Here is a 144,179-nt window from a genome sequence, read left to right as displayed (position 1 = left end):
ACGCGCCTCTCTTCTTTGGATCTTCTCTACCTCCTCCGTCAACCCGACCTGGTACGGATCCCACACTGATGAGCAATACTCAAGTATAGGTAGAACGAGTGTTTTGTAAGCCACCTCCTTTGTTGATGGACTACATTTTCTAAGGACTCTCCCAATGAATCTCATCCTGGTACCCGCCTTACCAACAATTAATTTCATATGATCATTCCACTTCAAATAGTTCCGTACGCATACTCCCAGATATTTTACAGAAGTAACTGCTACCAGTGTTTGTTCCGCTATCATATAATCATACAATAAAGGATCCTTCTTTCTATGTATTCGCAATACATTACATTTGTCTACGTTAAGGGTCAGTTGCCACTCCCTGCACCAAGTGTCTATCCGCTGCAGATCTTCCTGCATTTCGCTGCAATTTTCTAATGCTGCAACTTCTCTGTATACTACAGCATCATCCGCGAAAAGCCGCATGGAACTTCCGACACTAACTACTAGGTCATTTATATATATTGTGAAAAGCAATGGTCCCATAACACTCCCCTTTGGCACGCCAGAGGTCATTTTAACGTCTGTAGACGTCTCTCCATTGAGAACAACATACTTTGTTCTGTTTGCTAAAAACTCTTCAATCCAGCCACACAGCTGGTCTGATATTCCGTAGGCTCTTTGTTTCTCAGGCGACAGTGCGGAACTGTATCGAACGCCTTTCGGAAGTCAAGGAAAATGGCATCTGCCTAAGAGCCTGTATCTAATATTTTCTGGGTCTCGTGAACAAATAAAGCGAGTTGGGTCTCACACGATCGCTGTTTCCGGAATCCATGTTGATTCCTACAGAGTAGATTCTGGGTTTCCAGAAATGACATGATACACGAGCAAAAAACATGTTCTAAAATTCTACAACAGATCGACGTCAGAGATATAGGTCTATAGTTTTGCGCATCTGCTCGACGACCCTTTTTGAAGACTGGGACTACCTGTGCTCTTTTCCAATCATTTGGAACCTTCCGTTCCTCTAGAGACTTGCGGTACACGGCTGTTAGAAGGGGGGCAAGTTCTTTCGCGTACTCTGTGTAGAATCGAATTGGTATCCCGTCAGGTCCTCTGTTGAGTGATTTCAGTTGCTTTTCTATTCCTTGGACAGTTATGTCTTCAGCTCAGCAATGGTTTTGAAGTTATTGCTGTACACCTTGTCTTAAATGTAACTGCAAAAGTCGCATATGGTCAGCTCCGGAGAATATGGCGGCCAATGGAGGCCCATGCCAGTGGCCTCTGGGTACCGCAGAGCCCGACGGCACGCCAGTCAATGTGGGGATGCTTCCCCTCAACCTATACTGCTCAAGGAAACCATAGATCACCTTCGTGGATCTCAAGTGCGCTGGCAGTATCGCAGTACGTACGCAGCTCAGTTCGAGGAAAAAGTGGCGGAAGTAAAAGAAGGGCGAAAGCTGGATAGGTGTCGAGAGAGTGTGGTGCAAGGGCCTCCAGCAATAGGTTGGTAAGGCGCGTAGCACTACCGTGCCACAACGTCATGTGAGAGCCAAAGAAAAGGGCTACCGCTCTGTCAGCCACATATGTACTTCTCCAGCGGACAAAACGGCCAACGCCTCGCACTCGCAGACGGAATACTTAAGTTCGGCACTGGTGAACCGACCTTCGAACTCCTGGAGGAGGACAACCGAAATACCCGCGTTAGATGCGTCAGTTTGGACAATAAACCTTTTATTTAAGTCCGGTTAACCGAGAACTGGAGGGTTGGCTATAGCTGCCTTAATGTGCTCAAACGACGTCTCTTGGACAGGTCCCCATTCAAAACGCACTCCTTTCCGGCGCAGTTCTTGTAAGGGAGCAGCCAACTGAGCAAAATTACGTACAAGACGCCTAAAATAATTCGCCATGCCTATGAACTTAGCAATTCCACGTTTATCAGTGGGCGGAGGCAGAGCTCTTTAATGCCTTAGTTCGTTCCTGGTCGATGCGAATACACTGACCTGATAGTAGGTGCCCTAAGAACACCTGCTGCCTGGCTAACGTCATCTTACTGGGTTTGACAGTTAACCGAGCTCTCTGCAACCTCAAAAAGAACTTGCTAGATATGATCCAAATGGTCCTGAAATGAACGGCTATAAATGACTAAGTCGTCCAGATAATTATACACAGAGACTAATTTCAAGTCCCCAAGGATATTATCCAGAAAATGAGTAAGAACGGCTGCGCCAGTAGCCAAACCAAAGGAAACCCTGTTAAACAGATTCCAGTCAGTACAAAATGCAGTAACATGTTTACATTCTTCAGCTAAGGGAATCTGATAATAGGCTTGGTTCAAATCAAGAACAGTAAACCAATTAGCACCAGCAAACTAAGTAAAGGAGTTATGAACATCAGGTAGAGGAACACACTCGAGGACAGCCTTAGTGATCAGGCGCCAGTAGTCAACAACTGACCTAAAATCCCGCCCTGATCATTGGGGACAAGGAATACGGGGGAAGCATAGGCAGATGTCGAAGGCCTAATAACCCGTTCAAGCATTTTGGATATTTTAGCTCTCAGTGTCTTCCCCTTAGGGAGTTAGAGGCGATATGGGGACTGCCTAGCAGTAATATCGTTAGATAGACGGATATGGTAATTAAGAACATTAGTAACGCCCAACGTATCACTGACAAGCTCAGGGAACCTCTGTAGCAAATCCTGTAGCTGAGAGGCCTGATGTGGGGCGAGATCGAACTCATTAGGCACAGCTTCAACAGCCAGGATGCCAGCATTTCGATGCACAGTACGTTTAACACACTTAAGAGACCAAACTTCTCCGCAGGTGGGAACATAAACGTGTGCCCGAAATAATCCAAGACTAACCCAGTTTTATTGATGAACTCACACCCCAAAACTAAATCGACCGGCAGCTCCTTGACCGAGGCAAATGACAATGTCCAGGAGAAATCCCCAACCGATATACTCCCTCGGATGCAACCATCCAGAGGCAACACCTGGCCATTGGCCACCCGACATCGCTGCACCGGAGAAGATACCTACTGAAGTTTTGTAAGATGACCAAATTCAAGAAACCATTCTAAGCTCAATAGTGACAGGGAGCTACCAGAATCCAAAAGAGCACAAATTGGTTCCCCACCTACTCGAGAACAAATATAAGGCAAGGGCGATGATGAGGGAGCGACAAAACGGATACACCAAGGTTTAAAGGCTCGATCCCAAGGTCGCTGCCCTGCCCTGGCGTCATTTATTGGCTCTGGGTGCATGCGCACCAAATGAGCCGTGCTACCACACACGAAGCAACGCCAGGGATCCCTTTTAACAGCCTCAGCCGATGTAGGCAATTCGGAATTTCCCTTGATAACACCCGTGGCCTGATCCTTCACAAGCGGAAACGCAGATATCGCTACAACAGTGGAATGGAGCTCTTCCCGGGTTGAAGGACGAACACTAAAAAAGTGCGACTTATCTGCCACTTGCATTCCCTTAATAATAGACACCAACTCCCGTTCTGGCAAATCTATCAACAAGGCCAAGCAGGCTGTCTGAACTCTGACATACTGATGTAACTCCTGTTTATCCTGCTGCATCTCCCAAATGTGACGACACTAAAGCTCTTTCCGAACTCCGGTGGTCAGTCTCTGGTTAATGACAAGCTCCCTTTATTGCTGTAAGGAAAACCCTTCTGCCATGGTTCGGGATAGGAGGTTCCGCAACTCACCTCTAGCTAATGGATACAACAGTGACAAAACTACTTGGTACAGAACGCGAAAGGCAGCAGCATGTTGTTCAAGATGAACCAACAACCATAATAAGTTTTCGACCTGCTCAAGTTCATCTACAACTAATTCAGTAATATCTCGAAAGAAATACGCCAGAGGATTAGGCAATTTGGCAAATACTGTGTCTAACTTAAGAGGATATAACAACAACAACACCCCCCAGGCTGGCTCACAGTTCCCCCTTGATATAGCAAGTCCCACTCTTCAGTCCTCTTCTAAACATGTAAGCATAAACTGCAATGCATTAACCAAAGACCCCAATTCGACGGTTAATTTTTTATGATGATCCTCCAAACCTAACATGTCTAAATCCGCTATCCGATTGGTTAAATGCACTAAATGTGCCCACATCCTGTCCAAATGACTGTCACCAGGTTGAGTGGCTTCCAAAACACAAATGGTGCCCTCAAGGCCCCTAACAGCCTTAAGCAAGAATTCAAAGGCTGCCTCCAGTGTGACGTCAACCAGGGGAAGAACGGTAGCACGCAAGGGGGCCATTAAGTCCGGAACACTGCCCTCAATAGGCTGGCGCCTTATCGCCAACTCATAAACAAGGTGGTCCTTCCTCAAGAGGTCAATCCCCAGGCACAGCCTGACCGTCATTAAAATAAGTCACCTGAAACAATCAACAAGCAAAACAATATGGTGCAACACTAACAGAAATAAAATTCAAACTAACAGTAACTGGAATGGCAATATCACAATCATATCCACGCTCTGCTACCAGTTGAAATCTGGTTTCGCAAGATAGAGTGGATCAGCTTATGGTTGTGGAGGGGGGTCCGTAATCAGTTCCTGTTGGTTGCACAAAACACACAAACTTTTATTTTCCTAAGAACCACTTAATTACAAATTGCCTTGTTGTTGTTGTGGTCTTCAGTCCTGAGACTGGTTTGATGCAGCTCTCCATGCTACTCTATCCTGTGCAAATTGCCTTAAAAGGATCAAAATGAAACAATATGGCTGAAGGCCTAGTTAAGAAAACTTGAGATACCTCCTGGGCTGAAGGCCCAAAACCACACCAAAAACAAGAATGGCTGAAGGCCTGAAGCTATAAAAAATCGCTTTAAAGAATACACGCAGCTGAAGGCCTTACTTAAAAAAAAAATTTCACGTATGTACTAGGCTGAAGGCCACACGCAAGACATTGAACAACTCAGGGCTTAGGGCCTGGATAACAAGAATTTCAGAGAGAGCAAATTAAAAAAGTTTTAAAGAAATGAATCTTCAAATTTTAATTTAAGATGGCTGAAGGCCTTATCTTAAAAATATTTAACGTAAAAGCTCGGCTGAAGGCCACACACTGGACATTGAACAACTCAGGGCTTAAGGCCTGAATAACAAGAATTTCGGATAGAACAAACTTTCATAATTTAGTTTTTAAACAAATCAATCTTCAAATTTTAATTTAAGTCGGCTGAAGGCCTTATTTTAAAATTAAAACAAACTAAATTAATAGACGGCTGAAGGCCTCGCTCAGTACTTCAGACTATAATGAAAATCACAATCTGAAACCAACAGAACAGTGGTACTCAGAAGTGGTCAGCCTGAGGAGGTGGCTCTAATGTAAAGTGAGGTGAGACAGGCAGCCAAGAGTAAGATTAAATAATCGGATGGCAACCCAACTCAGGGACGGCTGAAAGACTGACCAACAACCTAATCAATTCCCTTCCACCCGACCAATGGCATGACAATGGAAAGTATGAGCTGAGCACAAAGATACCAGCAGCACTACATCTTCAAAATTGGCGTCTAAAAACAGCCAAGGCACAATAATCACTCTTAAGAAAAAAATATGAACAAACAACTAAAAGGTTGTCGAACTACACGCCATGCCGGACATCATCAACACGGCAAGAAAAAAACACACTGCCGATAAGCTACACTAACGACCAAGGCAGGTAACTGTGGCATTAACGGCCACAGCCACAAGGCAGAAAATACCACTCGTGCACTTCACCGATAAGTAACAACCAATTTAATACAGGGTGTTTCAAAAATGACCGGTATATTTGAAACGGCAATAAAAACTAAACGAGCAGCGATAGAAATACACCGTTTGTTGCAATATGCTTGGGACAACAGTACATTTTCAGGCGGACAAACTTTCGAAATTACAGTAGTTACAATTTTCAACAACAGATGGCGCTGCAAGTGATGTGAAAGATACAGAAGACAACGCAGTCTGTGGGTGCGCCATTCTGTACGTCATCTTTCTGCTGTAAGCGTGTGCTATTCACAACGTGCAAGTGTGCTGTAGACAACATGGTTTATTCCTTAGAACAGAGGATTTTTCTGGTGTTGGAATTCCACCGCCTAGAACACAGTGTTGTTGCAACAAGACGAAGTTTTCAACGGAGGTTTAATGTAACCAAAGGACCGAAAAGCGATACAATAAAGGATCTGTTTGAAAAATTTCAACGGACTGGGAATGTGACGGATGAACGTGCTGGAAAGGTAGGGCGACCGCGTACAGCAACCACAGAGGGCAACGCGCAGCTAGTGCAGCAGGTGATCCGACAGCGGCCTCGGGTTTCCGTTCGCCGTGTTGCAGCTGCGGTCCAAATGACGCCAACGTCCACGTATCGTCTCATGCGCCAGAGTTTACACCTCTATCCATACAAAATTCAAACGCAGCAACCCCTCAGCGCCGCTACCATTGCTGCACGAGAGACATTCGCTAACGATATAGTGCACAGGATTGAAGACGGCGATATGCATGTGGGCAGCATTTGGTTTACTGACGAAGCTTATTTTTACCTGGACGGCTTCGTCAATAAACAGAACTGGCGCATACAGGGAACCGAAAAGCCCCATGTTGCAGTCCCATCGTCCCTGCATCCTCAAAAAGTACTGGTCTGGGCCGCCATTTCTTCCAAAGGAATCATTGGCCCATTTTTCAGATACGAAACGATTACTGCATCACGGTATCTGGACATTCTTCGTGAATTTGTGGCGGTACAAACTGCCTTAGACGACACTGCGAACACCTCGTGGTTTATGCAAGATGGTGCCCGGCCACATCGCATGGCCGACGTCTTTAAGCAGTACATCTCATCTGCATGTGAAGCCATTCCGCCAGACACGTTGTCAAAGGTTTCGGGTAATTTCATTCAGAGACTACGCCATATTATTGCTACGCATGGTGGATATGTGGAAAATAACGTACTATAGAGTTTCCCAGACCGCAGCGCCATCTGTTGTTGAAAATTGTAACTACTGTAATTTCTAAAGTTTGTCTGCCTGAAAATGTACTGTTGTACCAAGCATATTGCAACAAATGGTGTATTTCTATCGCTGCTCGTTTAGTTTTTATTGCCGTTTCAAATATACCGGTCATTTTTGAAACACCCTGTAGTTAAAGACCATGCTGGAAGACGGCTGCAAAATTTCGCCAACTGCAACACACCATACGTTGCTGCTAGCTGAAACGGGCCAGGAAGCAACAACCGGCAATGAAGGAAAAGACGTCACAGCAATTGATGTTTCATAACAGGTTAATTGATCACTCAACTTCAGTGTCCAGGTTCGGTGGGCAACGAACTTAGTAGCTCTCGCAGCTAGCGCCTCACAATCCGACCACGCGTCCACGCCGCCAGCGCTCCCGTCCGGATCTTTATGCTGCAGAGACTTCCTCGCTGCTCCGTCCCAACATATCGACTGCCACACACACCACCACACGGAAATGTAGCGGTCACACCAAAGATAGTACAGCACTACTAGTATCGATATACGCTGTTGCTGCCACTGACAGAGGCAAGTCAACAACTCGTTATGGTAGTAACTCAGGGAGAAATAAGACGCCACTCGATTGTGAGAAAATGCCAAAGAACAAACGGCATCAACGCGAGCCGGCCACAGCTCACTATCAGCAGTCACAAATCTATTATCAGCAAAGAGAAATGACATAGAATACACCCTTTCGTTGAAATCGTTCGTAGAAAAACTTAATTTACTTCTCCACTGCCTCTTCATGTCGTCAATATAGATTTTAAAAAGAATCGGAGACTAAGTACATCCTTGTCTTAATCCCAAATTTGCACTAGTCTTATATTTGTCATTTCCAATGATGGTATGAGTATGACTATATCTTCATTTTCCATTTTTTGTTTATAAGAATTCCTACTTCTGCCGATGCTCTTGATTCCTATGGTACACGACTATAAACCATTGAGTATTTTCCTAAATCTTTTGAGCTTTTGTCAGTAGAGGTTCAGTCTTGTTGATCACAGTTTTATATGATATGTCACCATTCTCAGACGACCTTTGGTTCCCAATCTCGTGAACAGTTTACGTTTCCAGTCGTCATACTTGTTGACAGTCCTTTTATCCCATGCTTTTCTCCAAGGGTTCACAGTAATAACAGTCCCCCAGTTGCATTATGAGCGCTTGCCCTGCACCATCTCTGAGTTTGCTGCTCTCTGATAGAGCCATGAGGCTTTCACCTTTGTGGGCATGGGAGTACGACTTGCTGGAAGAGCTGCTGAGAGAAAGCAGAGGCATTTCGGAAGGATTTATTGTCCTGACGCATCCAGCTTGACTCATTCCAGCCTTTCATCCATAAATATAAAACCCTCGTCACCTCTGTCCTTACCTTGGCTTCTCCCAAGTTCCATAGCTGCCTCAAAATCTCGGAATTACTTTCTCTGCACCTCACTTTCCATGTCCAACTACCTCTTCCTAGTCATATTTAGTACCAGCTCATGTACTTCCCACACCATCTTATACACTAGAACACTTGCACTTGTTCTACGTTTGCCATAAACTTGAGCCCTAATACGTTATTGTGTGATCCATTCTTGAGAAACTTGCCTCCATCTATACATCCCACCTTCCCTTCATTTACAAGCTCTCCACATCATTTCCCAGTGTAATTTCAATCACTTTTCATTCCCAGATCATGCATCCCTGTTAAATTACTATTCCTTTCAACCATATCCTACCCTGTCTATACCAACTGAAGACACCAATCCACTTTTTGGTTGCCCAACTGGCAGCCCACTCATCTCCTAATATCTAAATGTTAGTTATACGAGGGTAATCCTAAAAGTAAGGTCTCCTATTTTTTTATAAGTACATAGACCTGTTTATTTCTAGAATGGTTTACATCAGTTAGCTATTTTTCGACATAATCACCATCAGTTTAGCTATTTTTCGACATAATCTCCATTTCTGTCGATGCATTTTTGTAGACACTGCGGCACTTTTTGTATGTCCATGTTATACCAGCTCGCCGCCATGTTGTTCAGAAGGTTATGAACCTCTTCTTTCACCTCGTCGTCGGAGCTGAATCGCTGGGTCCACAACTAACGCTGACAGGTACTGTGAGACTCTGAAAAACTCAAATGGGCAATTCAGAATCGGAGAAGAGGTACTCAAGGTACCCTCCGCCACATACCGTGAGGTGGCTTGCGGAGTATGGATGTAGATGTAGATGAATGTGGAGCAAGGGCGTACACATTCTCCGTGACAACGCTCGCCCACACATTGCTCAGCAAACCGTTGCTCTCCTGCAACAGTTTGAGTGGAACGTAATCATCCACCCACCCTATAGGCCTGACTTGGCGCCCAGTGACTATCACCTGTTCCCTAGGTTAAAAGAACATTTGGCCGGAAAGCGGTTCAGCTCCGACGACGAGGTGAAAGAAGAGGCTCATAATTTTCTGAAGAGCATGGCGGCGAGCTGGTATGACATGGGCATACAAAAACTGCCACAGCGTCTACAAAAATGCATCGACAGAAATGGTGATTGTGTCGAAAAACAGCTAAATGTTCAAGCTGTAAATTGATGTAAACCATTGTAGAAATAAACAGGTCTATGTACTTATAAAAAATAGGAGAGCTTATTTTTGGGATTACCCTCGTAAGTTCCTTCCCATATAGATATCCTGAATCCTTTTCAATATAACATTCCCTTCAATATTTACTACTTCCCAGCCACCATCCACAGCTAGCAGGATATCGTGCCATATTATCCTTATTATAAAATAATTTTAGATCGTATCATCATCATTATATCATTAATATCACTCATTTTACCTTTTCAAGTGCATGGTTAAAGAGCAACAATTTGGTAATTGCCAACCAGTCTGCAGCAGGGTGAAAGTAAAATAGAGCTGGCTGTAATCTACCCAATCCCTACCAATCCTGGGTTACTGCCACACCTATCCAAACACACCTCACCATCCCTCCACCTCCACACTGTCCATGTCTTACAAGAAGAAAACTTCAACAGATTCCCTGTCTCCAGTTCAGAAATCCATCCTGATATCTACCTGTCCTATCAGCTACAGTCCAAGTCCATATGTGCTCCCAGGCTCTTGACCCATCTTCACTCCTTGGTGCTCCAACTTCCATTTACACACCCTTCTCTGAGTCCTACAAATCCCCACACATCAAGACATAATGACCCATTTGTCTCCATTGTCTTATTGTCACTCATCCATTCATTATTCCTTCTTCCTACTCATATATCATTTACTGTGATGTCACCTCAAGGACTTGCTGGATGCATCAACATCATTGTAATCTTGTAAGTAGGCTGTTTAGGTTCTTATATTGGTAAAGCCGCCGCCACGTAGCGCTCTGTATGAAAATCACTGGCTGTGCTGTGTGCAGTCTGTGGCTAGTTTGCATTGTTGTCTGCCATTGTAGTGTTGGGCAGCGGCAGCTGGATGTGAACAGCGAGTAGCGTTGCACAGTTGGAGGTGAGCCGCCAGCAGTGGTGGATGTGGGGAAGTGAGATGGCGGATTTTTGAGAATGGATAATCTGGACGTGTGTCCATCAGAAACAGCACATTTGTTAGACTGGATGTCATGAACTGCTACATATATTATGACTTTTGATGATATTAAGGTAAATACATTGTTTGTTCTCTATGAAAATCTTTCATTTGCTAACTATCCCTATCAGTAGTTAGTGCCTTCCGTAGTTTGAATCGTTTATTTAGCTGGCAGTAGTGGCGCTCGCTGTATTGCAGTGGTTCGAGTAAGGAAGATTTTTGGTGAGGTAAGTGATTTGTGAAACGTATAGGTTAATGTTAGTCAGGGCCATTGACTCAGTTGCATCTACCGATTCTGTTACGCAACTTGCAAAAACTCAAGAAAACTTAAAGGACACAGTAGATACGATTTCAACACAAATGGACACTCTGAAACTTGGTTCAGAAAAACACACTGAGGAAATAAGTACACTATCGGAGAAAGTAGCCGAACTTTCGGATCAGTTCACTAACTTATCTGCAAAGGTACATGATGATTTGAATGACACAAGAACTGTAGCCATCACTGACACAGAAGAGTGCGAACAAATTAGGAAATTCAAACAAAATCAGATTCAAATTAATACGCAACACCAAAGAGAAATCCGGGAAGTACAAGATCAGCTGACACAGGTAATACAAGAATTAGGTATTTCAGAGGACACTCGCGCCCCAATACGGGAAGAGGGACATAGAAATACGGAACAGCCACAAAATAATAACACAGCGCATTTCGGAAATTATGAAAGAAATTGGCAAGGTGCACCGAATTTTGAAATGAAACCGCCGACACGACGTAACAATGACCGATATGCGACTCGCCGACATGATGATTTTGACTATAAGCTGTTCATTACTACACGTAAATTCAAAACGTTTAAGAATTCTGCCAACGACATTCATCCACAAGCGTGGCTCCATCAATTCTCTCATTGTTTTCCTCCCAACTGGTCATTGGAACACAGGTTAGAATTTATGTGTGGCTACCTGGAGAATGAACCAGCTGTAAGAATGCGATCGGTCATTCACGATTGTCACAGTGAAGGAGATTTTTATCATGCCTTCCTCTCAGCATAGTGGTCTCAAGCTACACAAGACCGAGTAAAACATAGCATCATAATGATGAAACGTTTCCAACAATCTGAATTTTCCAGTCTTGTGAAATATTTTGAAGACATGTTGCACAAGAGTCAGTACCTATCAAACCCATACAGCCCCTCAGAACTCATCTGCATTTGCTTAATCAAATTACCTAAACATTTACGGCATATTATTTTAGCAGGACGTTGCAAAGACGACATTGAAGCTTTTCAGGGACTGTTACAAGAACTGGAAATTGACACTGACAATCGCGGAACGCGAAAGCAGGAGAACAATCACTACAGGTCACATCCGTCACAATTCCGTGACGACAGAAACAATAACTGGACGCGACAAGCCTATTCTTACAACGCAAATCGTGACCAAAACAGACACCACCCATATGACAATCACTGGCAGAGTAATAAAAGTTACAGAGAAAGATCGCATTTCCGTAGTAATGAATATGACAGGGATTACCAGAGAAACAGACAATATGGGAACCAAAATAATTATTATCAAGGGAGACAGAATAACTTCAGATGCAACGGTCCACCGCGCAGTTACGATTCCGGGAGAAATTCTCCACCACATGACCGACAAAAAAGAAACTATGTAAACTACCGACAAAACGACAGACCTGAATTTCATCAGAACTGTCGGGACTCAAACAGAGCAGGGCCCTCTCGGCAAGGCGAATTTGTAGAAGTTAGGTCTCCTAGTCCCAGCAACGACGCGTGCCAACAAAGAAACAGACAATGACCTGCACAGCAGGCAGCCACTTGCGCCCGCTGGCTCAGAGAAAAATAACATTGACGCTAATCTTGAGCAAAATTCCAGTATTCTTTACGGACGAATACTGCATGATAATTGCATTCAAGCTGAAACTCTGCGTACTGAGAAGAGCAAAGGGTTACACCACATCTCACATGTAAAACCGTTTACTGAAAGATAATCTGCTTTTTAACTTAGTCTTTGCCATAAAACTTTTCACTTCAAGCTACTAGTACAATTTGTCACACTGAGAAACTGTTAACATGCAACAATGTTTTAAAGTTAACTATCCAGTCAAGAACCTAGGGAACTTAGACAGTAATTACCACTGCATTGTTATAGTGAACAGACGACATAGTGTTGTTATTTGTACATTCTTCCTTGTTAGTTGCACGATTACGTAACGACTATAAGGCTCACATACTTAGAACATTTACCAGTACTGCTAATGAGATTTTAATGCAACATTTTGGTTTACTTGAAAATACATTCTGAATTAAAGTACTTTCTGAGAGATACCAGATGACACAGTGGTTAGTTTATGTGACAGCTACACGATTATATCACGACGTTACTAATGAGTGACAATTTACAATGTTGCTTTTGCGGTGTATCTGTTTTATATCTGCACAGTTTTTCTGAATTATTCTGGAAAGTAAAACATGTTTTAGTAGTAACTTTTGTGGTATAGCTACAAGGAGACAGCCTTTTCCGCAGCACAACAATACGTTACAGCACAGTACTTTCATCATCACAACAATAAGGGTAATAACTAAGATATCTCTACGCAAAGCATTTCACTTTTGTTTATCATGAGGTAAGTACATTGGCTTCTGCAGAACTTAGCTTTCGGAGGAAAATAACTACGACACTTCCACAGAGATTATCTTACAACAAGATGCACATTTAGCGCTACAGGACACGCATTTCAGTGATTAATTTTGTACTTAAAACATTTATTTTTAAAGATTTTGGAATTACAAAGAAAGTTTTCCCTGATACATTTCATTCCATTGCTGTAATCTGTAACACCTGAGGGTATAATTACATTAATCCTCAGGGGGGTACACACTTACTTTGTGTACTATGTGTTTGGCAAGCACAAATAGCCCTAGCTAATATGGTATTTGCTTATACAATTTTACACATCGGTACCATATTCCTCTAACACATATATTACACAGCTATCTGATCATTTAACTGAGAGATAAACTTTTTTTTTACATCAGTGACACATGTTTACACAATTACACAGTTGGATAACTTCACACTTATGAAACTGTATTTTGTCTGTACTGTGTGAATTGTTCATATTTTTTTGGAACCATTGTGATACTATGAGAGCTCTGAATGATATATTTGGTATGGGATCACAATTTTTAAAGTACGTTTGAGGCAGACGACACTTTTGACATGAGCAGAGAATTTTTTTAGGTTTTGAAATTATTGGAGGAAGCTACAACGATTTTGAGATTTGGCTGAGGTTTTATGATGATATGATGACGATGTGTATTACGCTGTTGCGGTATGTTTATGATCAATAAGCTGATGCTATATGAGGAATTTGATTATGCTATGTATTTATTATGATGAAATATTGAAGTGTCGTCGCAAGATTGACGTGTGTAATAAGGTAAGGAGTAATGAATAGTGGTTAGGGACTCTGACTTGTGAAAAAGGATGTTGGAAACCAAGAATCGTACTTTAAGAGTTATGAAATGTATGTAAATGCGTGAATGTATTACAATGCCGACGAAAATTTTTTGGACACTGTTATATTTATAGAATTTTGTTTCTACACATTTGCAACGTAAATTCTTGACCTGTGAAATATTTTTATATGAGACTGTCACTGTAGCAGAAACTGCTGTCGTAAATATTCCCATAAGAAAGTTAAGAGACCACCTGCACGTAATGCGTCGTGGGCACCCAGCTGCGTCAGACGCCTGGAGAAAAAGCCATTAGTGTGTGCGTTTTCAGAGGCACAGGTAGAAAAAAAAAGGGAGGCCATTATCCTTGCTATTGACATTCCTTTGTAGAAAGCATCGCAAATACGACACGCTCAAACTTGAAAACATATGATAACACTGTGGAGCTCTTAATTTGTGATACTTACTGAAATGCTTATGAACTGATGGGAAATATTCTTACATCTGCATACCTGATTATGACAAGTGTCTTTCTACGAGAGTTGAGAGAATTTCTATTAACTTATGAAATGTCACGTGACTATTGAATGATATTTTTATGCTTTGCTTTAGATAGTTGCTTATTTCATTTGGTATCTGTTTTCCAGCTGTGTTGCAGCATTCGTTTTATAAAATAAACTTAAATGCATCTGCTAATGTGAACACTTTCTGTCAACAGATCTATTAAATAATTATTTTATGATCCACATTATTCGAAAAAGGAGCTCTTGGAATGGAAAGAACAATAAGAAGGGACTGATAACAATAACTGCATATATAATTTTCTTTTCAAGTACTTGGTAATTTTTTGTAGAATTAGTTTTTGTGGTGCACCACTTTAATTACATAGACACTAAGATGTGACATAGGTATTAGACATGGCCATCTTTAGTGTAATATTTTTTCTGCATGGGGGTTTGACATGTTTAGATATAAGTTAATGAATTTGCTGTTTCCGTTTGCCAGGCATAGTGTTACTGAATTTGACTTTGTGTTACTCTGCTAAGCCAGTTTACTACTGATTTATTTTTCTTGTTTGCTGCTCATTGCCTTATATTAGTTGTAATATTGTTGCTTAATTTGCCAATTTGAATTTTTTTGTCATTGCTGTTCATGTTAATTGTTTTGTGCTGCTGCATTGCCTCGTCCCTTAGTTTAGCATCTGAGCTCAGTAGATTTAAGTTAGCTTAAGAGGGGGTAGCCTATAAGAGAATGAGTTGCGATGAATTTGAAGAAATGCACTGAGAGGTTATACGAGAAGAATACAGAAAGCATGCTTGGATAGGATTTTTTTGGCTGGAGCAAACATGGAAATAAGACGAAAGATCTATGGAATGAAGTTTTGGGTTGGACTGCAGTACCAATGTTACACTGAAAACGAACCCTGTCCTTTCCCTTTGTGTTATTCCACTATGTGTTTGTGTACCCTTGTGTATTTGTTTTCTTCCTGTCTCTGTGTAGTTTCATAGAATTTTTTCTTCTTCTAATACTAAGCTACATTCACTATGATGAGGAATACTGTTATCCTCGAATATAACTGACATTAATAATATGTTATTTACTTTGTAAAGATGTTTAGACGTTATTTATTCTGTTTTATTTTAATGCTCATGTGTAAAGTTGATGTTTCAAAAGTTATTCTAATCTTCTATGTATTTACTTATGTCATAATTCCTGTAACACTAATGTATATGTTATTTCGATTCTTCTGTAAAGCCTGCATTACCACAAATGTTATCTGTATTGTTATGTTCTTTAATGATGTATTTTGTACCTTTGATATTGTATTCTTATGTTATAAAATTGTAATTGACACCAGTTCATCACATTAAGTAACTTGTAAGTTACATTTCACTGCATACGTTTCTGTTGGTCATGGTATATGCACAATATGTGAGAAGTAGGGACTGATAGTGTTTGCACGTGTGTTAATAATTCAGCAAGGGACTGGTTAACAGCATTGCTGGTTCTAAGGACAATTCCAAAAACTTCGTGAGTGTACAACTGGTGGTTTATGGACTTGCTGTATTGTCTGGAAGACTTCTAAGGACAATTCCAAAAACTTTGTGCATGCACACGTGGTGGTTTATGGACTTGCTATCATCTCTGCAAGACTCTTCGATGGTGATTGTGCACCTGCACAGTCGCAGCAGATGGCTGCTGGTCATCTCTACAAGGACTACAGTGGGTCGGCACCTTTGCTGACTCACCAGTACCATTATTTCTAGAAGGACTGCAGTGGGTCTACACCACTGGTGGCCCACCAATACCACAATCTCTACCAGGACTGCAGTGGGTCTGCACCTCTGGTAGCCCACCAATACCGTAATCTCTACCAGGACTACAGTGGGTCTGCTCTGTGATGACCTACCTACCAATATTCTTCAAAACTTCGAATGACTCTGCTGTGGGTTTACTCTGTTGTGGCCCATTACCTGTCTGCATGTCAAGAGTCAGCACTGTCTTTCCGTTGGAAGGACAACACTACTTCTTCAAGACTGCATGGAAAAACTGTAATTACTATTATGATGAATGATCAGGACTATCTTTATGGACTGTGAGAAAATTTTAGCTTTTGACCAACATTGTATTAATAAGTGTGTGCATTTGATTTCTTTGTTATTGCAATTATGAAAAATTTTATCAAATCATTATTGGCCACTGCCCAAAACAATTTGTAAAATTTTTTGTGGGGAGCATGGGGGCTATGTAAGTAGGCTGTTTAGGTTCTTATATTGGTAAAGCCGCCGCCACGTAGCGCTCTGTATGAAAATCACTGGCTGTGCTGTGTGCAGTCTGTGGCTAGTTTGGATTGTTGTCTGCCATTGTAGTGTTGGGCAGCGGCAGCTGGATGTGAACAGCGCGTAGCGTTGCGCAGTTGGAGGTGAGCCGCCAGCAGTGGTGGATGTGGGGAAGTGAGATGGCGGATTTTTGAGAATGGATAATCTGGACGTGTGTCCATCAGAAACAGCACATTTGTTAGACTGGATGTCATGAACTGCTACATATATTATGAATTTTGATGATATTAAGGTAAATACATTGTTTGTTCTCTATGAAAATCTAACTATCCCTATCAGTAGTTAGTGCCTTCCGTAGTTTGAATCTTTTATTTAGCTGGCAGTAGTGGCGCTCGCTGTATTGCAGTAGTTCGAGTAAGGAAGATTTTTGGTGAGGTAAGTGATTTGTGAAACGTGTAGGTTAATGTTAGTCAGGGCCATTCTTTTGTAGGGATTTTTGAAAGTCAGATTGCGTTGCGCTAAAAATATTGTGTGTCAGCTTAAGCACAGTCGTGTATAAATTGTTCTAAGAGGACGTTTCAATCTTTGTCATCACTTTCTTCATGTTAGCAAAAGCCTGACCATCGCCATCTGGGCTTTCAGCAAGTCATCATATGCGATATTTTCAATTTAATTTCACTTTCCTACTGCTAAATAACAAGATGTATACCTAAAGCGATGACACAAAACATTATGAACATAGTCCAGTGCGAGACTCGGTGCTGACTGGTGATGAAGTGGGCACGTGATGGGGTGAGGAACATATATAAGAAGATAAGAGTCAAATTCATAACGATTCTAGTGACAACAGGGGAGGCTGATTATTATGGACTGGGGATCTGCAACAGGAATCTCGGAAATGGCGAAGCTGGTCTGTTCTTTGTGTGCTGCTGTAATGAAAGATAGTTGATATAGTTGAAGGATGGTGGACCCAGTAACAGGCGACCCACACCTCAACTCAGAATGTGGACATCAGAAAGTTGCCCACTCAGTAAAGTAGGGTAAGTGACGACCTGCTAGCTGATCTCACGACAGAATGCATTTGTGGCGGTTTTTGTGTATCATCAACATGGACAAGTGCAATGAATATGGATGATACGATACTCTATGGTATTCTGCGGTTTGAATTCACTCTGTTTTTTTTTTTTTTTTTTTTGCATTTGCATTGATTTGATTTTGTAAATGATACTGACAATATTATACAGATGTATAATGCATTATTCAAACTACAACTTCTCCTGATAATTATTTTGTTCAAATTGCATAAGAATTCCACCTGACGTAGTGTAATAATGTTGATGTAAGCTGTGTTCATATCACTAAAATTACAGATCGTACATCAGAGCTTTTATAATTTTTTTTTGTCTTCGATGCATTTAATTATTCTTAGCAAATTGATCATGAAAAGGAACCACAGAATACCACCCACACACAACACTGACGTATCTACCAAAAAATAAACTACGGACGAATCACGGAGAAAAATAATTTTGGCCTCATACATCAGCAATGAAATCTTGTTCAACAATAAATACCATCAGCACTATTCTTAGAAAATGCAGTCTGATTCGATTAATTTTTTTTTCTTTTATAAATAGAGTTCAGCACCACCAGTGCACATTTATTTCTTACATATCGGAATATTGTTTGCAGTTTCAAGTAATTTAAATTTAATAAAAGTTAAGATGGCGGCCAATAAAAGATAGAGGATTTCTTTTTTAACTAAGATTTTCCTTTTCCCAATAAATAGTTAATCATTTAAATTGATGCCACCAATAAAAAAATATTAAATTTTTTTGCAAATTAGTTTAAGACAAACCCATGCTATTTTCAACTAGAAGTATAGACGAAGTTGCTATATAATCGCAACTAACAATGGCTGCTCTTCTTGCAGCTATGATAAAACAATTAATACAAAATTATAATTAAAAGAGGAAGTGAATCTTCAATAATTAATCATAAATAGTTTTAACGCATTTGGCTCTGTTTGTTTTTACCAGCAAATGAGCATAAAAGTACAATAATTTTACTTTAAATGTTTTTCATTCAACAGACCTCAAATCGATTCGCGTCTTGCGTCGGCGATGTACATCAGAAGAAGACGACAAAAGGGTACAAAACCAAAGAAAAGAATGACATAGATTAACAAAGAATGTGAGAATGTGAGACAAATATTTTCTCTGTTTTACATAATTATCATCTTTTTAAGAAATAATTACATAATTGAATGAATATTATCCACACGTTCATATTCCACTCGTAATAAAAAAAATATACATATATCGTGGATGTTATACAATGTCGGTGCAAGTGCAAAGTATTTCAGACCATACCACTCAGCGTAAATTGGCAATTGACCGACAGACGCTGTAGATTTATAATTGCAATGCGCAAGGAACCATCGTGACTGGAACGTGGATCAATGGAAAGTTGTTGCACGCTCAGATGAATCATGTTTCTTGATACATCAGTTCCAGTGGTCGTGTCGGGACACGCCAGTATTCAGGCGAATGGAAGCATTCTATTGGGGGCAGACATCCACCTCAGCTACCATGGGATCTGCGGTAATAATCAAAGGCACTGTGACAGTTATGGACTATGTGACATTATTGTGGACCATCTTTATCCCTTCATGCCTTGTTACAAGGAAGAAATGTGATACAGCGGTTTGAGGATATATGATAATGAACTGGCGTTTCTGCTGTGGTAAACAATTTCGCCTGATCTGATCAGTGGAAACATCTGGTATGCTATGAGGCGCCACCTCTGCCACCACTAACGACCGACCTTTATAGACAGGAAATTCATGACCTTTACATAAACCTGACGCCAGATTCCAAGGACGTAGCCAGGATTATATATATACACTCCTGGAAATGGAAAAAAGAACACATTGACACCGGTGTGTCAGACCCACCATACTTGCTCCTGACACTGCAAGAGGGCTGTACAAGCAATGATCACACGCACGGCACAGCGGACACACCAGGAACCGCGGAGTTGGCCGTCGAATGGCGCTAGCTGCGCAGCATTTGTGCACCGCCGCCGTCAGTGTCAGCCAGTTTGCCGTGGCATACGGAGCTCCATCGCAGTCTTTAACACTGGTAGCATGCCGCGACAGCGTGGACGTGAACCGTATGCGCAGTTGACGGACTTTGAGCGAGGGCGTATAGTGGGCATGCGGAAGGCCGGGTGGACGTACCGCCGAATTGCTCAACACGTGGGGCGTGAGGTCTCCACAGTACATCGATGTTGTCGCCAGTGGTCGGCGGAAGGTGCACGTGCCCGTCGACCTGGGACCGGACCGCAGCGACGCACGGATGCACGCCAAGACCGTAGGATCCTACGCAGTGCCATAGGGGACCGCACCGCCACTTCCCAGCAAATTAGGGACACTGTTGCTCCTGGGGTATCGGCGAGGACCATTCGCAACCGTCTCCATGAAGCTGGGCTACGGTCCCGCACACCGTTAGGCCGTCTTCCGCTCACGCCCCAACATCGTGCAGCCCGCCTCCAGTGGTGTCGCGACAGGCGTGAATGGAGGGACGAATGGAGACGTGTCGTCTTCAGCGATGAGAGTCGCTTCTGCCTTGGTGCCAATGATGGTCGTATGCGTGTTTGGCGCCGTGCAGGTGAGCGCCACAATCAGGACTGCATACGACCGAGGCACACAGGGCCAACACCCGGCATCATGGTGTGGGGAGCGATCTCCTACACTGGCCGTACACCACTGGTGATAGTCGAGGGGACACTGAATAGTGCACGGTACATCCAAACCGTCATCGAACCCATCGTTCTACCATTCCTAGACCGGCAAGGGAACTTGCTGTTCCAACAGGACAATGCACGTCCGCATGTATCCCGTGCCACCCAACGTGCTCTAGAAGGTGTAAGTCAACTACCCTGGCCAGCAAGATCTCCGGATCTGTCCCCCATTGAGCATGTTTGGGACTGGATGAAGCGTCGTCTCACGCGGTCTGCACGTCCAGCACGAACGCTGGTCCATCTGAGGCGCCAGGTGGAAATGGCATGGCAAGCCGTTCCACAGGACTACATCCAGCATCTCTACGATCGTCTCCATGGGAGAATAGCAGCCTGCATTGCTGCGAAAGGTGGATATACACTGTACTAGTGCCGACATTGTGCATGCTCTGTTGCCTGTGTCTATGTGCCTGTGGTTCTGTCAGTGTGATCATGTGATGTATCTGACCCCAGGAATGTGTCAATAAAGTTTCCCCTTCCTGGGTCAATGAATTCACGGTGTTCTTATTTCAATTTCCAGGAGTATATATATATATATATATATATATATATATATATATATATATATATATATATATAGAGAGAGAGAGAGAGAGAGAGAGAGAGAGAGAGAGAGAGAGAGAGAAAGAGAGAGAGAGGGGGGGAGAGAAGGAGAGAGTACTGATCATTTTATTTCTAAGGCATTTTCAGTATTCCTTTTAGATCTCTTGTATGCACTCCAGGTGTTTGGAAACAGTGTAAATGATGTAATTATAAGCCACAATTAAGAATAAAACTTCTTCAGATGAGTTAGTATTGAGATACGATCTCCTTAAGAAATTGTACATCGGCTGAAGCGGAAACAGCAGCGAAGTTAACTCCTGGTTGCATTGAGAAGCTTGAGAAACTGTGTTTTGTAGAAATTTTCATGTGCGCACTTCGTGGTCTGTTGTTAGAGAAAGTCTTAATGCCCTATCAGGACGTGTTCAATAAATAAATGATACACTCCAGTATTGCAACGGGACACCATAATCAATTGCAGCCATGGCTGATCAAACGTCTACAGGTCTGAACTTTTCAAATGATTGGTAGCTTTCTAATAGACTTATTGAAACAAGACTTTTCTTTGTGTTTTACAGGGATCCAGACAAAGGATTACAAAGGAAACGAAGGAAAGGCCACGGGTTCCGCTACGAAGAGCGAGTCATCGCACTGGTCTTCCTCCGCTGCCTCACAAATCAGCTCCCTAACTTCGAGCTGACGTCCGATAACCGCAGTGTTTGGCACATATTTGACGACATCGTTGTTACGTGGAACAGTGTGGACAATCTGGGTGAAAAGTACATCTTGCTGGTGCAGTTGAAACATAAGGTGTCTACGAAATATAAAATACTTACGGAAGCTGACCTGTTTCCGAAGAAGAAAAACAAATCCAATGATAATTTACTTTGGACCAACGCGTTCGCCAATGGCTGGGCCGATGACTGTGCTGATGACTGGCTTAATGATTGTGCCAATGACTGTGCTGATGATAGTGGCAATAACTGTGCAAATGACTGTGCTGATGACTGCACTGATGACTTTGCTGATTGGGCTGAGGAGTGGCCTAATGACCACGCTAGTGACAGTGGCAATAAATGCTCTGATGACTGTGCTGATTGTGCTGATGACTGGCTTAATGATTCTGCCAATGACTGTGCTGATGACAGTGGCAATGACTGTGCAAATGACTTTCCTGTTGACTGCACTGATGACTTTGCTGATTGGGCTGAGGAGTGGCCTAATGACCAGGCTAGTGACAGTGGCAATAAATGCTCTGATGACTCTGTTGACGATTGTTCTGACAGCTGGGCTTATGGCTGGGCCAATAACTCTGCTGATGACAGTGCTAATGATTGTTCTGATGACTCTGCTGATGACTGTGGTGATGACCGTGATGATGACAGTTCCAATGACTGTGACAAAGGTTTGGCCATTGACTGGGCTGACGAATGGACCGATGTCTGTGCGAATGACTATGCCAATGACTGTGTTGTTGATTGCGCCAGTTATTGTGCTAGTGACAGTGAGTATGACTGTTCCAGTGACTCTGCTGAGGATGGTAATTATGACTGTTCCAGTGACTCTGCTAATGATTGTGCTGATGGCTGGGCTGAGGTCTGGCTCAGTGACTGGGCCAGTGGATGTGCTGGTGACAGTGGGAATGACTCTCACAATGAATATGACAATGAGTGTGCTGATGGCTCTCCTGGTGATTGGACTCATAACTGTTGCAATGACAGTGATGATGGCTGTGCCAATGACAGTGATGATGACAGTGCCAATGACAGTGATGATGACAGTTCCAGTGACTGTGACAAAGGCTCGGCCATTGACTGGGCTGATGAATGCTCCAATGACTCTGCCAATTGTGGCGATGAATGTGCCATTGAATGGGCTGACAACTGGGCCAATGACCATGTCATTGACAGTACCAATGACTGTGCCAATGATTGTGCTGATGACTGTGACAGTTACTCTGTCAATGACTGTGCTGATTATTGGACTGATGACTGTGCCTGTTACTGTGCTGATGACAGCGCCAATGACACTGCCAGTGACAGTTCTGATGACTGGGCTGATGACTGTGTCAATGAGAAAGCCAGTGAGAATGCCGATGTCTATGCCAATGTCTATGCCAATGACTATAGTGATGACAATGCCAATTACTGTTCCAGTGTCAATGATGATGACTGTGACAATGACTATATCTATGAGCATAGCAATGACTATGCCAATAACAGTGCTAATGACTGCTCTGATGACTGGAATAATGAATGGATTGATTGCCGGATCAGTGAGAGTGCCGAAGACAGTGCCAATCTTTGTAATGATGACAGCACTGATGACTGTGCCGACGACACTACCAATAACACTGCAAAAGACGATGTTGATGACTATGCCAATGACTATGCCCATGAAAGTGTCGATGATGAAAATGACTATGCTGAAGAAAGTGATGACAACTATGCTGATGACTACGCTGAAGAATATGACGGTGACTATGCTGAAGACTATGCCGACGAAAATGTCGACAATTATGCTGACAACAGCGGCAACAAAGACACTGGAGAAAATGCCGACTACTATCTCGATTACTATGCTGACAGCTATTCCAATGACTATTCTGACAACTCTACCGACATTTATGCCGACGGCTATACTGCTGAGTACGCAAATAACTGTGGCTTCGACTATGCCGACGACTATGTCAGCGACAATGTCGACGAAGATGACGATTGTGCTGACGACTGTGACGACAACAATGTCGACTACTACGCCGACTACGATGGTGATGACTATGACAACAGCTGTGACACAGACCATACTGACAACTACGCCAACTGCTATGCTAATGACTATTTCTCCGACAATGAGAACGGTAATGTCGATGACAATTCCAATGACTATTACAATGACAACTCCAATGATATGTCCTATAAGAAATACCCCTTCGCCATTATCAATTATTGGAAATCTTTCAATATATTTAAAAATAAACTACAGGATTACAGCTGCTATGCACTGGTGTTATTAACTAACGCCCCCCTGAAGCGAAATGCAGGTCCTTTTTCAAGGATGATAGTAGCAAACACGGTTGCTGCGCCATGTTCAAACATTGTTGAGAGAAACAAGCTGCTAGACTTGGGCGGCGACATGTACAAACTCAAAGTGGGTGCGATGGTTCCGAAGGCAATTAAAGATGACCGCGACTTTGTGGGGCATTTCTTCTTTCATTGTGGCCAAAAGCACGTCGAGCAAATAAAGGAAGACATCTGCAAGGAGCTCCAGCACCTATTGGGCTGTCCTGGAGTTGAAGAAACGAACAGGGCATGCGAAGAACTGTGCCAGTGTGTGGAGAAATGGAAAGATGGGCAATGTAAAAACCCGGAAAAGCTATCCAGTAGCTGGTCTGAGTGGAAAGACATTGAAAGCAGGTACAGTGTGCTGCGGGCCACGGGGAAGCGCAGTGTAATCAATGACACCGCGAAAACCTGAGAGATCGCAAATGTGTTTCTTTGGGTCTTCTGGTCATTTTGAGCACTAACTTTGCTTTTAAAGCCTTGCTACTGTATATACGTTGCGTTAGTCATTGCTACCTATAACCTTTCCAACAAAAAATTCAATTTAATAACTTCGTATTTTGAGTTTTATTATGCCTGTAGATACAGATAAGAACCGTATTAAGGTACCATATTTAATGCTGCTGTATGGACGATGTAACCTAGAACCAATAAATGCTATATAAAGAGGGCTCGTTTTGTTTCTTTTCTCTGGTCTACCGTTGACACGTACCTGGAAGTAGGAAACTGTAGTGCCTGTGTTATTCCGAAGTATGATGCAAAGTGCCTTTCGGACTTACATGCATGTTTGGGTCTTAATCAGAATAACATAGGCACTGCAACATCGTATTTATCCGTCGATGTCAGGCTAGCGACTTTCTACATCTACATCTACATCCATACTCTGCAAGCCACCTGACGGTGTGTGGCGGAGGGTACTTTGAGTACCTCTATCGGTTCTCCCTTCTATTCCAGTCTCGTATTGTTCGTGGAAAGAAGGATTGTCGATATGCCTCTGTGTGGGCTCTAATCTCTCTGATTTTATCCTTATGGTCTCTTCGCGAGATATACTTAGTAGGGAGCAATATACTGCTTGACTCCTCGGTGAAAGTATGTTCTCGAAACTTCAACAAAAGCCCGTACCGAGCTACTGAGCGTCTCTCCTGCAGAGTCTTCCACTGGAGTTTATCTATCATCTCCGTAACGCTTTCGCGATTACTAAATGATCCTGTAACGAAGCGCGCTGCTCTCCGTTGGATCTTCTCTATGTCTTGTATCAACCCTATCTGGTACGGATCCCACACTGCTGAGCAGTATTCAAGCAGTGACCGAACAAGCGTACTGTACCCTACTTCCTTTGTTTTCGGATTGCATTTCCTTAGGATTCTTTCAATGAATCTCAGTCTGGCATCTGCTTTACCGACGATCAACTTTATGTGATCATTCCGTTTTAAATCACTCCTAATGCGTACTCCCAGATAATTTATGGAATTAACTGCTTCCAGTTGCTGACCTGCTATATTGTAGCTAAATGATAAGGGATCTTTGTTTCTATGTATTCGCAGCACATTACACTTGTCTACATTGAGATTCAATAGCCATTCCCTGCACCATGCGTCAATTCGCTGCAGATCCTCCTGCATTTCAGTACAATTTTCCATTGTTACAACCTCTCGATATACCACAGCATCATCCGCCAAAAGCCTCAGTGAACTTCCGGTGTGATGCACAAGGTCATTTATGTATAATGTGAATAGCAACGGTCCTACGACACTCCCCTGCGGCACACCTGAAATCACTCTTACTTCGGAAGACTTCTCTCCATTGAGAATGACATGCTGCGTTCTGTTATCTTCAATCCAATCACACAATTGGTCTGATAGTCCATATGCTCTTACTTTGTTCATTAAACGACTGTGGGGAACTCTATCGAACGCCTTGCGGAAGTCAAGAAACACGGCATCTACCTGGGAACCCATGTCTATGGCCCTCTGAGTCTCGTGGACAAGTAAAATGTCTCCTCTGTACTGGAATATACGTAATGGGCGTACGAGTACGGGTTGTGGAAGCATGGTTGAGACATGTGGAAGTTGGGCCTGGCCGTGAGTCGTCCTCGGGCAACGTAGTCTGCTTCCTACATGAAGATTCATGTAGATGAGGCTTACCGGCCAACGGTCGTCTTCAGTGCGGATGCACTCACACTGCTCAAACTCTTATGGGATTTGGCACATTGACTGCCCCGAGTAATGAGTATAGTGGGCAGGGGCACTACAAACGTAGTATGTGGACAATAAGTTGGATATGTGGGTCTCACAAGGAGTGTGCCAGAGATAAGTCCCTGCAGTCGCACTATCCTCTGTGTGGGGGTCCTCCTACCTGCTTCCACTTCACCACCGGTGTCTGTCGGCCATATCGTGCATTTGTCCCATATTTCGAGCTTTTTCGTCGACTACAGTTACATACATACCAGTCTCCAAGATACACGCCCACCCAGGACTACGGATTTCTACAGCCTGCTGCTGCGCTGTGTTCCCCGGAATGTGATGGTGACCAAACACCCCTCCATCCAGTGGTCCATAGTGTGGACTACCGTCCACCAGCGCTTCCTCCCTACGAACGTCCGGGCACTGTGGTATCACATAGTCAACAGGAAATATGCCACGAAGCAGCGATTGCACAACCTTGGCTTGTCAGAATCCCCTCTTTGTCTCCTTAGCCAGCAACTGGACACTGATGAACACCGTCTGACATTGCGCCTCTTCATATGATGTATGGCGCTTCGTGCAGCAAATCATTGCCTGCTATCTCCGGGTGCCACCAGACACAATCGAACCTCGAACGTTTCTATACCCGGAGGACAGACATTTTCCCGCCGCCAAATGTCACGCTATTACGTAGGTCAAAGGGTGGGCGGTCGCTTATCTCTTTCATGAGGGACCTAAATCCCGCCTCGACTTCTGGACCTATTTACGAACAGCCCATGCAGCTCTCGAAAACTCGCCACGTTACCGAACATTATTTGCTAACTATCTTCGAGCGGTCTTTGTTCGACCTCCACTGAGTTGGTGGGTGCCTGGCTCAGAGGGTACCTACCCCTCCTCCCCCGGCGGTGTCTGAGTTTCAACCGCCTACGATCGATTCTACTTCTGACCGCCGCGGATGGGAGAGCGCGTCGCAGATTGCGCTGATTTTATTTCTTTTTGCTTTTCCTTTTTCTTTTCTTTTTCTTTATCCAGAATTTATATTTCTTTTTCTCTTTCGCCGATGTATTCACATAATTTCATGGTAATAGTGAATATTACAAAAACACATGCAAATAAATAAATAACAACAACGCCTTCCACTACTGTTGATTCCAGTGTCTCCCACTTCCCTAAGCACCACAGGTTCGGTGGTGCTGAGGGGGACACTGTGGCCAGGCCTCGGGTTTCGACCCCTGCCCACTTTGCCCCCCGAGCCCCCACCGGTCCACTACCACCCTTTAAAATTAAAAAAAAATAATAAAAATAAAAAAGAAAAAAATAAATAAAAAAGAGAAAAGAAAAAAGAAAAACAAAAAAACAAAACAAAAAAACAAGTCGGCTAGAGCGTCTGCCATGTAAGCAGAAGATCCCGGTTTCGAATCCTGGTCGGGGTACAAATTCTTTTTCTTTTGGATTTCATTATAATTTCATAGTCTGCTTTCACCGGCTACCTCTGCTGCCAGCTGCAGCCGTCTCGCTAGCCTGCGGTAAGTCTGACCGCTTATTTCGGCTTTCCGCAATAGCGCTCGTGTTTTCGAGAATACAGGAAGATGCAAGTATGAGTGAAATTAATAGAGCAGACAGCTTGAAGCTCACCTTCGATCGGAACTATGTTAAAACGAACTCTTATGAATTTGAATCTCTTTTTCGAGAATCTGCGGTTATACGAGGGTCACTCCAAAAGAAAGGCACACTATTTTTGCAAAAATACAGTTTTCATTCTGCATGTATGAAAGTCTTACAGTGTGTAGATACATCCTTCCCGCTTGTTTTCAAACTTAGTTCAACTTGTTCCCGTGTGTGGCGCCGTGACAGCATGTCTTCAAGATGGCTGCTATACATAAGGTTCGTCAGAAGCAACGTGCTGTCATAGAATTCCTTGCTGTCAAAACGAGACAGTGGGAAACATCCACAAGAGGTTGAAAAAGGTGTACGGAGATGCCGCTGTCGATCGCAGTACAGTTAGTCGGTGGGCGAGCAGGTTACGTGATGAAAGCGGGCACGGCAATATTGAGGATTGCCCTCGCAGCGGCAGGCCTCGTACTGCATACACTCCAGACAAGAACGCGTTGTTACACTACGTTGGGATAGGGTAAGGGAGTGTTTGCAGAATACTGAAAGTGTTAGCGTTAAAAAAGGTTTGTGCCAGGTGGGTTCCCAGGATGTTGACAGTGGCTCACAAAGAAACAAGAAAAACGGTATGCAGCGAACTTTTGGAACAGTACGAGAATGGTGGAGACGAATTTCTTGGAAGAATTGTGACAGGTGATGAAACATGGCTCCATCATTTTCCACCAGAGACGAAGAGGCAATCAATGGAGTGGCATCATGCAAATTCACCCAAGAAAAAAAAAAATTCAAAACCACACCTTCTGCTGGAAAAGTTATGGCTACGGTGTCTTTCGTTTCCGAAGGACTCTTGCTTGTGGACATCACGACAAGATGAGCCACCATAAATTCTGATGCATATGTGACGACACTGAAGAAACTTCAAGATGGACTGAGTCGAGTTCGACCACACCGGCAAAAGCAGGATGTTTTGCTGTTGCACGACAATGCACGACCACATGTCAGTCAAAAAACCGTGGAAGCGATCACAAAACTCGGATGGACAACACTGAAACACCCGCCTTACAATCCTGACCTGGCTGCATGTGACTATCATCTCTTTGGGAAACTGAAGGACTCCCTTCGTGGAACAAGGTTTGAAGATGGTGACTCCCTTGTGCACGCTGCCAAACAGTGGCTCCAACAGGTTGGTCCAGAATTTTGCTGTGCGGCTATACAGGCGCTGGTTCCAAGATGGCGTAAGGCCGTTGAGAGGGATGGAAATTATGTGGAGAAATGAAAATACTGTTCCTAAAGGATGTATATACACACGATAAAACTTTCAAACATGTAGAATAAAAGATGGATTTTTTTTAAAAAAAGTGTGCATTTCTTTTGGAGTGACCATCGTAGGTTGTGATGATTTCGTTGGTTTCTGCAGGAGATAGCCAAAATAATCTGAACAGTGCTAGCAATGGGATGCTTCTGTTCGACGGTCAACACCGCAACACTTCCGCATATTTCTGCACATTGCAGTGCTGGCCCATCAACAAGTGTCAGCGTGCTATCCATTCAACGAAATATCATCAACATGGGCTTTTGAAGCCGAAGGCTCACTCGTGTATCCTTCATGAATGTACGACGAAAAGCTTTACGCCTCGCCTGGGCGCGTCAACACCAACGTTGGACTGTTGACGACTGGAAACATGTTGCCTGGTCGGACGAGTCTCCTCTCAAATTGTGTCGAACCGACTGAGGTATACTGGTATGGACTGACACTCATGAATCCATGGACCCTGCATGTCAACAATGGACTGTTCAAGCTGGTGGAGGTTCAGTAATGGTGCCGGGAGTGTGCAGTTGGAGTGATGTGGGACTCCTGATGCGTCTAGATACGACTCTGACAGCTGACACGTATCCTGCCTGATCACCTGCAGCCATTCATGTTCATTGTGCATTCTGACGGACTTGGACAATTTCAGCAGGGGAATGCGACACTCCATATGTCCATAATTGTTACAGAATGGCTCCAGGAACACACTTATGAGTTAAAACATTTCCGATGGCCAGCAAACTCACCAGACATGAACATTATTGAGCATATCTGGGATACCTTGCAATGTGCTATTCAGAAGAGATCTCGCCCCCTCGTACTCTTATGGATTTATGGGCAGCCCTGCAGGATTAGTCGAGTGCATGCTACGTGGTGTTGCGAAACTTCTGCGTGCTCGCGGGCGCCCTATATGATATTAGGCAGGTGTATCAGTTTCTTTGGCTCTCCAGTGTATACAAGCTCCATGTGGTAGCAGCTAACGACGCAACCAAGCATAGTTTTTTATATATAAAATTTTCCCTCTCTTTGGAGTTCATTATCATAATATCATTTCAGCGGTAGATTTTTAACTGTGTCCTGTGTCCCAAAGATCAAGTCCCTAATTTTAACTCGTTTGCTGAATTAAAATGCATAATTAAAGAGTTCCATTTAACTGACACGTGGGAACACAAAGACGGTGACACGCCTGCTTTTACATTCATTACTGATTGCTCGGCAAGTCGCTTTGGTAGGGTATACGTATCTGTCAATTAAAGACTAATATCCTGCACGCAAAAGTAAGTCCCACCAACTTGTCTGACGACACTGCATTTATATGCAGAATTAATATGGAGAAAAAGGTCACCTACTGCGCTAGAAGTTTTGGAAGCTAACGGTGCACACTTGCAAGATGCCGAATGCCACGAGCGTTTCCACAAAACTTGGCAGGAATGCGAAAGGAAGTTCACATCCTACAATGCTTCCGTGACCTGGTGGCTAGAATGAGCGAAACGGCGGCTGAGGAAAATGTTGACTGATGTTCGCGGGAGAAAAGTTTCTGGTACAGAAAAACAGCTGAGTTTTATTTCCAATGCCTGCGTGACCTATACAAACTGTACGCCTCTGTCGTTGGAAATTACAGTCCTGGAAATTGAAATAAGAACACCGTGAATTGATTGTCCCAGGAAGGGCAAACTTTATTGACACATTCCTGGGGTCAGATACATCACATGATCACACTGACAGAACCACAGGCACATAGACACAGGCAACAGAGCAATGTCGGCACTAGTACAGTGTATATCCACCTTTCGCAGCAATGCAGGCTGCTATTCTCCCATGGAGACGATTGTAGAGATGCTGGATGTAGTCCTGTGGAACGGCTTGCCATGCCATTTCCACCTGGCGCCTCAGTTGGACCAGCGTTCGTGCTGGACGTGCAGACCGCGTGAGACGACGCTTCATCCAGTCCCAAACATGCTCAATGGGGGACAGATCCGGAGATCTTGCTGGCCAGGGTAGTTGACTTACACCTTCTAGAGCACGTTGGGTGGCACGGGATACATGCGGACGTGCATTGTCCTGTTGGAACAGCAAGTTCCCTTGCCGGTCTACGAATGGTAGAACGATGGGTTCGATGACGGTTTGGATGTACCGTGCACTATTCAGTGTCCCCTCGACGATCACCAGTGGTGTACGGCCAGTGTAGGAGATCGCTCCCCACACCATGATGCCGGGTGTTGGCCCTGTGTGCCTCGGTCGTATGCAGTCCTGATTGTGGCGTTCACCTGCACGGCGCCAAACACGCATACGACCATCATTGGCACCAAGGCAGAAGCGACTCTCATCGCTGAAGACGACACGTCTCCATTCGTCCCTCCATTCACGCCTGTCGCGACACCACTGGAGGCGGGCTGCACGATGTTGGGGCGTGAGCGGAAGACGGCCTAACGGTGTGCGGGACCGTAGCCCAGCTTCATGGAGACGGTTGCGAATGGTCCTCGCCGATACCCCAGGAGCAACAGTGTCCCTAATTTGCTGGGAAGTGGCGGTGCGGTCCCCTACGGCACTGCGTAGGATCCTACGGTCTTGGCGTGCATCCGTACGTCGCTGCGGTCCGGTCCCAGGTCGACGGGCACGTGCACCTTCCGCCGACCACTGGCGACAACATCGATGTACTGTGGAGACCTCACGCCCCACGTGTTGAGCAATTCGGCGGTACGTCCACCCGGCCTCCCGCATGCCCACTATACGCCCTCGCTCAAAGTCCGTCAACTGCACATACGGTTCACGTCCACGCTGTCGCGGCATGCTACCAGTGTTAAAGACTGCGATGGAGCTCCGTATGCCACGGCAAACTGGCTGACACTGACGGCGGCGGTGCACAAATGCTGCGCAGCTAGCGCCATTCGACGGCCAACACCGCGGTTCCTGGTGTGCCCGCTGTGCCGTGCGTGTGATCATTGCTTGTACAGCCCTCTCGCACTGTCCGGAGCAAGTATGGTGGGTCTGACACACCGGTGTCAATGCGTTCTTTTTTCCATTTTCAGGAGTGTATGTTGCGACCACAGGAATCAAATCCAAAATTTTGGCTCAGAGAAGAAAACCGATACAAGGATTCCAAATACATACGAGAACGCAGGGTGCTGGTTGTGGTGAAGAAGCATCCATAATCATACCATACGCGAACAGTATCGAAGACGTGGAAGAATTATCACAGAACTTAAAAGGACTGACGGGACAGATCTGACAACACAGAACGCCATTTAAAAGCAAATCTATGGCCATTTTGCCGGCCTAGATGTCGGGCAGTGCTGTTAATTGCAAAGCACAAGAAGACCTGTTACAAAATCTTCATGTCAGACTTAGCCCTGCAGCATCTCGGAGGGAGTCTTCTAGATGAGATTGACGATATTGATCTGGTAATTGCAATTACACAAAGTCCCAAACACAAAGCCCCGGGGCATGACGGCCTTCCAGCAGAATTATATCAGGTTTTCCAGTAGCAAACGAAATCTGAGTATCTTAGTTGTAATGAATTAATGAATTCTGATCTCAAAGGAATGTTTGGAAGGAATTGTGGCGCTACTTCCGAAACACCCACACAGCGTGTGAATAAAAAACGTGAGACCGATTATTCTTCCGAATAGTGATTACAAAATTATGGGAGGGGGGGGGGGGGAGGTACTCTTTCCCACAGACTAAAGATGATAATGCATGAGGTAAGCGGCCCATTGATCACCGGTGAAAGTGGCTTGGAGAAGGCATTGCAAGTCATCAGCAAATACGACCATCCATCAAGTAGGAAGCTAAGCAAAACTAAATCCCGCATCATGAATGTGGGACATGGAATATCTTTGCAAAACACGGGAAACCTCAACGTGGGTCACCCATATGCAAATCCTGGGTATCGACTACAGGTCTAATACACTGAAGACCCATAGAAACTGGTATAGCTGTCTGATACCGTGTAGGGCCCCCGCGAGCACGCAGAAGTGCCGCAACACCACGTAGCATGCACTCGACTAATGTCTGAAGTACTGCTGGAGCGAACTGACTCCATGAATCCTGCTGGGCTGTCCATAAATCCGTAAGAGTACGACGGGTGGATATCTCTTCTGAAGAGCACCTCGCAACTCATCCCAGATATGCTCAATAATGTCTGGGGAGTTTGGTGGCCAGCGGAAGTGTTTAAACTCAGAAGAGTGTTCCTGGAGCCACTCTGTAACAATTCTGGACGTGTGCGGTGTCGCATTGTCCTGCTGGAGTTGCCCAAGTCCGTCGGAAAGCTCAGTGAATATAAATGGATGCAGTTGATTACACAAGATGCTTACACACGTGTCACCTGTCCGAGACGCATCCAGACGTATCAGGGATCCCACATCACTGCAGCTGCACACGCCCCACCCACACCTTTACAGAGCCTCCATCAGCTTGGAAAATCCGCTGCTAACATGCTGGGTCGATGGATTCATGAGGTTGTTTCCGTACCCGTACACGTCCATCCGCTCGATACAATTTGAAACGAGACTCGTCCGACCAGGTAACATGTTTCCAGTCGTCAACAGTCCAATGTCGGTGCATACGGGCCCAGGCGAGGAGTAAAGCTATGTGTCGTGCGGTATTCAAGGGCACACGAGTGGCCCCTCGGCTCCGAAAGTCCATATCGATGATGTTTCGTTCGATGGTTCGCACGCTGACACTTGTTAGGTCCAGCATTGAAATCTGCAGAAATTTGCGGAAGTATTGCACTTCTGTCACGTTGAACGATTCTCTTCAGTCGTCGTCGTTCCTGTTCTTGCAGGATCTTTCTCCGGCCGTAGCGACGTCGGAGATTTGATGTTTTACCGTATTACTGACATTCACGGTGCACTCGTAAAGTGGTCGTACGGGAAAATCCCCACTTCGTTGCTGGCTCGGAGATGCTGTGTCCCATCGCTCGTGTGCCGACTATAACACCATGTTGAAACTCACTCAAATCTTGATAACCTGCCACTGTAGCAGCAGTAACCGATCAAACAACTGCGCCAGACACTTGTTGCCTTATATAGGCGTTGCCAACCGCAGCGCCGTATTGTATCTGTTTACATACGAGGTGCATTCAAGTTCTAAGGCCTCCGATTTTTTTCTAATTAACTACTCACCCGAAATCGATGAAACTGGCTTTACTTCTCGACGTAATCGCCCTGCAGACGTATACATTTTTTGACGCTATGATTCCATGGCAGCGGCGAAGGCTTCTTTAGGAGTCTGTTTTGACCACTGGAAAATCGCTGAGGCAATAGCAGGACGGTTGGTGAATGTGCGGACACGGAGAGTGTCTTTCATCGTTGGAAAAAGCCAAAAGTCACTAGGAGCCAGGTCAGGTGAGTAGGGAGCATGAGGAATCACTTCAAAGTTGTTATCACGAAGAAACTGTTGCGTAACGTTAGCTCGATGTGCGGGTGCGTTGTCTTGGTGAAACAGCACACGCGCAGCCCTTCCCAGACGTTTTTGTTGCAGTGCAGGAAGGAATTTGTTCTTAAAAACATTTTCGTAGGATGCACCTGTTACCGTAGTGCCCTTTGGAACGCAGTGGGTAAGGATTACGCCCCCGCTGTCTCAGAACATGGACACCATCATTTTTTCAGCACTGGCGGTTACCCTAAATTTTTTTGGTGGCGGTGAATCTCTGTGCTTCCATTGAGCTGACTGGCGCTTTGTTTCTGGATTGAAAAATGGCATCCACGTCTCATCCATTGTCAGAACCGACGAAAAGAAAGTCGCATTCATGCTGTCGTTGCGCGTCAACATGCTTGGCAACATGCACACGGGCAACCATGTGGTCGTCTGTCAGCATTCATGGCACCCACCTGGATGACACTTTTCGCATTTTCAGGTCGTCATGCAGGATTGTGTGCACAGAACACACATAAATGCCAACTCTGGAGGCGATCTGTTCAACAGTCATTCGGCGATCCCCCAAAACAATTCTCTCCACTTTCTCGATCATGTCGTCAGACCGGCTTGTGCGAGCCTGAGGTTGTTTCGGTTTGTTGTCAGACGATGTTCTGCCTTCATTAAACTGTCGCACTCACGAACGCACTTTCGACACATCCATAACTCCATCACCACATGTCTCCTTCAACTGTCGATGAATTTCAATTGGTTTCACACCACGCAAATTCAGAAAACGAATTATTGCACGCTGTTCAAGTAAGGAAAACGTCGCCATTTTAAGCATTTAAAACAGCTCTTATTCTCGCCGCTGGGGGTAAAATTCCATCTGCCATACGGTGCTGCCATCTCTGGGACGTATTGACAATGAACGCGGCCTCATTTTAAAACAATGCGCATGTTTCTATCTCTTTCCAGTCCGGAGAAAAAAAATCGGAGGCCTTAGAACTTGAATGCACCTCGTATATCTGTGTTGAATACCGGATGCCTACACCAATTTGTTTGGCTCTTCAGTGTATAAGGCAAAATGCTTGCCAGCGTGCGAGTCAGCGTTAAAGAACATAGCGTGAGAAGACTCGACGACATCCAAATGGCAGCCTTTGCAAGTACGTACATGATCTCTAACATCAACTATATGGCACACGTTTTACCCATACCACGTAGAACAACAGCAAGAATTATCTCAGCTTTGGGTCATTTTCTAATTCGTGGTAACATTTTCATATTAAGGTTTGACACGTTGACCCTCTCAGCCGAAAACGGGGGGATATATCTGACCGACGTTGGGAGAAAATCACAAGCTTTATTTGTGTGTTCCACACACAGACCGTGGAAGAAGACACTCACCAGTCTCACATCGCACGTACTTGACGAAATTACTCGCATTGCCTTCAATGCTCCCGTAGATATACGGCACGCTGCCCCCCCCCCCCTCTCCCCCAATGACTTCTATCATTTCCAACAAATTTTAATCGCACTTAGTTGTATTATCAACAGTTTTTAATCGAACTCAGTTGTATTCAGAGTCCGCCTGTCGGATATGGGAAAAGTTAAGAAAATATAAGTGAAATTAGTGGGAAGCAAAAGCAGAAATACGACTGAAGAAAAATACCCGCACTGTAAATGGAAGGTCATTTGGGAAAATATCTCCACCCCTCACCTACCAACCAATATGAATACTACCTAAACAACAAAGCAGCAACCAAAGCAATTCTTCATGCAATTCATCTGCATGATGCACCAACATGTGAAACTTACGATGTAAGAGACAGCGAAGAACATAGGTTTGTGAGCATTCAAGTGAAGGACATTTGGCGAGTTATCAGAGGAATGTTAGCCACGATAACGCGAACAGTACCCCCATTATCAAAAATGGCTCTGAGCACTATGCGACTGAACTTCTGAGGTCATCAGTCGCCTAGACCTTAGAACTAATTAAACCTAACTAACCTAAGGACATCACACATATCCATGTCCGAGGTAGTATTCGAAGCTGCGACCGTAGCAGTCGCTCGGTTCCAGACTGTAGCGCCTAGAATCGCACGGCCACTCCGGCCGGCGCCCACTATCTTGCCTGCCGATTTTTTTAATCCTAGTGATGTGCCATATCCAATTACAAGAAGAATTGCTGTAAACTGGATAAAAAGTAAAAAAATACATTACCTCCTGGCTGAAGAAAGTAAAAAGAAAGATTATTTCTGCATGCCTCTTTTCCTTCATCATCTAATGAGGACGAAAAACTACAAGAAAAACTTCGCAATTCTTTTAGTAAATATAATTATGTGAAAAATAGTATGCAAAGTGAATAGAACAAGACTTAAACTCGAGAACAAAATAACGAATTCTCGTTAAGTCTTTTTTCTCTCTTACGATATTCTTTATACTTATTTATTTACATATTTTTTTAAAAGAAGGACACAGTAATCTACTCTGGAATATGTAGGTCAGAAGCATCTTATTTCGTGTTGAAGCAATGCCGGAGAGAAACTGAAAGGTGGCTACACTGAGCCTCAGCGCCAGAGATCGCGCCAGAGAGTTTTGTTCCGCCGCCTCCACTGGCAGTGCTTATTGAGAGGTAGCGGCAGGCAGTTCTTGCCGAGAAGTTGTGGTGGACACTGCTTGTCATGAAGTCGGAGTGAGATGTGGTAGTGGAGAGTGTTGTTGCATGTTTTATGCAGTGGTTTGATGGGAGAGATAGCAGATGTTGTTCTAATGGAGATATTGTAATGGTCAGAGTGCATTTCGTCAATATTTATGGAGGTAATAAACACTATTTTCTTTTATTCTTTCAGCGTCCTGAATAATGTGTCATTACAGGTTCAGTCAACAAAGCATCTGGCGTGTGTTCTTGTATTAGAGTGTAATTCTGGTTTTCTTGCGCAATTATAGTATTTCTAATTTTCTTTTATCACGTCAGTATAATTGGTATTTAAAAATTCTTGTCTTGTTGAAGAAGAACCGTGCCAGATGTGCGTTGAGTCATACTACCACATACAGAACAGCTACACTTGTGCTATGTTGGCTTCGTAGGTTTTATAGTTGCTGGGGACTTAATTAATTAATTGTGCTAAGAGAAATTTTCTTACATTCTTTGTTGTCATTCTAAGCAGTCAGATTGCGTACTAAAACTAGTCAGGGCCAGCCGTTTACGAGACTTGCGTAATCGGACTTACAGCTACTAAAAATATTTGCATTTTATATTTAAAATAAGCCCCCATGCACGTGGCGACCGCTGCCTCGGATCGTCCCTTGGAATCTTCTAATTGCAAAAATAGTAGACAGTAGTATTGATGTAGTAATTTGTAGTTTAGTAATTGTAGTCTATATTGCATGTGTAGATTCGGTAATTGGCATTCTTCTAATGATATTTTTCAAATTTTTTTTTGTGTGTTGTCTTGTCTACGGGTTTGACAATTTAGTGCAATTATTTCAATTGTTCGATTAATCGTGTTTGAGGGAAACTTTTCATGTAAATGGTATTGTTGGAGATAAAGAGTCATTGTGTGTAATTTTCGTACAGTGACGAGTTTTGTGTTTTGTAAATAATTACGCGATCGATGAAGAGGGCAAAAATGATGGATAGTGAGAATGACGAAATTGTTAACATGGCGAACTCGCCAACAGAGGAAAACAGTATCATGAATAATGAAGTGGAAAACAATTTAATAAGTCGGGAAAATAGTCCGGAACCATTTCAAAATTTTTCTCAATCAGAAAAGTCACAGAATCCGAGATTAACGACAGAAGATTCTGGAATAGTATCGAACACAGATAGCTTTACAGCTACGACGAAAGATGCTGGTTTTGTGGGAAATGTTAGTGGCGAAAAGAATTCTGAACCATTTAATATGGAGCAGTTGATGGGTGCAATATTAAATTTGGGGTCTCGGTTAGACTCACAAATGGTAACAATGGAAACACGGTTAGACTCACTGGGATCACAGTTGGGATCTGAATTAAAAACAGTGGCAACACGGTTAGATTCACAAATAGGAACAATTAAAACAGAGATGGAAACAATGGAAACAAGGTTAGACTCACGAATAGGGACATGTTTCAAAAATATGAAAGATGAATTAAAGAAAGAAATCAGAGAAGAAGTACAACCGATTTTGAATTCTCACAATAATAGATTAATTGCAGTAGAGATTAGACAAAGGGAACAGGACAGAGAACAGGAAGAAAGAGATCGCGTGATACTACAGAAATTTTCAGAGTTAAATTTACAACGTGCAAAGGATAAGGAAGAAATATTTGAGAGAATCGAGGAATCTGTACCAAATGACAGAATAAATAACCTAACACAACAGTATGAACAATTAACTACTAAATGTGTTAATACTGAAACCCGAGTCGCGACACTTACGGACGTAAATAAACAAAAAGAACAAATAGGTGATTTATCGGAAAGAGTTGAGGAGATTTCAGACAAATTGTCAAATCTTAGTTTAAATGGGGACAGAGATTCAGATGATACAGCACCATTACCATTTGCAGAAACCGAAGAGTACCAGAATATAAATAAGCATGTTGAAAATCAGGGAAAATTTAATGAACGCGTGAAAAGGGAATTTGAGGCATTAAAAAAGCAAGTCAAACAAATTGAAGACGAAATCGTAGGAAAAGACAGCAGAAGAAATCTAGAATCACAGATAGCAGAAGGCTTTGAAGAAAATAATTTGTTTCATTTACGGGATGCAACAAGAGAGCGCCAGGCGCGCGAACTTTACAATAATCGACATTCGGACTGGGACAGACGCGGTAGGTCTTTGTCGCCACGAGGCGAAAACATTGACTATAAACACTTTTTGACTGTTCGGAAATTTAAGATCTTCCGCAATTCTAAGAATGACATACATCCATGTTCTTGGTTAGATCAATTTATGTACGCACTTCCACCAAATTGGCCACTAAGTCACAAACTGGAATTTATGTGTGGGTATTTAGAAAACGAACCGGCGACGCGGATGCGCGCACTCATTAGAGATTGTAATAATCTGAATGATTTTTATCATGCATTTCTATCGGCATATTGGTCCGAAAACACGCAAGACAGAGTCAAACACAGTCTTATCATGCAGCGTAATTTCAAACAGTCTGAGTTCTGCACGCCAGCGGAATATTTTGAAGACATGATTCGAAAGAATCAGTTCCTTTCCAACCCTTATAGCCCGACTGAATTAATTCGCATTTGTTTAACTAAGCTGCCACAATCCATAAGACAAATTGCTTTAGCTGGAAGATGTAAAGACGAAATCGACACTTTTAAGACTTTGTTGCAAGAACTTGAGTATGACAACGACGACGGGACTTCTTGTAACTTTTTCAGTAACAGTAATTACAATAGACTTTCAGAGAAAAGGGATAGTGATTGGAACGGGCGTTATATGGGTAACTTTGAGAATGACAGACGTAACAGACAGGACAATAGATACCAGCCTTATGACAATAACAGACGTTCTAACAGAAATTACACAGACTATTATAATAACGGTAATTCCTACCGGAATGATCAATCATACGGAAACAGTAATCGGTATCATCAAGACAGAAATTATTCATACAGTAATAGAAATTCTTACTACAGAAATAACCAGGGTAGTAGATACAACAATAATTTCAGAAGTGACAGTCGAAATTACACAAGAAGTAGTTATGCAGACAGACAGGAAAACAGAAATTTTAATAACAGACACAACCAAGAATTTGTATCTAACAGACAGGAGGGACCTAATTGGCATCCTCCACGTGACAGAACTTCAGAGAGACAAGTGCAAATCGTAGAAATGGATCCGCGAAATGACGCGAATACTCAAAGACGTGACGCAAACAATCGACAATGACTTGCAGCTTCGGCTTCTGGCAGCAATATAGACGGTTCAGAAAGTAATGACACTACCGACTTTACACTACGTACGCCTGGAAGACATGAGAGACATTTTGTTAGACGAAAAGGAAAATAATGTAGACGCATTTTTACATCCTGTTATTGAAGTATGTGTGGATAAGAATAAGTTCACTGCAGTTTTAGATTCTGGGAGCCCATTGAATGTCATTAGTGAATCAGTTTTTCGTATATGTGAAAGAACTATTGCCTGTCCTGTGTTACCTATTTCTAAAACTACAATTCGAGGAGCGATTTCTGGAAAAAGTGTAGAAGTTAAAACAACAGACCAACCTAAATTTCAATTGTCAAGGATACGAATTTTCTGCTAATTTTATTATTGTTCCATTGCTCAGTACACAAATTATATTAGGTATGGAGTTTCTTAACGCACATAAGGCAATTTTGAACTTTAAAGAAGGGAGTGTGAATTTGACTGTTGCCGGAATGCCGATATGTTTGAAATTTTTCGAGTGTTTAACAAGATCTGAACCAGATACAAAATGTTTAAGGTTTCTTACTTCTGATGTTTTCGTTGAGCATTATGACGACAATGTGTTTATTCATGACAATGACAATAGATACAGAGACGCGATGGATGATATAATTAATAGCGAAGAACTAATTAATGAAAAGGTTAAGAAAGCTGAAGTGCCAGATGACGTTGCAAGAGAAGAGTTGCACCAAATTTTGACTTCACATGCTACAGTATTTAGTCATCACACAGGAACTATACAAGGCTTAGAATATTTATTTAAAGTAAAAGAACACACACCATTTCGGGGGAAAACGTACGCTATTCCTTTGGCTTACAGAGACAAGGTTAAGAATGAACTTCAGTACATGTTAGATCAGGGCATTATTGAGCCTGCAGTCAGTCCTTATACTAGCCCATTACACGTTGTTCTTAAAAAGGATGGGTCAATTCGTTTGGTTCTGGATTCCAGACAGATAAATAACATCATCATTCCTGAAACTGACCGTCCACAAAATTTAGATGAACTTCTTCAACATTTCCATGGAATTAAAGTTTTATCCACGATTGATATGCGCGCGAGTTTTTGGCAAATAGAACTCCACCCTGATTGTAGAAAATATACTGCCTTTTTAGCCTTTGGTAACTGTTACCAGTTTCGGAAATTACCGTTTGGACTTACTGTATCTTCAGCAGCATTCATTCGTAGCTTAAATGAAATTTTACCTGTTTATCTTCGTGACAATATTACTTCATATGTTGACGATATTCTTATTGCTAAAAATTCTTGGAGTGAGCACAACAAAATTTTGGATTCATTATTACGTATTTTTGCAAGAGTTGGCATTACGGTGAACTTAGAAAAATCTGAATTTGGTCGTCCTCAGGTGAAATTTCTCGGTCACGTTATTTCTACAGAAGGTATTCTTCCTGATCCAGAAAAATTAGACGCTATTCGTAATTATGCTGTTCCTACTACAAAACGTGATGTTCGTAGTTTTCTTGGTGTCTGTAATTTTCTTAGACGCTTTGTTAAATTGGACGATTTGGCCACACCTCGTTTATGTGAACTATCTGGAAAGAAATCTAATTGGTGTTGGGATGAGGAAGCTCAATCAGAATTTGAACAACTTCGTGATGCTTTAGTTGCTGCTCCACTTCTTTCACATCCGGATTTATCTAAAGATTTTTGTTTGGCAACGGACTCATCATACAAAGGGCTAGGTGCACATTTATTTCAAGAGATAGAAGAAAACGGCGTTGTAGTACAAAAGACTATTGCATTTGGAAGTCGTGTTCTCTCTAAATCAGAAAAGAATTATTCGATTACGGAACTTGAAGCTTTGGCTGTTGTTTGGGCTTTTACAAAATTTCGGATATTCTTGTTTGGCAGACATACTAAGGTTTACATCGGTCATCGAGCTCTGGAATTTCTTATGTCGACAAAATTAACTCATGGCAGATTGTCACGATGGGCGTTGTACCTACAGGAGTTTGATTTTAGTATTGTTTACATACAGGGTTCTTCAAATATTGTTGCTGATGCTTTATCACGTGCACCTATGGGTTTGAAACAAAGTTCTGAAGAGGACTGCAAGGAAAACAATTATTGTTTGATGTATATTCAAGGTGTTGCGTTTGAGAACTTTATTTCGTCTTCGCTCCAGGACATCGCTAAGGAGCAAAATAAGGATCCAATCTGGAAGGACATTAAGGAGAAGTGGAGGAGAAAGGAAAGCGTAGCGATTAGACAGCATTATTTAGTTCGCAACGACATTCTTTTTAAACGAAAATCGGTCGACAACTCTGTTTGGTTAGTTTGTATTCCTGATGAGTGGGTCAATAAACTGATTTGGTACACACATTTCAGTTATGCACACTTTGGTCCCAGAAAATGCTTTCATAAATTAAGAGAAAATTGCTACTTCAGTAATATGGAAAAACGTATTCGATCTGTTCTTGCCAAATGCAAATTATGTCAAAAGGCTAAGCCGCCGACTATTTCTCACAGAGCACCGTTGTTTCCTATCATTCCAGCGAAATTAAAGGACATGGCTGCAGTTGATTTGTTCGGTCCAGTGGTTCGATCTACTAATGGTTTTGCGTACATTTTCGTAGCAGTGGAACTGACATCAAAATATGTGTGTTTTACATCTATACGCAAAGCAACAGCTCGTTCAGTATCTAACGCTTTCATCAAACATTTTCTAAAGAAGTGGGTCATGTTGATAAGGTTATATCAGATAATGGATCACAGTTTCGTTCTAAAATTTGGCTTCGTACTCTACGGCGTCGTAAGATTAAACCAATTTTCATTTCACTTTTTCACCCTCAATCTAACGCTTCAGAGAGATGGGTGAAGAAAATCAATAAATTGTGTCGTCTTTATTGTCATCAGAATCACAGAACTTGGGATCAGTATCTTCATATTTTTCAAAACATTCTCAATGAACTTCCTAATGACTCAACTTCTTTACCACCTATACTGATATTAAAAAATAAAGCACCGACAAATCGCATTTCTGAAATCGTTCCTTTTCCGCCTTCACGGAAACTGCGGCATTCTGAAGTTGTGAATCTGGCTCTACAAAATATTGCATCTGCGGCTGCTAGAAGAGAGAAATCAGCTAAGCGTCCTGGTCGTTTAAAAATCTTGTCAGTTGGTCAGAAGGTGTTAATTAAGTCCCATCGTTTGTCTCACAAAGGAAAAGGCTTGTGTCGCAAATTTTTTCTGCTTTATAACGGTCCATATAGAATTCGCAAAATTATTCATGATAACACTGTTGAAGTAGAAACTCTTAAATCACGACGCTCTAAGGGAATACATCATATATCAAACGTTAAAATTTTTGTGGAATGACATACTTTCGAGAAACCAACAGTTTACGTAAACATGTAGAGAGTACAAGGATACCGCGCTGTGTTTTGGCGGCGGCACATACTCAAAGCAACAGTCAAGTCTGCGCGCCTCACAAGGCAGTCGTTGACCGCAAACAATCACTTCCTACGTCATGCTTACCTACAGCTGATCGAGCGCTCAGTGCGAATGCACTGACAGCCGTAAACAAATACACAGTCTTTCTCCGAATAAAATCAGTATAAAGCTATAATGACTTGATGAATTATGTTATTAACATTCAGTATTTTTCAGGATACGGTTCTATAAGATATTTAACAACTTCAGGTAAATTCTGTGCGTGTCCGACGTTAAGACGACTTGCTATCGAGAAATTTTCAGGAAGAATGTAATTTCCAAGAAGAAACTAATAAACTAAAAAAGGTAACTATTAATTGAGTTTATTTTTCAGGTAACATATTTCCACTTAGGTACGTACTTTAGACGTAATTTGCTGCTCGCGATTACGTGATTCATACTTTGTACTAATTTCATGTTCTATGAATTTACTTGTGAAGCGACGTGCTTGCGTACGTTAACTGATTTTGACAATGATTATTAATGAACTGGGTTGTAACTTGTGTATATTATGCATCGCTTGACTGCACTGCTTTTTCACTGATGTCATATTTTTTAATTATGTGCCTGCTGTGCTTATTTATTTAAATTATAATTGTCACCTGATTAATTGTGCTGATGTGGTTAGGTATGTAAGTTATACTTTGTGATTTATCTGCTTGCGCCTTCATGTTTATTTATTAAGATTACATATGAACATTTATTTGCTTACGCTGATACGATGCTAATTAGCCGGCCGGTGTGGCCGTGCGGTTCTAGGCGCGTCAGTTTGGAACCGCGTGACCGCTACGGTCGCAGGTTCGAATCCTGCCTCGGGCATGGATGTGTGTGATGTCCTTAGGTTAGTTAGGTTTAAGTAGTTCTAAGTTCTAGGGGACTGATGACCTCAGTAGTTAAGTCCCATAGTGCTCAGAGCCATTTTTTTGATGCTAATTACCTGTTTGCTGCTATGCGTATGGATTGTATACTTATACATCTCTGTTTGTTGTCTTAACTACTGTTTAATTTGGTATATAGAAATGCTGATATACTGTGTACAAACATAGAGTTTAGGTCACACTATTGTATTAATTATAGATTGTTTGCTTGGCAGAGTCTCGTTGTAAGAATTGTGCTGCATCCACTTGTTGACATTCTGTTCACTACTGGTTTATTTACTCGCTATTGCTTGCTTTGCGTACACTCAGTGCCTTATATTTTTAAGATAAGAAAATGAACTGCTATAATTCGACGAACGACATTAGTACAAGAAACTTCATAGAAGTCACATGAGCTGGAGGTTTTATGAAAGCTGTATAAATGTATGCCAATAGGAAGGAAGCTAACGACATGACATACCAACACAGTTATTACACTGCATTTTTCGTGAGCAATTGAAATAGGAAGTGACACTTGACACAAGAAATACTCCACATGTTTGCTTCTGTTTGCCATAATTCTTGAAGTGGTGTACACACTGTGAAATATTAGGATCATTCACACTCCGTAATCGTACTTAATTACTGAGAGTTATTCGAAGTAAGTCTGTTAGAGGTCATGTATGCATTCTTTGTTTATAATTCATAATGAGTAGAAGATTTTGGTCAGATGGATTACACAGAGGTTGTGTGTTAACAGTGTGTCTTCGGATTGTATGGGATGAGGAGGTTTGCATTAGGATTTTATCTGTACTTGTTCGAGGAGACTGACTAGATGAAAGAGTTGTTATGGAAGTGAAATGATACTGGCAATAAGGTTTATATGTATCGACGTATTGAAGAGGTATTATTGAGGTATTGAGATTATATGAAGTTGATTGGAGTTTGGTGTATAAGAGGTAAAATAAGTGAGGTGCATATTTTTTTTTTTTTTTTTTTTGTTGGTCTATATGGAACAAGGAGGATGAAGATAGACTAGAACACTAAAATGGAAGGAAGATTGTCTACACACACTTTGTTAAATCAGTAAGCAGTATGTACTTTTTTTTGGAGAGAGGAAGTTGCATATCTTGGCACACTGACAGTTGTTCAGCAACCGTACATTTTGATCTGGCTTGGCAAACATTGGTCTTGACATGATGACTATGACGTTGACTTAACTATTATTGACTGTTATACATTGCTGTCACTACTACTTGATACACATGATGAACATGAAATTTTGACAGAAGTGCATTTACACAGTTAACACTATTCAATTACACAGTAGTACTTAATGTGGATGAAAGATGGGTGAGTGTGTTTTGTGTGTTTTCCTTTCCTAATCCTACCCACCTATCTCCTAAATATTATTTTATTTGTTTGTAGTGGCTTGCACTGACACCCATAAATATTATAGGTTTACTGATGTTTGTGTGTTTGTAATAGTAATATGACAATTATCTGATATCATTTGTGTGTTTGTTATGATTTGTATGTTTAGTGTAAGAGCATTGTAAAAGCATTTGTATGTGCATTCAAACTATTGTTCATGCTTGAACTGTCTGATTAGTGATGGTGAATATTATGAACTGTTATCTGCACTTTTCAACATGATGTGTGACACTTAGAAATGTTTAATTTCTGCTGATGAACAGTGTGATCAGTGATAGTAAATATTATGGACTGTTACTTGTACCTTTTCTACATGATTGGTGCCACTAGGACATGTTTAATTTCTGCTGATGAACAGTGTGATCAGTGATAGTGAATATTATGGACTGCCTTCTGCACCTACTCGACAATGCTGGGTGCCACTGATGGACTGCTTCTACTGAAATGATGTCACCTGTTGGAGTCTGCACCTACTCCACAATGCTGGGTGCCACTGATGGACTGCTTCTACTGAAATGATGTCACCTGATGGTGTCTGCACCTACTCGACATTGCTGGGTGCCACTGACGGACTGCTTCTACTGAAATGATGTCACCTGTTGGAGTCTGCACCTACTCCACAATGCTGGGTGCCACTGATGGACTGCTTCTACTGAAATGATGTCACCTGATGGTGTCTGCACCTACTCAACAATGCTGGGTGCCACTGATGGACTGCTTCTACTGAAATGATGTCACCTGTTGGAGTCTGCACCTACTCCACAATGCTGGGTGCCACTGATGGACTGCATCTACTGAAATGATGTCACCTGATGGTGTCTGCACCTACTCAACATTGCTGGGTGCCACTGATGGACTGCTTCTACTGAAATGATGTCACCTGATGGTGTCTGCACCTACTCGACATTGCTGGGTGCCACTGATGGACTGCTTCTACTGAAATGATGTCACCTGATGGTGTCTGCACCTACTCGACATTGCTGGGTGCCACTGATGGACTGCTTCTACTGAAATGATGTCACCTGTTGGAGTCTGCACCTACTTGACATTGCTGGGTGCCACTGATGAACTGCTTCTACTGAAATGATGTCACCTGTTGGAGTCTGCACCTGTTCCACAATGCTGGGTGCTACTACTGGAACTGTCAACTACTTGTTATGAAAGCATTTTATGTGAATATTTGTATAAACTGATTTTTTGTGTATTACTGTTTGTGAAAAGTTATAAGACTCTTACCTGCTCATATTCGTCATTGCTGACGCTATCGATTGAATTGTTTAACCACATGATATTTGTGTAAACTATTATGTAAAGTCATATGTATGAAAGAATTTGTATTCCTTACTGTATTTTATATATTAGGCTATTGTAAGGTCAGTGCAAAGCCAAAATTTTATCTAGTTATATGATATTTACGTATTAATATTATCTTTTATTTTTGTCTGTATTTTTTTTGACGAATTTGGTGGTATTTTCACCACCAATGCTGGCAAAAATACCATCAAATTCTAGCCCGTGGAGGAAGGGCATATGAAAGGTGGCTACACTGAGCCACAGCGCCAGAGATCGCGCCAGAGAGTTTTGTTCCGCCGCCTCCACTGGCAGTGCTTATTGAGAGGTAGCGGCAGGAAGTTCTTGCCGAGAAGTTGTGGTGGACACTGCTTGTCGTGAAGTCGGAGTGAGATGTGGTAGTGGAGAGTGTTGTTCCATGTTTTATGCAGTGGTTTGATGGGAGAGATAGCAGATGTTGTTCTAATGGAGATATTGTAATGGTCAGAGTGCATTTCGTCAATATATATGGAGGTAATAAACACTATTTTCTTTTATTCTTTCAGCGTCCTGAATAATGTGTCATTACAGGTTCAGTCAACAAAGCATCTGGCGTGTGTTCTTGTATTAGAGTGCAATTCTGGTTTTCTTGCGCAATTATAGTATTTCTAATTTTCTTTTATCACGTCAGTATAATTGGTATTTAAAAATTCTTGTCTTGTTGAAGAAGAACCATGCCAGATGTGCGTTGAGTCATACTACCACATACAGAACAGCTACACTTGTGTTTGTTGTTTCGTAGGTTTTATAGTTGCTGGGGACTTAATTAATTAATTGTGGTAACAGAAATTTTCTTACATTCTTTGTTGTCATTCTAAGCAGTCAGATTGCGTACTAAAACTAGTCAGGGCCAGCCGTTTACGAGACTTGCGTAATCGGACTTACAGCTACTAAAAATATTTGCATTTTATATTTAAAATAAGCCCCCATGCAAAACTTCATTCTCACGACATGAGAAATGGGAAGTGTTGTTGATGTATGGTTTCCACAGAATGGTCTGATAGTCAGGGGCTCGTGTTGTTACCCAATTAACATATTCTAACAATATTTAAAATTGTATTTTTGTGCAAACAAACGCTTTTTAAATGAAACAATACCTATTGATCCTGACGAACTAAAAGTAGGGTGAATTAGAATGTCAGCGGTGTTTGTTATAGGAATCTAGTGCGAGTCGTTCACGAGGTATCGTGTTTTGAAAAGTTCGCATACTGACACTTGTATAACATCTGTAGCAGCACACACTAAAGACCAGCACAAGTGCATACACTAGTTGTGTGGATTCTGATCAGTAACGAGACAACTGACCGTCACAGGCTGTGTTTAAAACGACCACCGGCAGCGAAAAAACACACGCCTCGTCTGTTGTGGAGCGACTGTTGCACGTGTACCAGCATTTCAGCAGAGATGTGCGAGCAGGCTGCAGTAATATGTTGTTGCGTATCATCGAGTGTAGTTGGCATGTCCTTGTAGACTCCTGCAGTCTTTTAGTGTGAGAAAAGCTGAAAGATGATGTCTACAAGGACATACCAACTACACTCGACGATACGCTGGTACATGTGCTCCACACCAGACTGGAGCCGTGTGTTTTTTCGCTGCCGGTGGTCATTTTAAACACAACCTGTGACGGTCAATTGTCTCGTTACTGATCAAAATCCACACAACTATTGTATGCATTTGTGCTGTTCTTTCGTGTGTGCTGCTACAAATGTTATACAAGTGTCAGTGTGCGAACTTTTCATAACACGATACCTCGTAAACGACTCGCACTAGATTCCTACAACAAACACCACTGACATTCTAATTCACCCTACTTTAGTTCGACAGGATCAGTAGGTATTGTTTCATTTAAAAAGCGTTTGTTTGCACAAAAAAATACAATTTTAAATATTGTTTAGATATGTTTAGTGGGTAACAACACGAGCCCCTGCCTATCAAGCCATTCTGTGGAAACAGTACATCAACAACACTTTCCATTTCCTCAAGCACAATGCACCTGATTTGTCGATTAGCCTGTGATGTCACTGGCGTAGTATGATGGGTCGCCAGAATTTTTTTACTAGGAAAGGTGTCAAGTATTCAATAGGGTTGAAAATCATTGGTTTATGGGATGGTGGTACTAAGTACTTACACCAACAGCGACTGCCAAATAAGTTGAAGAGTCCGGAGAGAACAATTGAACAGGAATATGAGCATAGGAAGAGGGCCAGACAAGCATCGATAAAGCAGCGAAAAGAGCCCTTGGAGACTATGAAAAGAAAATGGGACCAGTTTGGTGGGATGTAGAAATAGCAGAGATGATTGAAATGAAAACAGAAAATTATTTCTCTTTCCTGAATGTAAATGGCGGTCAAAGTAGAGATAGATTAAGAACACTAAATAGAGAGATAAAAAGAGATGTGTTGAAGAGATGAAACAAGCTGTGGGAAGAAAGATGTGAATACGTAGAGAGGATAATTGATGGGGCTCGTAGTGGTGAGGCATGGAGAACGATCAAGTCAATGCGAGTGTCTGCTAGTGATAATTTCCATCATAGTACTATCCGTCATTGTTAGTGGACAAAGTACACTACTGGCCATGAAAATCATTACATAAGAAGAAATGCAGGTGATAAACGGGTATTCATTGGACAAGTACATTATACTAGAACTGACATGTGATTACATTTTCAAGCAATTTGTGTGCATAGATCCTGAGAAATCAGTACCCAGAACAACCACCTCTGGCCGTAATAACGGCCTTGACTCGCCTGGTCATTGAGTCAGAGCTTGGATGGCGTGTACAGGTACAGCTGCCCATGCAGCTTCAACACGATACCACAGTTCATCAAGAGTAGTGACTGGCGTATTGTGACGAGCCAGTTGCACGGCCACCATTGACCAGACGTTTTCAATTGGTGAGAGATCTGGAATATGTGCTGGCCATGGCAGCAATCTAACATTTTCTGTATCCACAAAGGCCTTTACATGACCTGCAACATGCGGTCGTGCATTATCCTGCTGAAATGTAGGGTTTTGCAGGGATCGAATGAAGGGTAGAGCCACGGGTCTTAACACATCTGAAATGTAATGTCCACTGCTCGAAGTGTCGTCAATGCAAACAAGAGGTGACCCAGACATGTAACCATTGGCACCCAATACCATCATCCTGGGTGATACACCAGTATGGCCATGATGAATACTCGCTTCCAATGTGCGTTCACCGCGACGTCGCCAAACCCAGATGAGACCATCATGATGCTGTAAACAGAACTTGGATTCATCCAAAAAAAATGACGTTTTTCCATTCGTGCACCCAGGTTCGTCGTTGAGTACACTTTCGCAGGTGCTCCTGTCTGTGATGCAGCGTCAAGGGTAACTGCAGCCATGGTCTCCGAGCTGATAGTCCATGTGCTGCAAACGTCGTCGAACTGTTCGAGCAGATGGTTGTTGTCTTGCAAACGTCCCATCTGTTGACTCAGGGATGGAGACGTGGCTGCACGATGCGTTACAGCCATGCAGATAAGATGCCTGTCATCTCGACTGCTAGTGATACGAGGCCATTGGGATCCAGCACGGCGTTCCGTATTACCCTCCTGAACCCACTGATTCCATATGTGGCTAACAGTCATTGTATCTCGACCAACGCGAGCAGCAATGTCGCGATACGGTAAACTGCAATCGCGATAGGCTACAATCAGACCTTTACCAATGTCGGAAACATGATGGTACGTATTTCTCCTCCTTACACGAGGCATCACAACAACGTTTCACCAGGCAACGCCGGTCAACAGCTGTTTGTGTATGAGAAATCGGTTGGAAACTTTCCTCATGTCAGCACGTTGTAGGTGGCGCCACTGGCGCCAACCTTGTGTGAATGCTCTGAAAAGATAATCATTTGCATATCACAGCATCTTCTTCCTGTCGGTTAACTTTAGCGTCTGTAGCACTTCATCTTCGTTGTGTAGCAATTTTAATGACCAGTAGTGTATTTTAAGGATTTGTTCTAGGAAAATCGGTGTGAAGTTTCACATAGATGTGATGTGAGGATGCAGGAGGTGGAGTCATGACGTTTAGATATAAAAGTTCTTCAACAGGCTGTGAGGAGCTGTAAGATGAAGAAGGCATCAGGCTGTGGATCAATACATACACAGCTGATGAAGTTTGGTCCACCAAAATTGTTGGAGATGCTAAAGAGGCTGTTTGAAAAAGTGTTAAATCGAGAAGATGTTCCGCCATAATTGAAAACATGTTACTTAACATCAATGCATAGGGAAGTGTCACGTAGTACACAAGTAATTATATAAGACTGGCAGCGGCGCCATTCATTGGAAGACCGTACACGAAAATACTTCAAGATCTATAGTTCAATTCTTTTATCTTGGCGGCTCGCGCATGCCCACCCAGATGCGGGAGATTGCTGCGTTGCCAGTTGTACGCGCCAGGAGAAGCAGCGCCATAGTATAGTTCGCAAACTTAACGTTTAGGGGGGAGGGTGCAGTTTATGAAGTAAAGCCACCACGGCCACATTAACCCTTTCGCTGCTACAGTGACGTGCTCCCTGGATTCCGCGCTGTGAGCGATTTTGTCATCACTGCACTGCTCGCCTGTGCAGACACATGGTGTTTCGACTGCTTTGACACACATTATCATTCGATTTAACAAAAACTACTTGGCCCAAAAATTTGATTTTTACACATCTTCTTGACTGATACCTTCCCCCTATAAATGACTTAATTTTGTTTCGATGTTCCACGCAGTTATTGTGCAGCATTAGATGTAGTAAACCATTGCACGAAATTTTGAAGAGCTTGCAGAGGTAAAAGTCAATAGCGTACACTTTCTGTATGGTCGATTTTAGTTGCCTCTAGAAATTTCCAAAAATTACATTCAAACGAATAAAATTCATGAAATAAGACACTTCAGTATTGTTTCTAAATAAAGAAAATATTAAACATCGAACAAGGTTTGGACTCAGAACCTTTCGCTCATCAGCCATACATTTTAAACATTACGCTAACGCAGCTCTCATTCAATAGTACTCCCGGAAGGCTTTAAAATATCATCCAAAATACCGACAAACACTGCTGGAATGACTATGAATTACTCATGTTTCGTCTAAGTACAATAGGAAATAAACAATTACCACTGTTCTTTATTTCGAAAAAGCGGTTAGTGAGAATGATACAAACACCTTCCCTTGCTATCGCCTGAATTAGGAGGCTTATTGCTTGTTTGGTTTAATTAATAGAATATGAAGCAATTGGTATAAAGAATGCTTTTTCCAAACTTTCTATAAAAGAAAGTCTGCTATCAAGACATTGCTTTTGTTCAGTTACTTTATTTATGACTGAACGTTTCTAAAACTGAAGACACTCGTCTGTGCTCTGCACTGCAGTCGAGCTCTGGCAACGTCGTTCTCTATTCATTGGCTGACTGTGTTTTGTGACGTCAGATGCGCAGAACGAACCTAAACTCGGCCGCCGACGTAAATGACGCGCACTTTAGTAGAGAAAGGGACAAGTCACATGCAGTAAGAAGAGCAAGCATGATTGCGAGCATGAAGGTCTGTAACGGACAACGTCTTCACAATGGAAGTAATACACTGACGGAAGAAGGTCGCAACACCATGAGGGAGTTGTGTGACAAAAGTTGGTAGGCGTCTTTCTACATCTGAAAATGATGTCTGTTCAAAAATTTCGCACTAGTCGTATAAGAGTGGCTCCAGTAGCCTAACGATGAGGATCCAAATAAGGTTTTCTTTAAATACACTCTTCCCCGATCTCGGGGAAGGTCAGTTTGGACCCCGTAGAAATGTAGGAACACGTGAGGCAATACTGACCCTACGACATATCTTAGAAAATAGATTAAGGAGAAGCAAACCTACGTTTCTAGCATTTGTAGACTCAGAGAAAGCTTTTGACAATGTTGACTGGAATACCCTCTTTCAAATTCTGAAGGTGGCAGGGGTATAATACAGGGAGCGAAAGGCTATTTACAATTTGTACGGAAACCAGATGGCAGTTATAAGAGTCGAGGGGCATGAAAGGGAAGCAGTGGTTGGGAAGGAAGTGAGACAGGGTTGTAGCCTCTCCCCAATGCTATTCAATCTGTATATTGAGCAAGCAGTAAAGGAAACAAAAGAAAAATTCGGAGTAGGAATTAAAATCCATAGAGAAAAATAAAAACTTTGAGATTCGCCGATGGCACAGCAAAGGACATGGAAGAGCAGTTGAATGGAATGGGCAGTGTCTTGAAAGGAGGATATAAGATGAGCATCAACAAAAGCAAACCGAGGATAATGGAATGTAGTCGAATTAAGTCGGGTGATGCTGAGGGAATTAGCTTAGGAAATGAGACACTTAAAGTAGTAAAGGAGTTTTACTATTTGGGAAGCAAAATAACTGATGATGGTCGCAGTAGAGAGGACATAAAATGTAGAATGGCAATGGTAAGGAAAGCGTTTCTGAAGAAGAGAAATTTGTTAACGTCGAGTATAGATTTAAGTGTCAGGAAGTCGTTTCTGAAAGTATTTATATGGAGTGTAGCCATGTATGGAAGTGAAACTTGGACGATAAATAGTTTGGATAAGAAGTGAATAGAAGCTTTCGAAATGTGGTGCTACAGAAGAATGCTGAAGATTAGATGGGTAGATCACATTGAGGAGGTATTGAATAGAATTGGGGAGAAGAGGAGTTTGTGGCACAACTTGACTAGAAGAAGGGATCGGTTGGTAGGACACGTTCTGAGGCGTCAAGGGATCACAAATTTAGTACTGGAGGGCAGCGTGGAGGGTAAAAATCGTAGAGGGAGACCAAGAGATGAATACACTAAGCAGATTCAGAAGGATGTAGGCTGCAGTAGGTACTGGGAGATGGAGAAGCTTGCACAGGATAGAGTAGCATGGAGAGCTGCATCAAACCAGTCTCAGGACTGAAGACCACAACAACAACAACAATGGATGTGAGTGTTAGCTACCTTTTAGATCTGACACCATGAGTTGATGTTAGTCAAGAATGCCTTTAAGGAGACAAAGACGCCATTATCAAGACCTCGCCGAGTTTGAACGATGCAGAGATGTAGCCACTGTGTGTGACTGCTGGCAGAGGTGGTCACGAGAACGTACGGTCGCAAAACGACCGGGCTCTGGACCGACAAGTGGCGCTACCAAGAGGGAAGATCATAGTGTTTGGTGTACAGCTCTGGCCCATAGTACTGCATCTGCAGCAGGAATTAGAGCAGCACTTGGCACCACAGTAACAGAACGAACTGTTACAAATCAGTCACTTCAAGGACAGCTCTGTGCCAGAAGCACTGTAGCGTGCATTCCACAGATGGCAAACCACCACCATTTGCAACTTCAATGGTGTCGAGGGAGAGCTTATTGGAGGAGCACAGTGGAGGTCTGTTTTATTTTTCTGATCAAAGCTTCGATCCCAGTGAAGGTTAGAAGTAGGCCAGTTGATGGCCTGCAGTCAACCTGTGTGCAGTGCTGAACACACTGGGCCCACGGTCTGGGGAGCGACCTCGTATGACAGCGGGGGCACTCGCATGGTTATCCCAAACAGCCCGACTGCAAAATTGTACGTCAGTCTGGTTATAACACCCCCCTGCTTCCCAGGATTTGCGAAATTACAAGTTGACAACGACCGTGAATTATGAATGTTGACCCGTGTCCGGATAAGGCATCCGAATCCGAAGTAAATAGTGATTATAGTGTGTAGGCTTTCACGGCCGGCGTCTTCAGTAATTAAAACTTCCGGGCTAAGAGGCCGTGGTCCAATAATAGAAATACTTCTCCCTGACGTTTTGTTGCCAGCTGCGGGCAACATCATCTGAGGTGAGTCTACGACGAGTCGTAGACTCACCTCAGATGATGTTGCCCGCAGCTGGCAACGAAACGTCAGGGAGAAGTATTTCTATTATTGGACCACGGCCTCTTAGCCCGGAAGTTTTAATTACTAAATAGTGATTATTCCGTGGGAAACAGGAGACGTTGTAACTTGATCGTTATTGAATGAGTAATTTCATTCAATAACGATCGGTAAATGAAATAATGGAAATAATTTGGAAATAAATTTTGCCAGTGGAAATTTTGCCGAAAGAAATGATTTAGTTCTAAAAGCAATTAATAAATCGGTCGCCAGCTCAACTGACGAGCGACAGTATTGTTAAGTACGTGAATACTTGTGTCAAAAATAAAGTTTACCTGTTTGTAGCGCAGCAAGTGGAACGGGAACTTTTACGTAAGTGCTGTGTCAGGCTCAGTAGTCATATAAAACAATATCACAACAATCTAACTACACTTAAACATTAATGGTTACCTTGCAATAAGTATTTTGATAATTATTTTGTTCATGATTTGTCACCTAAGTGCAATGCTGACAACACAGATAATTATCCATCGAGATTTTGAATAATGCACTGTCATTCTGTCTTTACAATTGGGTACTTTGCACAGTTTAAGCTACTGATAATGAAATATATTGCCAATAATTGATTAACTATGTTTTGAATGATAATAATTCATTAATTTGGGGATTGTCAGGTGGAATAAGCTTTATAGTTTCATGAAATATCCTTGTACTAACTTCAGCTGAATATGCAGTGAAATAAATCTTAATAATCAAATTTATTACTTCAGTCTATTATTAAGTTACTACAGTTGGCGTAAGCTTATTAAGAGGAACAATTAACTACGATAACCAGTCTGAAATTTACTCTTCACCGTCTAAGCAAATAATTTGGTAATTAAAATATTTTCTCTTGATAATGGCGTGACACACTCTGTTCAATAAGGTAAGGATCCGAAGGAACCTACTTGGTGTTATTGTCGGGTGGAATGTAACTGCAACATTTCGATTATAAAGTGCTTGTTATTAATTGTTCACCTTCAGAGAAAAGCACAGTCACTGGCAAGCCACCTACAATTTTATCCTACGAAAATTACGTAGATCTTACTTCCCTCGTTGTCGGTGGATCGACGGAAGTCCACGGCAGCGACACAATGTGGCATCGGGCTTTTGATGTTGCGACTTGGGCCCACATTGCGCTTCACATTTAAGTCCTCGTTTCTTCAGTACTATGCCCATTAATCCATAAAAACTTCCAGATATGCCGACCATTACTTTCCCGTCGTACTTAAATCCACACACTAGCCGTTAGATGTAACAGAGCTAGGACTGGCAGCACTCGACTGTACGTCTTAAGGCCGGTTCCCACTAGAGCGCGGCAGCGCGGCGTGCGGAAACGGCAGCGGCAAGCGTTTTCCGCGTTGACGCGCCGGCTCGCAAAATTGGCGTTCCCATCTGGAAGCGGCAGACGTTAGCGGTAGCCAATGACGGACAGCCACTGAGATACGGGGCGGGACCCACTGAAACGCGCGGTGCGTTTGATTAACTATATCTTACACCTACATGAAGGAAAGACGAAGTTGGGTGAAGACATACCAATTTTTCATTTTCTGTACAATGTACTCTTTCACATATTTCATTATTCATGTTTTCTCATTTCACCATAAACAGATTTCATGACTACCGTTCACGATTGTTCACTATCTCCTAACACATTGAAACAATGTACAACAAGAGAGTTTATTCAGATAGTTAAGCGAAACAAAAATTTAAAATGTGGTACGGTAGCAGGTACACGAAAACAGTAAGAACACAAAGGCTAGATGGAAGGGATGAAAGTGGAAGCCACCTGATAGAATTTCCCACAGAGCATAATGTAATCATCGCCAGCACCTTGCTTAAGAATCACGAAAGAATAATATATATTTGGAACAGTTTTCGAAACCAGATTTTAAATTGTAAGGCATTTCCTGGTGCAGACGCAAACCTGACTCAAGACTGTCAATAGCAAGAAAAGCGTTCTGAAAAAGAAAATTTGTTCACACCGAATATAAATGCTAATGGTTGGATACTATTTTACAAAGGTATTTGTGTGGAGTGCAGCCTTGTATGTAAGTGAAACGTGGACGATGAACAGTTCTGTCAAGAAGACAATGGACGCTTTCAAAACGTGGTGATTCATAAGAATGCTGAACGTTAGATACGAGGATCGTGTGACTAAAGAAGTGGTACGGAATTAAATAGAGGAGGAAGAGGAAATTACAGCACAACTTTGACAACAATAGGGGTTAGTTGACAGGACATATTATGGGGCGTCAAAGAGTGAGGACAAAGGGGTTGGGTGATAGTATTCTGATAATAATCATCTGTTGAAATACTATTCTACTAATTTATCTATTAATGTAAGCAGTGAATTTACTCTTCCATGCAATCCTTAAAACATTTAAACCAAAACTGAAATCAGCTGAACACCAAATCTTTCAACCACTGTCTGACAACTACTGGATTCACTTTCAACTTTCTATAACTATCACTGGCTAGCCACACACACATACAGTTATAAGGAGAACAAAAATAAACAAACATTAGTTTTCAGCATATAATTCTGCAGGTTGGCAACATGTACATAAACAAACCAGACAGGAAGGGACATGAGGTGAACACACTGTAGTTACGACTTTAAATCAGAGTTTTCGGTAAAACGTCTACTGCTAGTGACAGAAGAAAAAAGAGTGAACATGAAAATGTGCTTATGTTCCATAATCTAAGTTTTAGTTCAACCTCCAGCATGTGACCAGGTGAGGGGAAACGTATATGTCCGCCAAAAACTCAATTCACTGTAAGTAATCAGTCATTCACGTAAAAAAAGATGTGAACTGTTTTATAATCTGCAAGTATCACAGATCAAAACAAAACTGAGTCATTCTAGATTCCACCGAAGATGCCTTAAAGTAAAAGGCAAAACGCGTCTTGAATCAGTAAAGTATACTGGATAAAGAAAAAAGAAAGGAAATAATCAATAGCTCTACATGTTTAGTAAATTACATCTTATGACATACCAGCAAATTAGTTTCGGTTTAACTTCTCATTCGACATGCTATTAATGCCATTTAAAAAAATTCATCTATCCCTTCTGAAAAACTGTAGTTACTTTCATATCTCGGTAGATAAACAGATTTAGGATATTTATCATGCGACGAAATACATGACTTTTCACAAGTTATCGTTTGCAAAAAAAAAAAAAAAGAAAAAAAAACACATTTCGATTTCTTGAACCGTTTACGAAATTTGCGGTTGATACAACCACATGGTTTACGATGAGCAGGACGAAGTATCAGTCGCGTCGCGAGCAACACTCGCGCGGTCACGGCACAGCCCGTCCGCCGACATATCAGTCAATATCTCGAGAACGGTGATAGCTATCGATCTGCTCTCAGCTTTAAAAACAATTTCGATATGTTGACTAAATTTCATAAGCAATAATGTATTACCTAAAATGAACTGTACGCAAAGTCCACACAATGCGTTTTTACCTCTGCACACTCATTAAAATTTCGTGTAAAGGTTTACGTAAATGCGATACAGCAAGTAACCACCACGAATAACGAAAAGAAATTCGGTTCTTTATCGAGAGAATATATCAGGCTGTAACATGCCCAAGAATCAAATTTTTCTATCGAATAGTTTCCTTGAAATCGGATGATAAGTATTTCATAGCTGCCGCCGCGTCCGCGCCAGCGGTTCGGCGAAAGTTCTTGTGGCCCGGGGTTGCGTACCTGACGTCACGCTCAGCGCGGTCTGTGATTGGCGGCGCGCACCTGGGGCGCGTCACGCGGCAGCGGAAGCGGTTCGACATGGTCAAACCGCGATGCAGAGCCCGCCGCGCCGTGCCGCTGACGCCGTTTCCATGGCAACCACGCCGCTGACGCGCGGTTTTGACGCGCGGCAGCCCTAGTGGGAACCGGCCTTTACTCCGAGCACGGCGTCACTGCTACTACTACCCGCTGGCGCGCTCCCGCGCCCAGCGGCACGACAAAACAATCTCTCTGACTTCAACGTTAACTAAATATGTGCAGACTTGCCAGTGTTAAATATTACATAATTTAAACATAGCATTTACAGTACATATTTACACTAGACAATATATCGTATACAAACAGTTGCCTGTGTTAAGTAAGTGAAAAAATTCATAGTAAGGACTGCGTTGTAGCGTCACATGGTGAGCCGATCTGTTAGGCTGCCATTCATGAACAGCATTCCAGGAACGCTCTACAGAGTGTCGACATACTGCTTTGGCCTGCTCCATCACCAGGTCTGTCTCCAATCGAGCACATATGGGACGTCAACGGACGACAACTTCAGCGTAATCCACCAACAACATTAACCGTCGATGTACTGACTAGCGAAGTACAACAGGCATGGAACTCCATGTCACAAACTGACATTCGGCACTGTATAACACATTGCACAAAACACGCACGTTTGCTTGCTTACATTCAATATTTTGGCCTTATACTGGTTATTAATGTATCAGCATTTTACGTTTGCAATGTCTTGCCTCATGCTCACTTTAACCTGTGATCTTGCAGTGTTGTTGTTGGTGTGGTCTTCAGTTCTGAGACTGGTTTGATGCAGATCTCCATGCTACTCTATTCTGTGCAAGCTTCATCCTCTCCCACTACGTACTGCACCTGCATCCTTTTGAATCTGCTTAGTGTATTCATTTCTTGGTCTCCCTCTACGATTTTTACCCTCCACGCTGCCCACCAGTACTAAATTGGTGACCCTTTGATGCCTCAGAACAGGCTCTACCAACCGATCCCTTCTTCTAGTCGAGTTGTGCCACAAATTTCTCTTCTCGTAAATTCCATTCAATACCTCCTAATTAGTTATGTGATCTACCCATCTAATATTCAGCATTCTTCTGTAGCACCACATTTAGAAAGCTTCAATTCTCTTCTTGTCTAAACTATTTATTATCCATGTTTCACTTCCATAAATGGCTACACTCCACACAAATACGCGGCTACTGCGGTCGCAGGTTCGAATCCGGCCTCGGTCATGGATGAGTGTGATGTCCTTAGACTAGTTAGGTGTAAGTAGTTCTAAGTCTAGGGGACTGATGATCTCAGATGTTAAGTCCCATAGTGCTTAGAGCCATTTGAACCAGTTTGACATTTAAATCTATAGTCGATGTTAACAAACTTCTCTTCTTCAGAAACGCTTTTCTTGCCATTACCAGTCTTCATTTTGTATCCTCTCTACTTCGACCATCATCAGTTATTTTGCTCCCCAAATAGCAAAGCTCATTTACTACTTTAATTATCTCATTTCCTAATCTAATTCCCCCAGCATCACCCGACTTAATTCGACTACATTCCATTATCCTCGTTTTGCTTTTGTTGGTGTTCGTCTTATATCCTCCTTTCAAGACACTGTCCATTCCGTTCCACTACTCTTCCAGGTCCTTTCCTGTGTCATCGGCGAACCTCAAAGTTTTTGTTTCTTCTCTATGAATTTTAATTCCTACTCCGAATTTTTCTTTTGTTTCCTTTACTGCTTGCTCAATATACAGATTGAATAACATCGGGGAGAGGCTACAACCCTGTCGCACTCCCTTCCCAACCACTGCTTGCCTTTCATGCCCCTCTACTATTATAACTGCCATCTGCTTTCTGTACAAATTCTAAATAGCATTTCGTTCCCTGTATTTTATCCCTGCCACCTTCAGAATTTGAAAGAGAGTATTGCAGTCAACATTGTCAAAAGCTTTCTCTAAGTCTACAAATGCTAGAAACGTAGGTTTGCCTTTCCTTAATCTATTTTCTAAGGTACGTCGTAGGGTCAGTATTGCCTCACGTGTTCCAACATTTCTACAGAATCCCAACTGATCTTCCTCGAGGTCGGCTTCTACCAGTTTTCCCATTCATTTGTTAAGAATTCGCGTTAGTATTTTGCAGCTTGCAGTGTTAATCATTTAAGTATGTTACCTAGAATAATGGGTTCTGAAATTTCATTATTCTACACTATTTTGGTATTGCGATTTTTTTTCATCAGCGTACACGAAAGATGCTCAAAGGTAAGATTGAAGACGTGGAATTCATTGCTTGACCTAAAGAAGCTTACGATAATGTACCGACCAACAAACTGTAGGAATAGTTGAAACACATGGAGTCGGTTCAAAGATTGCTAAAGGTTGTTATGAAATTACAGAGTGTTCGGAAATGTTACGAACTTACTGGACTTGTAGATAGGAGTGAGTACGTAATGTTCTGAATAGGAACCCATGCGCGGAAAAGTTTTAAAATCTATTCGCTAGGTAAGTAGGCCACAGGGTAGTCAAGTAGTGATTACGTCGGATTGGTTGACATCATTTGACGTCCGTCCTACCTCTCTGATCTGGTTCGAGCCTCATCTACGCGTTTGTGGGCGTTAGAACAAGACGGTTGAGGACAGGTTTGCAGAATACACCGGCATGATCCTTCTGAATGACGAAGCTCATGGTAATTTAAGAGCTGCTCGTCGCCTATATTAAGATCGATCACCTCAACGTCCGACTCCATGACATACGCTTTTCGCTCAATCACGGAACGGCTTCGAGGAAATGGCGCGACTGTGATGCTCCAAGCAGACGCCACACACCAGAATTGGAAGAGGGCGTACTGCATCATGTTGAAGTGAACCCGTCAATGAGTCAACGAGCAATTTCTTTAGCTATTAATGAGTGGAACTCTAAAAACAAGTGATGTACCGGGTCACACCAAATCAGTTACTTGTAACAGTCGTCGCGTTACCAACACGTTTTTAAATGGTTGTAGCGCGGAAATGCTATGTTACCGGACATGGGTTTGATTTCAAAATATCAATTTCTCACATTGATCTACAAGTCCTAGAAGTTTATAACTGGAATTTACGAATGTCCTATATACACACTACTGGCCATTAAAATTGCTACACAACGAAGATGACGTGCTACAGATGCGAAATTTAACCGACAGGAAGAAGATGCTGTGATATGCAAATGATTAGCTTTTCAGAGCATTCACACAAGGTTGGCGCCGGTGGCGGCACCTACAACGTGCTGAGATGAGGAAAGTTTCCAACCGATTTCTCATTCACAAACAGCAGTTGACCGGCGTCGCCTGGTGAAATGTTATTGTGATGCCTCGTGTAAGGAGGAGAAATGCGTACCATCACGTTTCCGACTTTGATAAAGATCGGATTGTAGCCTATCGCGATTGCGGTTTATCGTATCGCGACATTGCTGCTCGCGTTGGTCGAGATCCAAGACTGTTGCAGAATATGGCGTTGGTGGGTTCAGGAGGTAATACGGAACGCCGTGCTGGATACCAACGGCCTCGTATCACTAGCGGTCGAGATGACAGGCATCTTACCCGCATGGCTGTAACGGATCGTGCAGCCACGTCTCGATACGTGAGTCAACAGATGGGGACGTTTCCAAGACAACAATCATCTGCACGAACAGTTCGACGACGTTTGCAGCAGAATGGACTATCAGCTCGGAGACCATGGCTGCGATTACCCTTGACGCTGCATCACAGACAGGAGCGCCTGCGATGGTGTATTCAACGACGAACCTGGGTGCACGAATCGCAAAACGTCATTTTTTCGGATCAATCCAGGTTGTGTTTACAGCATCATGATGGTCGCATCCGTGTTTGGCGTCATCGCGGTGAACGAACATTGGAAGCTTGTATTCGTCAACGCCATACTGGCGTATCACCCGGCGTGATGGTATGGGGTGCATTGGTTACACGTCTCGGTCACCTCTTGTTCGCATTGACGGCACTCTGAACAGTGGACGTTACATTTCAGATGTGTTACGACCCGTGGCTCTACCCTTCATTCGATCCCTGCGAAACCCTACATTTCAGCAGGATAATGCACGACCGCATGTTGCAGGTCCTGTACGGTCCTTTCTGGATACAGAAAACGTTCGACTGCTGCCCTGGCCAGCACATTCTCCAGATCTCTCACCAATTGAAAACGTCTGGTCAATGGTGGCCGAGCAACTGGCTCGTCACAATACACCACTCAGTACTCTTGATGAACTATGGTATCGTGTTGAAGCTGCATGGGCAGCTGTACCTGTACACGCCATCCAAGCTCTGTTTGACTCAATGCCCAGGCGTATCAAGGCCGTTATTACGGCCAGAGGTGGTTGTTCAGGGTACTGATTTCTCAGGATCTATGCACCCAAATTGCGTGATAATGTAATCATATGTGAGCTAGTATAATATATTTATCCAATGAATACCCGTTTATCATCTGCATTTCTTCTTGGTGTAGCAATTTTAATGGCCAGTAGTTTATATGAAAATAGCACAGCGAGAGTAATGATTGGGAATAGTTTGTTAGGAGAATTTCAAGTGAATAGGGATCTGCACAGATATGTGGGCAGTCACCGGCTCTGTTTAAACTACACCCAGGAGAATCATGCAGGCTTGGCACAAAAAATGTGAGGTTATGGAATTGACAGTACAGTACAAGCACTTACCCCGTATTTTGCAGGGCATGGATGTGTGTGATGTCCTTAGGTTAGTTAGGCTTAAGTAGTTCTAAGTTCTAGGGGACTGATGACCTCAGCTGTTAAGTCCCATAGTGCTCACAGCCATCTGAACCGTATTTTGCAGATGGTCAGATTGTAGCTGCAGAAAGTGAAGACGACGTGAACTGCGTGATAAGAAAATTTAAAGAGGAATTTAGTAAGGCTGGCCTGAAGATGAACATGGAGAAGTGTGAGTACTTTAATTTTGGAGTGGTAAATGTAAATAATGTGGAGGTAGCTAGAGAAGGAATTTTAGTAGTGGAAAAGGCAAATTTTCTTGGGGTATTACTTAATAAACAGGTCACAAGTAACGATAAAATCGCTAGTAGGATTAATAAGAGACGAGCTGCAACAAGGTCAATGAACTCTGTTCTGTGGAACAAAAAGGATAAGAAGAACAGTATTGTATTACAGAGTGTAGTTTCTATGGATATGAAGTCAGAATAAACTGCTTGCCACTGAGATGGATTACTTAAGACGAAGCTCAGCTGAACTAGGATGGATAGGACAAAAAATTCCGTAATCCGACAAAATATGAAGTGGATACTGGTATATCTGACGACATCCAATAAAAACACTAGTGCAGTTTGGTCATGTGAATGGGATGAATGAGGACGGGATTCCAAATACGTTACTACGATGGATACCATCACAGCAGGAGACAAGGAGATTGCCCATGACGCAACTGGCAAAATGATGTAGAGAAGGTAATGAAAGCACGGGATGTGAACGCGGAGGAAAGTCAAGACAGAAAAACATGGAGACTGGGAGCGAAGAACCGGTGCCAGTCGCAGATAATAAAGAAGAAGAAGAAGATGATGATGATCAAGATTCCGTGAATCGTGTAGTACTAAGCAGCGATTTGTAGTCTTTACACAACACTTTATTTACATGTTAAATATCATACATGTAACAAAGAGTTTACAATATGTCCTGTCTTACAAAGAGTATCAATAATCAGAGACATAAACATCCTGATGACTTCCAATTCCCGACATCCTCTCCACACTGGTCTACTTCCAGGGAGCTGACCAGCTGAACCGGACGTGCTATCTGCTGTCCTGGCATGTGCATATTATCGTCCTTACTTTATCGTTTCTTCCCTGTACACATCTTTCTATTTTCCCTTTCTTCTACATGTCTCTTGGTCGTCCATCCTCTTGAATCAAAGCCAGAGCACCAGGTCGGAAGTCAATACTTCTTGCAGATGTGTCTGTAACTTCGTGGAAGCTCCTAGACTCCATGAAATATTCTTTCGTCCATCTTTTCCAAAAGCCGCCTGCTAGTTTTTTTTGGAGTTTAAATTATTTGATCAGATTGTGGGTGACGGTAGGTACTGGTTTAGTGGGCACAAATAACAGGCCTTCACCAACCAGAAAGCGTGCTGGTGTCAGAGGTTCTGCGTCATCTGGAGAGATTGGCCTTCAGTTTATTGCAGCGTCGATGCTGACCAAGATGGTACAGAGCTGCTCTGCAGTTACACTTGATCTTCCCAACACCCTCCGTAAGTATCACTTGGCGGTGCCCACCACCCTCTCCCAACATAGTGTCGGAAGTTCCATGCGGCTTTTCGCGGATGATGCTGTAATATACAGAGAAGTTGCAGCATTAGAAAATTGTAGCGAAATGCAGGAAGATCTGCAGCGGATAGGCACTTGGTGCAGGGAGTGGCAACTGACGCTTAACATAGACAAATGTAATGTATTGCGAATACATAGAAAGAAGGATCCTTTATTGTATGATTATATGATAGCGGAACAAACACTGGTAGCAGTTACTTCTATAAAATATCTGGGAGTATGCGTGCGGAACGATTTGAAGTGGAATGATCATATGAAATTAATTGTTGGTAAGGCGGGTACCAGGTTGAGATTCATTGGGAGAGTCCTTAGAAAATGTAGTCCATCAACAAAGGAGGTGGCTTACAGAACACTCGTTCGACCTATACTTGAGTATTGCTCATCATTGTGGGATCCGTACCAGATGGGGTTGACGGAGGAGATAGCGAAGACCCAAAGAAGAGCGGCGCGTTTCGTCACAGGGTTATTTGGTAAGCGTGATAGCGTTACGGAGATGTTTAACAAACTCAAGTGGCATACTCTGCAAGAGAGGCGCTCTGCATCGCGGTGTAGCTTGCTCGCCAGGTTTCGAGAGGGTGCGTTTCTGGATGAGGTATCGAATATATTGCTTCCCCCTACTTATACCTCCCGAGGAGATCACGAATGTAAAATTAGAGAGATAAGAGCGCGCACGGAGGCTTTCAGACAGTCGTTTTTCCCGCAAACCATACGCGACTGGAACAGGAAAGGGAGGTAATGACAGTGGCACGTAAAGTGCCCTCCGCCACACACCGTTGGGTGGCTTGCGGAGTATAAATGTAGATGTAGATGTAGAACATCCTCCCCATTAAGTCGCCTGTGGTGCAATGAAGTTCCAAGTGATTCCGTTTTCGGCGAGGAAGCTACAGGTCTGTGAGGCGGATAGTGCGCTCCGTAGTTCCGATAATTCTTGGTTAGCGGCCTAAAAAGTCTTTGCATTGTCAGTGTAGATGGTCTGCGGTAATCCACGTGTACTAGCAAATCTCTGTACAGCCATCAAGAATGTGTCGGTATTCATACTGGAGCAGAGCTTAGATATACTGCATGTGTTGTTACGCAAGTGAAGAGTGTTATGTAGGCCTTCTCCATGCTCAAGGCTGTCCTGATGTGTAGAGACCCAGCAAAGTCCATGCCGGTGACAGCAAAGGGCTTAGGTGGTCTCTTTCGATCTCTGGGCAGTAGTTCAAATGGTTCAGAAGGCTCTGAGCACTATGGGACTTAACATCTGAGGTCATCAGTCCCCTAGAACGTAGAACTACTTAAACCTAACTAACCTAAGGACATCACATGCCAGAGGCAGGATTCAAACCTATGACCATAGCAGTCATGCGCCTAGAACCACTCGGCCACACCGGCCGGCTGTGGGCAGTGGAGCTTCAATTTGTTTTCCTCTTGAGGTCTTCATGATCTTGCATGGTAAACATGTAAATAGAGCTCTTTTAATGGTTAGACGACCTTTCAGTATCCAAAATTCTTGCCCAAGTTTGGATAACACGAGTCGGACACTGAGATGATGAAGATCAATATGTGTTTGAGATGAGGAGTCTCGGGAAGCAATGTAAAAAAAAGAATGGTTCAAATGGCTCTGAGCACTATGGGACTCAACTGCTGTGGTCATAAGTCCCCTAGAACTTAGAACTACTTAAACCTAACTAACCTAAGGACAGCACACAACACCCAGCCATCACGAGGCAGAGAAAATCCCTGACCCCGCCGGGAATCGAACCCGGGAACCCGGGCGTGGGAAGCGAGAACGCTACCGCACGACCACGAGATGCGGGCCGCAATGTAAACCATCTATAACTAATGGATGTCGTTCCTCACTGGTGAGGTCTGCAAACTGCAGTCTTCCTCCCAGACGAATGAGTCCATCTTCAATAAATGGATGAAAGCATCCAGTTTTAGAGTCTTGCGGGATCGGTTTACCATTCGGGAGTGCGTGGAATTCCCACGTGAAGTGCTGACGTTGGACAGTGTTGATCCAGTAAGTGCTTGCATTTGCGAACTCGGTTGCTGTCAGTTCTCCAGCAAGTTTATCTTTGTGGTGAAGTGAAGGGTCCTGACAGTTGTACGAATTAGTCTCTGGCAGGTACATTTGGAAATGTCTATAATGCTGGGAGGTATTGCAACTGCCATGACGTATTTTACATTTCTTCTTTCTTATAGAAGGTCATGAGGTATATTTGGAGTACCAGATATCCAACATCTCCTGGGTGTGCAAGCCATGGCGGTCCTTCCCACCAAAGACGTGCAGATTGGATTGATTGCCCAGAAGTCCCCGTGTTAGGTGATCTGTTGGGTTATCATTCCCAGGCCAATGTTCCACTGACTAGCGGACGTATGTATATGAATTCTGTCACTCTGATATGGATGAAAGTCTTCCATTGATTCTCATCTCTGCATATCCAGCATAAGGCTACTGCAGCATCCATCTACAACATTGAATCGTTCCGTGTAGCTGTGCAGCAATATCTTAGTAATCGTGCTCCCACAAGCGCACCTAGACGTTCGAGACGTGGCAGTGTTATCCTTTTGACAGGTGCAAGTCTGCTCTTGGTACAGGCCAAGTGAATCACTGTGTTGTGATGTATAACACTGCAGGTGTACAGAGCTGCGCCATACGCTTGTTCCGAAGCATCACAAAATATGTGATCTGAGTGTTGAGATCTTTGATAGATGATATTCATCGTGCGATACTAATGCAAGATAATGGAGGTAAATTAGGCACCCAAGTATTTCAATGTGTCGTCAGATTGTTGGGTAGCAATTCATTGCAGTCAATTCCCCCTACACCATGTTTCTTGGAATAATAGTTTTGCCTTGATTGACACAAGAGAGAATAATCCTAGTGGATCGTAAAATTCAGCTACAGTCTGTTATAGTTTCCTTTTGGTGGTAGGTTCATCAGATAATGTTTCTGGGACACCGTGTTAATGTGAAAGCTGTCCATTGCTGCGTTCCAATACATGCCTAATACACGAGCAGATGTAGTAATCTCTCGTCCTTCGGTTCTCCATATGTCCTGTAACCGATCTGAAATAGTGGTAATGGCTAGCTGTGCACATCATGAACCATGCTTGCCGTTCATCAAATCCGTATGTACACTCCTGGAAATGGAAAAAAGAACACATTGACACCGGTGTGTCAGACCCACCATACTTGCTCCGGACACTGCGAGAGGGCTGTACAAGCAATGATCACACGCACGGCACAGCGGACACACCAGGAACCGCGGTGTTGGCCGTCGAATGGCGCTAGCTGCGCAGCATTTGTGCACCGCCGTCGTCAGTGTCAGCCAGTTTGCCGTGGCATACGGAGCTCCATCGCAGTCTTTAACACTGGTAGCATGCCGCGACAGCGTGGACGTGAACCGTATGTGCAGTTGACGGACTTTGAGCGAGGGCGTATAGTGGGCATGCGGGAGGCCGGGTGGACGTACCGCCGAATTGCTCAACACGTGGGGCGTGAGGTCTCCACAGTACATCGATGTTGTCGTCAGTGGTCGGCGGAAGGTGCACGTGCCCGTCGACCTGGGACCGGACCGCAGCGACGCACGGATGCACGCCAAGACCGTAGGATCCTACGCAGTGCCGTAGGGGACCGCACCGCCACTTCCCATCAAATTAGGGACACTGTTGCTCCTGGGGTATCGGCGAGGACCATTCGCAACCGTCTCCATGAAGCTGGGCTACGGTCCCGCACACCGTTAGGCCGTCTTCCGCTCACGCCCCAACATCGTGCAGCCCGCCTCCAGTGGTGTCGCGACAGGTGTGAATGGAGGGACGAATGGAGACGTGTCGTCTTCAGCGATGAGAGTCGCTTCTGCCTTGGTGTCAATGACGGTCGTATGCGTGTTTGGCGCCGTGCAGGTGAGCGCCACAATCAGGACTGCATACGACCGAGGCACACAGGGCCAACACCCGGCATCATGGTGTGGGGAGCGATCTCCTACACTGGCCGTACACCACTGGTGATCGTCGAGGGGACACTGAATAGTGCACGGTACATCCAAACCGTCATCGAACCCATCGTTCTACCATTCCTAGACCGGCAAGGGAACTTGCTGTTCCAACAGGACAATGCACGTCCGCATGTATCCCGTGCCACCCAACGTGCTCTAGAAGGTGTAAGTCAACTGCCCTGGCCAGCAATATCTCCGGATCTGTCCCCCATTGAGCATGTTTGGGACTGGATGAAGCGTCGTCTCACGCGGTCTGCACGTCCAGCACGAACGCTGGTCCAACTGAGGCGCCAGGTGGAAATGGCATGGCAAGCCGTTCCACAGGACTACATCCAGCATCTCTACGATCGTCTCCATGGGAGAATAGCAGCCTGCATTGCTGCGAAAGGTGGATATACACTGTACTAGTGCCGACATTGTGCATGCTCTGTTGCCTGTGTCTATGTGCCTGTGGTTCTGTCAGTGTGATCATGTGATGTATCTGACCCCAGGAACGTGTCAATAAAGTTTCCCCTTCCTGGGACAATGAATTCACGGTGTTCTTATTTCAATTTCCAGGAGTGTATTTGGCCTGTAAGGCAACTACGTCACACAAGTTGCGCATGCGCAAAAGCTCTTTAAAAGTGCACAACTGAAGGTGTGCTCGCGACCCTGACGCCAAGTTTCACGGGGTTCAAATGTTTCAAACGGCTCTGAGCACTGTGGGACTTAATATCTGTGGTCATCAGAGAGGGCGCATTAATGTCGTGGAAGACGCATCAAAAACGATCCTCAACTTTACTTTACCAAGTTTCTCCTTCCTAACTGCTTGATGTGGAAGGTAAAATATGGTGTTACTTGTGTCTTCAGAAGGAGCGAGTTCTACATGCAGTGGCGGCTGCTGTGGAAGAGCTAAGAGCCTGTGTACCCCCTAACTTTCGACACCTTGCCGATTTATTGGCTATTTTTTCTTTGAATGCTGTTAAATGTAACATAGATGCTGCAGTCTGAAAGATACGGCACTTAAATCTACCACGCTGCTGCTCCTCTAGACTGCGTGAAACATGGCATCAGGGTCGTGAGCACACCTTCAGTTGTGCACTTTTAAAGAGCTTTAGCGCATGCGCAGCTCGCGTAACGTAGATGCTTTACGGGCCAAATACATACGGATTTGATGACAGCGCGCACAGTTCACGATGTGCACAACCAGCCCTTGCCACTTAACTAGAAGTTTACATCAGTGCCACCAGGTGGTAGAACATTGGGGCAGACTTTTATCCCTGTTCGCTCAGCATAAATCCTGCAAGGCGATACCGTACTCCTCAGGTACACTAATTCGGACACTACACGCTGTAATAACATTAGATCGGACGTCAGTAAATGTTAAAACTGTAGTGACAATAAACATATTTTGTGGGTTTCTGAATAGAGTATTAAGTTATGAATTTTATCGTACAGTTATCCATTTGAGACAGTGGAAATGATAAGGGCCCAAAGTACATGACCATCGTTTGTGACATTGTAACATTTATTCATGCTTCTGAAATTTGCCAGTCTTATGGTGAGTCAGGTTTATCTGTGCTGTGGGCCCACACTGTATATACGAAAAATCGCAAAAGGGTGTATCAGAGGTTTCTCTGGTATTCACTTAAATAGGGCAACGACGGCAGTGTGCTTCAGGCCCTTATGGATCTCAACATCTCATTTGTAATCTAGTCAAGGGAACAGTTGGTAGACATTACTACTTGTGTTCAATCATTTTCACAAACGCCACCTTTGTGTTTGGAGTTAATTGTTTACTGTGTAGGAATCTGCTTTCGTGTGCAGGGTAAACTTGAACTCTGTTGAATCTATTTTAAATGTTAACAGAAAAGTGAAGCTGGGAGGAGGGTTGTGACTCGTGCTTGGGTAGCTCAGTCGGTAGAGAACATGCCCACGAAAAGGAAAGGCCCCGAGTTCGATTCTCGTTCCGGCACACAGCTTTAATCTCCCAGGAATTTTCATATCAGCGCACACTCCACTACAGAGTTAGAATCTCATTCTGGGAACATAATAGTAAAATATCAGGAAAAGTTAGCCACAAATCCTTTGATTGAGATAATGGCGGAATCAAGTAAGCGTGACTACAAGCGAACACTTAACAAGGGAAGTGTACAGTTAAGACAAGTTGTCGTGTGTGGGTGCAGCGTAACAATATCTGATTTTCAGCCTGGAAGTAAATTCGTGAACCAATACACCTGTTAGAGATTGTGTACATTTGTCCGAAAACATGGAAAAGCACGAAAGCTACCACCTACACAAAAATGCGAAACGGGGAATTGCGAAAGCTTACACGTGATTTCGTTATTGCCATAAACTCTTCTTAATTGCGTACAAAACAACAAAATTCCACAGAACAATTCCTCCTTTTGTCAAATAAGTTATTCATTTTATTATTATTATTATTACTCTTGTTAGTATTGTTGACAATGGCTGTATAAACTTGTTGACAAGCATAACTGTTATATAACTCTTCAGGCTTTCCCGGCGATCTAATGACATCTTGGGTTGTTGGGTGTTCTGCCGGATATCAGCGTCGTACTTGCACGATATTTCGGCAACGCTCCAACAGGTCGTGGTGAGCGGGCGCGGACCGCAGGAGGAACGCTTGGTACCCCAGACCGTAGATGAAACCCCCAGGAGCGGGTTTGGTGGGCGCGGACGGCTTCACATCCACGAGACTGTCCCCAACACAATCCCAGAAAACTGTCAACATGACTTTTCCGGCAGAGGGGTTTGTCTCGAATTTATTCTTTTGTGGTGAATGGGGATGATGCCGCTCCATGGACTGCCTTCTTATTTCCGGAGCAAAGTGGTGCGCCCAACTTTCGTCCCCAATAACGATCTGTGACAGAAAGGCTTCTCCGTTGGTCTCAAAATTCTCCAACAATGTAGATCAAATCGCCTTTCTTTGAATCTTGTGGTCCGCTGTGAGCATTCGTGGAGCCCATCGTGAGCACCCCTCTGATTTCCGAGAGGCCCGATCATTGCAGACGCACTCCCAATGCTGACCGGCAATTGTAGATCCAATTGTCAAGTTGTGATGCGCCGGTCGGCACGAATAATGGCATCCGCACGATTCAGCATGTCTGGAGCAGTGGCTGTGACAGGACGCCCCGAGCGTGGCTGATCACGGAGCCCTGTTTCTGCATTTTCTGAGGCTGTAACTCTCTTTACCCATCGCCCAACTGTACTCCTACCAACCGCAGCATCGCCATCGACAGCACACAAACGTTTATGGATGTTCACCACGGTTTCTATTTCTGCACCCAAGAATTTAATAACAGTACACTGCTTGTAACATGAGTGTTATGTAGACGCCATTTTGACGCTGTGCTACGGCTCTGCCATTTGCCAGTACGGTTCGATACTTCACCTGTGCACAGAACAAACACAAAATGTGAAGCAACAGCAAGGACGTTTGACTACGTTTGTTAAGGGCTTTTTTTTAAAAAAAAATATGGGGAATTACTTATCGAACGACCATCGTGTCTTGTGGGACCCTGGGCTGAGGTGTGAAATAGTGGTCACTTTTATACACGTTGATGCAAGTCGTAGAATTAGTCCACACTCTTCTAATTTGGAATGGACAAGGCTACGCCATCGTGAGGAGCTACTAGCAGATTCGAATGTGCGAACACTAAGTTGCCATTGGTCCTGGGCAGACAATTTAAAATATTGTATTAATAGATTTGCTATGAAGGATGCTTTGGCTTCTATTGCCTAGCACACATGAAGTGAGTTTACTTAGTCCTGTTGGTCCTACGATGTGCACCTGAGAAGTCTGTAAGAAGGTAAAGGTGGGTGTAGTTGCATGTATTTTACTAGCAGAAGTGACGTTGTTTTGTACTGCTTTCTTACATGTCGTACCTTCGACGCATATCGACTTGTGATGTGGTTTTTTTACAGTTAGCACAAAATGCCCAACCCTTCTTCCCACAATCTGACATTTTATGTCTTCTGTTTAGGTGCAGAAAACATCGGTTAGCACTTTTCAATTTCTGTTTGGTTCAAATGGCTCTGAGCACTATGGGACTTAACTGGTGAGGTCATCAGTCCCCTAGAACTTAGAACTACTTAAACCTAACTAACCTAAGGACATCAAACACATCAATGCCCGAGGCAGGATTCGAACCTGCGACCGTAGCGGTAGCGCGGTTCCAGACTGTAGCGCCTAGAACCGCTCGGCCACTTCGGACGGCTCAATTTCTGTTTTCTTTCAGTTATTACATTCTTGGTCTCAGTGGCCTCGTTCTCCACAAAAGACGCAAAATGGACCGTATTTTGTTGTTGCTGATTATTGTAGACATGAAGGGCAGCAGCTATGGGAGTGTAAGCCAACGCTTTATTCTCACAGCAGATCTTCTGCGAAGCAAGCACTGCGTCTATTTCCGTTCCTGTAAATTCCGTCAACTGAAGTAAGTCCCATTCTGAAACACCAGTTTGCCGGCCTGTGTGGCCGAGTGGTTCTAGGCGCTTCAGTCTGGAACTGCGAGACCACTACAGTCGCAGATTCCAATCCTGCCTCGGGCATGGATGTGTGTGATGTCCTTAGGTTAGTTAGGTTTAAGTAGTTCTAAGTTGTAGGGGACTGATGACCTCAGATGTTAAGCCCCATAGTGCTCAGAGCCATTTGAACCATTTTTTGAAACACCAGATTGCTTGACATGGCTGAGCCAGCGTCTGCAGATATCATCAGGAAAAGTTATGTAGCGGCACCACCGTTCAGGATAGGGAAAGTTAGTTTTGTGCGATATTCAGAGCACAAGATACAGCCAGGCGCAGGCCGGATTGCAAAACGGATGGAGGCCGCTGAGTCGGCTGCTGGCACAGCCATCCCGGCGTAATCGGAACTCTACAGGTGGGAAACAAGGCTGGCACGACACAGCGCCGCGTTGCACAGGCCGCTGGGGTACTTCCTCAGCATTGCGGGGGCCATGTGACGCAGACCGAGGCGAACGGAGCACTGTAGTAGAAACAAATAAATCATTTGGAATGTTCTCGCCAAGTTTTTAATACGACACCTCCTGGCAACCATCCACTACATTTGGTGTCAATATGCCTCATTTGGCGTGTGATACCACAACATTTTCCCCGGGAGCCGCAGACCGGCCCCGCTGCTGCTTCTTTCTCGCTGGCGTAGCTGAGAAAGCGGCAACAACGACTGCCCGTGATCATGCGTCCGAATCTGTAGCCCCCTCGCCTCGGAATCTCCGGCGCGTGTCGGCAGCCGAGATGACTGCTCACAGTAGCCAGCCAGAGAGTGGCCCACCCTGGCTGCTGGCTGGCTGCGGACCCCGTGTGGGCCTCAGAGGGTCGAACCGACGACCCACCGTGGATTGCTGTCTCCCCATCTGTTGCTCCCTGTAGCCCGGTGGTATGACACGCCTCGCCGTCCAGGAGAGCTGGCACACTTGAATGAATCTCGTTAGAAACGTCACCTACTTATACTCGCCTGTGCCCCTCTGTTTTGCTACCACGCCACTCTGAGTCACGTACGCATAACATGCTAGGCTGGCCAGTGGCCCCCTTCTACCTGCGACTTGCGCCATGAAAACTGCTGTGTGCGCCTTCTCCGGCGGTTCTACGCCCCTGTGGCCTTTATTTGCCTTCGTAACTGCTGGTATGCATAACTCACTGCAATCCAGTCTGGAACCGCGAGACTGCTACGGTCGCAGGTTCGAATCCTGCCTCGGGCACGGATGTGGGTGATGTCCTTAGGTTAGTTAGGTTTAAGAAGTTCTAAGTTGTAGGGGACTGATGACCTCAGATGTTAAGCCCCATAGTGCTCAGAGCCATTTGAACCATTTTTTGAAACACCAGATTGCTTGACATGGCTGAGCCAGCGTCTGCAGATATCATCAGGAAAAGTTATGTAGCGGCACCACCGTTCAGGATAGGGAAAGTTAGTTTTGTGCGATATTCAGAGCACAAGATACAGCCAGGTGCAGGCCGGATTGCAAAACGGATGGTGGCCGCTGAGTCGGCTGCTGGCACAGCCATCCTGGCGTGATCGGAACTCTACAGGTGGGAAACAAGGCTGGCACGACACAGCGCCGCATTGCACAGGCCGCTGGGGTACTTCCTCAGCATTGCGGGGGCCATGTGACACAGACCGAGGTGAATGGAGCACTGTAGTAGAAACAAATAAATCATTTGGAATGTTCTCGCCAAGTTTTTAATACGACACCTCCTGGCAACCATCCACTACATTTGGTGTCAATATGCCTCATTTGGCGTGCGATACCACAACATTTTCCCCGGGAGCCGCAGACCGGCCCCGCTGCTGCTTCTTTCTCGCTGGCGTAGCTGAGAAAGCGGCAACAACGACTGCCCGTGATCATGCGTCCGAATCTGTAGCCCCCTCGCCTCGGAATCTCCGGCGCGTGTCGGCAGCCGAGATGACTGCTCACAGTAGCCAGCCAGAGAGTGGCCCACCCTGGCTGCTGGCTGGCTGCGGACCCCGTGTGGGCCTCGGAGGGTCGAACCGACGACCCACCGTAGATTGCTGTCTCCCCATCTGTTGCTCCCTGTAGCCCGGTGGTATGACACGTCTCGCCGTCCAGGAGAGCTGGCACACTTGAATGAATCGCGTTAGAAACGTCACCTACTTATACTCACCTGTGCCCCTCTGTTTTGCTACCACGCCACTATGAGTCACGTACGCATAACATGCTAGGCTGGCCAGTGGCCCCCTTCTACCTGCGACTTGCGCCATGAAAACTGCTGTGTGCGCCTTCTCCGGCGGTTCTACGCCCCTGTGGCCTTTATTTGCCTTCGTAACTGCTGGTATGCATAACTCACTGCAATCCAGTCTGGAACCGCGCGACCGCTACAGTCGCAGGTTCGAATCCTGCCTCGGGCACGGATGTGGGTGATGTCCTTAGGTTAGTTAGGTTTAAGAAGTTCTAAGTTCTAGGGGACTGATGACCTCAGCAGTTAAGTCCCAGCCGGCCGCGGTGGTCTAGCGGTTCTAGGCGCGCAGTCCGGAACCGCGCGGCTGCTACGGTCGCAGGTTCGAATCCTGCCTCGGGCACGGATGTGTGTGATGTCCTTAGGTTAGTTAGGTTTAAGAAGTTCTAAGTTCTAGGGGACTGATGACCTCAGCAGTTAAGTCCCAGCCGGCCGCGGTGGTCTAGCGGTTCTAGGCGCACAGTCCGGAACCGCGCGGCTGCTACGGTCGCAGGTTCGAATCCTGCCTCGGGCACGGATGTGGGTGATGTCCTTAGGTTAGTTAGGTTTAAGAAGTTCTAAGTTCTAGGGGACTGATGACCTCAGCAGTTAAGTCCCAGCCGGCCGCGGTGGTCTAGCGGTTCTAGGCGCACAGTCCGGAACCGCGCGGCTGCTACGGTCGCAGGTTCGAATCCTGCCTCGGTCACGGATGTGGGTGATGTCCTTAGGTTAGTTAGGTTTAAGAAGTTCTAAGTTCTAGGGGACTGATGACCTCAGCAGTTAAGTCCCAGCCGGCCGCGGTGGTCTAGCGGTTCTAGGCGCACAGTCCGGAACCGCGCGGCTGCTACGGTCGCAGGTTCGAATCCTGCCTCGGGCACGGATGTGGGTGATGTCCTTAGGTTAGTTAGGTTTAAGAAGTTCTAAGTTCTAGGGGACTGATGACCTCAGCAGTTAAGTCCCAGCCGGCCGCGGTGGTCTAGCGGTTCTAGGCGCGCAGTCCGGAACCGCGCGGCTGCTACGGTCGCAGGTTCGAATCCTGCCTCGGGCACGGATGTGGGTGATGTCCTTAGGTTAGTTAGGTTTAAGAAGTTCTAAGTTCTAGGGGACTGATGACCTCAGCAGTTAAGTCCCAGCCGGCCGCGGTGGTCTAGCGGTTCTAGGCGCACAGTCCGGAACCGCGCGGCTGCTACGGTCGCAGGTTCGAATCCTGCCTCGGGCACGGATGTGGGTGATGTCCTTAGGTTAGTTAGGTTTAAGAAGTTCTAAGTTCTAGGGGACTGATGACCTCAGCAGTTAAGTCCCAGCCGGCCGCGGTGGTCTAGCGGTTCTAGGCGCGCAGTCCGGAACCGCGCGGCTGCTACGGTCGCAGGTTCGAATCCTGCCTCGGGCACGGATGTGGGTGATGTCCTTAGGTTAGTTAGGTTTAAGAAGTTCTAAGTTCTAGGGGACTGATGACCTCAGCAGTTAAGTCCCAGCCGGCCGCGGTGGTCTAGCGGTTCTAGGCGCGCAGTCCGGAACCGCGCGGCTGCTACGGTCGCAGGTTCGAATCCTGCCTCGGGCACGGATGTGGGTGATGTCCTTAGGTTAGTTAGGTTTAAGAAGTTCTAAGTTCTAGGGGACTGATGACCTCAGCAGTTAAGTCCCAGCCGGCCGCGGTGGTCTAGCGGTTCTAGGCGCACAGTCCGGAACCGCGCGGCTGCTACGGTCGCAGGTTCGAATCCTGCCTCGGGCACGGATGTGGGTGATGTCCTTAGGTTAGTTAGGTTTAAGAAGTTCTAAGTTCTAGGGGACTGATGACCTCAGCAGTTAAGTCCCAGCCGGCCGCGGTGGTCTAGCGGTTCTAGGCGCGCAGTCCGGAACCGCGCGGCTGCTACGGTCGCAGGTTCGAATCCTGCCTCGGGCACGGATGTGGGTGATGTCCTTAGGTTAGTTAGGTTTAAGAAGTTCTAAGTTCTAGGGGACTGATGACCTCAGCAGTTAAGTCCCAGCCGGCCGCGGTGGTCTAGCGGTTCTAGGCGCACAGTCCGGAACCGCGCGGCTGCTACGGTCGCAGGTTCGAATCCTGCCTCGGGCATGGATGTGTGTGATGTCCTTAGGTTAGTTAGGTTTAAGTAGTTCTAAGTTCTAGGGGACTGGTGTCCACAGATGTTAAGTCCCATAGTGCTCAGAGCCATTTGAACCATTTAGTCAAGTCCCATAGTGCTCCGAGCCATTTAAACTATTTTTTTTTTCACTACAATCCAGCCCGCACCTGGCTGTAACTTGTGCTCCGAAAATCATACAAAACTAACTTTTCCTATCCTAAACGGTGGTGCCGCTACAGTTATGACGATTTTTGATGCTAGCACCTGACCATAAGCATTTAAGTCTTCGCCGAGCGTGCGCAAAGCTTGGATTCGGCGGTTGCACTCCATAAATGCAAAACTAAGGGATTCTGGATTCGGAAAGTGAATGGGTTATATAGATTCTAAATAATCCGGGTGAACTTATAAATTCTATTTTTATCTCCACAGCGTGCTGTGAGCACTCTCTAGGTTGCTTCATATGTCAGAGATTACAGCAATACCATCAACTAGATAATTTGGTTCCCCTTCCAAGTAGCCACGCAGAAAAATGTGTTTATGTATGGTGGATATCGTGGGATCTTCATTAATTGATCGCTGGAATTCTTTCTGAACATTTCCAGAAAATGTCTGAAGTTTTGTAGTGGGCCGTCTTATATTAGGCGGTGTAACAGCTGAAGTGACTGTCGTATCCTGTTGTTTATCACTGACGGTAGCTGGAGCCACGGAAATCGTAAGTTTCCCCTCTGTTTCCCGTGACGTGCGTACAACAGCGCGCTTGGCTGCGTCTGTGTATTCGTCAGATTTAACACATCAGCAGTGTCATTGAGAAGATCGTGTATTTTGTCATCAAGATCTGATAGTGTACACAAAAGGTCTTCTACTCAATCTCTGGAATATTGATAATCTTCAGTGGTAGTTTTGTCATTAAAGTTGTGTACTTTGTTCGAAATACGTGTAATATTAGTTTTTGCTCTCACCCGTACTCTTTTCAACTGATGGTTGCTATCGGCGTTTCCCTTATCAGACATCCTGAAGTGATTGCAGTCATCTAAGCGGATCAAGATAGTACGTTGTCTGGTAAACAAGTAGCAGATGGCAGCACAAGTCATAAAAAATCTACAGGCATAGCGCAAGATCTGACAATTCTTTAAGGGGCTCCGGAAAGACTCAAAATCATGAAAAGTTCAATTTTTACTTTTTTGCGTTTTCTGAATCTGCAGACTATTACCTTTTGATAGATATATAATTTATTCAATTCCGAAGACTACAACTATTTTTAAATTTTTTTTGAAATGTGTTCTACATGGGCGTGACCCACTGTGGCGCTGTTAAACTGCTGTCAAATGGTGTTATTATTAACGTCCGTTTTCATCAGGTACATTTTAGTGATGTGAGATAAAGCATGTGTTGTGGCTAACCTATTTTCAGAGACTTAGCAGCACCTGAACTGTTTAAAAGTGTATTCACGGAAAAACTCAAAACCCCAATGGAAGTGTAAATAGTGTTATATGGTCGAGAATCCCCAAGACTGTATTTGTTGGAATAGAAACACTTCACTTTGGTGTGTATGATGCTGTTGCGACTTTCAATGATGGCAACATTGTAAGGTGCAAGGTATTTAGAAATATGGGAATGAAGATAGGTTCCAACATGGTACGAGCGATGCTTGCTTTAGACAAGGAACGCCTTCGGGCTGTAGACAGGGCTGTAAAGACTCTAGAAATACAAGCAAGAGTAAACAGGAGGAGGAACAAGAGGAAGCTGCAGGAGGAGTTTGCAGAGGATGAAGATAATCCATCCTATGGACCTGGAATGCACTAAAAAGTTAATCCAATCTTTGTCGCTCGATTCCCAAAACTTTTATTTTCTCATACTAATTACATGTTTTCTAAGGATCTTCCAAACATATTTGTTTCAAACATTCAGTAAATGTTACACAGTACCTTCTGCATAATTTAACACAGCCTTTTTCCAAAAAACTGTATATTTTTGAATATATAAATAAAAAATTGCAAAAAAATGTTGTGAATTTTCATTACAATTGAAAAAAATCATCTTTAATAACTGAACTAAAATTTTGTAAAATCCCTGTGTTAAGTTGTAGCCCATATTCCAATAAATAATCTGTAAAAAGTTCAACTTCCTACCTCAAATACTTTGTGAGGAAAGATGTAATTTATAAGCGTTATTTTTGTGGTGTCACCGCCAGACACCACACTTGCTAGGTGGTAGCTTTTAAATCGGCCGCGGTCCGCTAGTATACGACGGACCCGCGTGTCGCCACTGTCAGTGATTGCAGACCGAGCGCCACCACACGGCAGGTCTGGTGAGACGCACTAGCACTCGCCCCAGTTGTACAGCCGACGTTGCTAGCCATGGTTCACTGAGAATTACGCTCTCATTTGCCGAGACGATAGTTAGCATAGCCTTCAGCTACATTTTGCTACGACCTAGCAAGGCGCCGTATTCAATTGCTATAATACTTCTGTATCATCAAGAGCAATGTTCTACAAATGTGGATTAAAGTTAAGTATTCCAGAAGCTACGTACTTTTCTTTATAGCATTCATTCCGTATCCTGTTTCAGACCTCACGCCAGCCTGCTTGAATTTAACGCGTGCATTTCGGCCTTCTCTAGCTATACAACAATTTTAACATTGCAAGTATAGGGCGTTCCGGAGCCCCTTAAAGCGCCAATCGAACAGCTACAGTAGCAGTATAGAGGGGCAGTAATGTAATGAGTTGGCTTTGCAAATGGCACTACAAAATATGTGGCGTGATAATTCACTTGCACTTAACAGTGTATGTAGGCGGTTGTCACCGGAGAGTTTATTGCAACGCGTGACAAATCGCTGCAGCGAGCTCTTCATGGTATTATGGCGTGAAGGATGTTATAAATCGTGTTCTCACAGCAGCAGTCGTGGAAATCTCCCGGGTTTCGGCACCATTTTCCTCATGTCGTGAATCACACCAGTAAGCAGCGATTTGTAGCAAGTCACAGTCGTACATGTGACAAAGAGTTCACAATATGTTATGTCTTACAAAGAGATATAAATGTCTCGACGAATTAAATTCCCGACAGGAGAAGAAGGTTCGATCGACATGCGGATTTTACAGAAATGCTTCAATCACTAACAAGGGAATCCTTGGAAAAAAGAAGAGGTTCTTTTCGTGAAACGCTGTTTGAGAAGGTTGTGGTACACTGCAGAATGATCCTAGAGCTACCAAAATACACCTTGCGTAAGGACTGTGAAGATCAGAGAAATCAGGGCTCATGTGGAAGCATATAGGCAAATGTTTTTCCATCGCTCCATTTTCGAGTGGAACAGGAATGGGAATGACTAGCAGAGGTACAAGGCACCCTCTGCCACGCACCATATCGTGGGTTCCGATATATGTCTGTAGATGAAGGTGCAGAAGTTTTAGTATACTGATAGTAAAGTCATGAACCCCACACGAACTGCTACCTTCAAGGGATGATATTCTTTATTACGCACGGGGAAGTAAGAGAAATTTAAACTGAAGAGTATACCCGTGAATGAATTTAATGATGCACTTCCGTAAATTCACGAGAAATTCCTGAGAAAACACTCCCTTCCCCTCCAAAAAAAAAAAAAAAAAAAAAAAAAAGGGCTGAAAAATTTTTGAAAAATTGAGTTTTTGGTACCAAACCCGAATCGTGGATTTCAAGACAGCTATGCACAGCAAACGGTTGAAATTTTTATGATTTAATGCTAAGATCCCGGGCTAGAGCAACCTTGGAAATTGTGACTTTGTAGGCTTCCCTGTCTTAATAAGTTTGAAAGTCTCTTCGGCTTTGCTGCCATATCCTGCATTCAACTTGATTCAATATTTCAGCGATCCAGCTGTCGGCCATCTTTAGGAGAACGCTGCTACTGCTCCTGAGTTTCAGCGGGACTTACCAGCAGCAGCGTTCTCATGAAGATGGCCAACAGTTGTATAACCGAAACATTGAACCTAATTGATTTGAGGCTGGGCGGCAGCAAACCCGAAGGAACTTTCAGCCTTGAAAATTTTCCTGATCTCTTTATCCGTTTCCGAGATACGAAGGTCCAAGTTACCCTACTTGTTCACGTAAAATGCGCTCAAAATGCCAGGATAATCCCAAAACTAAGATCTCCTATTTTTTTATAAGTATGTAGACCTGTTTACTTCTACAATGGTTTACATCAGTTTATAGCTTGAACATTTAGCTATTTTTCGACATTATCACCACTTCTGTCGATGCATTTTTGTAGACGCTGTGGCAGTTTTTGGACGCCCATGACATACCAACAAGCCGCCATCCTGTTAAGAAAGTTATGAACATCTTCTTTCACCTCGTCGGCGGAGCTGAATCGCTTTCCGACCAAATGTTCTTTTAACCTACGGAACAGGAGATAGTCATTGGGCACCAAGTCAGGACTATAGGGTGGGTGGGTGATTATGTTCCACTGAAACTGTTGCAGGAGAGCAACGGTTTGCCGAGCGATGTGTAGGCGAGCGTTGTCATGGAGAATGTGTACGCCCTTGCTCAACATTCCTCTTCTCCGGTTCTGAATTGCCCGTTTGAGTTTTTTCAGAGTCTCACAGTAACTGTCAGCGTTAGTTGTGGTCCCAGTGGGCATAAAGTCGACCAACAATACCCCTTTCCGATCCCAAAAAACGGTTGTCATGACTTTACCGGCAGACTGTGTTTGTTTGAATTTTCTCTGCTACGGCGAAGAAGGATGCTGCCACTGGGGTGATTGTTGCTTGGTCTCGGGTGTAAACTGGTATGCCCAGGTTTCGTCACCCGTGATAACTGAGTCCAGAAAATTGTCCTGTTCGGCTGCAAGGCGGTGAAGAAATGAGCGGGAAGCATCAACTCCTTGCGCATGTGGTCCTCAGTCAGCATGCGTGGCACCCATCTTGCGCACACTTACCGTTAGTTCAATGTTTCCGTTAAAATTCTGTGAATGGTGCTTCGGGAAACCTCAGGAACCAACGTTCAAAGATCATCCAAGGTGATCTGCAGATCTTCACGCATGCTTTGCTGACCTTCAACTCTGTGTCCTCAGAAATTGACGGTCTCCCGTTCCTTTGTTGGTCGTGAATTTCGGTCCGACCAACTGCAAAATGGTTCAAATGGCTCTGAGCACTATGGGACTTAACATCTGAGGTCATCAGTCCCCTAGAACTTAGAACTACTTAAACCTAACTAACCTAAGGACATCACACACATCCATGCCCGAGGCAGGATTCGAACCTGCGACGTATCGGTCGCGCGGTTCCAGACTGAAGCGCCTAGAACCGCTCGACCAACTGCAAACTCTCTGCACCACTTACGAATATTTTTGACATCCATGCACGACTCACCATACACTTCCGTCAGTCGGCGATGGATTTCAATCGGCGCAGTGCCCTTTGCGTTCAAAAACCGAATAACTGTACGCAATTCGCACTTGGAGGTAACATCCGACGGGAGCTCCATTGTCAACGGCTGCCAAGCCAAGACTGAGCGCCTCAGCGCGGCGTGCGGATGTTTACACACAGCGCGTGAAGCACTCTTCATAACAGTGTGACCAACTACCACACAAACAGAGTTCTGTTCTTATAAAAAAAGAAAAATAGGAGACCATACTTTTGGGATTACCCTCGTATGTGGAATGACGCGAAAACATAGTTTATAAAGTGAAGTTGCACTGAGAAATATGATGTAAAGTGTCTCCGTCATCATCAAAAGGGTTCTGGGAACACGTTGCAGAGCTGAAGCACATCCAAAATGTTTGTGCAAGTAAAACTACGAACTGAGGTGTAAAATTAGTTTTGCGTTATTTCAATTTCACGAAAGTAAACTATCAAAATTTTACTGATCCATCAAGTTCCTTTCATATGAGTGACATCCCCTGCAGTGGCAGGCAAAAGAAGAGAATCAGCGGAAAAATGCTTCTAGTGCAACACAAAAAAGGCGGATTTGCTCCCATTTATTCGAAGATTCGGACTGAAAAGTGGCGTACCAGCTGCCTCAGTCCACCTTCCTGGCCACACCCACTAGTTCATCGATGTATGTCACTCAGCCGCATCTACTCCCACTTGCCCATTCTTGCTCACTCATTCGGTCGTTATCTCTTTGTGTCTTTACAACTGTCATTGTCTCCTGCCTATCAGCCACAGTCTCGTTCCTTCAACTACTGTCTCTTCTCGCTGTCTCCCTCTCGTTCTCTGTTACTGCTACTGCCTCACTCATTTCTTCTCACTGCTGCTGTCTCTTCTCACTGTTACTATTTCTCTCTTCCACAGCGTCATTGTCATAAACTCTGTCTCTCATTATCACTGACTCTCAATCACTTCCTCTTTCTCCTTCTCTTTTTCTCTCTCCCACTGGTACTGCCACCTTCACTTTTTTACGCATTGCTGTTCCCTTGTCCAACTAGTATGTTCTACTGAAACTGTATCCCTTTCTTTCTCTCATGCTGCCGTTGCCTCCTACGCTCTTTCTACACCACAGTACCTGTCTACTATCTTCCAGGATTTATCACTACTCTGTCTTGCTCCCGCTCCCACTCTCTCCTCTGTCAGCAGAAAAAAAAATCGCAAATATGTTCACATGCTGTTGTGTACATAGTTCCGCGTAGTCAGCGCGTACACAACTTTCCCACTAGAGCGCGCCCCACTAAGCACAACAGCGCAGGCGCAGCGCTCGTCTGTTTCCGCACTACGAGATGGCGCTGCCATAGAGACGGACCAAATTCCGCTTCCGCCTATCCGCGTATTAATACGTAACGCAGCCAGTGAGATTGCTGCTAACGTGCAACCTTTTCTCCTCGCAGATCAAACTCGTGCAGTGATACGTGAATGTGTGAGGCATTATAACGAGTGTACAGATCTCCGTTTAGTCAGTCTGCATTTGTCTGCACCAGTCTGTACCAGTCTGCATTTGTCTGCGCCAGTCTGTACCAGTCTGCATTAGTCTGTACCAGTCTGTACGAGTTCTACATTTGTCTGTACCAGTCTATAGTCAAATTTCAGTCTGGGCCTAATAAGATTACCATATTCCTGTACATAGCCATGAAGATAATTGTATAGACACTTTCTCAAGTATCAGAGAAATATGTGAGAATAAGATTAATGTACCAGTACCAAAGGAACTTCAGACTGTCAATTGTAAATACCATCCAGAACCATGTTAAGTAATTTTATACTTGTTATCATTTTAATAAATGTGTGTGAAAATTAATAAAGTTCTGCTTAAAGTTGGGCACCATCAATCTGCTACTCTAAGCGTCCAAGTGGCATTTCTATCATCTGACCTAACGGCAGAAGATAAACACGCCACGATAAGACCACGAGACATATTGCTGACACTTGCCTACTTTGTTAGAGCGACAAGTCAAATAATCTGATGGTGTGTTACTGAAGATCTTACAGTATGCACACCACACATGCCAATACAGCAATACAGTGTGTTTGAAAAAGAACTCCCTAGTTTCAATGTGTCAGGAAACTGTACAACGTGACATACATTATTCTAGTTTGTGGTGTCTGATTCATCAACTCCCCAAGTTTGGTTCCCCTGCAGTTGGCAGGTACTGCTTGACCTCGAGACAGCTCCAGTGCTGTTTTTTTCCTCTGTTCCCTCAGTTCAGTCCAGGTGTGCGTGCAGTGCAGTGCAGAGCAACTCAGCAGCAATGTGTACTCCGCAACAGAAAGTGCAGTGTGTTATTTGGCCTGTGACAACTGAGTCGGTTATAACAGTGCAATGTAATTTTAGGCGTCAGTACGGTGGTGAACCACCTACAGCGAGAACTATCCATCATTGCCTAAAGTGTTTCAAGTAAACCAGTACTGTTTTAAAAGCAAAATCGCCAGGTAGACCGAGAACTTCTGAAGATGTTGTTGAACAGACTGACATTTCGTGTGTTTGGAGCATGAAGAAGTCATTGGCCAGATGTAGTCTACAATTAGGAGTGCCTAAAGGCACTGTGTCTGATGATGTGCATAAAAGACCTACGTTGCGCACCTACAGATTGCAGCTGTTGCATGAAATAAAACTTACTGATAAAAGGTATGAGTTTGCTGCTGACCTTCTACACAGATTTGATGATGATGTCAATTTTTTAAGAAAGATTCTCTTTTCTGATGAGGCTGCATTTCATCTCAGTGGAACGGTTAATCGTCATAACTGCAGAATTTGGGAAGGGGGGGGGGGGGGGCGGGAGCAAAGCATCCAAATGAAGTTATTCAGCATCAACGTGACTCTCCCAAAGTTAATTTCTGGTGCGTTTTGATGGAAGATCGTGTGATTGGTCCTTTCATTTTTGGAGAAAAAACAATAAACGGGGATCTTTACTGTGCCATGCTGACAGAGTACGTCTTTCCCCAAATGGACGATATTGAGCCAGAAAAGGGGCTTGTGTTTTGCCAACAAGATGGCGCCCCACCTCATTACAGTAACCATGTGCGTGCGGCTCTTGACACTCGCTTTCCAGGAAGGTGGATAGGCAGGGGTGGCCCAATATCTTGACAACCACTAAGCCCAGACTTAATCCCACTAGACTTTTCCTTTTGGGGCCACATAAAAATGTTGTGTACAGTGGAAAGATCAGAGAGATTAGTCACTTACGGGAAAGAATCGTCGCTGCGGTTGTGACAGTTACGCCTGAAATGTTAGTGAATACGTGGCAAGAAGTGAAATATCGTCTCGAAGAGTGCAGGGCAACAAATGAATCCCACGTTGACGTCTATTAACATTAAAGAAAACTTAAAGGAATTCTCTTTCATTATATGTACTCACTGATGTAGATTTTCATTAATTTCATCATTAAATTTATACTTAAAACTAGGGAGTTCTTTTTCAAACACCCTGTATTTTTGCGAACATTTTTGCAGTTGCTGAGGAAGGAAGAACGAGGCAGTTGGTAATCCAATTTTCACTCCGAGTCTTCTAATAAGCGGGGGCATATTAGCCTTTTTTATGCTCCGATAGAAGCATTTTTCCGCTGGTTCCTTTATTTTCTCTACCACAGAAGGGCATATTACTCATACGAAAGGAACTTGATGGGTCAGTAAAATTTTGAGTGTGAAATTGAAATAACGCAAAACTAATTTTACACCTCAGACCGGATGTTTCGTGCACAAACATTTTGCGTGTGCTTCAGTACTACAACATGCAGTTCCCAGAACCCTTTTGATGACAACGGAGACATTTTACATTAGATATCTCCGTGCAACGTCGCTTTTAAAACTACGTTTTCGCCTCACAACACATTTTACGTGCATATTTTAGGTGCTCGAGTAGGGTAACTTTGGACCTACGTATCTCGGAAATGGATGAAGACATCTGGAAAATTTTCAAGGGTTTTCGAGACTGGAATCTTAGGACTATATCTTCGAAATGACAACCATTTGCTGTGCATAGCCGTCTTGGAATCTGTAACAAAATTTTCACCCACTCGCTAACAGCTTGTACACCCAGCCCCCCCTTTTTTTTTTTTTTTTTTTTTAAAAGAAAAAGGTCGGCTCTATCCCCTCCTGTCTCTCTCTCTCTCTCTCTCACAAACACACACACGGTATATAAACATCATAAATAGAAGTTAGTAACGAACATATACTTCGTTAGGTTGTAAACAAATAGGTAAACATACCAAAGAAAATAAAACACGTAATGGAGTCGCAATATTTACGCTGTGAAAAGCAGTGTACGACGAAATAGTTGTACGAGTGACAAAAGAACAATAGTCCACCACAAAAAACAGTGATAAACATGATGAACAGTGTGTGAAAGGCAAGAACACGAAGATGTGATTATATGCAGTGATAAAAGTGGTAGTGCGACCTGCAGACCAGATGTGAGGAAACGCAGATCAGCAAATCTTTTTTACAAAAAATCGTGAAGTGAACTGTTTGATAATCTATAACTAACACAATTGTATCGTCATTGATCCCACTGATGATGCCTTAGAACAGGAGAAGGCGAAACGCGTATGGGATAAATAAAGTAACTAGCAACAGGAAAAGACAGTTTTATATACAAAACAAGTATTTATATGCTTGCTGCGGAGGATGGCCACACAAACAAACTTGTTATTTTAGCGCTTGTTTGTGGAGGAGGGAGGGCTCTCAGAAAGCGGCCGTGAATTTCCGCAAATGCATCGTTTATTCATTCACTCATTTATCCACTGGTACACCCTTCAGTTTCGTTAAACACGGGTTTATCACGGCTACACCCATCATCAATCAATTTATTTATATTTTACGTGCATAGTTTACACGTAGGAGTGGGGTAATTTTGAAACCTTGTATCTGGGGAAGGGAGAAAGATAACAAGAACATTTTTAAGAATATATCGTAAAAATTTCAGCCATGTGCTGTGAATAGCAATCTTGGAATGCTCGGCTCCGTTCCGAGGAACCGTCCTTGAACTGAAGGTGTCTCCATAAGTCCCATCAAACCGACCGCAGGCCATATCGAATGTAAAAAGAAGCAATCGATTTGCTCCATTTGCCGAAGCAGTGAGAAGTGTGAAATATTCATACTTTGACTCTGCACTGTAGAATAGTGCCACTAAGACTGCCATTCTATTGAGTACACAAATGTTTCCTGGCCAAAGTGGTATCCAAAACCGTTGACCCCATAGTTTTATGACGAGTAGAACCTGAGGTATGAGCACCGGAAAATCCCGTTTTAATGCGCGGCGTTTTGGAACATATCGATAAGCAGGCTGTCTCGTGCATACCGATTTCATTACAGTTCCTCTCTATCGCCTCGGTGTAGATTCGACCTTCTCTTCTTAACTAGAAAGATACGTGTGGAACTCCCGATTCAACATCGTGTGATTCCCCGAAGATGATTAGCAGAAACGATGAGATTAGATTATCATAGATAAAATAATGGGAACGTGTTGACTGGGAGTATTATTTGTAATACTACGCGTGCTACTCAAAGTCGTATTTTGGAGAGTTTTTGTGCTTTTCTTCATTTCGCGTGGAAGCGTGGGAAAATATTAATCCCACTAAATTTCATTCGAATAACTTCTTAGCTTTAAAATTTTGGTTTCTCTTCTTATTTAGCTAGATACGGATGGATCTCTCGAGACAACGGCATGTAGTTCCCCGAAGGTGATAAGATTAGACAACCGTGAATAAAATACGGAGAGTGCAGAGTGCGGAGTTCGTCTTTTGCTGTGACAACAACGGCTACCGTCTCGTCAGTAACAGGTATGTTATTTCACAGTTCCAGAGTCAGTATCGGTGTGTGTCTGTGTGTTATGCTAATTGTGTGTTATGCTAACGGGAATCAGAAGTGAACAGCCTGAAACAATATAATTCGACAGAATCTTTATTAACCTACCAGTACGTTTTCCATGCAGTCTGCTTTTCAAGGAAAGCTTTACATTTACGCGAAAATACATACGCTGATGTGCCAAAATATTATGATCACCTGCTTAATAGCTTGTTTTTTCCGTGTTTGGAACGAAATAAGTCACTTATTCTGCGTATCAAGGATGCGACAGTTTGTAGGTAGGTTTCTGGAGGTCTGTGGCATTAGATGTCTACTAGACTTGGCCACTGTTTCTATGTTTCGATACAGTGTATCGATACGTGGAATGTTTCAGTGTTTCGGAACGGTTGTGGTTCACTGTTTCGAAACAGTGGTGTTTCATTCCGCCCCTGTCTCGGACCAGATTCGATCTCGAGCCAGACACAGAAACTGTATCGTTGTTTCAAAATAAGGCTGTTTCAGTCCACCTGTGCCTGGAACGGACTAATTGTATCGAAACAGTGATGTTTCATTCCACTCTGTGTCGGACGAGATTCGGGCTCGGCACAGGTACTGAAACACAACATATCACTTCGTGAAACTCTTTTAAGAGTGTTGAAATCTTTTTGACAAGCAATAGCATGAAGCTTAAGATATCCGAAAATAAAGCTTCGTTTCTAGCTGACTGTCCTGTTTCGAAATGGCGTAACATCTGCTTTATAAACACTAACCAAACAATAAAACAACGCATACTATTCACATTCAAAATAATAAATATGTGAAAATCATTCAGTTAAATTACACTTTTTATAACATACGCTTCTCTGTTCATGTACAGTAATCATATTAAGAAACGCAAGTAAGCCTACAACATTTTGAATAAAAAAAGGCGTAGAGTGGCAGTTATTAGACATATACATAAATTTGATGTAGGTATAATTGCAAGCAATCTGTTTGACAAATCACTGATAGTGTAATGGTGTACGGGAAGGGCTGGGAAGCATGGTGAATTTATAGTAACGGTTCGAAACACCTTGAAAGACAAAAAAGATTCTGTTATATTTTGTTATTTATCGAATTATTTGGCGTTATTTGTGAGTCTATAGTCAATGTGCCTATTATCCACAATGATTCCCTTTGTGTGCATGGAAATTAGCAGGATGGGTATATTACCCATACTAACGGAATGTGAGAATCCCAGTAGCATATCCGTAGTTTCTGCAGTTTGCTCCCACCTCCAGTTCCGTTCGTCGTGGTTCTTCTGTCTTCAGCTATGGCTGTCCTCAGCCAATTGAAAAGTGTGAAAGTCACGCGACACGAAAGCAGCGCATTTGCTGCAGGAAGTACGAAACTGCCAAGACGCCAAAGTGATAGTTTCATACTTTCTGCGACATGATTAGCGCTCTCGCACCTCATTTGTGTTTATATGGACATACTTACACAGAAGACATTCAAGACGATAAAATGTGTAGGTTTATTAGAATACAAAACACAAACTGTTTCACTGTTTCGAAACAAAGTTTCGGAACATTACATTGTACTGTTTCATTTGTTTCGAAACAATTACGTGTTTCAGTTTGGCCATCTCTAATGTCTACTCACAGGTCATGTAATTCGCGTAAATAACGGAGCGCTGATTTGCGTGTGAGGTGATTGCGCCCGTTAGTGATCTACATGGGTTCCATAGGAATTCCATCGGGCGAATTTGGTCGCCGAGCCGTCAACGTGAGTTCACTATTACGCTCTTCAAACCACTGTAACACAGTTCTGACTGCGAGACGTGGACAGTTATACTGATCAAAGATGACATCGCCCCGAGGAAGACATCAATCATCTACATCTACATCTACATCTACATCTACATCCATACTCCGCAAGCCACCTGACGGTGTGTGGCGGAGGGTACCTTCAGTACCTCTATCGGTTCTCCCTTCTATTCCAGTCTCGTATTGTTCGTGGAAAGAAGGACTGTCGGTATGCCTCTGTGTGGGCTCTAATCTCTCTGATTTTATCCTCATGGTCTCTTCGCGAGATATACGTAGGAGGGAGCAATATACTGCTTGACTCTTCGGTGAAGGTATGTTCTCGAAACTTCAATAAAAGCCCGTACCGAGCTACTGAGCGTCTCTCCTGCAGAGTCTTCCACTGGAGTTTATCTATCATCTCCGTAACGCTTTCGCGATTACTAAATGATCCTGTAACGAAGCGCGCTGCTCTCCGTTGGATCTTCTCTATCTCTTCTATCAACCCTATCTGGTACGGATCCCACACTGCTGAGCAGTATTCAAGCAGTGGGCGAACAAGCGTACTGTAACCTACTTCCTTTGTTTTCGGATTGCATTTCCTTAGAATTCTTCCAATGAATCTCAGTCTGGCATCTGCTTTACCGACGATCAACATTATATGATCATTCCATTTTAAATCACTCCTAATGCGTACTCCCAGATAATTTATGGTATTAACTGCTTCCAGTTGCTGACCTGCTATTTTGTAGCTAAATGATAAGGGATCTATCTTTCTGTGTATTCGCAGCACATTACACTTGTCTACATTGAGATTCAGTTGCCATTCCCTGCACCATGCGTCAATTCGCTGCAGATCCTCCTGCATTTCAGTACAATTTTCCATTGTTACAACCTCTCGATACACCACAGCATCATCTGCAAAAAGCCTCAGTGAACTTCCGATGTCATCCACCAGGGATGCAGGGATGCAGGTCGTTCGCAGATGTCAGCTTGTCTTCGATTGTTACCACAAGTCCCTTGCAAACGGAGGGGAATGTGTTGTCCCACAGCATAATACGCCTCCCGGCAGGCCGCATCCGTGGAGCGCTACACGTTTAGAGCCGCCATTCACCTCGATGACGGCGTTTGAAGGGACGACCATCGACGTAGCGTAGCACATAAATGTGGTTCACTCGAGGAGCCGACACCTTTCCATTGATCGAACCCCGAAGGAACCCTGCCCACTGCAGTCGTAATTCACAACGTCACTGAGGCAGCATGTGAACACGTAGGGGTGGTCTGCTGCGGCGCTCCGTGTTCAACAATGTTCGATGACTGGTGTGCTCCGAAGCGTGCCCCCTACATTGTGCTCTTTCGGCAGAGCCCAGCTAGCACTCAAGCTTATTTCAAGGTGGATATTGAGTTTACGTTCAGTTGAAAATTCAAGATTGAAAAATCAACCTGTTACACAGCTTGTTTCAAGGTGGGTATTGAGTTTAGGTTCAGTTGAAAATTCAAGATTGAAAAATCAACCTGTTACACAGTTTACATCAAGCTGTAAAAATTTAGCTTGAATTAAAATAATTTTCCCAAGCTTGAAATAAACTGTAATTCCCCTGGAAGGCTGTACAGCAGATGCGCGCGCAGCATAGCTTCCATAGACGTCCACGGGAAGCGCCACAAGCGTTTATAAGCCGTGACGTAAGGGTGGGAGGAGATTAGTGTTTAACGTCCCGTCGACAACGAGGTCATTAGAGACGGAGCGCAAGCTCGGGTGAGGGAAGGATGGGGAAGGAAATCGGCCGCGCCCTTTCAAAGGAACCATCCCGGCATTTGCCTGAAGTGATTTAGGGAAATCACGGAAAACCTAAATCAGGATGGCCGGAGACGGGATTGAACCGTCGTCCTCCCGAATGCGAGTCCAGTGTCTAACCACTGCGTCACCTCGCTCGGTGTGACGTAAGGGTGTTGTCGTGTGTGACGTCATGACGGCGCGGAGTTTGGTTTGAGTGTGGCTGTCTCCAGTTCTGTTTTATCTTATTTTATTTACTTTTCTGAGCCTTGCTATGTTTACGGCCATTTTACCTTTGTGACGCGCGTTAATGGTTGTGGTTTGTTGACAAGTTTGTTTTATACTAGAAAACAGTTCGGTACGTTAATGTTACAAATGTTAAATATTACGTAACGTAAAGTTACGTTTACGGCCATTTTACCTTTGTGACGCGCGTTAATGGTTGTGGTTCGTTGACAAGTTTGTTTTATACTAGAAAACAGTTCGGTACGTTAATGTTACAAATGTTAAATATTACGTAACGTAATTAATTAGGTTCAATAAATTCAGATTAATACTTATATAGCTTAAAACAAGCTGTAAATACCAGGCTGTATTCCACGTGTGTAGATACAGCTGGAGCCAAGCTTGACAAGTCAAGCTTGAAATATAGCTTGAACTCTGCCAACTTTGATGTTTATTTCAAGCTAGAATCCAGCTAACAGGCTTGAATATTCCAGCTTTGATCAAGCTTATATACTTGAACTTTACAGCTGGAAACAAGTTTGAAACCGGCTTACTGTGCTATCTGGGAGATGCCACACATTAGCATCTGTCCTACTTTACGGAGCACACGAGCCTCCGAACCCCACGCTCTGTGAAGAGCCGTGGACGTCGAGCCATTTGTGTGCTTCTACGAGGGGCGTTTGAAAAGTCCGTGCAAAGTCCGAGAGATGGCACCACTGGCGCGTATCGAGGTCATGTTTAGTTAGTAGCATCTTTGGAAAGAACACACACCCAAGTTTCAGCCATATTGGTCTATTTCTTTGCGTTTGGCATTCGCGGGAATCAAGGAAGACTAGTGATTGACAAAAAAATGGACGAAAAAGAATTTCGTGTGGTGATTAAACATTGCTTTATGAAAGGCATCGCCTCAGGAGACTGCAGTTCCTTCTCTAAATCCTCGCACCAACGAAAAAATGGCAGACATCGAAATAAGTGTCCAAGGAATAGAAAAGCAACTGGAATCACTCAACAGAGGGAAGTCCACTGGACCTGACGGGATACCAATTCGATTCTACACAGAGTACGCGAAAGAACTTGCCCCCCTTCTAACAGCCGTGTACCGCAAGTCTCTAGAGGAACGGAAGGTTCCAAATGATTGGAAAAGAGCACAGGTAGTCCCAGTCTTCAAGAAGGGTCGTCGAGCAGATGCGCAAAACTATAGACCTATATCTCTGACGTCGATCTGTTGTAGAATTTTAGAACATGTGTTTTGCTCGAGTATCATGTCGTTTTTGGAAACTCGGAATCTACTATGTAGGAATCAACATGGATTCCGGAAACAGCGATCGTGTGAGACCCAACTCGCTTTATTTGTTCATGAGACCCAGAAAATATTAGATACAGGCTCCCAGGTAGATGCTATTTTTCTTGACTTCCGGAAGGCGTTCGATACAGTTCCGCACTGTCGCCTGATAAACAAAGTAAGAGCCTACGGAATATCAGACCAGCTGTGTGGCTGGATTGAAGAGTTTTTAGCAAACAGAACACAGCATGTTGTTATCAACGGAGAGACGTCTACAGACATTAAAGTAACCTCTGGCGTGCCACAGGGGAGTGTTATGGGACCATTGCTTTTCACAATATATATAAATGACCTAGTAGATAGTGTCGGAAGTTCCATGCGGCTTTTCGCGGATGATGCTGTAGTATACAGAGAAGTTGCAGCATTAGAAAATTGTAGCGAAAGGCAGGAAGATCTGCAGCGGATAGGCACTTGGTGCAGGGAGTGGCAAATGACCCTTAACATAGACAAATGTAATGTATTGCGAATACATAGAAAGAAGGATCCTTTATTGTATGATTATATGATAGCGGAACAAACACTGGTAGCAGTTACTTCTGTAAAATATCTGGGAGTATGCGTGCGGAACGATTTGAAGTGGAATGATCATATAAAATTAATTGTTGGTAAGGCGGGTACCAGGTTGAGATTCATTGGGAGAGTCCTTAGAAAATGTGGTCCATCAACAAAGGATGTGGCTTACAAAACACTCGTTCGACCTATACTTGAGTATTGCTCATCAGTGTGGGATCCGTACCAGATCGGGTTGACGGAGGAGATAGAGAAGATCCAAAGAAGAGCGGCGCGTTTCGTCACAGGGTTATTTGGTAACCGTGATAGCGTTACGGAGATGTTTAACAAACTCAAGTGGCAGACTCTGCAAGAGAGGCGCTCTGCATCGCGGTGTAGCTTGCTCGCCAGGTTTCGAGAGGGTGCGTTTCTGGATGAGGTATCGAATATATTGCTTCCCCCTACTTATACCTCCCGAGGAGATCACAAATGTAAAATTAGAGAGATTAGAGCGCGCACAGAGGCTTTCAGACAGTCGTTCTTCCCGCGAACCATACGCGACTGGAACAGGAAAGGAAGGTAATGACAGTGGCACGTAAAGTGCCCTCCGCCAAACACCGTTGGGTGGCTTGCGGAGTATAAATGTAGATGTAGGAGAGAAGCTTGATAAACATTATGGTGACTCTGCACCTTAGATTAGGACAGTTTACAAGTGGTTTCAAAATTTTCGTAGTGGCTATATGGGTACAAGTGATGCTGAACGTTCTGGACGCCCTGTGGAGGTTACGACTGCAGAAATCATTGATAAAATCCATGATATGATGATGGACGACAAAAGAGTTAAGGTGCGTGAGATTTCTAGTGCTGTGGGCATCTCGAATGAACGGGTACATAATATTTTGCACAAACATTTGGACATGAGAAAGTTATCCGCAAGATGGGTTCCACGACTGCTCACGCTTGACCAAAAACGGAATCATGTGAAGTATTGCAAGGATGGTTTGCAGCTGTTCAGGAAGAATCCGCAGCACTTAAAGCGTCGTTTCGTCACTGTGGATGAAACATGCATACAGTACTATACTCATGAGACCAAGCAACAATCTAAACAACGGGTTAGCAAGGGAGAATTGCACCAAAATAGGCGAAAGCCATTCCTTCGGCCGGAAAGGTTAGGGCGGCTGTCTTTTGGGATTCGCAAGGGATAATCCTCATCGACTATCTCGAAAAGGGTAAAACTATTACAGGTCCATATTATTCATCGTTATTAGACCGTTTGAAAACCGAGCTGCAAGAAAAACGCCGGCGATTGGCCCGCAAAGAAGTCCTTTTCCATCACGACAATGCACCAGCACACACCCAGCAGTTGTGGTCGCAAAATTATTGGAAATAGGATTCTAACTCGTTTCACATTCCCCCTGTTCTCCAGACGTGGCTCCCTCGGACTACTGTTTGTTCCCCAATTTGAAGAAATGACTGGCGGAAAAAAGATTTTATTCAAACGAGGAGGTGACTGCAGCAACTAATAGCTATTTTGCAGACTTGGTCAGTTCCTATTATTCGGAAGGGATCAACAGCGTTGGACGTAGGATATAAGTCTAAAAGGAGACTGTGTCAAAAAATAAAAGAGATTTACCCCAAACACGTGAGTAGTTTTTATTGTCGCACGGACTTTCCAAACGTCCCTCGTACCTCTTTCCATGGTTGCTCACGACAGTAGACGTGAACTGTCGGCCAACTTCGCCGTTTTCGTGATACTCGTTAACGGGCTCTGTGTAATATTAATCTGCCCTTTGCCAAAGTCCCTTACCTCAGTCGATTTCCCCATTTAGAGCCCACATCTTCGCCAGGGTGATCCTCCGTCCGTGTCCGCTTCGCTTATCCACATTTGTTACCGCGTCACGTGGCCGCAACGTCACCACGCGACATCCAACGTCAGTGGTCATCATGTTTTGGCTCGTCAGTGCTTATTTGCATGTAATTGACGTTATAGGCTCACCTCCATATGTGAATAAGTACACCATATTCCTATGTAATTTCAATTACATATCTACATATCACTTTAGTAAGTACATTATATCTGTATATACACAACTGGTCATTAATATTGCTACACCAAGAAGAAATGCAGATGATGAACGGGTATTCATTGGACAAATATATTATACTAGAACTGACATGTGATTACGTTTTCACGCAATTTGGGTGCATAGCTCCTGAGAAATCAGTACCCAGAACAACCACCTCTGGCTGTAATAACGGCCTTGACACGCCTGGGCATTCAGTCGGACAGAGCTTGGATAGCGTGTACAGGTAAGCTGCCCATTCAGCTTCAACACGATACCACAGTTCATCAAGAGTAGTGACTGGCGTATTGTGACGAGCCAGTTGCTGGGCCACCATTGACCAGACATTTTCAATTGGTGAGAGGTCTGGAGTATGTGCTGGCCAGGGCAGCAGTCGAACATTTTCTGTATCCACAAACGCCCTTACATGACCTGCAACATGCGGTCGTGCATTATCCTGCTGAAATGTGTTTCGCAGGGATCGAATAAAGGGTAGAGCCACGGGTCGTAACACATCTGAAATGTAACGTCCACTGTTCGAAATGTCGTCAATGGGAACATGACTGACTGAGACGTGTAACCATGCACCCCATACCATCACGCCGGGTGATACGCCAGTACGGCGATGACGATTACACGCTTCCAATGTGCATTCACTGCGATGTCACCAAACACGGATGCGACCATCATGATGCTGTAAACAGAACCTGGATTCGTCCGAAAAACTGACGTTTTGCCATTCGTCCACACAGGTTCGTCGTCGAGTACACCATCGCAGGCGCTCCTATCTGTGATGCAGCGTCAATGGTAACCGCAGACATGGTCTCCGAGCTGACGGTCCATGCTGCTGCAAACGTCGTCGAACTGTTCGTGCAGATGGTTGTTGTCTTGGAAACGTCCCCATCTGTTGACTCAGGGATCAAGACGTGGCTGCACGATCCATTACAGCCATGCAGATAAGATGCCTGTCATCTCGACTGCTAGTGATACGAGGCCGTTAGGATCCAGCACGGCGTTTCGTATTACCCTCCTGAACCCACCGATTCCATATTCTGCTAACAGTCATTGGATCTCTATCAACCGCGAGCAGCAATGTCGCGATACGATAAACCGCAATTGCGATAGGCTACAATCCGACCTTTATGGCACGCATTTTTTCTCCTTACACGAGGCATCAGAACAACGTATCACCAGGCAATGCCGGTCAACCGCTGTTTGTGTACGAGAAATCTGTTGGAAACTTTCCTCATGTCAGCACGTTGTAGGTGTCGCCACCGGCGCCAACCTTGTGTAAATGCTCTTAAAAGCTAATCATTTGCATATCACAGCATCTTCTTCTCGTCGGTTAAATTTCGCGCCTGTAGCACGTCATCTTCGTTGTGTAGCAATTTTAATGGCCAGTAGTGTATTATAATCCGTACTTAGTACTGAATGCTAGAACCATTTTTACGTCGACTGTAGTCTGTTATAATTTTATTGTGTACAAATTGACTTTGTTACTTCGTGTACTACGTAGCTGTCCTTTTTGAAATTACAGCAATATTAAAAATCTACGGGCTAATACAAGATAAAAACACACTTTTTAACACCGATACACTCTGCGAGTCACAGCTGCTGTTGCATTACTTACAGCAACGCCAATTAAAGGAATACCGTTGTTCTGTATTTGAAAACCATTTAGTGTTAAGTACGAACAGTAGTTTCCAAATATAAGGACACGCATTTCAGCGACGTAACGGTAAGTAATGGAACAGCATCGTAATTGGCGGTATAACGATGCCACGAAAAGTGTTTTATCTTTTACCTTGTACTAGCTCGGCACAGGACATAAGTGGCCAGCGACTTACTACACAATGTAGTTAAGTTTATGTGCACAAAGCAACTGTGACAGCCTACAGTGCACATAAAAATGGTTCCACTATTCAGAAATTACGTCTAGCCTGTCAAATGATTTAAATGGCTCTGAGCACTATAGGACTTAACATCTGAGGTCATCCGTCCCCTAGAACTTAGAATTACTTAAACCTAACCAACCTAAGGACATCAGACACATCGATGCCCGAGGCAGGATTCGAACCTGCGAACGTAGCGGTCGCGCTTTTCCAGACTGACGCGCCTAGAACCGCACATCTCGAAACTAACAGATTATATTATTGTAAATATTTTGAATGGGGGGAAAATGGAGAGAGTATTTTGCTGTTAACTATGGTACCTGATGTTTAAGGGGATGTCGTTTATTTAGCCTCGTGCGAATACGCCGGATTTCGACATAAGCGCACCTTGTTCCGTGCAATGACATCTACATCTACATTTATACTCCGCAAGCCACCCAACAGTGTGTGGCGGAGGGCACTTTATGTGCCACTGTCATTACCTCCCTTTCCTGTTCCAGTCGCGTACGGTTCGCGGGAAGAACGACTGCCGGAAAGCCTCCGTGCGCGCTCGAATTTCTCTAATTTTACAATTGTGATCTCCTCGAGACGCATAAGTAGGGGGAAGCAATATATTCGATATTTCATCCAGAAAAGCACCCTCTCGAAACCTGGACAGCAAGCTACACCGCCATGCAGAGCGCCTTGCTTGCAGAGTCTGCCACTTGAGTTTGCTAAACATCTCCGTAACGCTATCACGCTTACCAAATAACCCTGTGACGAAACGCGCCGCTCTTCTTTGGATCTTCTCTACCTCCTCTGTCAACCCGACCTGGCACGGATCCCACACTGATGAGCAATACTCGAGTATAGGTCGAACGAGTGTTTTGTAAGCCACCTCCTTTGTTGATGGACTACATTTTCTAAGGACTCTCCCAATGAATCTCAACCTGGTACCCGCCTTACCAACAATTAATTTCATATGATCATTCCACTTCAAATCGTTCCGCACGCACACTCCCAGATATTTTACGGAAGTAACTGCTACCAGTGTTTGTTCCGCTATCATATAATCATACAATAAAGGATCCTTCTTTCTACGTATTCGCAATACATTACATTTGTCTGTGTTAAGGGTCAGTTGCCACTCCCTGCACCAAGTGCCTATCCGCTGCAGATCTTCCTGCATTTCGCTGCAATTTTCTAATGCTGCAACTTCTCTGTATACTACAGCATCATCCGCGAAAAGCCGCTTGGAACTTCCGACATTATCTACTAGGTCATTTATATATATTGTGAAAAGCAATGGTCCCACAACACTCCCCTGTGGCACGCCAGAGGTTACTTTAATGTCTGTAGACGTCTCTCCATTGCAAACAACATGCTATGTTCTGTTTGCTAAAAACTCTTCAATCCAGCCACACAGCTGGTCTTATATTCCGTAGGCTCTTACTTTCTTCATCAGGCGACATCGCGGAGCTGTATCTAATGCCTTCCGGAAGTCAAGGAAAATGGCATCTACCTGGGAGCCTGTCGGATACTTGAAAGAAGCGATCAATAATTCTGATACACTTTTCTGGGAAACAAAAACGGGGATTGAAGTCAAACTTTCGCCGGATAGCTTCTGAGCTTGGATTTCAACAAGATTACCGAAGGGACCCACGTTTGGAAATAAAGTGCAGCGAATTACCATTCTGTGACGAATAGTAGTTTTCTGATTACGACTGCTTCTTTCAAGTTCCTTTGTGCTGTATAACCGTATATGATTTCTGTGAACATTTGTACTAAAATTACAATTAAACATTTATGAACATAGGACATGGGAAATTGACTGGTGATTGATAAATAACAAGTCAAATAACTGATTCACAGTAAATGATGACAGCCAAAACAGTTGCAGGATAAAGATTTATTAAAATTCTTGACCCCGGTTTCGGTATATCTAAATATACCTTCATCAGAAGTAAAATACACTAAAATCACATCCTGCAATGAAGATTCATAAAACTCAGTTCATAGGCGAAGTACTGATGCTATGCTGTGTTCACATCGACCCTCTGTCCATAATCATGTTGTATAAATGGAGATGATGTTTTAACTACTGACGACGCCTTTGGCACAATTGTTTTATGAATCTCCATTGCAGGATATGATTTTAGTGTATTTTGCTTCTGATGGAGGTAAATTTAGATATACCGAAACCGTGGTCAAGAATTTTAATAAATCTTTATCCTGAAACTGTTTTGGCTGTCATCATTTACCATGAAGAATTTCAACAGATGCTGTTTCAGCCATGTTTAAAATCTTCAAATAACTGCATTCAGTTTGTAATTAATTTTTAATAAGCTAAAGAGAAACTTACTTTAAACATTTTTCCACCCTTTATCGTGGCTGACAATGCTACATAAACCAGCCTTTGTGCTAATAATTACAATTCCTCAGAAATAGGCAAATATCCATTGCTTTTTTTATGTCATACTTCTTGATATATTGAGATGTTTCACAGGGAACCTATTCACATTACATATTTTAAATTCCGTAGAAATACTGGAACACGTGAGGCAATACTGACCCTACGGCTTATCTTAGAAGCTAGATTAAGGAAAGGCAAACCTACGTTTCTAGCATTTGTAGACTTAGAGAAAGCTTTTGACAATGTTGACTGGAATACTCTCTTTCAAATTCTAAAGGTGGCAGGGGTAAAATACAGGGAGCGAAAGGCTATTTACAATTTGTACAGAAACCAGATGGCAGTTATAAGAGCCGAGGGACATGAAAGGGAAGCAGTGGTTGGGAAGGGAGTAAGACAGGGTTGTAGCCTCTCTCCGATGTTATTCAATCTGTATATTGAGCAAGCAGTAAAGGAAACAAAAGAAAAATTCGGAGTAGGTATTAAAATCCATGGAGAAGAAATAAAAACTTTGAGGTTCGCCGATGACATTGTAATTCTGTCAGAGACAGCAAAGGACTTGGAAGAGCAGTTGAACGGAATGGATGGTGTCTTGAAGGGAGGATATAAGATGAACATCAACAAAAGCAAAACAAGGATAATGGAATGTAGTCAACTTAAGTCGGGTGATGTTGAGGGTATTAGATTAGGAAATGAGACACTTAAAGTGGTAAAGGAGTTTTGCTATTTGGGGAGCAAAATAACTGATGATGGTCGAAGTAGAGAGGATATAAAATGTAGACTGGCAATGGCAAGGAAATACACTAAGCAGATTCAGAAGGATGTAGGTTGCAGTAGGTACTGGGAGATGAAGAAGCTTGCACAGGATAGACTAGCATGGAGAGCTGCATCAAACCAGTCTCAGGACTGAAGACCACAACAACAACAACATTTTAAATTATAAACTGCAATGAACTGTAATAACGAGCGTCTACACATACAGACAGACAAAACGTAAGTGGTACAGGATTTAATACACATTTTGTTTTCACATTGTATCTCATATTTTGTAACCTCCCCATAGATAAAAAAATATATATTATAGCATTCACATTTAGCGTAACCTACCAACAGATAAATTCCGTAACCTACCAATAATAAAATGTGACTAACCTCCTAATTAAAAATGTGACTCATATATAACCTTTCAATAATTAACTGACTGTGAATCTAAACTGGTAAATTTGGACGTCAGTAATGCTGCGTCATGGCCCTGAAAGGTCATACTGCATAAATTGAAAATTCTTACCTCAATGAAGTCGCTGGATAACGCGTATACATCTGCTCCTATTTTTCTGGCACAGCCCAGTGCAATGCTGGCCGATAGATTTGTCATGTATAAAAATAAACAACTGATTTTTCTTTCCAATAATCGGGATGACCATGGATTGGAGAAATTAGTAAATTCTTTAAATTGAAATGACGGATTGTCAAAAGTTACTTTTTATAAGAAAGATTATTATCAAGAGAATTTCTTAAAAACATTTACATGGGACTTGATATAACAATAGTACATATGCGCGAGGCTGCGTTTACCTTATACTACATGCAGGAGGATCTGCAGCGAATTGACGTGTGGTGCAGGGAGTGGCAATTGAATCTCAATGTAGACGAGTGTAATGTGCTGCGAATACATAGAAAGAAAGATACCTTATCATTTAGCTACAAAATAGCAGGTCAGCAACTGGAAGCAGTTAATTCCATAAATTATCTGGGAGTACGCATTAGGAGTGATTTAAAATGGAATGACCATATAAAATTAATCGTCGGTAATGCAGATGCCACACAGATTCATTGGAAGAATCCTAAGGAAATGCAATCCGAAAACAAAGGAAGTAGGTTACAGTACGCTTGTTCGCCCACTGCTTGAATACTGCTCACCAGTGTGGGATCCGTACCAGATAGGATTGGTAGAAGAGATAGAGAAGATCCAACGGAGAGCAGCACGCTTCTTTACAGGATCATTTAGTAATCGCGAAAGCGTTACAGAGATGATAGATAGACTCCAGTGGAAGACTCTACAGGAGAGACGCTCAGTAGCTCGGTACGGGCTTTTGTTAACGTTTCGAGAACATACCTTCACCGAGGAGTCAAGCAGTATATTGCTCCCTCCTACGTATATCTCCCGAAGAGACCATGAGGATAAAATCAGAGAGATTAGAGCCCACTCAGAGGCATACCGACAGTCCTTCTTTCCACGAACAATTCGAGACTGGAATAGAAGGGAGAATCGATAGAGGTACTCAAGGTACCCTCCGCCACAGACCGCCAGGTGGCTTGCGGAGTATGGATGTAGATGTAGATGTAGATAGACCCGGACAGCCAACATGCTCAACTAAACCTCTTCAGCAATTCGACTTTGCAGAGTTATCGTGGGCCCTCAGAGTATCACAATTTTTCTTTTCTGAGTCATCCGTCTTCTGACTGGTTTGATGCGGTCCGCCACGAATTCCTCTCCTGTGACAACCTCTTCACCTCAGAGTAGCACTTGCAACCTACGTCCCCAGTTATTTGCCGGATGTATTCTAATCTCTGTCTTCCTCTATAGTTTTTGCCCTCTACAGCTCCCTCTAGTACCATGGAAGTCATTCCCTCATGTCTTAGCAGATGTCCTATCATCCTGTCCCTTCTCCTTATCACTGCTTTCCACATGTTCCTTTCCTCTCCGATTCTGCGGAGAACCTCCTCATTCCTCACCTTATCAGTTCAACTAATTTTCAACATTCGTCTGTAGCACCACATCTCAAATATTTCGATTCTCTTCTGTTCCGGTTTTCCCACAGTCCATGTTTCACCACCATAGAATGCTTCTCTTCGCCGGGGATGCCGTCTTTCCCAGTGCTAGCCTGCTTTTGATGTTCTCCTTGCTCCGTCCGTCACTCGTTATTTTGCTGTCTAGGTAGCACAATTCCTTAACTTCATCTATTTCATGACCGTGAATCCTGATGTTAAGTTTCTCGCTGTTCTCATTTCTGCTACTTCTCATTACTTTCGTCTTTCTTCGATTTACTCTCAGTCCATATTCTGTACTACTTAGACTGTTCATTCCGTTCAGCAGATAATGTAATTCTTCTTCACTTTCACTCAAGACAGCAATGTCATCAGCGAATCGTATCATCGATGTCCTTTCACCTTGAATTTTAATTCCACTCCCGAACGTTTCTTTTACTCCGATCATTGCTTCTTCGATGTACAGGTTGAACAGTAGGCGCGAAAGACTACATCCCTGTCTTGTTGTTGTGGTTTTCAGTCCTGAGACTGGTTTGATGCAGCTCTCCATGCTACTCTATCCTGTGCAAGCTTCTTCATCTCCCAGTACCTACTGCAACCTACATCCTTCTGAATCTGCTTAGTGTATTCATCTCTTGGTCTCCCCCTACGATTTTTACCCTCCACGCTGCCTTCCAATACTAAACTGGTGATCCCTTGATGCCTCAGAACATGTCCTACCAACCGATCCCTTCTTCTGGTCAAGTTGTGCCACAAACTTCTCTTCTCCCCAATCCTATTCAATACTTCCTCATTAGTTATGTGATCTACCCATCTAATCTTCAGCATTCTTCTGTAGCACCACATTTCAAAAGCTTCTATTCTCTTCTTGTCCAAACTATTTACCGTCCATGTTTCACTTCCATACATGGCTACACTCCATACAAATACTTTCAGAAATGACTTCCTGACACTTAAATCTACACTCGATGTTAACAAATTTCTCTTCTTCAGAAACGCTTTCCTTGCCATTGCCAGACTACATTTTATATCTTCTCTACTTCGACCATCATCAGTTATTTTGCTCCCCAAATAGCAAAACTCCTTTACTACTTTAAGTGTTTCATTTCCTACTCTAATACCCTCAGCATCACCCGACTTAATTCGACTACATTCCATTATCCTCGTTTTGCTTTTGTTGATGTTCATCTTATATCCTCCCTTCAAGACACCATCCATTCCGTTCAACTGCTCTTCCATGTCCTTTGCTGTCTCTGACAGAATTACAATGTCATCGGTGAACCTCAAAGTTTTTATTTCTTCTCCATGGATTTTAATACCTACTCCAAATTTTTCTTTTGTTTCCTTTACTGCTTGCTCAGTATACAGATTGAATAACATTGGGGAGAGGCTACAACCCTGTTTCACTCCCTTCCCAACCGCTGCTTCCCTTTCATGCCCCTCGACTCTTATAACTGCCATCTGGTTTCTGCTCAAATAGGAAATAGCCTTTCGCTCCCTGTATTTTACCCCTGCCACCTTTAGAATCTGAAAGAGAGTATTCCAGTCAACATTGTCAAAAGCTATCCCTATGTCTACAAATGCTATAAACGTAGGTTTGTCTTTCCTTAATCTTTCTTCTAAGGTAAGTGATAAGGTCAGTATTACCTCACGTGTTCCAATATTTCTACGGAATCCAAACTGATCTTCCCCGAGGTCCGCTTCTACCAGTTTTTCCATTCGTCTGTAAAGAATTCGCGTTAGTATTTTGCATTTTGTAATAAACTGACAGTTCGATAATTTTCACATCTGTCCACACCTGCTTTCTTTGGGATTGGAATTATTATATTCTTCTTGAAGTCTGAGGGTATTTCGTCTGTCTCATACATCTTGCTCACCAGATGGTAGAGTTTTGTCATGACTGGCTCTCCCAAGGCCATCAGTAGTTCCAATGGAATGTTGTCTACTCCCGGGGACTTGTTTCGACTCAGGTCTTTCAGTGCTCTGTCAAAATCTTCACGCAGTATCGTATCTCCCATTTCGTCTTCATCTACATCCTCTTCCATTTCCATAATATTGTCCTCACGTACATCGCCCTTGTATAGACCCTCTATATACTCCTTCCACCTTTTTGCTTTGCCTTCTTTGCTTAAAACTGGGTTTCCCTCTGAGCTCTTGATATTCATGCAAGTGGTTCTCTTTTCTCCAAAGGTCTCTTTAATTTTCCTGTAGGCAGTATCTATCTTATCCCTAGTGAGATAAGCCTCTACATCCTTAAATTTGTCCTCTAGCCATCCCTGCTTAGCCATTTTGCACTTGCTATCGATCTCATTTTTGAGACGTTTGTATTCCTTTTTGCCTACTTCATTTTATATTTTCTCCTTTCATCAATTAAATTCAATATTTCTTCTGTTACCCAAGGATTTCTACTAGCCCTCGTCTTTTTACCTATTTGATCCTCTGCTGCCTTCACTACTTCATCCCTCAGAGCTACCCATTCTTCTTCTACTGTATTTCTTTCCCCCTTTCCTGTCAATTGTTCCCTTATGCTCTCCCTGAAACTCTGTACAATCTCTGGTTTAGTCAGTTTATCCAGGTCCCATCTCCTTAAATTCCCACCTTTTTGCAGTTTCTTCAGTTTTAATTTACAGTTCATAACCAATAGATTGTGGTCAGAGTCCACATCTGCCCCTGGAAATGTCTTACAATTTAAAACCTGGTTCCTAAATCTCTGTCTTACCATTATATAATCTGTCTGATACTTTATAGTATCTCCAGGATTCTTCCATCTATACAACTGTTATCTATACCTTCTGCCTAATTTGAGCTTAAGTCCTCCAAAGCTCTTTCAAATTCTGATTCTAATACTACATCCCATATCTCTCCTTATTCAGATGTATTTTCCCCCTCTTAGGGGCCTTCTATGTAATATTTCCATCTACCCACTCTCTGCTCTGCATTTAACAGTGGAATTCGCGTGGCACTCTTAATGTCACCACCATTGCTTTTAATTTCATCGAATGTTGTTTTGACGTTCCTACATGCTGAGTCATTCCTTCCGACAATCATTTCTTTTTCTATTTCTTCACAATTTTCGTGCAGCCATTTCGTCTTAGCTATCCTGGGATTCTTATTCATACACATCAAAAAAAGTTTTGCATCAAACCGATTCCCAAAACATCTGAAGATAGATGCTCACTGAGGATATTGTGTCCCAAACACAGTCTTTTCAGAGATGTCTCTAAACCCGCCCAAAGATGTAAACAACCACACACGAGCAGCGCGTATGAGACGAAGGGGGTCCGACAGCCGATCAGTTCCAGTCATTCCACCAAGAAGACGGAGACGTATTTCGAGGCATATCGGCAGCATATTGGCGAGGCATTCGCTTCATGGACGACAATTCGCGTCACCATTGTGCACATTTTGTGAATGAATTTCTCCAGGATAACGACTGCTCCTATTGTCTGTAGTTCAACCATGTCTAGACGGTCAATACCGCGGTTCGATCGCGTCCGCATTGTTACTTTGAGCCAGGAAGGGCTCTCAGCAAGGGAAGTGTACAAGCGTCTCGGAGTGAACCAAAGTGATGTTCTTCGGACGTGGAGGAGATACAGAGAGACAGGAACTGCCGATGCCATGCCTCGCTCAGGCCACCCAAAGGCTACTACTGCAGTGGATGACCACTACCTACGGATGATGGCTTTGAGGAACCCTGACAGCAACGCCACCACGTTGAATAACGCTTTTAGTGCAGCCACAGGACGTCGTGTTATGACCCAAACTGTGCTCAATAGGCTGCATAATGCGCAATTTTACTCCCGATGTCCATGGAGAGGTCATCTTTGCAACAACGACACCATGCAGCGCGGTGCAGATGGGCCCAACAACATGCCGTATGGATCGTTCAGGATTGGCATCACGTTCTATTCATCGATGAGTGTCGCATATGCCTTGAACCAGACAATCGTCGGAGACGTGTTTGGAGGCAACCCGGTCAGGCTGAACGCTTTGGACACACTGTCCAGCGAGTACAGCATTATGTGGGGCCGACGTACGCCGCTGGTGGTCATGGAAGGCGGCGTAACGGCTGTACGATACGCGAATGCCATCTTCCGACCGATAGTGCAACCATATCGGCAGGTATTCGTCTTCATGGATGGCAATTCGTGCCCCATCGTGCACATCTTGTGAATGAGTTCCTTCAGGATAACGACATCGCCCGACTAGAGTGGCCAGCATGCTCTCTAGACATGAACCCTATCGAACATGCCTGAGATAAATGGATGCCTGGATGCCTGAGATAGTTTGGAAAGGGCTGTTTATTGACGACGTGACCCACCAACAACTCTGAGGGATCTACGCCGAATCGCCATTGAGGAGTGGGACAATCTGGACCAACAGTGCCTCGATGAACTTGTGGATAGTGTGCTACTACGAATACAGGCATGAATCAATGCAAGAGTACGTGCTACTGGGTATTAAAGGTACCGGTGTGTACAGCAATGTGGACCACCACCTCTGAAGGTCTCGCTGTATGGTGGTACAACATGCAATGTGTGGTTTTCATGAGCAGTAAAAAGGGCGGAAATGATGTTTATGTTGATCTCTATTCCAATTTTCTGTACTGGTTCCGGAACTCTCGGAATCGAGGTGATGCAAAACTTTTTTTATCTGTGTATTTTATTCCCCAGCGACTTTTATTTCTGTATTCCTGACTCTGTCTGAACATTTTTGTACTTCCTTCTCTCATCGATCAAGTGAAGTGTTTCTTCTGTTACCCATGGTTTGTTTCTTCGTATTTATGGTGCTTATATTTTCCTTCCCAGTGGCATGAGCAGCCTAAAACATCACCCAACCTCCGCCACGTTTCACTGCTGGAGTGCAAACTCGGCCAGAGGTTGGATGTAATGTGAAACAAGGTTCATCCGACCAAATGGCTTCCTTCCGTTGGTCCACAAAGCATTTCTGTAGAGACGTTTGCAGCTGTAGTCCCCTTATTTTTCGTTTACAGTCCTCTTTAATGACAGTCTGCAATGATCACTCAACACACACTTTCGTCCGCGCTGTGACTTAGTGGGTTATGTTTTCGATAAATGGCAGCACCGATCGTAAAGAGAGAAATCCTTTATTTTACAGATTGATTTTGGTGACCGTGTGACCATCTGCAGTACAGACTGTAGGCCCATATCACAATAACGCATTTTCTGTAAGGCGTAACATGTACTGCTGTAATTACTTCCAACAGGTATCTTCACTTCATCTTCATACAATAGTTTTGAAATTACAGAAGAACCTATCTTGTGATCTTCGTGGCTGCCGATCCAACATACATGACTATATGAAATTAGAATTACATTAATACCTTCGGCTGCTGACGGGTGTTGATCTATATCAACGGGGATGGGTGAAAATGTGTGCCCCAACCGGGACTCGAACCCTGGATCTCCTGCTTACATGGCAGACGCTCTATCCATCTGAGCCACCGAGGGCACAGAGGATAGCGTGACTGCAGGGACTACCTCGCCAGGGCAACAGTCAAACATTTTCTGTATCCAGAAGGCAGTTACAATACTTGCAACATGCGGTCGTGCATTATCCTGCTGAAATGTAGGGTTTCGCTGAGATCGAATGAAGGTAGAGCCACGGGTCGTAACACATTTGAAATGTAACGTCCACTCTTCAAAGTGCCGTCAATGCGAAGAAGAGGTGACCGAGACGTGTAACCAGTGGCACCCCATACCATGACGCCGGGTGATACACCAGTATGGCGATGACGAATAAACGCTTCCAATGTGCGTTCACCGCGATGTCGCCAAACACGGATGCGACCATCATGATGCTGTAAACAGAACCTGGATTTATCCGAAAAAAATCAAGTTTTGCCATTCATGCACCCAGGTTCGTCGTTGAATACACCATCGCAGGCGCTCCTGTTTGTGACGCATGGTCTCCGAGCTGATAGTCCATGCTGCTGCAAACGTCAAACGGTTCGTGCAGATGTTTGTTGTCTTGCAAACGTCCCCATCTGTTGACTCAGGGATCGAGACGTGGCTGCACAATCCATTACAGCCAAGCGGATAAGATGCCTGTCATCTCGACTGCTAGTGATACGATGCCGTTGGGATCCAGCACGGCGTCCCGTATTACCTTCCTGTACACACCGATTCCCCCCCCCCCCCCCCCTTGAGCCGTGGACCGTGCCGTTGGTGGGGAGGCTTGCGTGCCTCAGCGACACAGATAGCCGTAGGTGCAACCACAACGGCGGGGTATCTGTTGAGAGGCCAGACAAACGTGTGGTTCCTGAAGAGGGGCAGCGGCCTTCTCTGTAGTTGCAAGGGCAATAGTCGGGACGATTGACTGAACTGGCCCTGTAACACCAACCAAAACGGCCTTGCTGTGCTGGTACTGCGAACAGTTGAAACCAAGGGGAAACTACAGCCGTAATTTACCCCGAGGGCATGCAGCTTTACTGTATGGCTAATGATGATGGTGTCCTCTTGGGTAAATATATTCCGGAGGTAAAATAGTCCCCCATTCGGATCTCCGGGCGGGGACTGCTCAGGAGGACGTCGTTATCAGGAGAAAGAAAACTGGCGTTCTACGGATTGGAGCGTGGAATGCCAGATCCCTTAATCGGGCAGGCAGGTTAGATAATTTAAAAAGGGAAATGGATAGGTTAAAGTTAGATATAGTGGGAATTAGTGAAGTTCGGTGGCAAGAGGAACAAGACTTTTGGTCAGGCGAATACAGGGTTATAAATACAAAGTCAAATAGGGGTAATGCACGAGTAGGTTTAATAATGAATAAAAAAATAAGAATGCGGGTAAGCTACTACAAACAGCATAGTGAACGCATTATTGTGGCCAAGATAGACATGAAGCCCACGCTACTACAGTAGTACAAGTTTATATGCCAACTAGCTCTGTAGATGACGAAGAAATGGAAGAAATGCATGATGAAATAAAAGAAATTATTCAGATAGTGAAGGGAGACGAAAATTTAATGGTCATCGGTGACTGGAATTCAGTAGTAGGAAAAGGGAGAGAAGGAAACGTAGTAGGTGAATGTGGATTGGGGGTAAGAAATGAAAGAGGAAGCCGCCTGGTAGAATTTTGCACAGAGCACAACTTAATCATAGCTAACACTTGGTTCACGAATCATAAAATAAGGTTGTATACATGGAAGAAGTCTGAAGATACTAGAAAGTATCACGTAGATTATATAATGGTAAGACAGAGATTTAGGAACCAGGTTTTAAATTGTAAGACATTTCCAGGGGCAGATGTGGACTCTGACCACAATCTATTGGTTATGAACTGTAGATTAAAACTGAAGAAACTGCAAAAAGATGGGAATTTATGGAGATGGAACCTGGATAAACTGATTAAACTAGAGGTTGTACAGAGCAACAGGGAGACAATATGGGGAACAATTGACAGGAACGGGAGAAAAAAAGACAGTGGAAGAAGAATGGGTAGCTTTGAGGGATGAAATAGTGAAGGCAGCAGAGGATCAAATAGGTAAAAAGATGAGGGCTAGTAGAAACCCTTGGCTAACTGAAGAAATATTGAATTTAATCGATGAAAGGAGGAAATATAAAAATGCAGTAAGTGAAGCAGGCAAAAAGGAATACAAACGTCTCAAAAATGAGATCGACAGGAAGTGCAAAATGGCTAAGCAGGGATGGTTATAGGACAAATGTAAGGATTTGGAGGTTATCTCACTAGGGGTAAGATAGATACTGCCTAAAGTAAAATTACAGAGATCTTTGGAGAAAAGAGAACCACTTGCATGAATATCAAGAGCTCATATGGAAACCCAGTTCTAAGCAAAGAAGGGAAAGCAGAAAGGTCGAAGGAGTATATAGAGGGTCGATACAAGGGCGATGTACGTGAGGACAATATTATGGAAATGGAAGAGGATGTAGATGAAGATGAAATGGGAGATACGATACTGCGTGAAGATTTTGACAGAGCACTGAAAGACCTGAGTCGAAACAAGGCCACGGGAGTAGACAACATTCCATTAGAACTACTGACGGCCTTGGGAGAGCCAGTCCTGACAAAACTCTACCATCTGGTGAGCTAGATGTATGAGACAGGCGAGATACCCTCAGACTTCAAGAAGAATATAACAATTCCAATCCCAAAGAAAGCAGGTGTGGACAGATGTGAAAATTATCGAACTATCAGTTTAATAAGTCACAAACGCGAATTCTTTACAGACGAATGCAAAAACTAGTAGAAGCTGACCTCGGGGAAGATCAGTTTGGATTCCATAGACACATTGGAACACGTGAGGCAATACTCATCCTACGACTTATCTTAGAAGCTAGATTAAGGAAAGGCAAATCTACGTTTCTAGCATTTGTAGACTTAGAGAAATCTTTTGACAACGTTGACTGGAGTACTCTCTTTCAAATTCTGAAGGTGTCATGGGTAAAATACAGGGAACGAAAGGCTATTTACAATTTGTACAGAAATCAGATGGCAATTATAAGAGTCGAGGGGCATGAAAGGAAAGCAGTGGTTGGGAATGGAGTGAGACAGGGTTGTAACCTCTGCCCGATGTTATTCAATCTGTATATTGAGCAAGCAATGAAGGAAACAAAAGAAAAATTCGGAGTAGGTATTAAAATCCATGGATAAGAAATAAAAACTTTGAGGTTCACCGATGACATTGTAATTCTGTCAGAGACAGTAAAGGACTTGGAAGAGCAGTTGAACGGAATGGACAGTGTCTTGAAAGGATGATATAAGATGAACATCAACAAAAGCAAAACGAGGATAATGGAATATAGTCGAATTAAGTCGAGTGATGCTGAGGGAACTAGATTAGGAAATGAGACACTTAAAGTAGTAAAGGAGTTTTGCTATTTGGGGAGCAAAGTAACTGACGGAGGTCGAAGTAGAGAGGATATAAAATGTAGACTGGCAATGGCAAGGAAAGCGTTTCTGAAGAAGAGAAATTTGTTAACATCGAGTATAGATTTAAGTGTCAGGAAGACGTTTCTGAAAGTATCTGTATGGAGTGTAGCCATGTATGGAAGTGAAACTTGGACGATAAATAGTTTAGACAAAAGGAGAATAGAAGCTTTCGAAATGTGGTGCTACAGAAGATTGCTGAAGATTAGATGGGTAGATCACATAACTAATGAGGAGGTATTGAATAGGATTGGGAAGAAGAGAAGTTTGTGGCACAACTTGAGTAGAAGAAGGGATCGATTGGTAGGACATGTTCTGAGGCATCGAGGGATCATCAATTTAATATTGGAGGGCAGCCTGGAGGTTAATAATCGTAGAGGTGGACCAAGAGATGAATACACTAAGCAGATTCAGAAGGTTGTAGGTTGCAGTAGGTACTGGGAGATGAAGAAGCTTGCACAGGATAGAGTAGCATGGAGAGCTGCATCAAACCAGTCTCAGGACTGAAGACCACAACAACAACAACGACAACAACAACCCACCGATTCCATATTCTGCTAACAGTCATTGGATCTCGACCAACGCGAGCAGTAATGTCGGGATACGATAAACCGTAATCGCGATAGTCTACAATCCGACCTTTATCAAAGTCGGAAACGTGATGGCGTGATGGCTCGCATTTCTCCTCCTTACACGAGGCATCACAACAACGTTTCACCAGGCAACGCCGGTCAACTGCTGTCTGTGTATGAGAAATCTGTTGGAAACTTTCTTCATGTCAGCACGTTGTAGGTGTCGCCACCGGCGCCAACTTTGTGTGAATGCTCTGAAAAGCTAATCATTTGCATATCACAGCATCTTCTTTCTGTCGGTTAAATTTCGCGTCTGTCGCACGTCATCCTCGTGGTGTAGTAGTTTTAATGGCCAGTAGTGTACTTGTCACATGTTGACACAATGACATCGTCAGTTAGGATTGCAGTGGGCACGGGACCATTGGTACTCGAGCAACGGTAACATGCAGGCTCTTCGAGTGATTCACATTTTTGCAACACTAGTTCAATGGTCGTCTCCACAAACGCCGTTATCTAGGTGAACGGCGCGTCGAAACGCGTGCCGCATGGGGCAGCCGCGTAGTCTCAGGCGCCTTGTGACGGTTCGCACGCCCCCCCCCCCTTCCCCCCTCCGCCCACCCCCGTCCCATCGGAGGTTCGAGTCCTCCATCGAGCATGGGTATGTGTGTTGTCCTTAGCTTAAGTTAGTTTAAGTTACATTAAGTAAGTGTGTAAGCCTAGGGACCGATGACCTCAGCAGTTTCGTCCCATAGTCCTTACCACAAATTTCCAATTTTTTTGGAAATGTGCAGCGCGCCACGGACACAGGCTGCTGCGAGCAGTATTATGCTATGGAACATATTGTCCTGCGGTTGCGTGGGATCTGTGGTAGTAATTGAAGACACGCTGACAGGTACGAAGTGCCAGTATCCCACCACGCTTGATGTCTTCCACAAAGGCGATGTCACCTTTCTGCAGTACGAGCTTCAGTGATTTGGGGACCATTACTGTGATGTAAATCCTATGGGACCCATCTGAGTCGCTTAGGGCGGTATCATAGCTTACGCAAATCAGCGGTCCGTTATTTACGCGGATTACATGACGTGTGCGTAGACATCTAATGCCACATACCTCGACAAACCTACCGGCAAACTGTCGCATACGCAGAATCACTTATGTATTTCATTCCAAAGACAGCACACAAGCTATTAAGCAGTCAGTTATAATGTTTTGGCTCATCAGCACTCCGTCTTCAGGCCACGAGTGGCCTACCGGTACCGTCCGACCGCCGTGTCATCCTCAGTGGAGGATGCGGATAGGAGGGGCGTGGGGTCAGCCACGGCCGCCTGTATTAGTGGCCGGAGTCGTCAAGCTGACAACGTCGTAGCCTGTGACGTCAGTAGGCCGGCTAGCGTGACCAGCTAGTCCGAGACTGAAGTTTAGATTTCGTCGAATGCAGGCGACGTGTCAGATAAGCCGGCCGAAGTGGCCGTGCGGTTAAAGGCGCTGCAGTCTGGAACCGCAAGACCGCTACGGTCGCAGGTTCGAATCCTGCCTCGGGCATGGCTGTTTGTGATGTCCTTAGGTTAGTTAGGTTTAACTAGTTCTAAGTTCTAGGGGACTAATGACCTCAGCAGTTGAGTCCCATAGTGCTCAGAGCCATTTGACGTGTCAGATATAAATACGCAATCACGTGTTACGCCGACTTTATGTCGGAATTACGCATTTTATTCTCGTTTCCTTGCAACGATGAACTTTTCAATAACTCACATGTGCTTCATAGCAGTATATTATGACGTTTCTTACCCGAGATTTGGAGATACAAGTTCAGCAAACAATTTTGTGAGGTGCCTACTAACATTATTTGCAGACTTGCAATTGGTTCAAATGGCTCTGAGCACTATGGGACTCAACTTCTGAGGTTATTAGTCCCCTAGAACTTAGAACTAGTTAAACCTAAGTAACCTAAGGACATCACACACATCCATGCCCGAGGCAGGATTCGAACCTGCGACCTGCAGCGCCTAGAACCGCACGGCCACTTCGGCCGGCTAGACTTGCAATTATTTCAGTCTGTTATTTGAAATGTATTATCATGTTCCTTCCTATATAAATGACAAACTAATATAAAAGTTTCTGACAGCTGCAACATATCTTTCACACCTTTGTATATGACGGTGGCATAATAATAATAATTTTTAACGAACGTTTTTTGTGTATTGTTCATTAGTATGTTAGATTTTTTTTTAAATCACAGGTCATATACAATCTATTTAAATACTTTCACACATCTTTCTGAGTCAGAATGAACTGGTGACCTTGCTGTAGGATTTGCACAAGAAGCATGACTGAAATTTATCAGTGCATTAAAGTTTATTTCATAGTGGCCACCTCCTCCTTGCCAGTACTAATCAGAGCATTTAAGGACTGAGGTTGTGGGTAAGAAAGAAGTTTCATAATTTTGTGTCAAAAGTTATGTAATGTTTTTAATTTTCTATTAACTCCGTCCTTCTTGGAACATATTAAATGATCATTTTGGAGTTTGGCATAATTGTTTAACAAAATGTTACACATAATGGAAACCAGCTTTTTGTAGATATCAGTAAGTGGCCTGCCACAGAGACACGAATCTGTTACAAATATTTGCAGAGAAACATGTGATTCAACTCCTTGGACCGAGCGAGGTGGCGCAGTGGTTAGACACTGGACTCGCATTCGGGAGGACGACGGTTCAATCCCGCGTCCGGCCATCCTGATTTAGATTTCCGTGATTTCCCTAAATCGCTCCAGGCAAATGCCGGGATGGTTCCTTTCAAAGGGCACGGCCGAGTTCCTTCCCCATCCTTCCCTAATCCGATGAGACCGATGCCCTCGCTGTCTGGTCTCCTTCCCCAAAACAACCCAACCCCCCCAACTCCTTGGCCAACCAGATTGAGTAGTAACTGCTTTCAATTTTGACTAGTGAGGAATTTTGTTTCATACTCTTCAGATATTAAAAGCTGCATAATTGTATATACAAAAGTGGCAATTTCCACAACAATATCTGATGGTACAGTCAATCCACTTCGGATATTTTTCTGTGGTGTGTGTGCCTAAAACAAAATCAGTGCATGTTGCACAACTGAGCAATTGTGTTGTTTTGTGTGCTGCATAACGACAAACATACAGAAGCACAGATTGGTGTACATCAACATTTTCACTGCCTATGTTGTTCAAAACACTTACAAACGGATTCACGTCAACATCCGTTCAAATACCTGGGTTACAGAAACACTGTAGTTTCCACCCGATAATTGACGATACCTACTAAACCGTGATTCCAAATTATCAATTTGTAGTTTTCCCGTCAGAAGATACTGCACCCCTACACCACTGAAAGAATATTCAACAACTTCTGAAATAACAGAAGTCCAGTATAGCTTAATTACACTGAAATATCAAATAAAACAGGCACCGCGAAAGTACGTAAACAACTGCTTCCGTTCGCTACCTTATAGCCACAGCCATGCGGTAGGCCTTAACGTAACGTTGCCACATTTCAGTCCTCTGGCCTCTAATACAGGCGGCCGTCGGTCAGCACACCGCTCTGCCGGTCGTTATGGTGGTATTCTTGACCGAAGCCGCTACTATTCGGTGAAGTAGCTCCTCAATTGGCATCACGAGGCTGAGTGCACCCCGAAAAATGGTAACAGCGCATGGCGGCCTGGATGGACACCCATCCAAGTGCCGACCACGCCCGACAGCGCTTAACTTTGATCTCACGGGAACCGGTGTATCCACTGCGGCAAGGCCGTTGCCTTTGGCTGATCAGAGTGTATGAAATGTATTCGCACTGGCGAATATGGACGGCCATCAGCTACAGGCACCGTACTTCTCAATAACATAGGCACTGCAGTACCGCACGTATCCTCCGACACCGGACGTCGTGTGTTATGAATTGTTTGCCCGAGGTGTAACCATCACTGCTGACATTAATTGTCAACAACTGAGGCGTCTTGCAGACGCAACCCAAGAACAACGACCAGGAAGGATGCGTGAAGTGATGCTACTCCACGGGAACGCCCACCCACATTCTGCTAAACTGACAAAAAACACTACAGCAGTTGAGTTACGAAGTCATTCCGTACCCACCTTTCACCTTATCTTGCGTCCTCAGATTTTTCATTGAGCCGTGCTGAGGCTCGCATTGTTGCTGTTTGTAGGTTCCCGCCCTCTGTTGGAGGCCACATGGTATCGTTTAGTTGACATGGTTGATTTTGTTTGTCCTCTTCTCGTGTTGACTTGTAACGCCGGAAATGCATATCCTCCTATTTCCGTCTATTGTACTATAATTTTTTTTCGTTGTTTTGTTACCTGAAGATATGACATTTCTGTGTCTTTATATATTGTAATTATTTTACTATTTGTATATATGTATTTATGCCTTTATGTCGATGTATAATTGGTTTGTTTTGTAAATACTAGAGGGTTATTACAAATGACTGAAGCGATTTCATAAATACACTGTAGCTCCATTCATTGACATATGGTCACGACACACTACAGATACGTAGAAAAACTCATAAAGTTTTGTTCGGCTAAAGCCGCACTTCAGGTGTCTGCCGCCAGAGCGCTCGAGAGCGCAGTGAGGCAAAATGGCGACAGGAGCCGAGAAAGCGTATGTCGTGCTTGAAATGCACTCACATCAGTCAGTCATAACAGTGCAACGACACTTCAGGACGAAGTTCAACAAAGATCCACCAACTGCTAACTCCATTCGGCGATGGTATGCGCAGTTTAAAGCTTCTGGATGCCTCTGTACGGGGAAATCAACGGGTCGGCCTGCAGTGAGCGAAGAAACGGTTGACCGCGTGCGGGCAAGTTTCACGCGTAGCCCGCGGAAGTCGACGAATAAAGCAAGCAGGGAGCTAAACGTACCACAGCCGACGGTTTGGAAAATCTTACGGAAAAGGCTAAAGCAGAAGCCTTACCGTTTACAATTGCTACTAGCCCTGACACCCGATGACAAAGTCAAACGCTTTGAATTTTCGGCGCGGTCTGCCGAATCACTAAACGGGCACATATCGAACATTTGTGAATGAGTAATAAAACTTTTTGAGTTTTTGTATGTATGTGCAAAGCATTGTGAAAATATCTCAAATAATAAAGTTATTGTAGAGCTGTGAAATCGCTTCAATCATTTGTAATAACCCTGTATTTGTATTTTTACGCTGGGTCCTGCCTAGGGAAAACTATGCTATCGAACGATTACATCGATAGGTCGTGTGGAGAACCAAAGTGTTTAGGGTCTTTGGTAGTGAACTCTGTCGCGTGGAGCGCGGGCAGAAGGGAGTCTGGCTGGAGGGGGGCGGTGGAGCAGGTGTGTTGTGTGACGCTCCCGCGACTTGCCGCGCTTTCGGGGTTTGGCAGCATGTAATTGCGCTCGACTTGCTGTGATACTTTCTGAGACGGTGTCGCGGACGGGAAGCATTAGCTGGCGCACATCAAGAACCCGTTTCGCCTGGTGACAGTGTCGAGAAGAAGGCGCGCCAACATCCAGCTTCTGCAACTGCGACGGCCGACAATGAGTGACTGTCGCCACCTCCCCGATCGACGACTGCAAACCTTCAATCAACCAACAAGGAAGACTGGAAGCACGTAAAGTTTTAGAACTGTATGGCAGACCTCATCTTTTAAAATTGCCCCATTTGCCTCACAAAATTACAGCAACTTAGCACGAACGTTCGTTGCTCGTTGCCCCAATTGCATTACCAAGCAGGGTCCCTTCCTTTTCCGGAATGAACCCGAGTGTTGTTGAAATCCAAACACCAGCATTAAAGTAATATCATTCCATTCCACTGCTTTAATTTCAAAGTTCAGTTAAAGTATTCATAGTTATCTACAATATTTAGATTACACAAGCACAAATTAAGAGTGCGAGTTTTGTTACCATATTTGAGCTTACCTGTGACTGCAGCTCAGCTTGGTACGTACTAAATTTTACTACTGTTAACTGTTCAGAAACATTTAATTCAAGTTCAAAGTTAAATCTCTTATTTCTAAGTTGCGTAGATTCAAGTAGCCTTTGAAATGATTCTTGAGGTAGCCCAAGACTAACCTTATTTTATTGAAATTCGTAGTGCTTCAGAAACAAATTTCAGTCACTAAATTAACTTTCAATTTTCCGGTTTTATTAATTCTTTTGCTAAATTAAGTCAGAGTGTAGCGAAGTCTATTACTTCTGGCAAACATTCAGTTTTCACACAACACGTGTCAACCTTCAGTTGCCACGCTTTTAGCGCTAATTACATGTGTGCATTAATCTTTCATTTTCAGTTATTATAGTAGTTGTCCATAGGACTGGCGACCGTAAATTTCCCCAAATCTCAAACATCTAATGAACGCCAATTAATTGTTAACGTAACGACCACACATTTACTTTCTTCATTAATTTTACCCTTTTCTCAAAATTAATCTCCACCAGTTTTATTTGCATTTTTCCTTTCGTATAGATGTAACCCTTTCCTCCCTCTTTACCGACAGATTAACTTCGGTGACGGTTGCTTTTCCCAAATTTCCATTAGGTACACGCGGTTTAAATTTTACTGTCATTAAGGTCGATAAGTGAGGGGGAGGCTACAGACTGGCGCCACTCCGTTTCGCAGGCGTTGTCTGTCCGCTAGTGGCAGCAGCGGCGGTTATCGATATGTAGTAACTGTTGCCCTATACCTGGGGCGACACCGTTGTTTTTCCGGGTCTTGTGAGTGGGCCAGTTCGGTTGGGGCCCAGGAGGAGCCAGGTCCGCGCAGTGCCAGAACCTGCCGGGACCGCTGGCGGCACGCGTTGCTGCCGGATGGCGACGAGGGTGCACGACCTGGTCGTGAACCGGATCCAGCAAGCTTTAAGATGAGTTAATTTCAGTCTCAGTAGGGAAATCTCCACTATTGTGACATCTCGCGATTCTGCAGTGACTCGGGTTCGTGTTGCTGCTTGCAGTGTCGCCGAGGTGAAGAGCAGCGAGTGGAGAGCTTGGGGAAGGAGGATCTGATCAGCTTTCCTCGACTTCTTATTACTGTTTACTGCGTTCAACTTGTTACAATTTGTTAAGTTCGCCGGCCAGTGTGGCCGAGCGGATCTAGGCGCTTCAGTCTGGAACCGCGCGACCGCTCCGGTCGCAGGTTCGAATCCTGCCTCGGGCATGTCCTTAGTGTGGTGTCACCGCCAGACGCCACACTTGCTAGGTGGTAGCTTTAAATCGGCCGCGGTCCATTAGTACATGTCGGACCCGCGTGTCGCCACTGTCAGTAATTGCAGACCGAGCGCCACCACACGGCAGGTCTAGGGAGACGTACTAGCACTCGCCCCAGTTGTACGGACGACTTTGCTAGCGACTACACTGACGAAGCCTTTCTCTCATTTGCCGAGAGATAGTTTGAATAGCCTTCAGCTAAGTCCATGGCTACGACCTAGCAAGGCGCCATTAACCATATCTAGAGAGAGTCTCACTTGTATCATCAAGAATGCTGTATACAAATGATGGATTAAAGTTAAGTATTCCAGCAGCTACGTACTTTTCTTTATAGCATTCATTACGTATCCTGTTTCAGACCTAACGCCAGCCGGCGTGTGTAAACGCGTGCCTTTCGGTTACCCGTCACTGTGGACTGGCTGTCTTGTCAGTCCACTACACTTAGGTTAGTTAGGTTTAAGTAGTTCTAAGTTCTAGGGGAGTGATGACCTCAGATGTTAAGTCTCGTAGTCCTCAGAGCCATTTTAACCATTTTTGTTAAGTTCAACCAGCGGTAATTTTTCTTGCCTGGTGGCCACTAACGCCCCAGTTACCTGCCGTGGGGGTTAGTGTATGTAACGGCAGAGTTCCCTTGACTACCAGGTTTCATTCACCTTTTCAGCTCTCTATTGAATAATCTTCAAGGAATTTGCTTTCACGATGAAAACGCGCTCCGAACATGCCTCTACAAGCCCTTCGCCTCGAACCAACGTGATTTCTACAGCCGCTGAATTGAAAAATCACCCCAGTGTTGTCAGGCTGTTGCAAATAGTGAATGAGAATATATTATTTATGATTGAAGTCTCACTTATGTGTATTTCTTGTGTTTATTAAACTTATGGAAAAATCTATGTACTTATGTACCAACTCAGTAAGGTGTGCGGGAATGCTTAAACGGGCAACAAGCCACAAAGAAGTCTGAAAAATTCAGCTAAAACAACCTCAGAACATGAACTTCAAAGTGACAATCGATAAATAAACTCATATCAACTATAGCACCAACATGAAAATATTTATCTATAACCAGCTGTATCCCTCTGGTCTACAAGAATTGGATGCATGTTACACGGAATGTTTTATTCGAGTTACTGTACAATGCCACATCCTAAAATATTTCCTGTTGCTCCTGAAACACACTCTCTAGACAGCCTTCATAGTCCCTTGTATCGTCATCTGTAGCTACAATGCCTTTTTACAATCGGGTATAGAATAAGTCACAGAGATTTCAGATAACATATTGGAAGACGGGTTTAAACGCAGCTTCGGCTTGGTGTCATCTTTGGTGAAGATAACGTTTCCAGTAACGTCGATGCTTTTAGTTATCACGTCATCAAGCGCGGCGCGCGTCCAGCGGGTGGCCAATGACCAAGGGAGTTGGTGGGTACCTTGGAGGGGAACTTGGATATTAAGATGAATTTCGTTATGCAACTAGAGTTCTACGTCTACATCTACATCCATACTCCGCAAGCCACCTGACGGTGTGTGGCGGAGGGTACCTTGAGTACCTCTATCGGTTCTCCCTTCTATTCCAGTCGCGTACTGTTCGTGGAAAGAAGGATTGTCGGTATGCCTCTGTGTGGGCTCTAATCTCTCTGATTTTATCCTCATGGTCTCTTCGCGAAATATACGTAGGAGCAAGCAATATACTGCTTGACTCCTCGGTGAAGGTATGTTCTCGAAACTTCAACAAAAGCCCGTACCGAGCTACTGAACGTCTCTCCTGCAGAGTCTTCCACTGGAGTTTATCTATCATCTCCGTAACGCTTTCGTGATTCCTAAATGATCCTGTAACGAAGCGCGCTGCTCTCCGTTGGATCTTCTCTCTCTCTTCTATCAACCCTATCTGGTACGGATCCCACACCGGTGAGCAGTATTCGAGCAGTGGGCGAACAAGCGTACTGTAACCTACTTCCTTTGTTTTCGGATTGCATTTCCGTAGGATTCTTTCAATGAATCTCAGTCTGGCATCTGCTTTACCGACGATCAACTTTATGTGATCATTCCGTTTTAAATCACTCCTAATGCGTACTCCCAGATAATTTATGAAATTAACTGCTTCCAGTTGGTGACCTGCTGTATTGTAGCTAAATGATATATGCGTCCACCACCCACCCATCCTACGTTTCATTAATGTTATTGGTCGCAAAATAAATAAAAGCAATTGTAATTTCTTTATTTGTGGGATATGTAAAAACCGATGCCACTGTGGTCTCTAAACGCCGGTATTCTCTGCCGCGTTTTCTGTGGAAAACTGTCTGAAAGCTTTCCTGTCCAGATCGTGTCTTAAGTTTCGTAAGTGTGTACTCCTAAGGTACAGTAGAGTCCCCGTTAATTCGAACTAATTGGGTTCAAAAATGGTTTAAATGGCTTTGAGCACTATGGGACTTAACATCAGAGGTCATCAGTCCCATAGAACTTGGAACTACTTAAACCTAACTAACCTAAGGACATCACACACATCCATGCCCGAGGCAGGATTCGGACCTGCGACCGTAGCGGTTGCGCGATTCCAGACTGAAGCGCCCAGAACCGCTCGGCCACCAAGGCCGGCGAACTAACTGCGACGGAACCTTCTTCGGATTACCTATTTGTTCGGATTAGCCGGAATTACGGTGACGAGTTTCTAGAATGAGCCGCGCGGGATTAGCCGAGCGGTCTATGGCGCTACAGTCATGGACTGCGCGGCTGGTCCCGGCGGAGGTTCGCGTCCTCCCCCGGGCATGGGTGTGTGTATTTGTCCTTAGGATAATTTAGGTTAAGTAGTGTGTAAGCTTAGGGACTGATGACGTTAGCAGTTAAGTCCCATAAGATTTCACACACATTTGAACATTTTTTTTTTTTCTAGAATGAAATATACCAAGCAGTAAAGTAGGTACACCATGGTAACGAATGGAAACAAGTGTGGGAACAATGGCTCACACTCACTCCCTGCCCTTGTTGTTGTGCATTGTTGAGACGTTTGTGGTGTCTGAGGTCAGTGCACTGCCAGTTGGCTCGCAGAGCGCTTGGTTATGTTAGTCATCGATCGCTGGCATGCGTTAACAGTTATATTGTCTTCGTTCAGGTGTAGTGGTGTACGTATTTTCGTCATGAGTAAACGGAAACATACAACGTTAAGTCTCAAAGAAAAATTGAATGCTTTGAAGCGGATAGAAAATGGTGAATATGTCTCTGAACGGGCAACGGAACTGGGTGTTGGTGAAGCAACCATCTGCGATTGGGAGAAGAACCGAGTGAAGCTTGAACAGTCCTGTGCAACGTCTTCGGGATAAACACTCGAAATACGGCAGGCTTTGAAACAGTCCCTGTACGATAAAGTGGATGAAGCCCTCTTTCATGTTTACGCAGGAAAGAGAAAGGGGAACTCCTCTGAGTGGAGCACTGGTTCAGGAGAAGTCTGTTTACCCGAACAAGTTAATGAATGGTGATGAGTCTTTTAGTGCGGGCACGGGTTGGTTGGACAGATTCAAAAATCGTCATGGAATCCGCCAGCTAACAATTACTGGAGAGAAGCTTTCTTCTGGCCGTGATGCAGCGAAGGAATACTTGGGTGAGTCTGAAAAAATGATAAGAGAGGGAGAGTATTCCCCCCAACAAATGTACACTCCTGGAAATTGAAATAAGAACACCGTGAATTCATTGTCCCAGGAAGGGGAAACTTTATTGACACATTCCTGGGGTCAGATACATCACATGATCACACTGACAGAACTACAGGCACATAGACACAGGCAACAGAGCATGCACAATGTCGGCACTAGTACAGTGTATATCCACCTTTCGCAGCAATGCAGGCTGCTATTCTCCCATGGAGACGATCGTAGAGATGCTGGATGTAGTCCTGTGGAACGGCTTGCCATGCCATTTCCACCTGGCGCCTCAGTTGGACCAGCGTTCGTGCTGGACGTGCAGACCGCATGAGACAACGCTTCATCCAGTCCCAAACATGCTCAATGGGGGACAGATCCGGAGATCTTGCTGGCCAGGGTAGTTGACTTACACCTTCTAGAGCACGTTGGGTGGCACGGGATACATGCGGACGTGCATTGTCCTGTTGGAACAGCAAGTTCCCTTGCCGGGCTAGGAATGGTAGAACGATGGGTTCGATGACGGTTTGGATGTACCGTGCACTATTCAGTGTCCCCTCGACGATCACCAGTGGTGTACGGCCAGTGTAGGAGATCGCTCCCCACACCATGATGCCGGGTGTTGGCCCTGTGTGCCTCGGTCGTATGCAGTCCTGATTGTGGCGCTCACCTGCACGGCGCCAAACACGCATACGACCATCGTTGGCACCAAGGCAGAAGCGACTCTCATCGCTGAAGACGACACGTCTCCATTCGTCCCTCCATTCACGCCTGTCGCGACACCACTGGAGGCGGGCTGCACGATGTTGGGGCGTGAGCGGAAGACGGCCTAACGGTGTGCGGGACCGTAGCCCAGCTTCATGGAGACGGTTGCGAATGGTCCTCGCCGATACCCCAGGAGCAACAGTGTCCCTAATTTGCTGGGAAGTGGCGGTGCGGTCCCCTACGGCACTGCGTAGGATCCTACGGTCTTGGCGTGCATCCGTGCGTCGCTGCGGTCCGGTCCCAGGTCGACGGGCACGTGCACCTTCCGCCGACCACTGGCGACAACATCGATGTACTGTGGAGACCCACGTGTTGAGGAATTCGGCGGTACGTCCACCCGGCCTCCCGCATGCCCACTATACGCCCTCGCTCAAAGTCCGTCAACTGCACATACGGTTCACGTCCACGCTGTCGCGGCATGCTACCAGTGTTAAAGACTGCGATGGAGCTCCGTATGCCACGGCAAACTGGCTGACACTGACGGCGGCGGTGCACAAATGCTGCGCAGCTAGCGCCATTCGACGGCCAACACCGCGGTTCCTGGTGTGTCCGCCGTGCCGTGCGTGTGATCATTGCTTGTACAGCCCTCTCGCAGTGTCCGGGGCAAGTATGGTGGGTCTGACACAGCGGTGTCAATGTGTTCTTTTTTCCGTTTCCAGGAGTGTATAACGCTGACGAGACTGGCCTTAATTTTAGGGCGTTGCCAACGAAAAGCCTGGCATCAAAAGCGGAAAACCATGCTCCTGGTTTTAAAATGTGCAAAGATCGTGTGACTTCATCAGCTAGTGAAGGAGACGTAGTTGAGTGGATGGCTGCGGATGGGGCATGTCTGGAGAACCTTACTGACGCTGATTTAGTTTCTGCTGTGACTCGAGTCCAGGAAGAAGTGGACTGCTGTGGCGGAAGTGACGACAAAGGAGAGCTGGTGCCACGCAGTGACGCAGCAGAAGCCCTTGACCTCGCGCTACGTTATTTGGAGCAACAGCCCACTGCTACACCTGCTGATTTGGTGTTTGTGATACGATGGTGTAACCGTGCGTCATATAACAGACTGTCTTCGTTACTCCAAAGAACAATGACTGAGTTTTTGTCATCTAAAAAGTAGTGATGAAATGTCCGCTGTATTTTAGTAAGTTTGACAACTTTTCTTTCATTGTTATGCATTGTTTAAACCTAATGTTTTCTTGCCAATTTTTCTAATACGTGTTTACTGTACTGTGAAAATTAAATTAGTGTGTATGTACAGCAGTTTACCGCACAGTTTTCCATACTTAGATTAACATTTTTCATGTGATTCTTCAAGTTTTCCCGGCGGACATAATGTCCCATCATCTTTCGGGCGTGCACTCGGGACAGCGACAATTCTTCTTGCGATATTTCGGCTGGAAACCTCCGAGGATGATCTGCTCTTGCGAAAGGCTGGAGTTTATGAAATCCCTTGTGAGTGTGGCAAACGTTACATAGGGCAAACCACGCGCACTGTACAGGAACGATGCGTCGAACACCAGCGGTAGACACGTCTTCTTCAGTCCAACAAATCAGCAGTTGCCGAACACAGCATTTCTACTGGCCGTGCCATGGATTATAAAGATGTTAAGATTTTAACTACTGCTTCGTCTTTCTGGGATTCAGTTGTTAAGGAAGCTGTAGAAGTACAACTAGCCGACAACCTGCTAAACCGTGACGAAAGATTTCATCTTGACAATGCTTGGAAACCGCTTATTTCACACCTTCGTTCGGAAAGAATTTCTGCGTCTTCACTTTCGACAGATGTTAACACTTTTAAAGATTAAGTATTTATTTACAAGCACGGTGGATTCGCAGCAGGACTATTTTATTTGCACTCTGCGCTTATATGTTTATCTTTGCTACATACATCTTGTCTATGACTAGCGCAGTTGTGGCGGCTTTGATATCTTTGACGCATGCGCTTTCAATGCTCAGCAGCTTTGTATCACGTGACTCTCCGTATAAATAGGCACGCGCAAACGCTACGAACTCAGTCTCCGACTTGCCTTGAAGATAGCTGGGAGGTTTCCAGCCGAAATATCGCAAGACGAATTGTCGCTGTCCCGAGGGCACGTCCGAAAGATGATGGAACATAACATTTTTCATGATCGCATTAACCGAACGTTCGGATTAGCGGGACTCTGCTGTACTTCAAATTTAATTAGTGTATAAGTCCTTCCAGGACTTGCAGAAGGGAAGGAGCACATATTATTTTGAATAGGAACCGATGTCCCGAAACATACAGTTTCCGTTCTACGACGGTTTCAGTTCAGATGTGTAGTGCGTCAACGTCTGCTTCGACTCAAGATAACTGATCCTGTACAACTGATCTTCGTACGAAACGTGTTGGACCCATTCTCGAAAGCTGTGCCACTGAATGCCCGTCGGGAAATGCGCTTTCAGCATGATGGTACACCATCTCGCTTCTCACATGCGGTTTTGGAGGCACCTCAACAGACTGTATGGTGAAATACGGATAGACCGAGGTGAGATGAGATGTTTGGTTTATGGGGCGCTCAACTGCGTGGTTATTAGCGCCCGTACAATTTCCCAACCTTTGCTCAGTCCAATTTCGCCACTTTCCTGGATGATGATGAAATGATGAGGACAACACAAACACAGACCGAGGTGGTCCAACCGCGCGGCCGCCGCAATCGCCGAATTTAAATCGTATGGACTACTTGTTCTGGGATCGTAAACAAAGTTTAATTTTCGAGGCTCCTGTAGAGACAGAGGGAGATCTGCAGGCACGAGTCCCGGCAGCTGCACTAGAAACTGAAGAGACACCAGGTGGGATGGAGAATGGGTACCTGAACACACTTCGTAATTACAACGTCTGTAACAACGTTTGTGGTCACGACTTCGAGCCACTGTTGTAATGCATCGGTGCTGTTCTGTACGTACTGTAAGATGGGTTCTTTTTTGTTTTGGCATAATGTAAACAAGTGATACAGACATATGTGCTTAAGTGACAAATGGATGTTTCATAACGTTTCCTTTCGAATTGTTACCTAATAATTGTACCCCGCCACGCCTAATGCAGTTCCTCAAGCAGATGTGGACGAGTTAAACCCGCCGTGGAACGCGAACGGTACGTTTCCGGATGTGGGTTCCTACTCAAAATATGAAGTACTCAATGCATCCTACAAGTTCTAGAAGTTCGTAACTATAAACTACAGCATAAGATTTCATTATATACTTTTCCAAACTTTCCATCCGTTTTTAAAACGGAAACATTTTTTGTTAGACTTTAGGGTGACTTACTGATATCGAACGAAACAACAAGTTTGCGGCTCAGTCACTATTTACTTATTTCCATTACACGTTTCAGACGTTTAAACCTCCGTCATCAGACGCATTTTTGTAAACTAACACGACTGTGCGTCTTGGTTTACGAGAAATTTGTGGCACTGTGTAGTAGAAGAAAACAAAACAAAACACCGTCTCGGTTCATGGCTCTTCGTTGTGTGATGACCTCCATCGAAAACATGAACAGGAATATGAATCTAAAAGTAAAACTAGTATTTTGTGAGCGGTGGTACGGATTACCTTATGGCTTGGTCCCAATCATACATTCGATCTATCACTTCATTTTGTTGTAAAGCGGAGAAGCTGAAGCTCAAAAGCATTAGGTGGACGTTTGCTCTAAGAAGGGAATGTACATTCGAAAACTACAATGCTGTGATTTATGTTGAATTTTTTATTTTCAGGATGCCGGATGTACAGAATTTACCTTTAGACTTAACACCTTGCCTGTCTAAGAAGGAATTTGATAACCGGTAAGTATCGTCGCGTTGGACGACTTCTGTAGATAAGTATATTGTCTTATTTCATAGTAACGTCCGCTTCTTGTGGAAACTTCCAACCTACAATTAGTTCAACCTGTTTGTTACATTCAAGCCTTGACATCTGTCTACAATATATACAGCTCACACTTTCGTCCACTACCAAATCAACTATAACCTTTTACCTCAGGATGAACCATGGACCTTGCCGTTGGTGGGGAGGCTTGCGTGCCTTAGCGATACAGATGGCCGTGCCGTAGGTGCAACCACACCGGAGGTGTATCTGTTGAGAGGCCAGACAAACGTGTGGTTCCTGAAGAGGGGCAGCAGCCTTCTCTGTAGTTGCAGGGGCAACAGTCTGGATGATTGACTGATCTGGCCTTCTAACATTAACCACAACGGCCTTGCTGTGCTGGTACTGCGAACGGCTGAAAGCAAGGGGAAACTACGGCCGTAATTTTTCCCGAGGGCACGCAGCTTTACTATATGGTTAAATGATGATGGCGTTCTCTTGGGTAAAATATTCCGGAGGTAAAATAGTCCCCCATTCGGATCTCCGGGCGGGGACTACTCAAGTGGACGTCTTTATCAGAAGAAAGAAAACTGGCGTTCTACAAGTCGGAGTGTCGAATGTCAGATCCTTTAATCGAGTAGGTAGGTTAAAAATTTAAGAAGGGAAATGGATAGGTTAAAATTAGATATACTAGGAATTAGTGAAGTTCGGTGGCAGGAGGAACAAGACTTTTGGTCAGGCGAATACAGGGTTATAAATACAAAATCAAATAGGGGTAATGCAGAAATCGGTTTAATAATGAATAAAAAAATAGGATTGCGGGTAAGCTACTACAAACAGCACAGTAAACGAATTATTGTGACCAAGATAGACACGAAGCCCACGCCTACTACAGTAGTACGAGATTATATGCCAACTAGCTCTGCAGATGACGAAGAAATTGAAGAAATGTATGATGAAATAAAAGAAATTATTCAGATAGGGAAAGGAGACGGAAATTTAATAGTCATGGGTGACTGGAATTCGGTAGTAGGAAAAGGAAGAGAAGGAAACGTAGTACGTGAATATGGATTGGGGCTAAGAAATGAAAGAGGAAGCCGCCTGGTAGAATTTTGCACAGAGCACAACTTAATCAAAGCTAACACTTGGTTCAAGAATCATAAAAGAAGGTTGTATACATGGAAGAGGCCGGGTGATACTGATAGGTTTCAGATACATTATATAATGGTAAGACAGAGATTTAGGAACCAGGTTTAGGAACCAGGTTTTAAATTGTAAGACATATCCAGGGGCAGATGTGGAATCTGACCACAATCTATTGGTTATGAACTATAGATTAAAACTGAAGAAACTGCAAAAAGGTGGTAATTTAAGGAGATGGGACCTGGATATACTAACTAAACCAGAGACTGTACAGATCTTCAGGGAGACCATAAGGGAACAATTGACAGGAATGGGGGAAAGAAAAACAGTAGAAGAAGAATGGGTAGCTTTGAGAGATGAAGAAGTGAAGGCAGCAGAGGATGAAGAAGGTAAAAAGAAGAGGACTAGTAGAAATCCTTGGGTAACAGAAGAAATATTTAATTTAATTGATGAAAGGAGAAAATATAAAAATGCAGTAAATGAAGCAGGCAAATAGGAATACAAACTTCTCAAAAATGAGATCGACAGGAAGTGCAAAATGGCTAAGCAGGGATGGCTAGAGGATAAATGTAAGGATATAGAGGCTTATCTCACTAGGGGCAAGATAGATACTGCCTACAGGAAAATTAAAGAGACCTTTGGAGAAAAGAGAACCACTTGTATGAATATCAAGAGCTCAGATGGAAACCCAGTTCTAAGCAAAGAAGGGAAAGCAGAAAGGTGGAATGAGGGCCTATACAAGGGCGATGTACTTGAGGACAGTATTATGGAAATGGAAGATGTTGTAGATGAAGATGAAATGGGAGATACGATACTGCGTGAAGAGTTTGACAGAGGACTGAAAGACGTGAGTGGAAATAAGGCCCCGGCAGTAGACAACATTCCATTAGAACTACTGACGGTCTTGGGAGAGCCAGTCCTGACAAACCTCTACCATCTGGTGAGCAAGATGTATGAGACAGGTGAAATACCCTCAAACTTCAAGAAGAATATAATAATTCCAATCCCAAAGAAAGCAGGTGCTGGCAGATGTGAAAATTACCGAACAGTTTAATAAGTCACGGATGCAAAATACTAACGCGAATTCTTTACAGAGGAATGGAAAAACCGGTAGAATCCGACCTCGGCGAAGATGAGTTTGGATTCCATAGAAACGTTGGAACACGTGAGGCAATACTGACCCTACGAGTTATTTTAGAAGAAAGGTTAAGGAAAGGCAAACCTACGTTTCTAGCATTTGTAGACTTAGAGAAAGCTTTTGACAATGTTGACTGGAATACTCTCTTTCAAATTCTGAAAGTGGCAGGGATAAAATACAGGGATCGAAAGGCTATTTACAATTTGTACAGAAACCAGATGGCAGTTATAAGAGTCGATGGACATGAAAGGGAAGCAGTGGTTGGGAAGGGAGTGAGACAGGGTTGTAGCCTCTCCCCAATGCTATTCAATCTGTATATTGAGTAAGTAGTAAAGGAAACAAAAGAAAAGTTCGGAGTAGGTATTAAAATCCATGGCGAAGAAATAGAAACTTTGAGGTTCGCCGATGACATTGTAATTCTGTCAGAGACAGCAAAGGACTTGGAAGAGCAGTTGAACGGAATGGACAGTGTCTTGAAAGGAGGGTATAAGATGAACATCAATAAAAGCTAAACGAGGATAATGGAATGTAGTCATATTAAGTCGGGTGATGCTGAGAGAATTAGATTTGGAAATGAGACACTTAAAGTAGTAAAGGAGTTTTGCTATTTGGGGAGCAAAATAACTGATGATGGTCGAAGTAGAGAGGATATAAAATGTAGACTGGCAATGACAAGGAAAGCGTTTCTGAAGAAGAGAAATTTGTTAACATCGAGTATAGATTTAAGTGTCAGGAAGTATTTGTATGGAGCGTAGCCATGTATGGAAGTGAAACATGGACGATAACTAGTTTGGTCAAGAAGCGGATTGAAGCTTTCGAAATGTGGTGCTACAGAAGAATGCTGAAGATTAGATGGGTAGATCATATAACTAATGAGGAGGTATTGAAATGGATTGGGGAGATGTTTGCGGCACAACTTGACTAGAAGAAGGGATCGGTTGTTGGACATGTTCTGAGGCATCAAGGAATCACCAATTTAGTATTGGAGGGCAGCGTGGAGGTTAAAAATCGTAGAGGGAGACCAAGAGATGAATACACCAAGCAGATTCAGAAGGATGTAGGTTGCAGTAGGTACTGGGAGATGAAGAAGCTTGCACAGGATAGAGTAGCATGGAGAGCTGCATCAAACCAGTCCCAGGACTTAAGACCACAACACGCGCCCGGGTTCCCGGGTTCGATTCCCGGCGGGGTCAGGGATTTTCTCTGCCTCGTGATGACTGGGTGTCGTGTGATGTCCTTAGGTTAGTTAGGTTTAATTAGTTCTAAGTTCTAGGGGACTGATGACCATAGATGGTGAGTCCCATAGTGCTCAGAGCCATTTGAACCATTTGACGACCACAACAACAACAACGAATCCTGTCACTCTGTGCCTACTCTTAGTCAAATTGTGCCAAGAGTTTCTTTTCTTGTATCAGGTTAGCTGAGGGAGCAAATGCGCTGCTTCCTGGACTCAGGTAGGTGCGCCGGCCCCAGATCGCATCCGCCAACGGTATTAACGACGATGGACAGTGTGCCGGCCAGCCTGGATATGGTTTTTAGGCGGTGTTCCACATCCCACTAGGTTAATACCGGGCTGGTTCCCATGTTCCGCCTCAGTTACACGGCTCGCAGACATTTGAAAACGTTCGCCCTATTTCATGGCTTACACTAGACGCAGAGGGTTGGGGGGCACTGATTCCGTCCCAGCGGGCATGGGATGGCGACAGGAAGGGCATCAAGGTACCCTACGGCCCTAACATCGCCAACTCCATAGTAACAAGGCCGACCCACATTGACGTGGGACAAAGGCCTTAAGAAATTGATGATGTTTATTAACTGTTCCGTCGCTTTTTGGTAAAATATTTTATATGTTGTGAATGTAAATACACACTTTTGTAATATTCTGTAATATTTGTTATTTATTTCACAAATCGGTTTCCGGCTGTTATGTCATCATCGGGTACAAAGATAAACATGTGCTGCAGTGAAATTTTGTTGGATCAAAGATTTTAAACTAGTGCATCAAGAGAGTATCTCCTTTATTAATAAAACACCTGCTTCACTGACCTGCATAAAAACACTATCATATCTTCTCTGCTTATAATTTAGTACCTATTAAAGACAATGTAAATACATAAAATTGCAATCGGTCACTTTTTTAAATAGTTATTTATTATTCCTTGAACCGGTTTTCGAACCTTTTCAGGTTCATCTTCACTTGGTTTTCCGAAAGTTACATATCTGTTTCTTGCAAAATGCTGGGCGCTGGCTTGCGACAGTATGGGCGGCTTTTCTCTGTAAGTGTCCATGTGTCTACTTCCATTTTGATGGCCAGTTGGTACAGCGCTTCACACAGTTTTACACTATCTATGTAAACATTTACAGTCTGATATCGAAACTTCACCAGCATCCAGCATGTGCTATGTGTTCAAAAAGTCTCTCCGCAGTGCCGTATGGTTGTTAGCCGCGTGTGCCGTATGATTGTTCGCCTGCCTGGGTTTTTCAACGAAACAATAAACGCACAACGATACTGCAGTGATATTCTGTACCCCTTCATAGGAGAACTTGCATAAGTGAAATACTGAACGATTATTTTCAACAGGATGGTGCAACTGCGCATACAGCTCACGTTTCAGTTGCTGACGTTTTTTGTGATCGCATAATTTCACGCTCGCCTGACCTAACACAACCTGACCTTTTCTTCTGGGGTGCAGTGAAAGCAACTGTGTATAAAAACCGCCCAAAATCCATCGGTGAATTTAAAACTGGAATATCCACTTTCAGTGCTTCTGTCACAGAAGAAATGTTAGAGCTTGTGTTTGGAAACATGATTAGACGAATTGAATAGTGTATTCAACAACGGGCAGGACGCTTTCAACATTTAATGCGAAAATTTGTAAGTAAAAACCAATATTTATTTGTTCATCAGACCCAGAAAATATTAGATACAGGCTCCCAGGTAGATGCCATTTTCCTTGACTTTGGGAAGGCGTTTGATACAGTTCCGCACTGTCGCCTGATAAACGAAGTAAGAGCCTACGGAATATCAGACCAGCTGTGTGGCTGGATTGAAGAGTTTTTAGCAAACAGAACACAGCATGTTGTTATCAATGGAGAGACGTCTACAGACGTTAAAGTAACCTCTGGCGTGCCACAGGGGAGTGTTGTGGGACCATTGCTTTTCACAATATATATAAATGACCTAGTAGATAGTGTCAGAAGTTCCATGCGGCTTTTCGCGGATGATGCTGTAGTATACAGAGAAGTTGCAGCATTAGAAAATTACAGCGAAGTACAGGAAGATCTGCAGCGGATAGGCACTTGGTGCAGGGTGTGGCAACTGACCCTTAAGATAGACAAATGTAATGTATTGCGAATACATAGAAAAAAGGATCCTTTATTGTACGATTATATGATAGCGGAACAAACACTGGTAGCAGTTACTTCTGTAAAATATCTGGGAGTATGCGTGCGGAACGATGTGAAGTGGAATGATCATATAAAATTAATTGTTGGTAAGGAGGGTGCGAGGTTGAGATTCATTGGGAGAGTCCTTAGAAAATGTAGTCCATCAACAAAGGAGGTGGCTTACAAAACACTCGTTCGACCTATACTCGAGTATTGCTCATCAGTGTGGGATCCGTACCAGTTCGGGATGACAGAGGAGATAGAGAAGATCCAAAGAAGAGCGGCGCGTTTCGTCACAGGGTTATTTGGCAAGCGTGATAGCGTTACGGAGGTGTTTGGGAAACTCGAGTGGCAGACTCTACAAGAGAGGCGCTCTGCATCGCGGTGTAGCTTGCTGTCCAGGTTTCGAGAGGGTGCGTTTCTGGATGAGGTATCGAATATATTGCTTCCCCTTACTTACACCTCCCGAGGAGATCACGAATGTAAAATTAGAGAGATTCGAGCGCGCACAGAGGCTTTCCGGCAGTCGTTCTTTAAGCGAAGCATAAGCGACTGGAACAGGAAAGGGAGGCAATGACAGTGGCACGTAAAGTGGCCTCCGCCACACACCGTTCGGTGGCTTACAGAGTATAAATGTAGATGTAAATTTATTCAATAAATTAATAACTTGTATTTCACTGAGTTTCGTTTCGGTATATTCACTGCGGCACACAGCAGGCGCAGCTAACAATCATATTGCACTGCGGAGAGACTTTTTGAACACCCCGTACAATTGTTATTGTCTTAGTTTACTTCACTTCAGCAGACCCAAAGAAACAACTTTAAGGCTAGGTTGGTAGAGAAGTCAATCAGAAAGAACTGCTGCCAGGTGGCAGTCACGGGAGGCGTATAGGCGAAATGCCACAGGAAGAGCTCTCGACCGTCACCCCTATATCTGCGCTCAGCGCTCTGTCCATCTCCGCGCGGATGACTGCAGTCCGAACGTATTAGGTGCCTGCCCCAACCAACATTTCATGCCAGTCTACATCGCTCCAGTCAGATTCAGATCGCCCTGCGGCAATCGAGCCAACAGCTCGTTGTTCTTGTTGTGGTCTTCAGTCCTGAGACTGGTTTGATGCAGCTCTCCATGCTACTCTATCCTGTGCAAGCTTCTTCATCTCCCAGTACCTACTGCAACCTACATCCTTCTGAATCTGCTTAGTGTATTCATCTCTTGGTCTCCCTCTACGATTTTTACCCTCCACGCTGCCCTCCAATGCTAAATTTGTGATCCCTTGATGCCTCAGAACATGTCCAACCAACCGGTCCCTTGCTCTTGTCAAGTTGTGCCACAAACTCCTCTTCTCCCCAGTTCTATTCAATACCTTCTCATTAGTTATGTGATCTACCCATCTAATCTTCAGCATTCTTCTGTAGCACCACATTTCGAACATGCCCTACAGGAGATATCGACGTCGTCGTCGCACAACAGTTTACAAAAACATAGAGAACATTGAACTAACTACAACATCAGGAGACAAGAAGAATCGCATCCCAGTTAAGAGTGTTCCAGCCCAGGCCCTCATTGATGGATCTTCAGTATTTCTTGGATGTTCTCTTAATTTTAGCTTTGATATTAACGACACATTCTCGCATGGAAATGGATGGTTCACAGTTACCATAGTGAGGGGTGGTAGTGGAGTGTCTAGCGTACCTGGATTTGAAAGTTTTATTGATAGAGATGTAATTGCCTATCGTACCTACCATATGTTTGAACTTGCTAATAAAGACTTTGGTAAATCAACTTGCCGTCCCGGGCCCCTAAGGATGGAAGTCCGTCACGCTGACCATTCAGCTATGGGGGCGGACTTTCGAGTAATGGGATGGTACCTTTGGAGATTTTCTGCACAAAGGAACTTGCCCCCCTTCTTGCAGCGGTGTACCGTAGGTCTCTAGAAGAGCGTAGCGTTCCAAAGGATTGGAAAAGGGCACAGATCATCCCCGTTTTCAAGAAGGGACGTCGAACAGATGTGCAGAACTATAGACCTATATCTCTAACGTCGATCAGTTGTAGAATTTTCGAACACGTATTATGTTCGAGTATAATGACTTTTCTGGAGACAAGAAATCTACTCGTAGGAATCAGCATGGTTTCGAAAAAGACGGTCGTTGAAACCCAGCTCGCGCTATTCGTCCACGAGACTCAGAGGGCCATAGACACGGGTTCCCAGGTAGATGCCGTGTTTCTTGACTTCGGCAAGGCGTTCTATACAGTTCCCCACAATCGTTTAATGAACAACGTAAGTGCATATGGACTATCAGACCAATTGTGTGATTGGATTGAAGAGTTCCTAGATAACAGAACGCAACATGTCATTCTCAATGGAGAGAAGTCTTCCGAAGTAAGAGTGATTTCAGGTGTGCCGCAGGGGAGTGTCATAGGACCGTTGCTATTCACAATATATATAAATGACCTTGTGGATGACATCGGAAGTTCACTGAGGCTTTTTGCAGATGATGCTGTGGTATATCGAGAGGTTGTAACAATGGAAAATTGTACTGAAATACAGCAGGATCTGCAGTAACTTGACGCATGGTGCAGGGAATGGCAATTGAATCTCAATGTAGACAAGTGTAAAGTGCTGCGAATACGTAGAAAGATAGATCCCTTATCATTTAGCTACAAAATAGCAGGTCAGCAACTGGAAGCAGTTAATTCCATAAATTATCTGGGAGTACGCATTAGGAGTGATTTAAAATGGAATGATCACATAAAGTTGATCGTCGGTAAAGCAGATGCCAGACTGAGATTCATTGGAAGAATCCTAAGGAAATGCAATCCGAAAACAAAGGAAGTAGGTTACAGTACGCTTGTTCGCCCATTGCTCGAATACTGCTCAGCAGTGCGGGATCTGTACCAGATAGGGTTGATAGAAGAGAGAGAGAAGATCCAATGGAGAGCAGCGCGCTTCGTTACAGGATCATTTAGTAATCGCGAAAGCGTTACGGAGATGACAGAAAAACTCCAGTGGAAGACTCTGCAGGAGAGACGCTCAGTAGCTCGGTACGGGCTTTTGTCGAAGTTTCGAGAACATACCTTCACCGAAGAGTCAAGCAGTATACTGCTCCCTCCTACGTATATCTCGCGAAGAGACCGTGAGGGTAAAATCAGAGAGATTAGAGCCCACACAGAAGCATACCGACAATCCTTCTTTGCACGAACAATACGAGACTGGAATAGAAGGGAGAACTGGTCGAGGTACTCAAGGTACCCTACGCCACACACCGTCAGGTGGCTTGCGGAGTATGGATGTAGATGTAGAAATTGGATGTGCTGAGTCAGTTGAGCAGCGATGCTGGTACCGGTAGTCACGAGAACATCGTCATATCCGTGGACGAGGTTCTGGGCGTCCACCATGCAGCACAGACGCCCGCCAGCATTGTCGTGTTGTAAGGGCAGCAGTTGCAGATCGTATAGCGCAGGTAAGAGGGCCCGTGAGCGCAGACGTGTCGACACGAATGGTTGGAAACCGGTTATTAGCAGTGGGAGTACGGGCACGCATCCCCCCCCCCCCCCCCCCGGCCCGTCTTCTTGTATGTGGGAACGTGTTGTTTTATAAGTTTATGTTGTAAGGCAAGCTGTTGATGTACTATTTTTCCTACATTGTCATGTCTTCTGGGGTATTCTGTATTTGCTAGTATTGTACATCCGCTTGTGATGTGATCTACTGTTTCTACACTCCTGGAAATGGAAAAAAGAACACATTGACACCGGTGTGTCAGACCCACCATACTTGCTCCGGACACTGCGAGAGGGCTGTACAAGCAATGATCACACGCACGGCACAGCGGACACACCAGGAACCGCGGTGTTGGCCGTCGAATGGCGCTAGCTGCGCAGCATTTGTGCACCGCCGCCGTCAGTGTCAGCCAGTTTGCCGTGGCATACGGAGCTCCATCGCAGTCTTTAACACTGGTAGCATGCCGCGACAGCGTGGACGTGAACCGTATGTGCAGTTGACGGACTTTGAGCGAGGGCGTATAGTGGGCATGCGGGAGGCCGGGTGGACGTACCGCCGAATTGCTCAACACGTGGGGCGTGAGGTCTCCACAGTACATCGATGTTGTCGCCAGTGGTCGGCGGAAGGTGCACGTGCCCGTCGACCTGGGACCGGACCGCAGCGACGCACGGATGCACGCCAAGACCGTAGGATCCTACGCAGTGCCGTAGGGGACCGCACCGCCACTTCCCAGCAAATTAGGGACACTGTTGCTCCTGGGGTATCGGCGAGGAACATTCGCAACCGTCTCCATGAAGCTGGGCTACGGTCCCGCACACCGTTAGGCCGTCTTCCGCTCACGCCCCAACATCGTGCAGCCCGCCTCCAGTGGTGTCGCGACAGGCGTGAATGGAGGGACGAATGGAGACCTGTCGTCTTCAGCGATGAGAGTCGCTTCTGCCTTGGTGCCAATGATGGTCGTATGCGTGTTTGGCGCCGTGCAGGTGAGCGCCACAATCAGGACTGCATACGACCGAGGCACACAGGGCCAACACCCGGCATCATGGTGTGGGGAGCGATCTCCTACACTGGCCGTACACCACTGGTGATCGTCGAGGGGACACTGAATAGTGCACGGTACATCCAAACCGTCATCGAACCCATCGTTCTACCATTCCTAGACCGGCAAGGAAACTTGCTGTTCCAACAGGACAATGCACGTCCGCATGTATCCCGTGCTACCCAACGTGCTCTAGAAGGTGTAAGTCAACTACCCTGGCCAGCAAGATCTCCGGATCTGTCCCCCATTGAGCATGTTTGGGACTGGATGAAGCGTCGTCTCACGCGGTCTGCACGTCCAGCACGAACGCTGGCCCAACTGAGGCGCCAGGTGGAAATGGCATGGCAAGCCGTTCCACAGGACTACATCCAGCATCTCTACGATCGTCTCCATGGGAGAATAGCAGCCTGCATTGCTGCGAAAGGTGGATATACACTGTACTAGTGCCGACATTGTGCATGCTCTGTTGCCTGTGTCTATGTCCCTGTGGTTCTGTCAGTGTGATCATGTGATGTATCTGACACCAGGAATGTGTCAATAAAGTTTCCCCTTCCTGGGACAATGAATTCACGGTGTTCTTATTTCAATTTCCAGGAGTGTATTTGTTGTTTGCAAAGTCTGCTTTTATCTGTTGTGGTATTGGGATCTTTAATAATATGCTTGCTGTAATATCTGGTGTTTATTGTTTGATCCTGTATTGCAATCATGAATCCTTCCGTCTCACTTATATATTGCCTTTGCTTAGCCATGTGTTGGATGCATCTTGATCGATGTGTGGCTGTGTTAGATGATACAGGTGCTTGCCATGTAGTGTTTTCTTTTTCCAATTTACTTTCTTCGTATCTGTTGATGTTATGTGATCTAGAGGGTTGTAGAAGTGGTTATGAAATTGCAGTGGTGTAGCCGATGTATTTATAAGAGTGATTGCTTTGTGTATTTTGCTAGTTTCTGCTCGTTCTAGAAAGAATTTTCTGAAATTGTCTACCTGTCCATAATGTAGGTTTTTTATGTTGATAAATCCCCTTCCTCCTCCCTTTCTGCTTAATGTGAATCTTTCTGTTGCTGAATGTATGTGATAATAATAATAATAATTATTATTATTATTATTATTATTATTATTATTATTATTATTATTATTATCATCTTTCCGTTCTCAGATGTGATGTCTGGTTATTATTATTATTATTATTATTGTCATCGTTATTGTCATTATCATTGTCAGTATATTCAGTTGGTAGGTGGAAATAACTACTATCTATTTGTTTGAACCATTTAGTGCATGTAATCCCATTTTGATATCTGCATACTTTTAAGATATTGGATGTTTTTATGTGCACCCTTAATTTGTTACATTAAATATCCGGTTCACAGAATAACATTTTGAGTTAAACTCAAAGAGCATGAAATAACAGAAATAATTTTCTTTTTCACTGACTAAAGGAAAAAATCAAAAGATGTAAAAAGTAGGAAATACGACAAATAAGGATAAAGTGCTGAATATTTCAGATGAAGTGGAAAGTAACCAGATATAGGGTGTAGGGAGCAGAAATATGTGTGAATGTTAGAGTGAGGACAATGATGAGTTTGAGAACACTCAGTAAGAACGAAGAAAGAGATTCGAGCGCGCATGGAGGCTTTCCGGCAGTCGTTCTTCCCACGAACCATACGCGACTGGAACAGGAAAGGGAGGTACTGACAGTGGCACAGAAAGTGTCCTCTGCCACACACCGTTGGGTGGCTTGCGGAGTATAACTGTAGATGTAGATGTAGACATCATCGACGTGCCGTAAGAAGATCACTTGGAAGTTGAAATGGCGCGCCATGGTCTTCAGCGACGAAAGCAGATTCTGCCTGGACACAAGTGATGGTCGTTTGCGCTTACGACGTAGACCTGGTGAGCTTTGTCTCATAGAGTGCACACACTGGCCCCAATCCAGGCCTTATGGTCTGGGTCAACACGATATGTTCTTGTGGTATACGTGCTGTAAGACCTTCGGTACACACACCATCAGATTATTTGACTTGTCGCTCTAACGAAGTAGGCCAGAGTCAGCAATATGTCTCGTGGTCTTATCGTGGCACCATGTCCCATAAATGTTCGATGGGAGTCATGTCGGGTGAACTGGGTCGCGAAATCATGTGCTCGAATGTTCCAGAATGTTCAAACCAGTCACAAACGATTGTGGCCCGGGGACATGGCACATTGTCTACATTAAAAATTGCATCGTTGTTTGGGAACATGAAGTTCACGAGTGGGTGAAAATGATGTCCAAGTAGCCGAATATTGCCGTGTCCAGTCAATGAACGGTTCAGTTGAACCAGAGGATACAGTCCATTCAAAGTACACACATTTCACACCATTATGGAGCCATAGCTGGCTTGCACAGTCCCTTGTGAACAACTTGGATCCATCCCTTCATGGGGTCTGCACCATCACCTCTTACTACCTGAAATCGGGACTCATCTGACCATGTCACGGTTTTCCAATCGCCTATGGTCCAACCGATATGGTCTAGAGCCCAGGAGAGCCCCTACAGGCTGTTATCAATGGCACTCACCTCGGTTGTCTGCTGCCATAGGCCATTAACACCAAGTTTCGCCGTAGTGTCCTAGCAGATACTTTCATCGTATGTCCCACGTTCAGTCCTGCGGTTATTCGACGCAGTTTTGCTTATCTGTTAGCAGTGACAGCTCTACGCGAACACTGCTGCTCTCGGTCGTTAAGTTGAAGATCGTCAGCAAGCAGTGGCCGTGGTGGGATGTAATGCCTGAAATTTGGCATCCTCGCCACACTTTCGACACTGTGCAACTCGGAATGCTGAATTCCCCAACGATTTCAGAAATGGAATGTCCCGTGCATCTAGCTGCAACTACCACTTCACATTCAAAGTCTGTTAATTCCCATCATGCGGCCATAGTCACGGCGGGAACCTTTTACACGTGAAGCACTCTCCGTCTTGAGGCCACGAGTGGCCCATCGGTACCATTCGACCGCCGTGTCATCCTCAGCTGAGGATGCGGATAGCAGGGGCATGCTGTCAGCACACCGCTCTCCCGGTCCTTACAATGGTTTTCTGTGACCGGAGCCGCTACTATTCGGTCGAGTAGCTCCTCAATTGGTATCACGAGGCTGAGTGCACCCCGAAAAATGGCAACAGCGTATGGCGGCCCGGATGGTTACCCATCCAAGTGCCGGCCACGCCCGGCACCGCTTAACTTCGTTGATATGACGGGAACCGGTGTACACACTGCGGCGAGGCACATGAACAACCTGAATATATATGACGACCCCGTCAATGCACAGCCCTGTTATAGCTTCTGTGCGCAGTCCTACCGCCATCTGTGTATGTCCATATCGCTTTGGTCTCCCAAGTGTATATGAATGATAAATTGTAAGGTAAGTGCATTTAGTGTCGCCGCCTGTAGTAGAATTACTTAAAGATTGAGTTCTCTTTGTCCTTTGCAGGAACACACCAAACGATGGAGACGGCGATCCCAATAAAGGCTTCTTCTACGAACGCATGGCCATTTCTCTTGTCTTCCTCCGCTGTCTCAGGAAGCAGCTGCCCAGCTTTAAAATTCGGTCCGAGTACGAAGCTGCAGGCAAATTCGACGACGTTGTCGTTGAGTGGGAATGTACCAGGAGTGACGGAAGCGTCGGCAGGTGCACGTTACTCGTGCAGTTGAAACACAAGACGTCGTCTGATTTTCAAGAGCTCAAAGAAGCCTATTTCTTTTCATCTACTTACGCAGAAAAGGGCTTCAACATTGATAAGTACTACGAATCTTTTAAAGAGATTAAGGGGAGTCTGAACGGCAGGCAATATGCGCTAGTGCTCTCAACTAACGCCTCCCTGCATGAAAACGCGAGGTGTTTTTTTAGGGAGCCAGAGGCGAGCTCAGTCGTGGGGGCAGACCTGCTGCAGACGGGTGGTGTGGTGTACCAACTGAACCCAGACAACGAGAGGGTTAAGGAGAAAGTCAAAGACGAACAGCAGGGAGCCGAAACCGCCCAAGATTTTATGAAGCATTTCTTCTTGTTCTGTGGGCAGGACGTCAAAAGAATACGTGAGGACATCTGTGTGGAACTCGAACGCCTGCAAGTGCCTTCCCAAAGCTGCGAAACAGTCTGCGAAGAACTACGAAAGAGTGTGAAGGAATGGAAAGTTGAAAAAAAGTGTAGCGACCCAGATGTCCTAACCAGCAGCTGGAGCAAGTGGACAGACATTGTACGCCAACACGTAGAGACTACGGTGAATAATTGCAGCATCTTGATTACGAGACGGAAGTTCCACAATGTGGAAACTCTTCGGCAGTTCCTGGAGGGCGCTAACCCAGCCTACGTGCGGCCCTTGTCAGCCGACACAATTGCTTTGACAGTCACTAAGGTCAGCCAAGCTATATGCCCGGAAAGGCACATCCTGGTGAATCTTAATAGATACAAGGAGTCACAGCAGAGTGTTCTTCGACCTTGGGGTCCGTCTTGCAGGTGGATGGTGAGTGAAGTTTTATTCATTAACTCTTTCGTTTATACACTACTGGCCATTAAAATTGCTCCACCAAGAAGAAATGCAGATGATAAACGGGTATTCATTGGACAAATATATTATACTAGAACTGACATGTGATTACATTTTCACGCAATTTGGGTGCATAGATCCTGAGAAATCAGTACCTAGAACAACCACCTCTGGCAGTGATAACGGCCTTGATACGCCTGGGCATTGAGTCAAACAGAGCTTGGATGGCGTGTACAGGTACAGCTGC

The 144,179-nt window shown here is 44.1% G+C and overlaps 1 long non-coding RNA gene and 1 other non-coding gene across 2 annotated transcripts; one reads left to right on the top strand and one right to left on the bottom strand.

Annotated features, from left to right (window-relative positions):
- Window positions 1–89,522: 89,522 nt before the first annotated feature.
- On the top strand, window positions 89,523–142,977 carry LOC126106896 (uncharacterized). The gene is made up of 3 exons (XR_007523416.1): window positions 89,523–89,594; window positions 129,118–129,186; window positions 142,879–142,977. It is a non-coding gene; the product is annotated as an uncharacterized LOC126106896 (long non-coding RNA).
- Window positions 109,720–109,794, bottom strand: Trnat-ugu (transfer RNA threonine (anticodon UGU)). Its single transcript has one exon. It is a non-coding gene; the product is annotated as a tRNA-Thr (tRNA).
- Window positions 142,978–144,179: the final 1,202 nt, after the last annotated feature.

Source organism: Schistocerca cancellata, chromosome 10 (genome assembly GCF_023864275.1).
Source record: "Schistocerca cancellata isolate TAMUIC-IGC-003103 chromosome 10, iqSchCanc2.1, whole genome shotgun sequence".
Taxonomy (NCBI): Eukaryota; Metazoa; Arthropoda; class Insecta; order Orthoptera; family Acrididae; genus Schistocerca; species Schistocerca cancellata.
The sequence above is the reverse complement of the archived record's forward strand: the minus strand, read 5'-3'. Positions and strand labels throughout refer to the sequence as shown.